The following is a 144,179-nucleotide window of genomic DNA, read 5'->3' on the forward strand; positions in this document are numbered from 1 at the left end:
ATGTTTCCTTAAGCTACTGAATAGGTTAATCACCATACAAAGCTTAAGCCATCTTCCGAATATCGCTTTAGTAGTTTATATCTGACGCATATAATAAAAATATAACATGTAGGTAATAATTTATCAAGCTTTTTAAAGCCGCCCTAGGATTCGTGACCGGCCAAGAATAGGCATTCTTTTATTGGCAATGGCACAAAATAATTGGCAACGGAATAATGAAAGAACGAAACATAGTAGAAGAAAATTAAAAAAAAACTGAGTTTGCTTTTATATAAAATATCAAAATAAACATCGTGGTAGACTGGTCTTTAGCGTAGGTATGAATAGTTTTTATACTCGCTGCAAAACAACAATCAAGACTGATAATATGCCCACATTTCTAAATTACGGCTTACCTGTATGCCAATATCATCTTCAAACGAGGACGGAAATTGCCCGATTCACAGTTAGTAATTTCCTACAAGATTTCACAGTTATTGACTATTAAGTTCCATTTCCATTGATGCATCGTTTTATAAATCATAAATTTAATTTATTTATACATGTGCGCTTGTTACATATTAGTAAGTAAACATTTAAAATACTGTAGCTTAAGCTCCAACCGTTGCATTGCCATACATACTTGGTATGCTCTAAGAATACTCACAATGTTTAGTACCAATCATTCGCATTATGAGACTTGCAGCTACTTTACATTGGGTGATAACAACTGCAATAATTGTTTTTCTGTTGTTAGGGTCACCATTAACTGTAACCCTTGAACACCGTTACATCGACACCTAATTCGCAGCTGCTGCTGATCGTATATCCATTAAAATCTGGTGTTCCTACAACTATAGTAGCGGTAGATAGATAACTTAGGCCTTTCGGACACAAGACTTCGTAAATCTTTGAAACCCGATTATAGTATACAAGTGACTTATGCAATACAATGTCGTAGAGATTTGTATTCAGGCATGAGTCGCCGACATTTTGTTCTATCGCCTCTATCGCCAAAGCCAGTCGTTTGCTATCTGTTTATCAAGATCGTCGTGAGAAAAGTCACTGCGATTTTCAAGGTAACGGAGCAAAATTATACAGTTGACATGTTACAAATTCGTGTTAGCTGTATAGTCCTGTAATAAACGAATAGATGACTCGCGTCGCCGATGCAACGATACGAGTACGGAGCGCGCGCTACGCGATATTCGCGACGCAAGAATACAGTATTAGTTTCGAAGAATTACTTTTCATTGTCCACAAAGGGCTGTAGGTAACTCGTACATTTAGTCGTGTTGTACAAATGTATTATATTGAATTACATCATAATATTCATATCGCATAAGCAATTGCGACATTTAACCGGGTATATTTAGATAACCATTCGTTTTTATTATTATCTTAAAAGCATGTACTTCGCTGTTCCACGATAAAAACTAACAGCGGAATCGATAGAATAACTTCATCGGCATTATGTTTACGAACGCTGCGGGTAAAATAAAATAATGGGTTGTTCAGTTTATATAGCTTACATTTCTTTAATTTAATCTCATTTACTAATATTATAAGTGAATATTTAGATGGATGGATGGAGAGATGTTTGTTTGAGCAACTATACGGAATTCGTTGAAATTTGGCATAGGTGTAGAACATAGTCTGGAAGAACACATAGGTCACTAATTAAGATTTTTTTAAATACTATGTGGGCGGAGTCACGTGCGGCAGCTAGTTACTTTGTAAAGCAAAATGGTGCACCTATCTGCTAAAACTGGTTACGGGGAAAGGATCCTGTAAAAAGGCGCGGTACATTCCATTGTTAAAATATTTTTAGTCCCACCTTGACGAATCTATGAAGTGATATTTTAGCTTAGAAAGAAATGGAAGCATTCCTCAATTTTAAACCAAAGAAAATATATACATTATTAACAATGACACATTTTAATGTTTGTATTAGGGTTCGAATATGTTCCTGTACTTATATTATTCAGGATTACCCTTTCAAAATAAGGATTTAAGGAGTTAAACATGAAGTACGAAAAGTAAAATAGGTAGCGGAGAGTATGAATAATTACTCAGGTAGGGTTGATCCCTTTCGTGAAACATACCGTTTGTTCACTTTATAATAGGATCAATACAAGAAAACCTTTAACCTTAAAAAAAGATGAATTTAAAAGTAAATTTTGGTAGACGTCTACAGTAACAGATAAAAAATAACTTGCTAACATATACAACGAAGACAAAATTAGTTTTATAAACACTTTTCACTTCCCTATGCAAAAACAGTCTACGTCGTCTCTTTGTGCAGAGCCCGTATTTTTCATCCGAGAAATTGCACAAAATTAATTTCTACTCCCGACAAACAAACTTACTCAAAGGGAAAAATGGCACGCGCTGTCTTTACAAAACTCATTCCAGAAAAACACTTATTTTATTACGTTTGTACGTCGTATGTTTATTCAGGTCTAATTTAATTATTTACTTATAAAGGTATGCATAAAAATTATATATAACCGTGAAGAATAATAGACATCATTTCATGACTTGTTTGATGAAATATAAGTATCTTTTCTACTTAGACTTAAGTAAGTCTTATTCCCAAATATTAACTTTAAATAAGCTATCATAATTCGCGAATTCTTGAATATCATTGAAAACGTTATCAAATATGCTAAACGTACGTGACAGACAGATTAAAGTTGTTTTGAAATTTTAATATATAATCGAATCCGAGACACGTAAATTGTCAGAGCACACACAAGGACATGAAGACGACAGACAGATCTCTTATCGCTTTTACTTTTTACTATACTTTGTAATATATGAAAAAAAAATGCGGCTCAGAAATACTCGGCACGGTATTTACGACACTAAAAATATCTCCATAACTTAATGTTATTGGACCCTCAATCATTAAATAATCGTCGACAGATGCAAAACCCCAACAAACTGAGATTGTTAAATTTAATAAATTACCTTCATTTAGCTTTATTTTGAGGGGAAAAAACCTTGAAATGTACGCACGGAATATTTTCTTCTCACTTGACATATATTTTATAAATGGCCACGTAAATTTACGTATTCAGTTATTTATTTATCGTGAATAATTTTTACTTCGGTTTTGGTTTCGGTTATGCCGCTATAAAGTCAAAGGTGTTTTATTCAAATCATTGCTTTGCGACGACAGCGCACGGGCTATACCGTGGCGGAAGTAGTGAACTAATGAGCGTACCTTTCGCCCACGATCACACTTATATGAATATTCTTTATGACTTTTTGATTTTAATAAAAGAAGATAATAATAAAGGTAAGTTGACAAAAATTAACATTTTATTCACCTTACTTTCATATTAAAGTGAATAAATCGAAAAGATCAGCACCCAGTGTTGTTGAAATAGGTTCATTGACCTTTAGAATACTGATGGGAAATAAATGGGTTTGTGTAATATACTTGTGTTTGTAATCATTTAACATCTGGAGATAGCTTTCTTGGATATATTATGCAGATAAAACCCACTGAATAAAGATTATATAATAAAAGGAAAATGATTAGTCATAATGAAAAAAAAATTATAATATTTTGATTTTCTATTAAACCATTAATTAAATCATCACATTCTCCGTTTAAAGTTTCTTTGTTAAACATATCTAAATTTAAATACACACTACACTACGTACTAACAAAATTAAATGCATGGTTTATGACAACAGCTCAAACCAATTAAACATTTGGGTTTCACAGCTGGACCCAATACTAATAATAATCAATCAAAATACTTTAAACAAGGCACTAACAAGAATTGAGCAAGTACCTTTGTACCTGTGGCCGGGTAATACTTTCTCTAAAAGATTTAAAAATTATTATAATAAAAATGTTAATATTAAAACTTTATTACTCTATGATATTTATTCTATGACGGTGTAAAAAGATTTGTTTCATATAAACTAATCTAGAGGTAGGTGTTGCCAGTTAATATATGTGTCTTGCCACAATAATAATCTAATTTGTACCTTTAAACAACATTTATAAAAAAATATTGTCCAAAAATGAGCCTGCTCTAATCAATACCCAATTATTTCAAATAAGTTTTACATTTATCTTATTCGATTTATAAAATTTATGAAATCTTAATTTTATTTCATTTGTAAATACATGTATCTTTGTAATCAATAATTGACTCAAACGATGAACAAATTAATATTACAAAAGTAAATGAGTTTACTACAAAACCATTGTCATAAACTCAGCTAACTTATAGGAAATCTTTAAGTTTAAAGAAACAATTACACAAAATGGAAAGATACTAAAAACAAATATACCCCAATTCAAATTCTACACAACAAAACTACAGGTGCAACTATATACTAAATTAAAATATATACTTATGGCTTCTTTGAAATTGGACATCTACCTCACATGTCCAAATCAAATATGAGATCATTCTTAAACATAACTTCTGTGTATTGACCTTTGTTTAGTTTCTCCGGATTATAGAAATCCGTAGTATGTTTTATATTATCACAAGTTACTGGGTTTTGTTTCTTAACATTGGTAATGGGCTGGTTTTTCGACTTCCATATGTGAGGTTCATACTTATTATTTGTATTTCCGTTTTTATCAACAACATTTAACGATGGTATGTCTCCGGCATTAGCATTAACATCTTTATTGCCACTGTTAGTGCTGTCACAGGATAACTCCGAGTCTGATGGCATGTTCTTGCATTCCGCTTCAGCATCAGATGTATCAGCAAGTCCGCTGTCACGTCTCTGCTTCAGGACAGATTTTAACCTCGGTTTTGATGACTGAAACATTTAACATGTAAATAAATACCAAAGTCACAATATACAAAAGAAATATTAAAGAAAATTATTAAAATCATCAATAGGTAAATATTTTAAAATAAAAGTACTTTGGATTGGATTATGATAATGTGTATTTTGTTTCCTCAACAAAAAATTACAACCTTAAAAGAAATAGTAAAGTAATGGACACAATTTCTTGAGAATTAGTTTAGATATTTTAAGTATAAAATTTACCTTAATAGAATTGTTTGTTTCTTCCTCAGCCTCACTCTCACTTTTACGTCTTTCCTGGTTCCGTTTTTTACTTTTCCTTCTTTGATTTTTCTTTTTTTGGCCTTCTATAGATGAATTATATCTGAAAACATAAAAAAAAAAATATTTGTATTTGGTAAATGACTCCTCTATGATACAATTCTACACACAACTGACATAATCAAAACATGCCTATCACGTGAGATTATGTCAGGGAGATAAGATAACATCTCTAGATTAATGGAAAATTGAAGATTAGACACAAACATGTTTAATTTGTTTTAACGTAACAATGCAATGGATGGAAAAGTTTTGTAACATCTCTTAGTTGTCTCTTGTACAGAAATGATCAATTGGAACATCTGATTCACATATTATTTACTATGTGTAGTGCTAATTAAAACACCAACCTGTAGAATTGCCTCGCAATAACATCACTAAACCTAACAGTCTTTTTCAAACTGGACTCTTCTGGGATATAATCAGAACTAATATAGTCCATTGATGATGCAACATCACCCGCACTGGATTCAGAAAAGCTACGCATCATTGACATTGATTTACGAAGTATACTCTTAGCACCATTCTCACATGTACCAGAATTCACCCAAACAATATCATTTTCTTTCTCCCTTTCGCATTCTTCATCCTTACCGCAGTTAGATGAGACAACTATATTTGTCTCCAATCCTAAGTTAGTAACTTCAACAAATGGTGATTGAACTTCATCTTGAGAACTAACAACATTGCTTTCTTCCACTTGATAAGACTGTTTTATTTGAGATGCATCTAGGTGTTCAGTAGTCATGGAATCTTTAGTCAATCCAATATTGAAACTTTGTGGTATATCACCAGCAAGCTCTAGCTGAAGTATGACATTATTATCCCAAGCTTCTCCATTCACCGTCTTGAATTTTATGTTGTCACCAAAGACAATAATAGCTGCATGATGCACTGGTACAAAACCGGAACCAATTGTTGTGAATTTTATGGTAATTTCATTTCCATCATTCTTCACCATTACAGATTCTGGCTCTGTATTCTTTACATGGAAAGTAAATGCAATAACATCATCTAAGATATTATGTGTATAAGAAGGCAGTACATAACTAATGGAAGTTTCTAAGAATGGTTCATCTGTTATTGTTTCTTTTTCTAATTCAGGAGGATTTGAATCAGAAGTTTCGTTAGAACTTAATACAATAATTTTCTTCCCATTAGTATTATCTTCATCACTTTGGGATCCAGAATTTTCTTCACTTTCAACACCGCTGTCAACTTTTAACAATTTCAAATTGTCATGACCATTGTCTTGTACATTTCTTATTACTGGTAAAGTGACAATTAACATGTGTTTTGTTTTGTCAAATTTAGCATTACCACAATTATCATCTACTGGATAAGGAAGTGTCAAATTAAGTTTGTACTTTGCGGGTTTTTCCACAACCAAACTTAGAGATTTTTCATTTACATCCAAAATGCAATCTTTAGTAGAAGAAATCAATGGCAAGTTAATCTCCACAACCAATTGACTAGGGATTGCAGAATATTGTTTGCTATTTTTATGAAAGGTGTAGTCTTGTAAGTCTACATTTTTCTGTTGTTTTATAATATACTTAGGTATTGTGTAGCCTTCATCTATTGAGTGTGAGAACTCCTTTTTCTCAGGCTCAGCTTTTCTCTTTGCCTGAGTTTTAACTTCACTACTTTCCTGTGGCTCTTTTTGTTTTGTGTAATTATGCTGAGGATACAATTTTTCTATTATTTCCGGTGAAAGTTCCTTACTATCTTCTTCTGTTGGGGGTTTAAAGTTAGGATCTTCTTTTCTAAAAACTGCAGATGTTGTCATTCCTTTGTAAAACGATTTAGGAAAACGACAATTGTTAATGTCTAAATGGATTTTATAAGTACTTTGAAGACCATCGAAGGCTGTCTTGTTTACAATTTCTCGAAAACGTTCGTTAACCTCTGCCATGCGCAATGTGTCAGGGTGGAAAACAACATCGTAAATTATACACCGCTGTTTCTTGTTATCGTAATCTTCCCTTGGAGGGATCAATGAATAAGGGATTTGCCAATTCATACCTTTCTGGCCGTTCACGCTCTCGACGGAATGTAATGGTTTGCCGATGTTCTCATTACTACAAATGTTTATAAACGCTTTTCTATCGCCAGCGACGCTTGTTTTAATAACATAGCCACCTTTTGGATTAATAAAAGTGATATCATAGCCCCTTTCCTTTTCCAATTGGGTCATTTCTTTTTGATAGAGAGCTTGATTCGCCGGGTCACGTACTTCATCGCAGTAGTCGGCTAACATTTCTCGAAATTTCTTACTTTTCATAGCCTCTTGAATTGCCTCAATATCAGTTCTTGTAAGAGTTGGTTCATCGTCACGAGGTTTTACTCCTGTTGCCATCTTGTCTATCACTTGCAATGATATAAAAATAAACACAAGTACTACGCATAAACACGATAATTTTCAGCTGATGTTCATAGATGACAATTTCTGAAATAATAAGTTGAGAGTTGACGTAAGTAATCGGCTGTTAAATGTTGCTAGAAATAAAGAAAGGCTGCCAGCAACGGTATATTTCAAATGAAAAAGAAAACAAACTATGGTTCGCCAACTGGAACCTAAAACTGGAACATGTCCTGTCTTCAGCAAGGTTCTTTTACATAGTAAAAAAAACAAGCGTGCCTCCTTAAAAGCCAGGGTATCTGTCAGCATTTTCTATGCTTCTTAACATTTCTGAATATCTTTATTTGAATTAAGGTGACTCGTTTATTCGTACGATATGTAATACTGGATTTCACTTTTCTAAATTATATGAATTAGTTTGATCTATAGATATTTAGTGTTGCAATATCGATGTAGAGAGAAATACTTCTTTTTTAATCTGTATCTACCAAATGTCAGTGTCAGTCGCAACACAAGTGACACAGCACGTTAGATGTCATATTGGCAGCTGTCAGTGTCAGGTCAGCAATTGTTATGGTAAATTTATAGGTTATAATTATTTATTTAAATTGAATAAAATCGGAAAAGTAAATATATAGGTTTTACAATGGCGAACACTTTATATCGCCCGTTACTGCAGACTGTTACAATCTATTCAACAACGCTTAGATTTGCTCGGTATTATGGTAGATGGATGCACAGAAATCCTGCAAAAGTAATATTACCGTTTGAACCTAAAGAAAATATTCAATTGCGAAAAGAAAAAGTCATTGAATTGGACTCAAATGGTTTTAAAAATACAACCAAGAAAGAAACATCTCAACAAGGCAATGAGACCCTGGAAGAATCTTCACATACAAAAATTAATTTTAAAGAAGTTAAATATAAAAAAGAAACAGTATTAAAAAAGAGGTTGTTTTATCTAAGCCAGAAAAAAGTATTTGATGATAACAATGAAATAATATTTGAAAAGTTAAAGGATAATGATTCTAAGATAAGGTAATGCATTTAACTATATTATTTTTTTTAATTCCATAGTATAATTGATACTAGTGTCCTAGAATTCTATAGTTTTACCACATTTATTGTATACACATTTTCCAGCTCACTCTTTGTGAAATTAAAATCGAAAAAGGAAAGGCTACGCAATAACCAGATAATGGTAGAAGGTTGGCGTATGATAGTTGATGGATTGGAAGCCAAATGTAACTTACAATATATCCTATTCAGTCATAAAGAAGATTTAAATAATATAAGACCATTTATGCCAAAAACTGGTGTACAGATATATAAAATACCATATAAGGAAATGGAATTATGCTCAGATGTAGAAACATGTCCCGGTGTTGTGGGTATGTAAATAAAAACAACTTTTTTCATCTAAACATTTTCAATACTTATACATATTTTTATATTTTCTTGTTAAAAATTTACCTATTGATTTTCAATTTCATTTGTTTTTTTTTTATTAAATAAGTTATGAACAATTGATTAATTCATAGACAATTAATGTTGGTTAAATGTGTTTTTTTTTCAATAGAGTAAATAAATAAGAGTACAGTATGATTTTCATACACCTTTACAAAAGATAAAATAAAGCAACTTTGGGATTTTATTTGAAAATTTCAGGTGTGTTTGAAATGCCATCACCAGATAAAATAAAGAGATTTTCAAAACCACTACCTCTTCAGTTTCTATGTGACAATATTAGAGTACCAGGTAACCTGGGTGCCATACTTCGAGCAGCTGTTGGTGTTGGCTGTGAGAAAGTTTTAGTAAGCAAGGGTAAGAAATACATATAATTTTGTTATAGAAAAACAATAGCATTAAAAAAATGTGAAACATATTTTTATTTGATAGATACTGGTGAAAATTAACCATACAATAGTGAAAAAATATTTTTATGCTTATGAAAAAAGTTAACACATTCTATGCTGCTATGATTTTTAATACAAAAGTTAGTGGCACTGAATGTGTTAATGAATGTTTTTTTTTCTAGGTTGTGTTGATATCTGGGATTCGAAAGTCTTGAGGAGTGCTGCAGGAGCTCATTTCAGACTTCCAATATATCCTTCAATAGAATGGGAAGAAATGCCGCAACATTTGCCATCTGACACTTCACTTTTTATTGCTGATAGCAACACTGATTTTCCTGAAAACAAAACAGAAGAAATCAGTAAAGTTGGATCTGAAATACCTGTGTTGCCATATTATGGAGTTGATTTCGCAGCTTTAAATCATGTTACACTAATAATAGGTGGAGAGACTGAAAGTGTCAGTGAAATGAGCTATAGGTAAGTCTGATTTTTTAATTTTTTTTAAGGGAAAATATGAGCAGTTTTTTTGTTAATTTTCCAACATTTCTTCTACTATTCGTACTAAGCTCTAGGCTTGTGCTAGGATATGGTTTACGACAACAGTCGAATGGAAGGATACGATCTCTCGACCACTTGATCGGAAATCCGTAGCCTTATCCATTAGGCTAGTGGCGCTTAAATATAATTATTTTTAATTTTTTTTTTGAAAAATAAAAAATCTAGATTTTGCAGAACAACAATTTGTGCTTCATATTATAAACCACTAATATTGTGTTGAATATTTATAAAAATGCTATAAATCCAAGTATTTTTAATATATTTTCGTTTCCACAGATTAGGAGTAAATAGCAATGGCTTAAGATTGCATATACCTCTTCACAAAGGTGTGGATAGTTTGAACACGGGTATGGCCGCTGCTGTCATTGCGTTTGAAATACGAAAACAACTTACGCAAGCTGCCGCAAAAGCCAAACTGGACAGACAGGCAGTGAAAACTTAGATTTTTATACTTATAAATAAAAATGTTAGACCATAAAATTATTTAATTTATTAACTTTACTCATTTAATCCTTTTCTAATAGAGATGACTGATTTTTTTTTCTTAAAAAAGTAATACAATTAAATGTAACTAAGGTCTGTTTTGATGGTAATTAACTCGAATCGGTTGAAAAAAATTGTTTTTCGCAAATATTCCCGGGGTCGGAGTAAACAGACCCTCAGTTTACATCTCATGCCCTAGACGGCTCTTCCAATGGTGTTTTAAATGTCCATGGGCGTTGATGATCTACTTGTTCTCGCTGCTCGTTTGATAACCTATAAAAATAAAAAAAAATATATATTTGAAATGGCACACTCGATCCAAAAAATGTGTTCGTATTCGATTGAACATAGAACTATACAGTATATTACATAATTTTTGGCAGTGCTTCAGTCTTAATACGTAGACATTCAAACTGGAACGCCACAAGCAGCCAAGAACATGAAAATTAGTGTTTCACGAAACTTCAAAAAAATTCACAAAGTAACTGAATGTTTAAGAGAAAAATTCGTCGAACGTTTTCACTTGATGACAACGACAAACACTGTAAAAAAGAAGAAACTAGGAAATCTCTATTACTTTTCAAGTACTTTTACAATTTGGTTAGTTGTCATGAAATGTCATAAAAATAAGAGATGAACTAGCATTAGCATAAAACTCTATAAAATATAAGCAATGACGTAAATATTTACGTTACGTCACCGATCGTTAACAATATTCTAAGCCAAATAGGTCCTAGACATAGTCTCTAGGACACTAGATCAGTGTCTTACTTGGCAAGGACGCAGACGTTTTATATTAAGTCATAAATCAAAAAATATTACCTTCATATTTATTTCGTTGCATAAAAAAAGTAATTTTCTTTGTCGATTGTCAACCGACGGCTTAAAGCAACGAGCTTATGCCAGTACAGCAGTCCAGTTCTTAACTGGCCGTATAGATTAATTTGGCTTACTGGCGCCAGTTAGTGTTAACATTATGCCAGCGATGATTTTGACCCCTACTATACTGGTATATTGTAAGCCAGGAGTTACTAACAAGTGGATAAAGCTTTATGGTAATGATGGTGATAAACATTTGTTACCTGCCTTAAACAAAGCTGATCCTTATTAAGTAATGTTTAAGTACCTACGTCTTTACTGCAAAGATCTAGTGAGATTTTTGCGATATCAATGTTTGCAGGGGATTCAAATAGGCTAGCATCATTTCTTCATTTCTACCCCCATATCAAAAATGTCAAGTTAGATAACTCTCCACCGCTATCACATTATCGGAGTATCATAATTTTTTTTTAATTTAAATGTGGGTATTCTTTGCCACAGTCGATTAGCCTTGATTTATATTCAATAATATTATTATTTAGCTGTTTTCAAAAAAGCTCGTAATACTTAACGAAGTAAAAATTATTTCATTGATTTTTGACTTGTCTCTTTACCATCTAAAGAAGTCGTTAAGATATGTCCGTCAACTTCATTTTTGGTCAAATAGTATAGGAGGGGTGTATTAAGGGGATTTTTTAAGGGAGAATTCGTAGTGCCTAGTTAAGGATGTGAAATGTGGGAAGGAGTGGGAAGGAGGCGTCGTCGGTCAATACTGTAGGTGGCGCGGTGCGGACGGTGCGGGGGTGGTGGGAGAGGCGCGCAGGCGCGGGCCCCGCACCCCGCACGCCGCCCCCGCCGGCACGAAGCTCGCTCACGCAACTCGCGAGTCGGCCGTCGTGGGCTACAGATTGCGCGCGGGATCCTCTCTCCAGTCGCGTGTCATGTTTTCATCACTGATATCATCTGTCAGTTAGTTTTCGATGTCGATGTTAAAAAACATGAATGAGCACCGCGCGTAATACCATCGGCTGCGGCGGCTACGACCGTAGTATCTGAAGAGGACAGCTTTCGCCGATTATCTGGTTTTTCTCGTAAGCTTGTGGCCGTTGACACCGCAGCGTGCGGGTCCCGCAGTGCGCGAGTGTGTGCTTTGGCGAACGTAGTTGAGGACGTCAGCTGAGTCGCGTAAACATTGGCCTTACAAAGTTACGACAATGGCAACGCCGCTTCTCTTGTAATCATTGGCGTCTGACGATTAGCGGAATCCCGTGATGAAAATCAACATGAGGGCGTTTATACTGGTCTTGTTAACAGGTAAGAACATTCTTGTCGCTTTACAGCTTTTTCTACATCCACCAAATCTTAATTACACTAATGCATGTTTGTTATTTGTGTTAAACGTTTTAAATAAAGGTAGATGAGTTTTTTGCTCTATTTCAGACTTTTCTTGCACTTAAGCTAGCCTAAGTTTGTTTTGTGTATTTGAATTAAATATTAATTAGTAAAGTAGGTACTACTTTAGAATTTTACACTTTTGCGTATATATTTACACATTTAAGTATTACTGTTAAGTTGAATTTAAGTAATTTATTAGAATAAAGGTAAGTAACTTTTCAAATACGATTTTAAGTTGTGTTTTGAGCACGTTAGTGTAACCTTTAATTTAAAATAGGTACTTCAATACGGTAAGCATATGTTTCTCAATATGGGGTGAACAGATACAGAAAAACTGAACCGACCCAACTATTGATAGAGATATTTCCACTTAAATCGCTGTCCACATCTTTTTCATGTTTTCAGGATTAAAGCTGTAACTTTTTTAATGATGGTCAAGTTAAACAAGCAATTGGATCCCTTGATTCAAATATGAAGTACTAGCGTTTAAAAATCTAAAATGAGATTGTTTTAGTAGACCGATACCTCTTTCCATCTTTCATATCTTTCTCTAATGAAAAAAGAGTATTCACTGTTAATTTTTAAAATAGATTATTGATTCGTCATTTCTGTGACAGTTTGAGTAATTAAATTTACTAAACTGTCCAAAAAAGAGATAAGTTAAAAAAAGGTCATACCTACTACCCAGGGTGTCGCTAACCGATGACCTAAGCTAGATCTAGGAGGGAGGGGTATCGTGATGTTTTATATTTTTTCGATTCTCCAGTAGGGAGCAACTGCCCTCTATTGCCCCACCCGAGACGACGCCCATGCCTTCCAGTACCAAAACTACGTGTTTTTACTGAATGGAGTCAAAAATCTTTAAGCGGTTACGCGGTTTGATAATTTTGAAGAACTTGCAAAATAAAACAATATCACATAACGTACGTATATGAGTAAATTCCATAAGCAACATCTCATGCCTCTCAATTTATCATCGGTCCTGAGAAATAAGTCATAAGCCTGTCAAAACCCTCGTCCCACGCGCTTCGAGAAACAAACGGGACACTTTGAGATGGAAGATAGAGTAATTTTTTGCGTGTTCCAATTTATTTCTCGAAGTGTAGGCAATGCTTTTTATCTTAGTCGTAGGAATAGATTGTTAATATTGTTTGTCTACGCACATACAGTATTTTCATAAAACTAACAACCAATTGTATCCAATCGTGTGATTCAGATTTATGTCGACCTTTCCAATACTTCCCTTTTTCTTTTTGTGTTAATTTATAGGGAAATAAAATGAATATAGTTAGGGCAATGCAATTTTTTCTTCACAGATACCTCAAATATACGTATCTTATAGATTTTTTTTTAAAACTTCTCTAAATCCCTGTTAAAGTCTAATAAATATCGAATAGATATCGACGGATGGATCACTTATCGTTAGTGGAAGGTCAAATGAATGTCATATGATAATAATAAATTATTTTGTGTTGTTACGTAAGAATTTATCGTTAAAATTAATGGCGATGTACTCACATAATATCTGTAAACGCGGGTAGTGATTCCTATCGGCAAAAATTGGAATACATTTGAGGGAACATTAATGATTTTTTACGAACGGTTTCAAAATTCAGGTATTTTAAAATATCATTGTTATGTTATTGGAATATAAAATATAAGGTTTTAGTAACATCTTCACAAGCTTCCCAGGTTAAGATAGCACATTCAAGCAATTTTACTTCGTATATCTGATTGATTAAAATCTGATTGCTAAAACTAGTACTAGACTAGTTGGCACCAATCAATGCATTTTCTTGCGACATGTTTGTTGCTGCGATAAGTTGAATGAATGTGATTGGGATAATTTGACCTTGAATTATAAATATGTATAAGTAGTAAGAAATATTAAACTCTTGTTGTAGGTAATAATAAATCTGAAATATGGATTTTTAATTATTTTAAAGTAGACTCAGGGAAATTTTTTTTTTGGGGGTTTTAAAACAGCTTTATTATAATCGTATTTAAAGGTGTCCAACAAAAGCTATTTTGGACGAAAGAATTTTAAGGCTGACATTACATAACGAATGACATGTCTGGATGAAAATCTGATGCGCTGACTCCTTGTAGGATGACATGGTTATTAGGTAACCAGTGGATAAGATAGTAAAACTTCGACACCGATCCATTATAGTTCGTGATGCAATAATTCATCTTTAGCATATGTTTAAAAAACAGTGGTAGAGCCCGCTTTAACATCTTCGCACGAATTGGCCCGGCTCGCCCGGTGAAATACCATAACCACACAGAAGACAGGCGTGAAGTGGAAGCAATTCCAAGTTTCTTCTGATGAGTGTGCGTCCCGGAGGCCAAAATTAGTCCTCTTTCCTTCCCACCCTTTTTCTTATAAAGAAAGGATGGAAAGTGGAAGTGGACTTTCCGGATGAGAGGATGCATGGAAAAGGGAAAATATTTTCTTTCTGTGCGTCCTCTCCTCCGTCGATTAAAGGTAGGCAACGCATATGCAATTGCGTATGTCTATGGGCAACGGTCACTTCGCTATTTCAGCGATTTCAGGTGGCCGCTCGCTCGTTTGCCTCCTTATGATATAAAAAAAAAATTGGATGCTGAATGCATTAAAAAAGTGTTTCTTATAAATAACTTGTAAATAATAAGAAATATTTTCAACAAAACATTGGAATTTTGTTTCCAGTATGTAACAATAATACTCGTATATTTCGTTATTCACAATACATTTTTTATATAAACATCTGTTGATAACATAATTTTTTTTCTCTTTTGATTTTTTTTATCTTTGGAACGTAGCAAATTCTTTAACAGCACTTTGTATAGTGTGTCTGAATGTTATTACATAATTCCCTCATTCATCCTTTCAATAGGGATTGACAAGGCGCTTGGGGATATCTCTTTTGTTTTCCAATGTGCCGGACGTACACTAAAAGCTTTGCAGCATTCTTTTTGCTTAAAACAAAATAAAAGATACTGATATTTCTGAGCATCTGCTTTGTGCAGAATAAGTTCTTATTTTTAAAATTACCTAAAACCTTCCTTTTGTTTTATTATTTATTTAAATTATATTTAATTATAGGTTTATTCATAGATAGCTTTTTGTGTCAATATTTATATTCAAAGGAGTAAAACAAGTTTTTGCTGAGTTTATTAGGTTGTAACATACAAATTATTAGTTTCTTAAACTTAATACAATTTAAAGTTAACAAAAACGTAGATTAATTATACTGCAACTCTTACAAGTTTTGCAACCTTTTTTTATTGTTCAAACCAGCGGCAGGTGTACAATGCAGGTAAAAATCTGAGACGGAATCCTCTTTAAAAAGATTTTACAAAGTATCTCTTTAAGAAAAACATTTCGAAACTTCGAGAATTTATTTTATAGTATGATATTGTTAGGTAACATTTAAATACTTAAGGCTTGCAATGAGTACAAGATAAGTAAGAAATGTGTAACCATACTTCGTAGTTTTAGACTAGACTAGTAAGTATTTTTAGAGATATAAGTTAAAGCAAATAGATTTACACAATTCTTGTCGATAATCTTTTTGTATCTATTCAATAAATTGTTTAAAATATATTGTTATTTTTGTTTTGTCAAATATAATGAGATGGATGAAGATTTTTTTTTTAAAGAAACTTTGCGCTTAGAAACCCACGGTTAATCTAAGTCCAGTATTCTATTATTTTGATGGCGATCATCGTGGCATCTTAAAATCAGATAAATAAAGGTTATAGTTTTTTTCTCGTTATTCAAATAGTGAAACTACTTCGACAATTTTCCATTTCCTATTTATTTTCAAAGGAAACATCTTGGCAGTTTGCTTGAGGCTGATTTTTTTATTACTTATTCCCAATTTCCTCTTCGCGGTCCTCACAGTACTTTTGTTCTCGTTTTAGAAAGAAAAAAAATAATCCTATTTCAAACGTAAGTCAAAAAGTTTTTTACCGAGAAAAAATAAAAGTAAAAAGTTCGAGAAAATTTCGGCCTTTCGCACCCTCATCATTCCGTTTTCATGCATATTGAAAACGTCTTTATTTTTTTAAGTAAATCAATTTATTACTACTTTTATATATTTCTATTAAAGTAATATTGGGGTGATAAATCTATTCCGAGACCCGTACTGCACAGGATAGTATTATGGAAAACGTTTACTAATATCATTTTCAATTGTTCACAGTCTACTATTTTAAAAAATTATTCTCATGCAATATATCCATCATTCTATTACGTAGATACGTTCTATTCTTACGTATTCACCAAAAAAATATAATGTCAAAACAATAAAACTGAAAAATTGATTGTCGAGATTTTCTATTTTAATTAACCTAAGTATTATATTACAATAGGTTTTGACCTAAATATATGTTAATTCGAAATTAATTGAAATTTTAATTAATTTTTAAATCAAATTATTTTTTTATTAGACACGTGGGAGTTTAATCTTGCTTAGCGTAAGCTTCTGGGACGTGTCTAATGGATAATAAATTGTTCAGATTTTATCATTAACTTTTTAATTATTTTATCTTATGTTCTAAAATAGGCCAAGTTAAACTCTGTGTTGTATTCGGCATCGACATTAAATTTTTCTCTTCATAAAAAAAAAATGTTTTTTTGTCTGTGTCTTTTACAAATACCGGGAAATGACTAAGCTTAGTATCTTTTTATTTCATTAGATTTTTACTAAATATGTTTTTGAAACGAAGATTGTTTTGTATCTATCCTTAGTTGTATCTATAAGGTTAGATGTATTAGAACTATGTCAATAATAAATTGATTTAAGTTCGCCTAGCCTGTTTCAACGCGTTTTCGTAATGCATTGCATGAGAGATCCCAAGTTGCATCTGCTCTGGTTTTTTTTTTGCTTTTCTCCCAGAAGCGGACGTGAAACGCACCTGGCTTCTCATGTTTAGACGTACGTTTTGATTTGGGTGCAGGCGTCGGCTGTTCGAATATATATTTGGTGCGAACAAAAGATTTTAGAACAATGTATAAGTTAGTTTGTAGTCTTATTATTTTAATATTTTTAATAGTAATATCTTCATAGTTTGACATGCTTGGAACTCGTGTAGAGTTTTCAATTCTATGATATTATAGAATAGTTCTAATCTCCAGTAAAATTAGAATAATATACAAAGCAGTTTTATAATTAAAACTACTTAAATTAATGCCTTTTAATAGATTATATGTGTAGAGAGATCTTACTTTTGTATAAATAAACATTGTCTCCGCGTGCACCTTTGTTTCTTGGGAATGTTCGCATTCGACGATCGTGTCTATTTTGGTGCATTCAAAATACGCATAAATTGAAGCAGGATACGGAGATAAGTGGCGCCGGCTTTCATCTGTTACGCACACCGTGTTTACATCTGTTGACGTGCGCCTGCGCATGCAACGGGACGTACCGCAAATGACATTTAACGATTACAAAACTATTGGCTCTGTTTCATTTCACACAGAATTACTTCACAGTTTACTGCCGGACTCAAAGATGTTTAATCACATAAGCATGTCTCTTCAAGTATGTATATTTTTATACTAAATCTATGCTAAAGATTTTATCATTAAACAAGTCTCAGTAGGACATTTAGTGGTTAAGGAAATCATTTAAATGACAACATTTACTTATGGTAATCAAGGGTGTTTATAAATTCTCGACATGCTCTGATAAGTAATTTCTGTGATAAGTGCGGATTGACTTGCATGTCTTGTTTCCTTCATATTGAGGTTAAATAATCTGGTTTAGGAGAAATTATAATTTTGACTTAAGATGGACGTACAATCTTGTCTTAGGCGATTAAGATAAACCGTAAGTCATGACAAACAATTTACTGAATTAATTATATATAAAGTATCACAGGAAATTATAGGGTTATAAATAGATTAGAAAATTATATGAGTACATGGGTTTCTCGTACAATAAACCAAAGTTTACTCTTTCAAATGCTGTAGTATAATAATATATTTGAAAAAACTGAACACTCCAGCGTAATCCGGGTGAATTATTAAATAACAAAATGTAGATTACTCGTTGATAGTAGAGTTTACTACCAATGGGAAAACTTTTAAAATTCGGATCAGTCGTTTTTTAATCTGTCAATAACAAACAAATCTATACAATATAAAATTTTACACACACTTTGTAGTTGCTAACAATAAAAATACCGCAAAACAATACAAACGGAATGTTTTAATCTTAGTCGTGAATTAAAAGCGTCATATTGCACTGAATACTTCGCAGTAATGTTCCGACTCTACAACAGACTAATCAGTGGCATTATGCATCTTGTCACGAATTGGAGCTGTTATTTCGAGCTCTTATTTGTTTCTATCGGTTTCCATTTATAACTTTCAGAATACAGTCCCATTGTGCATTTTTTGTCTTCTGTTCTTTTCGACTTTTGCTTCTGGTGCGGTTTTTATACAAAAAGAGAAAGCGTTTTTTTTTGTTCGTGTAACAATAGAATAGCTGTTGAATGCCACTAATTTTAACGACCTTCAACCGTGAAGCAGAATCTAAATGTCAGATTAAAGCGATCAGAAGCTAAGTTCATGGTTATTCATTTTTCAAATATGTGAGACAAAAAAAATTGTTTCTACATATTTTTATAAAAAAAACATGCTGTATTTGTTTTCTTGAAGTTAAGCCGCGCCTTGAGTGAAAATTAATTCAAATATACGCAAAGCTTGAAACAATTCAATTTGCGTTTTGTTCAAATTGAACTTTTCTCATTTGCTATCGTTGCAGTAATATGGAATTCCTTAACTTTATTAACATTTCAAGAGAATTACACAACTTTTATTAAATTTTCATCGTTATATTCAAATTAGTACTTCGTAACAAAAATTAAGGCCTTTAAAAATATTCAGACGTTGCCATCTTAGAACTAAAGAAATTGATCTTAAAAATTAATTTACGAATTTCTCCTACTTCCTGCCAATGAAGTAAACAAAACTCCTACTTGTGATCATCCGTTTATTTTTCTTGATGACATATTTTAGCCTCGTCACTGCGGATGACAATTTCCCTCGCATACATGTAACAAAAGAAACGTGGCCTGAAAAATGACATCATTAAACTGAAGTAGTTATAACGTTTGTGGAAAAGTTGTATTTATGTTAGTATAAACAAAAAGGGCGTCAAGTAGGTACAGAACAATGCGTTGCTCGGTATATAATTATCGACCTTGAAACGAGGGTTGCCACGCTAACGTCGGCACGTGCAGTAAAACGATAATGATAGAGTGGCTAGGGGACTATAATCAACTGAATAACTAATTCAAGCCAATGCACTTTGCTCTGCGCAATGGACCTTTTTGCGGCACCCCTATGTCATTTGAGATGAACAATAGTTTGCATTAAGTACATTTTTTCATCAAACAAAAACTTATTTATATTTCATACTTTAAAATAAATAGACATTTTTTTGCAATTTGCTATTTATTTAAAGAGAAAAATCAATCTGTGTTTTCATTACAAAATATAAGTGTTTAATATATAACAGAATTAAGTGAGGTATATTAACGATTGCAGAAAGTAAAATTTCAAAATAGTGATTTTGTAATAAAATTTGCTGACCCTAATTTGGTTCTAGACATTCGAGCCACGACGCTAATTAGTAGAAATTAAACGGCGGATGTTTTAAAAACTTCGTCATCGACCATAATATGAAGTTTCAAAATCGATATTAGTTCTTTATTAATAACTTCTATCAGATCCCTTACTAGTTTAAGAACTTTCTAAAGGAAATAACAGTATAAGGAAAGAATAAGGAAAAATATATCATCTTATATAATTGGGCCAGAAAGTTGAAGGACGTGCCCGGATGGGAGGGGATAAGGGGGAAGGGTGCGAGCGAAGCTTTTCGGTGCGTATGAAGCACGAACTCTATTCTAGGTCGAAACATTACAGCACCACATTCCGCGCTGCAAACTTTATGGAAATGCGATCCATGATCGCGACCCCTTCGCCGAACGAAACTTGGCTTCGCTTTTGCTTGTCACGGGGATAATATATTGGATTAAAAGGAAGAAATGTAGAAATATAAAACTGTTGTAACCGTAAAATAAAATTGGACCATTTTTATATTTAAGAATGACATAACTGTAACTTATAGCCGTTCTACGGCATTTTTTAAAAATAAAAAATAAATTACCCCGAACCATTTCATCCAAAAAAACATTAGCTAAGAATTCAATACAGATCCGCTTTTCGTAACCTAACGGAAGACATTTGCATAGATATGTAGATTGAAAATTACGACTATGAATAAAATGCATTACGCATTTGTAATGGTAGGGTTCGTAATAATAAAATTAGATTGGAGTTTGATCATAAATCTTTTTTTTTCATTATCTGTGCCGACGTCGCAGCGTCGAGGGCCGGTCGCGGGGAAATCGTCCAAATCCCCATGTTTTGACGCACATACCCACTGTATTTATGACATACAGCCCGCCTTTATCGATCTGACATGAGATTTATGAAGTAAACATGTGTGCTCAAAAGATTGGATTGTTCCACGCAATAGGTCACTAAATGAAATAACGTTTTTACCCTATTGAAGTATTTTGTGTTCATTGCAGAAACATAAACTGTGTTAAATATGAACTTACACTACGTTTTTTTTTTCAATAAAGTTACTTTTAAAGTATTTTGTTTTGTTTTGTGCCAACATTTTTTGTATATGCAGTTCTGTCTTTTAGTCTACGTCGTGAAAGTATAACCTTATTGGTTCAAAAGATCATTTTTGATTGCGTAACCTGAGTAAAATATCAGTCAATACGTAAAATGTTACTCCATAAAAAAATCATAAATGTGCAAAATCTGATATCTCAGAATTTTGTAACGTCTTATGTTAATAAATCGAACAGTAAAACTTAAAGTATAAGTATACGATACATCTTGAGTGAATGGACTATAAATATAGGTAACTTTCCTGCATGCGTGTTCTAATACCTCGGCAAGATAACGCCGTTCCTACTTAATAGCAGTCAATGTTGCAATGCAATTAGCAAGCTTCAATAATAATAGCATTTCATTCACTAAGTTCGTTATCAGACAGACGCGCATTCCATTCTCCAATTTGTACCAATTACAGACTTAAAATCGTTTTAGCGATGAGACATTCCTTTCTTAGAAGTATTCGATCAATTAATTTTAATTAAACCCAAGACGGATTTGACTTTTTAAATTCTAAAAATGATATTGAATATTTCCGCAAATTTCATAAAGAATTTAAGACCCATAAGAAATGATTTAAAAATCCTTTTTAAAGTCCAAAGAATTTGACTTAGCCCTACGTGACTGTCTAGGTTTGTGTTGTATTAATATTTAATTTAAAATTATACTTTATACTATGCTTTACCAAATTATTTCAAAGTAAGCTTTAAGATTTGCAGCATTGAAAGATTGTGAAACGCAAACTCTTTCAACCAAGACATAACTACTTATACATACAACAAAGCTAAAATATTCAAGGGGCTTATTTGGAGTGATCCATTAGGGTTATATTTGCCTACTCATGCTAACTTTTCGAATGTTACCCAAATGTGAAACATTTGAATATAACATTCAATAATATGAATAATATAAATTGCTTTCTTAAATATTGTAAATATATTTTTTTATGTATAAGTATGCTGAAAATATGACAGATTGTTGACATTTGTTGTAATGACGGTGCCCTTGAAGCGAGTTGATTAATTATCTTACCTCTATCTGTGCCATGACCCGAAAGAGAAGGTGCTTCAACTTCACCTTTCTGCATTTTATACAACTGGATATTGTAACTGTAAACGTGAATTAAATCAAAATTCCAATAAATCATTTAGAGACCAAAGGCCAATTATCACTCTGTTTACCAAAAACTCAACAATTAAAACCACATAAGATATGTAACTAATATTCTCACTAAATAACAACGCCCAAGAAAAATTGAGGAGTTATGCTTCTGCGTTACTTCCGGTGACTTTGGTGTCATTTGCTCTACTTTTTTATCTACTCTACCTTTTCTTATACTTCTTCCCTTAACTCTTATTCTATTCAAAGCTGACAATGCATCTGTTACGTATCGCGCTTTGTGTTTGCGTTACCTTTCAAAAAAACCTCGATACAATCTGATTTATTATAGCACCCATTCAAAAATTAATGAATAATCATATCACTAATCGCCGATCTCAAACATGCTACCATAAAGTGATATTAATGGTTATACCAGCATAATTCATTTTCACGATGCACGAAGTATTGGTGGTTTGTAGATAAGCTTAAGTGAAGTGATTAGGCCGGCGCGTCTTACTTCCGGTGCGGTGACGCGGGCAGCGGTCGCCGGATACGACGCGACATGGAAAGCATTTTAACCGTACCCGTTCCACTGCCGGCCAACCATTGTTCTATTTATTGCCATCACGATCTCGACCTATTGATCCCTCCGACTTTAAATACTATGTGATATTAATTTTAAATGCAAATTATTGTATCGATTATTACATGTTTAGAACATTAAAATGGTATGCCGCGAAATGACCAAAAATTAAATATCTTTTTGGAGAAGGTAATTCTTTAAATTTAGTTTGTAAGTACATTTTTTTCTTTCTTTTTACTTTACCTTTTTGCATTATTTTTTTCTTAAGGGTATGTAGGGTAATCCTTGTCAGAAATGCTAACTTCGTTTACTTATATCTTACTCATAAATCCATCCAATAGGGATAATAATTGCTGGATTTGATTTAACCTTTTAATCTGTATTGCATTATTTCATTGAGGTTAACAGTAGCATAGTTTTTGCGGTGTTGCGTGAAGCCAAATAATGTAGTAGGTAGCAACCCGATATAGTAGCCGCTGTAACACGAAGCTTAACCAGGGCTTTGCATTTATCAATGTTGTTTGCACACTGAATCCATTATACGTCGATAAATCTATACAAGTCGAATATGCACGTATTGTACAATGGATTGAATGCATTCTCAATTAACAAGCTTGAGTTACATAAGTGCAATTGTTTAAGTATTAACTATACAGGATGTTAAAAGCAATACAAATTATTAAAATCATTAAAATATGCTTTTATTAACTGAGTTATCGTGAATACATTAAAAAAAAAAGTATTTAAAAATTGGATTCAATCAAAGTTTTTTTTTATCAGACCAACAGAACGATAAAAGATCATTGTGATTTATGTTTGTATCACGTAAAAATGTTACTGAGCCCAACTTTGTAACAGGAACTTGCAACACTTGACATTTATTGTATCCCAATGACATACAATGTTACCTTAATAAAATAAAAAGTAAGACGCAAATGGATGACGTAATAGCGTGCTACATTGTATTACTTTTTTACAGTAGTAAATACCACATTCATAATTAATTAGGACAGGTTGTGAATTCAGGTTTCTAACCGCGAGAATGTACTCCTTATTAACCTTTATAAAACCCATTGTTTTCCCTCTCGTTCTCAAATAAGAAAAAGAGATACCGATATGTTTTTGTACAAGTTTTTTGACAGTGACAACCTAACAATTTAGTGGAAGAGACAACCTTAGCTCGGGTTTACCTGATACCTAAAGTTTGCTGAATCATTCTGTACTCATCCTTTAGTTATTTTGTCTTAATGTTCAAGTTTTTTTTTTAATTTTACTACATTTTGTTAAGGTAGTGTCCACTTATTTTATATGATTTCTAGACAATCGATATTTAATTGTACGTAAATTCCTATAATTGACAATAGCATTCTCCGGAAATTTATCCGAGTTCTGCTAATTTTACTTGGTCATTCATCTGTCGTATAAATAACAATAAAACAAACGTTAGCCACAAGTATGCGGGTTATGTTACTAATACCAACATTGTTATAGACCAACAAAGTATTCAATTATCATTTACTCTTATTTTAGGTTGTTGCTTTTGTGATTTTGCTAATCGTATTAATTTCTTTAAAATATTATTTCAAACTAGCTTAATACGCGATTCCATCCATTTAAAAAACTTAATAATTAGCCTATGTGTTCTAAGGACTATGTTCTACATCTGTGCCAAATCTCATCAAGATCCTTTGAGCCGTTTCGATCCATCCACCCATCAATTCATCTAAACATTCGCATTTATAATATTAGTATTAGTAGTAAGATATGAATTATAATATGTGTAAAATATTAAACTTGCAACTTGCATTGTGTTACGTATCGCTTGCTAAAGGGTAATGTATGTTTCTGGTTAAATCCGGATATGTATGATGCATATTAAATGTTATTCTACTTTGAAAACTGTAACTGTAAAATATATTTATGTATGTAGCATGGTTATGCTCGCGATATGTTTAAAGTTCAAAGCTTTTAGTACTCAAACTAAAAGTATTTTCTAGTTCAGTTAGAAATAGAAAACATTTTTGGTTGTATAACGGATAACAAGCAGATTCCAGATATATTTCCTTTAGCACTGTACGGTTATAGTACATAGCTCAGCTAAATTAGTTTACATATTTAATTTTTGTGTGTTAGATTCTTGGGACACAGTTAAGGATATAAAAGTAATTTACGTTCTGGTTGGCGCGTGTCTTAAAAATATTACAACGAAATTACGCATATCAATTCGTTTAAAATATTGGAACAATAAAATTCATAGTTAAATATGTAGAATGAGCAATTCGAAGGAGTTCCAAAGAGGTCAGGGGTGCCGCAACGTTGGCCCACATCGCCGTCGCGTCGCCGGGCGCTGACGGACGCGGCGCCACTCCGCGGGGGATTAGCCACCCCTACCCTGCTCTGCATGCCTAGTCTGGATTCCGCTTTTTATTTCACACATAATCCTGTCTTGTAGTTTATATGCTTACGAAACATCACACTGAAACAATGTGTCAATTTTTAAGTAAATAACAAAATAATATAACACACTGGCTGCCATGAGGAAAAAGTTGAGCAATGCTTCTTAAGTTTGCTATTTTAATTTTAACTTTATTATCATACATTACCTAAGGGTTGCTTGTAACGTAAAAATATATTTACACTAAAACTTTACGTTAAAAGTAACTTCACTCGAATACCTTTAAAGGCTTAAAGCAAGTATTTTGCTTAAAAAGCGGAGAATTCGCTCTTAAATTGCCTGTTCTAGTTACAAGAGTCCTCAAACCAGAGATTGGCGATTTACTTAGTAAAGTTTCTAGTTAGTTTCGAATATGTCGGAGAGATTCATACCAGGACTTCAAACCGATTAAGTTACTTATTTAAGTTGTACTGGAACACCAGTTGCTTACCGCAGGACGAGTTAGTGTAAATTTCAATCTTGCTCTAGGAATATCAATATTAAATAATGTTAATTAAATTAAAGTAGGGTTGGTCACAGGCAGGAAACCGGCCGTAAAATAATTAAGAATAAAATCTTTAGTTATATACAACAATGATAGTTCCCATACTATTCTTTATTAGGTCAAATATAAACTACGAAACTTAATGTACATTATTCCAGCTGTTCATATTATTTCATTTTGAATTCCATAACTTCGCTGTATAAAGTTTATGAAGATAAATACTAGACAACTCATTATAAGTACTAGATTAAAACAATACTACTATAAAAATCACAGCTAAATAAAAGTAAGACAATTAAATGGTCTCTTTCAAAAGAAAAAAGGAACAATAACTACACTGCAAATGATTATTACTTGCCAAGTTTTCTATCGCCTTTCGACCTTTACCTATTTTGTGTCTGCATTCCTTTTTAATTAAACTATTTATAGTGCTTTTAAAGTGCTACTAAATGTAAACAGCGTTTTTTACTATTGAACTTTATTTTTTACCTTTTTTATACTTTTTAATACACTGGAGATAGCATAGGTTTTTTAGTGAACAAGATTATTTCGTTATTGTAAGTAAGAGTTTTTTCTTTTAATTGCTTACTATTTTAATGTAAATGCTCTGTATCAAAATATTTAAATAAATAACACTAGCACAAGTCTATGCTATTTTATGTCGTCTAATACAAATAGGTAATTAGTTTGATTTTAACCTTGGACACATTTGTTAAGTTGGGAGACGGATTAAACACAAGCCAGGGTCGTCTGTCGCAATTCTCTGCCCCATGTAAGGGCATCTGTGTCCTTACGCGAGGGATAATCGAGGGTTTCGCCCTTCGCTATTTACTTTGTTATCGATTCGCAAGAGTCATTGTAAGCAAACGTTCGTTCCCTTAACAATGTGAAGGGGATTCATGTGTTCTTTCGATTAAATGTACAACAAAAGCATCTGTGACATTTTTTTTAAGTTATTTTGTTTGGTATTAGATGGGAATTATGGTTTTGGGTACACATAAATTTTACTAAGTACTGTTCTCGGTGCTTAAGTAAATAACTCATTAATCTTTCTGCTATAGGGTGTTTTAATTTAATATATTTGCATTGACTTATGTACAATAGCGACTATTTATTACGTAATATTGCTGACGAAAAACCTTTCATCCTTTTAATCGCATCGCTACGGGAAAGTATGTAGGGAATAACTAATAACTATAAATACTAAAGCTTTTAAATACTCTATATATATATAAATGTTCCTTTATTTTGTATATATATAAATAAACATGCGCCAAATTTAATTAGACATAAGCAGTCGTATAATCTTTAGTGATGTGACCCAGTTAGTTGGGTTGCGAACTATTCGTTTGTCGGCAATACGTTGTCTTATCTGGGCAGTTATGTTGACGGGCACCGACGTAAATTGAGCTCGAGAAATATGGACCGATAACGTTATTAATATAATTGATGTCATTCAGCTCTGAGCGTTCATTGAGGTCCATAGTTGTCAAATGTTAGCTGATAAACAACGAGTCTTAATTAATTGCGTCAATAGAAAGTACTGTTAGATGTGTTCTAATTGTATTAATTAAAATAAACTAAATTAGAATCAAGAATTTATTCATCTTATAAATGCGAATGTTTGGATGGATGGATGGATGTTTGTTTGAAGGTATCTCGAGAACGGCTGTATGAATCTTGCTGAAATTTGGCATAGATGTAGAACATAGTCTGGGGAAAAACACATAGGCAACTAATTAAGTTTTGTTTTAATACCACGCGGACGGAGTCGCGGGCGACAGCTAGTATTTATATCAAACTTTCTTCATTTGAAATCTGTCATTATTCAGACGAAGGAATTTCGATGAAATTAAATGCCGCTGGTAACAATAAGATGTGATGTGACTATTATCATTAAGCTGATTAACTTGGAATGAGGAGTCAAGAAAACTTAATGTAACTTACAACCACTCTTTTTTAATTATACGGTTTTGGGGGCTTCCCTGTTAATTCCATTTATCGTGACCAAAAGCAACTTTAATTAACGAATTGGTGAACTTAAATTTTGTGTACCGTTTCGAAAGTCATTCCGTTGAGTGGGCATTATGGTAGTAATGGGTTTTAACAGGCCACGTTTCACTGTTTGTTTCCGAATAAAACAAACGAAACTCTATTTTAGTCTTTCTTTTTGGATCATGTTAAATAGTTCATTGGTTTTTCGTGCTTACAATAAAATTACTAAAATATGAATTAATAGTAAATCAAAGGATTGCCTCGAAAAGAGCAACTGATTATTGTTTGCACGTTTCTAACTAAAGCAAAATAGCGGAGGCAAAACGGGTCACGTGAGCGATTTAAAAAATGCATTCTCTTTTAATTCCTTTGGGATGGAATCGGGTCGCATTCGTGTCTCGGCAGTGCAATACTGTAACACGCTGGCAATCCTCACCGGGCTTATTGCATTACGTTGCTTTGCAATTTTGCGTCCATTAATCTTTTCTCTTTGGTGTTGTGCTTCGCGGCATTCACTTACCACACGTTTACTTTGTTACTTTCAAATAAATTGAACTTTGAAGAGGATACAGTTAAAGTATTTTATTATAATAAAAAAAAATTGTCGATCTCAAAGACATTCAAGTATTATTATATTTTTCAAAACTATTTATGTTAAAGTTATTGGAATGAATCACTCATCGCCGAATCTAATAACCAATTCTCAAGGTTTTTATAACCCAATGTTATTATAATTATTTTTTAATGGGAGGGAGTAGAAAAATGTATTGATCGCCCTCTAAGCTCTAAGGCTAGGATCGTCAGTATATTTTGTCATTTAAACCTTCAGTCGGTTTACTCTTCATTATCCCTCTATATTTATTTACTACATAACATAATTAAGGTCACTTTAAAAAGTAAATATGCACATATGTTAAAATAAAGTATTGTATGTAGCCAGGCCACTGCAATTTAAACTAGCGGTAACTGATTTAAGCTTAATTAAGCGTTTGGTGGTTTATCAGACCTGAAAAGCCAAATTTATTGTAGCGCTGCATTCAGTGGAAACAATAAAAGCTCAATCTTTCATGGCTTTAATTACTGGAATGGACAAAGTTCAAACCATACAAATGTATGTCCTTTTGTTTTGTTATACGATTTTAGTAGATACTTACTTACTGCGCTGGCGCATCGACCCAAAGTGGTTCTTGGCTCCCGACACAAGAGATCGCCAAAGTCGCCTGTCTTGCGCCTTCTCCTGCCAGTCCATCGCTTGTAGCTCCTGCAGATCCAGCTCTATGGCGTCTCGCCAGCGGTACCTGGTGATTTTAGTAGATATAAGAATATTTTTTTTGGTAATAAATAGATAATTGCTCGAAAAACGAATTTAATATAATCGCAATATCATTCGAATTTAATAACTTTTAACTAGATTATCTAGCTATAATATTAGATTAATTACTCACAAATAACGTCGGACTTAAATATAATAATAATATCACTACGAAAAGAAATATATCTCGTCTATATTCCAAATTAAACGCCATGTCAAATTGTTATCGCCATACACATTTCCTAAATGTTATATCCATTTGTGTTTGTCAAAACCAGAATCATCATAGATAAATAACTCCCATACTAAATGTTGGTCGACAGAGCAATTAAAAATCCTTTGATAAAAATATATTTTCTTTGAACCGTCTGGTTTTGTGGGAGCCTACGCCGATAAAGCGAGTTATTCACAAGATTTATAACCGAGCTAAAGTTAACGACCCGAACGCCATTCGAGACACGCACCGATGCTAAGTTGCTTTTGGCGAAAAATTTACTCTTAAAAGTTCCACGAACAGCTGGCTTTAAGTGGTGTCTAGGACGTGCCTTCTGATGACGACTTTGCTGTATGAATACCTCAAAGCGGTTTAACTTTGATGTAAAACCTAAACAAGTCTGTACTCATTAACTGCACAAAATGAAATATTAAAATATTTTAAAAAGTATTTAGTATGAATAAATCGTAATTTTTGTTGTTAATATCTTATATTTAAAATACTTGTGTCACAATTTTCGTTCCCATACTCCTCCAAAACGGCTTGATCGATGCTCATGAAATTTTCTAAGCATATTGAGTAGGTTTGAGAATCGACCAACATCTATTTTTAATCCCGCGCGGACGGAGTTGCGGGCGACAGCTAGTATTTAATATATTACAGTTCTAAATATATTTGTTATTTTTGTGTCTTAGTTATTATAATTTTGAATTTATTTATATCACATGCGTTCTTATAATTATTATAACAAATACTTCACAACGTAGATCCTAAACAATCACAAATACCTTCGAACATTAATCATTTATTATTTTTATTTTCATATTTGTAATTAACAGATTATTTCTCATATTGTGAATCCATATTTGCAATAACCATGCTAATATTTAAGTACGTCGACCATTGTTATGTAAATTCACGAACAAAACAGAAGCAACTTCTGTGTGCAGTGGAAATCAACATATAGAATATGACCAATCTAACTATTACTCTTAGTAAATAAATAAGTCTACACACAAAACACAGATATCAATAAGTTTTAAACGGCGATTTTGATCTTAGAAACCTACGGTTAGAGGACGAACAAAATAACTTAATTAGTAACTAATACTAGTAACTTGGAACCCTAAGTTACTAGTATTTTATAAGAGGGTGTTCTTGTAATTTTAAATCGATAAAATAGTAGTCACGTTATATAAGTAGTTACGGCAACAGCCGCTGCCGGCAGTTCTGTGCACGAAATCGCTATAAAGCGTTTCCATTGGCAGGGAAACGTGAGTGCACGTGCCCCAGCATTAAACAGTTTCTTTTGTTAGTTAAACGTTGTGCGATTAACTCCCATAGTTACTGCATCGGAATGTTCCTCGCAAAGCCCCGGCTCAGTTAACTAAGCCTGGGAAGCGTAGCTTTGATACGAGGTCACGCTTTACGAACAATGGAATCCTATTGTTAAATGTCTTTAAAGCTATTTATTTCAAAGCACCAGGATATCTATATTGGTTGGTTTAATCCTGGTTTTCATATTCATTTTTAATTTGTGTTTGAATTTGTCAAAAATAAAAGTCAAATTGGAATTGTTACGTTTGGCTGTGATATTTTCTTTCTCATCTGCACAGGCAATTGTCCACTTTTGTAATTGCACATATGTGTAAATAATAAATAAAAATTCTTTATTGCATGCGAAAAACAATAGCTTCAATATCACCTTGGTTCCTTAGCTTGGTTATCCTGTTCTTAATGAGCCAATAACTTGCCTTTATTATGCACTTCTTCTTCTCCGCATACTTCATTATTAAAGGTCGTGCTCGTCTTGACATGCCTTTACGGATGCGTCGACCAGCTGCCTCCACGCCGTCCTGTTTTCAGCTTATCTCAAAGCAGTGGTGATATTAAGTCCCAATATAGCCTTCACTTGATCGGATCAGCGGGTAGGTGATCGACCCCGTGACCTTTTACCCTTTATTATGCGATAGGCACCATATAAAAAATAGTAAGTTTAACAAGCTATGTATTTATTACTGTTATTTAATATTAAAGTAGTACCAAATACTATACTGGTATACACGGTGCGGTCCCGTACCAGCTGTCACCCCGTTGTTATTGGTACGCAAATCAATTGTACATTGGATTAATCAATTTCAATTAGTGCCGTGATCGGTAGCCTTGTACCGTGTCACTTGCATATTGTAACGCGGAAACGTGTCAGTACTAATTAATGATATACTTCAGATAATTAAATAGTATATTATTTTAATTATTTGGTCGTATTTTCCGAATAGATCCTACCACTAAATATGGTACAGAAATATCTTCTATCTTGGATAACGTATTACGCGTAATAAATAAATTTAAATAAAACGCAAAAAATCAAGCAATCATTATAGTAAAATAGAAAAAAAATGTAAATTAGTATTCGGTGCTGAAAGATTCATTCGCATTTTTGATTTTCAATTCGTTGTTATTTCACTGCTTTCATTCGTGTTAACATAAAACCTTCATGTTTATGTATTTTTAATTTTATTTTCGCACAAACGTAAAAGTTGAACAAGGTCTTTTGTTCTGCGTACCACCTGTGGAAACAAAAGCAGACAACACTAGTATAGAACTCGTTTAGTTAACGAAGCTGTGTTACGGAGCCTCGCCGTCTAGCCGCCCACCGACGCCGCGCCGGCGAGACACGTTGGGGGCCATTCACACACGAATAAGTGCTGACGAATGCATTCTCTTAACACGACGCCGAATTTCCACGGAAAAGTCAACACAAACGACGAAAACGCAACTCAGATCGCAATAGAGATGTAACTCTTTTCATTGTTTGAGTTGGTATTGCAGTATGACAGTATTTAAAATTTGAAACTACCTTTCTTCTCCCCACAAAATTATACTACATACGGATGTAGAGTTTATGACGTATATTTTATGAGTACAACGATAAATTTCGTCAGATTTTCGTTGTGGGTGTTTTATAGATGCTCTAAAATAAAACGTATAAAATCACTTAGAGGCTATTTAGTACGGCTCAGGGGGGTAATTAATCACGGATATTGTACTCCGATCAATCAGCTTAAGAGGGAAAAGTTGAGTGCGATACGTACATATCAATATTGTCAAAGGGATGATAAATCTTTATTGTCTAAGCTGTGAAGTGAGAGGAAGAAAGAAAAGAAACTAGACAAGAACTTTTTCACACTTTTGTCCTAATATCCAGTCAAGGGACAATGATAATAAGTAACATACTTTTTAAATTAAATAAGACTAATATTATTTACACTTATTTCATGTATGTAGGTTATTTACTAAAGCGATATAAAAATAAGGAAACAAAACAAAAGCGTCTTATATCCTGTTTACCACGGCGGCGTTATTGGCGTCCGTCTTTTCTTCACAAGTTATTAAAAATCAGTTTTATGATGCCATAAACTCGAACAACTGCCTCCTGATTGTCCTAACAAACGTGTGACAACAGTTTGATAATCAGAACAATTGTGTAAGATTTTAACGCAGTTTGGCGACCCTGACTCGACCTAACAAGACTTGATGCTGCTCGGAAAGTCTTCGGATTTGTCAAAAGTTAGAGCATGTCTTGCAAGCTGCCTCAGACATTCTTCGTTTCTTCGACTATTTTATACGAACTAACTTCGTCTTAAATTAGTCTCGAAAACTTCTAGTGGTGTTAAGCAAGTCTCGCTATGAAGATTTGCATTTACTTTATAACTAGAAAACAGCTGGTTTTACAGTTGTAACTGACATAATACATACATACATTGTACATATATTTTTGTATATTACTAGCTGGCGCCCGCAACTTCGTCCGCGCGGGATTTAAAAAAAAACATATAATAATTTGTAGCCTAAGTGTTTTTCCAGACTATGTTCTACATGCGTGCCAAATTTCATCGATATCCGTTCAGCAGTTTCGGAGATACCTTCACACAAACATCCATCTAAATCTTCCACCTCGAATTACTTCTATTAGTAAAAAATGCCTTAATTACTTATTTTAATAAAGTCAGAAAATCAAAGGTCATCGTCATATTAATTTTGGTTTAAAAATTATCACTTATACTTACTATACTTATTTGAAAACAAAAATAATCACGACACATTAAGTGAAGTATAAGTTATGAATAAGTCGTTAAATAGCGTACTCAAGAGAATTTATGTCGGGTCACGTCGGAGCTTTAGTAAGGTCATTTCATTCTGACATATTACGTTCCGGGTCCTTTGATGGACCTTTGTGGGTCCCTGTTTTATGAAATAATCTGCCCGTCTCTACAAATTACACTGATATTGAAGTATGGTCTAATGTTTTGTTGGTCGGAACATTTTTGGCGTAAACTGGAAATACAATGGTATATTTAGTAAGGTTATTTTCGTGATACAATAATTACTTCTTCTTATATTTAGGGCTTAATGAGTGTAATCAGATAGTATCTATAAAACCTAAAGTCTATACAAAATACAATGCAGAATTTAAAAAATAAAAAATTAAGAGCCAATTTATTTTTTTTCTTTTATGTCAATAAAAATGAAAGTTAAAATAAGGTTTTATTTGATTCCAGGTAAACTTCACGTCGAACACTTTATAAGTAAGTTAAAGTCAATATTATCAAAGGGATACCGAATGACAAGAAAAAAGGAAAATAGTAATGTCGTTAGTGTTATCGGAGCCGGCCAGACTTCTCATTCACAATTTATTGGAGAGAATTTTATGGTGCCCTTAAATTCACTGCGAGCCGCACCTAGCCAATGAAGCCGGATGACTCATGGTCGAGGTCATGGAGTTACGAATCAAAACTCCAATTCGTGGAGAAGGCTTAAACATTTTTTATACTTTTATTTCATTTTGATTTGTCAATCTCAAAAAATCAGTAGGACTTCTTGAGAGGAAACTAAAAATTTTTATATGATTTCCAGATCTTTATGATATTCATAGGGTTAAACTTTTATATGTTGTTGGAATATACCAATATAAAATTACCTTGCTTTGACCATTTGGCAAAGTTACAAGCTTAGAAATACAAGTTTTCATGACTTATGGAGAGGACTATACGATTTTTAGGTCACTCTAGTAACTTCTTCCAGTTAGCTTCAAGTAACAGGTTAGTTGACTGCAAACTGACTTAGGCTATTTTTAGCGCATTGCAGTTAAACTTTCACACTATTTTCTGTGAACACTTCGTCTCTGATTACTAAGGAAAAGTTTGCTTCACTTAGTAACTTTTAAGAATTTACGGTGAAACTTCGCCTAGACTTTGTAGAACTTTTTACTATTATTATATTATGTATAAACATTCTAGTTCTATAACTATATAATTAGCTGTCGTCCGCGACATCGTTGGCGAGGATAACTTAAAAAAAAACCTTAATTATAATAGTTTATGCGTTCTTCCAGACAACGTTCTACATCCGTGTCAAATTTCATCAAGATCCGATGAGATGTTCCGAAGGTATAACAAAAATCCATTCATCCATCTATATATTCGCATTTATAATATCAGTAAGATGTTATTTCTAATTAGCATTTCTCTCTCTGCCTAGCTTGCATCCCACAAGGTGGTGGGATCATCTTTCCCAATCCGTCTCTTCCACTTCGCTCTATCCATGACATCTTCTTCTGAGACTTGGCACTCACTCATGTCTTTTATTACTACATCTTTCCATATCTTTTTGGGTCTGCCTCTGGATCTAGCATTTCTATCAATGGATTTCTAAAAGCTGAATAGATTAAAATATTCAATAATATCGGTAAATATTATTTGAATAGTATTGACTTATGGAGTACGAAGTTAAATGTTTAATATGCTGTATGTTACGTACTTTTCAAAACATTTTAAAGTCCAGTGTCAACACATTAGAGCAAACAAATCGGTCTTTTATGATGCATAAGCAAGATAAGAGTGGGGTCATTGTGAACGTTGAAGCACGTCTCAGCTACTGGTCTTGAACAACTCATTTGAATTCCTCCGACAATTTTTTTATTTCGATTTATAAGCAATTATTGAGAGAAATAATAAATATTTAAGGGTAAGGCCTATTTGTTTGGTTAAGATCTAACAACAAATTAAGTAAAGCATATTAATTCTAGAACATTATTCAATTCTTGTGGAAAAAGCTATTTTTTTCTGGTATCTCATTTCGGCGATAGATTCTCGCATTACAATGTAAGGGATTTTTACTAGAATAAGAAATTAGAATTGTGATCCTAAAGCTTGATGTAGTGGGATAAAGAAATAAATCTCGGCCGGGCGGCGTCTTTTTTCCTTCCATTGTAAATTTGTAGATTACGACCTAGAATATTTACGACTTGACGCAATCTGATAATGTAGAAAGTAAATGACAGAGACATATTTAATTCTGATTGCTTTTATGAAGTGGTACAAAATGGTAGTAAAAGAAGATACAAAATTATTAAGCCAACTTTTATTACTATAAAGTATAATTAGATTGAGTATTTATTTAATCATTTAGTCTTTGTTTCATTAAGAGTCACTATTAAGAGCGCCATGAAGCTCGTATATGGTATTGTTATAATATAAATTAAAAAAAGTCATGTATTTAAATTACGAAACATCATCGTCGCATTTCTGGGAACAGCAAATATTTACTTCAGATTTACTTTTTTCCTTAATAATTTCTGGATCAACAAAATAATAGTATATTAAATTTAATACCTTGTCTTAACATATTCACAACAAATCAGTGATGCGGACAATAAATAATAATAATAATAAATCTTTTATTCAGACACATGTTCCATACAAAACAAAAAATACAAATTTAAATTCCACACGGCCAGCACTGGACAGTCCAATCCTACTCTATCAGCAATGAGTTGTAGGTAGCTGTTGGCGCTGTCCGGCACCAGCCGCATCAGGGATGCTGCTCTCTACTGATCAATGCAGCAAAGCCGTCAACACCAGCATCACCAAACATCCCAGACGCGCTGCAGAAGCGCGGCAGCCCCAACAGGGCCCTGAACATTGCACTCATTGTTGTATTGAACCCGCAAGGCATTGTAAGCCCTTTGCGAACGCTTGACCCATAGGCTGCACGTATAAAGGGACTGACAGTAAGCTTTAAAAAGTGTAATTTTCACGGGTGTGGTACATTGTGCGAACCTACGAGCCACCATGTTCGCTCTGACTGACAATGTCCTGCGTTCTCCTTTTATATCTAAGTCCCAAGTAATTAATGCTTTGAGCTTTGCCATTAAAATAGTTCGTCGTTTTAGGCGTGATTAAGTGTTCTCTTCATTGAACCCAATCATCCGGAACTGATATCCAGACGGGAGCGGTGCGGTCACAGGATACACGGCTCTCTAATCGCAGTTAATTAACGCTAATGTTGATACAAGTCAGTTGCCGAGCCGAGCCCGGAATTGGGGCGAATTTCTATTTTCGACAAGCGTGTTAGTGGACGGCCACACGTCTACTATAGTATGTTTATGTAAGGCTAAAGTTAATTAGTTACGGGCACGAGAAGAAATTAGTATAGGTTAAACTAAATTATTTGAAAAAATAAAAACCAAAAAAAAAAAGAAAATACAGAACTGGACTAACCCGTAGCTTTGAGTGGATTTTTGATTAAGTGGTATTTGTTTTTTGTTGTAATCAGATATTTTTAAATTATATAAATTTCTGTTATTTGCCAATTGATCTGTTTCAAATATAATAAAGCAATCTTCCTAATTGATATTTTTGTATAAATAGTCAAAGAACAAATATTTATAAGATACAAAAAGAATTAAAATGATTATTAGATTTCTAAATTATTTTACAAATATCCTTTACAGTGTTAAAGTGTGCTGGAGCGTATCAAAATTAAGTAATGAAAGCGGTAGGCTGCGCGGCATTGTTTGTGCACAGATAATTTGCCACATTCGGCCCGGGTGCCGACTAGGGTTGCCAACTTTTTTAGAAGAGTCGAAGATTGGTGCCGAAAAGAACAACGACCAGGGATCATTTGATGATACCTGATTCTGAGCGTACGACAAAAAACATCACCTACTCTGACGAAGACATCGACGACAAAGTCGCATAGTCCGAATATGCAACGTGCAAACTTGGATAATTCGAGTCCAACCCGAAAAGGTAACAACCCTAGTGCCGCATGCCCCGGGTGCTTGGGTGCGTTGGCAGTGTTACCAACTTTGACATTTAATTAAATTGACTGCCGTCAGCTACGATACGCTGACCGAGCTCGCTCTCTGACGGAACATGTTTCCTCATTATTCATTTAATTTCGCTTTAGTGTTGTGGTTTATGTGCCGTTTATGAAACATTTGACATATGACGTAACACCCTGTATATACATACGATAATCTAGTTAATGATTATAATATCTTCGAGCAATAACTGAAGCGTACACACACACACACACGTACATGCGTACGTACATCACACAAGTATGTGCTACAAAGTATTCAACTTGTAGTATAAATTGTTACATTGCCCAAAGATAAATTTTCGTTTATAGATTTAAATTTATCACTTTACAACAAACAAAAACGTTGTTTAATAACTGTTTGAGTGACTATATTTTAATCTTTTACTATATAGTGTCATGGTACTCCGACTAGGCAATGTAATCGAGATAAAATTCACGTAGGAAAGGCGGATCTCTTTTCATCAGCCAATAAACATTCGGATTGGTCTCTTGCCGCTTTCGCCCTATGGAGTCCCGCAGCCTTGACCTCGACGGTCGATCTTTTGCGAGGCTTACGCATCGCCTACCTGTATTCGTATATGACCAATATTCCACTATATTTTCCCAGAAAAAAATCAGCCTTTTTATGAATAAAAGTATATAATAATTTATTTTTAAAGTACATGAATTTACGATATGTTCCTTGATTATTATATCACGACTAAAGCTGAAACTGTTTTTACTATTATATTTTTAAAAGTAATTTAATTGTTAATTCTGTAAGTTAGCGTGGAGATTTAACTTTATCCCACCACCCAATCGCATAAATTTTTCATCAACTTAAATACATTACATAAATTAAACTTTTACCACACGTGCTGCGCACTTAATTGTGTTTCACGATTGTAAACAGTAAAAAGTGCTCTTAACCTAAGGGATTTAGTTTTAAATTTGCTAAAGAAACAGCCGTACCTATGGGACGCATAAAACCGCTCTCATTTTTTTTCTATCAAAACTTAAGCTTAATGACGTTGATTTTCTACACTAATTTTCGACACATATCACTGGATCCATTTGCTGTCTTATAATGTAATGTAAAATAAAGATTTGGCTTAACCATTATATCCAGTGGTCCTAAATTCTAATCACTTAAATTACTTGGTATTAAGCCGATAATATTGGATTTAAATTAGAAAGTAGCAGCATTCTTAGCAAATAACTCATATTTTATAAGGAATAGTTAGCGTGCAAGTTGTTAATACGATGAGGCCGGTGCGCGGGCGCAGGCTCAAACAGAAAGCAGACGCTGGGAAGAAGCCGGGCTACAGGGTCAACGGTCGGCTCGCCCGTATGGGAACCAAACATAAACATTCGATATTCAACACTTAATAACATATGCTTGGCAAATCGAAACATGCATGGGATAACGTAAATATTAGCCTACTACTTTTTAACTTATCAAATATTTTTTTTTTTATAATTTTAAAACTTTGGGCGGAACTTCGTTGATTTGAATTGAAGTCGATTAAAACTTCTTAATTAATAATAAATTTTTCAAAATCTAAGGCGAAAGAAGCGCGACAGATCAGCCCCAAATGGATATTTTTAATCTCTGTCCCTCTGGGTTGTATGCGTAAGTTGTATTGTTGTTTCTTAAAACTTAACGTAATTAATAATAAATATAGGGGTACTATTTATTCATTTTTGTATAAGGAGGCGGTCCCTTGGATATTGAATCGGACGTATCGATTATATGAAGCCCGGACAAAATATTATAATGATAATTTTCCGGTCATAAATATTAATGAAGCATTGCTCAAAGACTGGCTGGACTTACGGTTCTTACATTGTAAACGTCTCTGGGTATTACAATTTATTTAAAAAAAAAAAAATTGTTGCCAACCTTAACGGATTTAATTTTTTTTTTTAAATAAATATAGTGCTTATTGTTATGTAATGATGAATATGAAATAGAAGTATTCTTCCACTATTAATTTTGCATTAATTTATAATAACCAGGATCCAATAGGAACATATCAGTGACATTGAGTTATTTTAGTCCTAAAGTTAATTCACACTCAAAATGATTTAACACTAATAAGTAAGATATAACGGGGTATGTTTAAGTAAAGTCGATGTTATTCAGATAAAGTGACTCGCAGTAATATCAATGTGCATACGAAATAAGGCAGTTTAAAACTGGAAATACCAACCTCCTACTTTGTCCATTGATCCCCTTTGAAAGACAGTAGGAACGAATTATATTACGACAAATTTGTCTGGCCCGGTGAGAATATTATCATATACAGTTAGTTTTATCAGGAAATATTTAAAAACTTAGTAAATGGCACACAAAATCTGACATCATAGGATTTACAGCCCCACAATGATCTTACAGAAATTTTTAATTGACAGGAGGGTAGAAATGTGTTATGGTTATTTAGTTTCACTCATGCCCTCCGGGTCAGATAAGTTAGTCACACTAGTGGCTAATGAACACCACATCGACTTAACGACGCATTGTCATTGGAGATGGAAAAAAAGGCAATTTCGACCTCTCACGTACAATACGATAGTTACCCTTGGTGTTAAGAATGTAATAAAAGTTATCTTGTAACATCGGCATGCGACGCGCGCGCCCTCTCGTGTAACTTTCCGTAGCCGTAAATAACGGTGGATCTTATTATTACGCCGTTAATTGCAGACTCAGGTAACAATGATTAATATTTTATGTGTTCAAGTCGTTAATTCGACTTTGTCACATACACAGAGAGATTATTATATTATGTGAAAATTATAACTTGTTAATGACGTTACCCCTTTTTCTTCAGAACTTGCTAATGTAATATTAATATACGTTTATTTAATTAATGACCTACACAGGACTGGAAACTGATATATATACACGGCTAAACACTTACGTATATTCGTCCGGTGGCGACACCGACTAGTTTCGAGACCATCGGGGGCCCTTCATCAGGATGAGTGGTACTGGTATTATTTCGCGGACGCGGCCCGTTGCTCACTGCGCGCCTGATATACCAGTACCACGCATCCTGATGGAGGGCCCCCGATGGGCTCGAAACTAGTCGGTGCCGCCACCGGACGAATATACGTGTGTGTTTAGCCGTGTTTATATATCAGTTCAGGATTGGAAAGTTTTATCAAAGGAGGAGCAAAATCGCGTGCACATCATACTGAGCTACGCATTTATTACTTTTATCTAACAAATAATGATATAGATTCTCGGTTGAAATAATACAAATAATTATACGGTAAGTGTTTAAATTAAACGATGTATAAATTCACTTAATAAAGCTCGTCTATCGATGAAATTCAGTGCGCTAAGTGGTTCTGCGTTAGTTCGTAATATTAATGAGTTCAGAGAGGCACTCAGGCACGCTGGTGCACTCGGCCACTCAAAACACAAGTCTACACCAAGCGTGTAATACTATTATAACTGATATTGAATTTAACGACACGTAAATCATTTATTTTAATAGCTATCGCCGACGACTTCGTATACAAGGCGTTTAAAAAAAATAGTCTATGAGCTATTATATATGGTAATCTTCTTGTTCCTTTCATCCTGATTTGATCCTCTGGTAAAACAATTTGGCGGAGGTGACAACCCGTTATTACTTGGTCTTTATATGTCTTGTAACTAATACAGTAAAGCAACTGACAATTTAAAATGACAGATAACCTTTAAAACCATTTGTAATTGAGTTTACGGACCATGTTCATATTTTTTAAAAAGGTGTGAAAAAGATCGGTGAACAAACTGGTTTACCTTTAAACGGAAATATGCGAATTAACGCAATTATTTATAACCGTTTAACAAGCGATGTTAAGACCATAAACAGCACTGGCATAATAAATGATTCTACAAATTAAAAATGAAAATTAAAAAGAAAAAATTATGAGTAATAAACTTATTCCACATCAATAATAGCGCCACATAATAGAAAATGACGATTACTATTTCTGCGCTTTGCTTCTAATAGAGTTTTTTTGTCCATTACAAGAACATTTCTAATTAATTTCTTTTCTGCGTCAGACGGATAGAATTACCTCGTTCCTACATTACGCTAAATTGAAAGGCTGTTCGGAACAGGTATGGATGGCAAGGCAAAACCTGTCTGTCCGGCGGGAAGACGCCAAAGGCTCTTGTAAGTACAGCTTTTAATAAGCTGCGCCGTTCATTCAAATAACTATATTCACTACTAATGCTACCAATCGTCGAATGTAATCGATTCTGTAGGTTAATTATTTTCACTTGTAGATATAATAATAATTTTGTATGCTCGCTTATTGATAAGTTAAATCGAGGACTAAGATTATTTATGACCAGTGTTTCTTATATTTTTAATTCAAAAGATTGAATTATTGACATGAAACCTCTTTGGTTAATAATTGTCCTTTATAACTTCATATGATATTTTTATTAAATACTATCTATGCTTACATTTTTGCAAAAGCAATCGTTGTATAATAACTATAAAATATAATAATAATTATTAGCGATTGTTTTATGATTGCCATTATAAATGACAGTATTTCTCAAAAGTTTTTAAAGCGTATTTTCTTTAAGATTTAAAGAGATTGCTGTCGTGTCTTAACTTTTAACTCTTTATTAGAATCAGCTTGTCGTGACGTTTCTAATTAAACTTTGTTAATTGTCCTTTTGTGATGATAAGGACTTTATTAAAATTATTGTTGTCCAAATGAACGATTGTCGTAAATCACCAATTTGACAAAAACGATTCTAAGATTACCGAATATTGTGTAATTTAAATTACTTTATTATTTTTATTTCAATTACTTTTCCATTTCTGATGATTTAATCTTGGAAAATAGGCATAAGGCTATGTAAATATGAAGAAAAATCAACAGATATGTTTGTAAGAAGTTGACGGTCTTAAAGAAAATATTCAAATTTAATTTAACAATATTTTTATACTTTCAACATTCTTTTGAATTTGCCATTGCAACGCTTTCGGGTTCGGCGTTTATTGAAAAATAAAAATTAAGATAATAGATAAAATTGAAAGGACATTAATTAAAGTTACGAATAAACATAAGTAAATTGTTTATGTATCTGTTTATCGAGTTACATCTGCATTGCAGCTGCATTAACGTAGGCAACAGAGCGGTTGTCGAGTCAAGGACGAAGGAAATGCATAACACATTAGGTCTGAAAATGGACATGTGTGACCTAGACTTTCTTTTATTTAAGAGATTTTAATTTATGGAACTAAATAAGTTTTACTAGACTATTTAATCTCCAATATTTGAAATATTGGTGACGAGATTGACACTTAGATCCACATAGCAATTGTTCTGTGCAAAATTTTAACGTAAATCATACTAATATTATAATTGCAAATGTTTCGATGGATAGATGGATCGATGGATGTTTGTTTGAAGGTATCTCTAGATCGGCTGAACGGATCTTGCTGAAATTCGGCATCCATATAGAACATAATTTGGAAGAAAACATAGGCTACTAATTATGTTTTATTTTAATTCCGCGCGGACGGAGTCGCAGGCGACAGCTAGTTGTGTATATTTTTATAAATATTATCATCGTCATTGTTGTCAATATAATTACTTTTACATATATTATATGTATCAGTAAGACTGAACAAATTCGTGCTAATTCTTCATAAAAAAATGACGTGGTCATACGTGCAGAGTTCCCCTTTTAAAATCAAATATTGATGTATGAACGCGGAACTGCGCTTTGAGCGGCAGACGGTGTCCTGCTAATTCTGTTCCCGGTCGATACTGTGCGCTGAAGATAGCACACGTTTCTAATTAGACAACTCCAGTTGACAAACTCCATCGCGTCGCGAATGAGTCTAGGCGTGACGTCAGAAAGCTTCGCGAAAGCTCGCGGTTCATTGACTTATGGTTATGTTGATGAGTAATAACTATTTGTTAAGTTTCTTTCTTATAAATTGCTTCAACTATGTAACACAAACATTCTATCGAAAGAATAGTATCATTGATCAATAAACGCTTTTTTTAATAGTCTTATGTCTCATATTCAAAGAGGCTTTAATTGTTAAGACTACTATTAGGGTTGAGCAACTATTATAATTTGCAGCGTTAAACTTTTGAATAAAGTGATTCTGTTTATTCAGCTATTGCATCCGATAGCGAGTTAATACAAAGTATATAGATGTGTGAGAGGTGGCTACGATATATCTTTCTTTGTCTTTAGCATTGCGTTTATTTTATTTGTTTTATAATTTAAACATTGACCATTAATTGATACAACGAGTATTCTGAACAATACAGTCTGGGATGCGATGGTGCATCGACCTACGAGATCGATGAATGTAGATTGCTATCAGACGATGCGAGGCCCGGTTTGCATCAACTGATAGCTTTAACTGAATACAGCTTTTATTAGTTACAAATTACTTAGTGATAAATAATTAAATTTAACTTAAAATTGGTATTTGCATTTGCCTGAGATTCATCTGAGTGTTGATTTTATTAATTACCGACGTACATATGAACAAACTAGATATAGTTATGTTGCAACTTGTTGATCTTTAATCGAGTTTGGTGATGCGCAAGATCTTAAAGTTCCCATACATCATGAATTGCTACCATTCATGGATTATTGTAGAATCGTCATATGTGGTAACTTGTGATAATGATGACGATTTTTCTCTTAACCAGCTTACTTCGGAGTCATGAAATAACAAATACGTTGAATAATTACTCTACAAAAAGTGTTCATCCCAAGATTTCAGTTACGCACTTTCAATTTGTATTAATGTAAAATGACGCAAACAACGGTATGTGTCGTTCCTCAAGCAAGACGTAGCGCGCTTAATTAAACGACTCGCAACCGGCAAATTCCTGCGCCTGATAAATACTTGGAAGTGTATCCTGGAGTGTGACGTCACACGCCAGATATTACAAGCATGCGGTGTTACGCTCTCTTTCATTTAACTTTAGGAATTTTGATTGAAGTAGTTTGTGATATTGAAGATATTCGAATAAGCTATAGAGAAGACGTTCGAAACAATTTTCTATAAACACTTGAATATTTATTGTCAGCGGCACGTAATGTAACTAGACTTTGTTAGTTAGTAGGAACAGATTGTGGATGGCATTTTTATTAACATTCCTGTCCACGTATAGTGTATTTGTATAAAATATTAAAATTTAAATAAAAAATAAAAAAGTTACCAAACAAACGCCTTTCAAACGTACATCATGTGTAGTTTTATAATGGCTTTCCACATTTTGAAATGAAGAACAGCTTCCCACTGAAAGTATGACAAACAATAACACAGAGGTGCTCATCCCCTCCCCGCGCCCCCTCTCCCCGTGTGGATATTAGCAAACTTCTGCATCACAACTGTGTATGTGTAAACATAAAACGTTAGGGGAATGGAAAGTTTTGCCAGCTTTTACATTGCCACAAAACTTATATTGCTTTGATGAATTATGTAATTTCAGCTCTGACTAGTTGTTATTTCTATGCTTTATTATCAGGCACTATTATGTGGTTTCCTGTTTACCTTTATACTACATCGCTTCGTAATTGTAAAATGTAAGAGATTTATTTTACTAATATTATAAATGTGAATGTTTAGATGGTTGGATGTTTGTGGAAGTAATCTCCAGAATCGCTGACCGTATCTCGCCGAAATTTGATATACAAAGTTTGGAAGAACACATAGGCTACTAATAATGTTTTTTTTAATCCCGCGCGGACAGACTCGCGGGCGACAGCTAGTAAATGATAAACCGTGAAATAAATATTAAAATTATCGTTTTTAATGTTCATGTCATTTGCAGTTGTCGTGGTACTGTACTACGAAATAAAATATTGCAGTAGTTTTTAAAAGCTTGAAAGTAACCATCAATCTCATGTTTTCAAATTCAGTTACTTTAATATTAGTTACTGTTACGTGTACTCGGAGCTATCAATTTTAAATTTCGAGGAGCAATTAGTGAAGCACAGTGGTTAGACCGAATGATACATCGTGGTTTTAATTCATTCGAAAAGATCTAGTTATCCAAGACCGCTACACAGATGTTATCAATGTTTTGCAGGAAATATTTCTGTATACTCATAATATGTTATTGAGTTTATTAATAAATATTACTTACTTAAATATTACTGTGAGAGTCAATTAAAGATTAATCCAAAAACTTATGTAAAGAAAGTATGTGTAGACAACGCTTAGATTTCATTTGTTACCTATTGCTTTTTATTATTATTGATAAAAATTAATTTCTGTTTTAACGTTACAGTTATTGATTGCTTTTTAACCATCAGGAAAGTCTGAAGTTTTTTTTTTTAATATGAAATTGTTGGCAGCTAATGCATTTATATTTCTCCGTATTAAAATGCTTATTTAATTACTTTATAAGTTAAGGTAATGAATTTGTAAAATTAATTTTCAAAAGTACTGAAATCCCTCGTGTGACGTTTCTACACCAAAAAGGGTTCGGACACCTTTTTCCTGGATGACGGATGAGTTTTAGCCGTGTTTATGTTTATTTTTTATGCGAAAACCCATTTGTTTTGTTTAGAAAATGTCTTCTTCATTTTAAAAATAACATTTTTATGTAATTTTTAATACAATTTCTTTGTTACATTGCAGATCATCTTAAATAATGATTGTTTCAGTTTTTAAAGTAAATAAGCTATATTACACGTGAAAAAAATAGATAAATAGACATAAGTATTCGAAGAAAAGCATTATTAAGAAAATTATAGCACAAGTATTTTCCAATTAAAGTTATGACAAGTTCGCTAGAGCGGACGTGACGAAGCGATCAAGCTCATCCACTTGAACCAGAACTGTTCTGTCTAGTATTTGTGACAGCACTTCTTAATACTCGCTAATGGCTCTTGATGACCCAGTATGAACCAGGTTACCTTTTCTATGATTGACATAGTTGTCACTGATATTTAAAGCCTACCTAACCTGATTTAAATGGATGTACTATTTTTGTGTTCGTGTTTTATTTTCGTCGGACTCACGTCAATCTTTGTTAGTCTCCAATGCGACATATCTTGAATCTTCTAAATTGAATAGTCTGCTATTTTCGTATTTGTCTCGTCAGTTATTTAAAAGCTTATTGGAAGTTTACTTTTTTGAATTTCTGTTTTGTAATACGCGATTAATACGTAACAAAATGTTGTAGTTATTAAACAGTCTAACCAAAGGTATCATCTTGGTTTTAAACTACAATAGATGATGATGAAAATGGAAAACTTATATCATTTTGAGTTGTTTATTTTCTTTACAGTCATAACTTATCTGAAAAATCTTAATTTGTACTAATATTATAAATGCAGATGTTTAGATGGATGTATAGACGGATGTATAATATGTAAGAAGGTAGCTTCAGAACGGCTATATGGATATCGTTGAAATTTGTCATAGATATATAACATAGCCGGGAAGAACACATACGCGCCGACGGCATCATGGTCGACAGCTAGAAACAACGTGTAAACAGTTGTAAACATTGGCAATAAGTATAAAGAATTACAAACGTGCATTTTCAAACTTTCATAATATTTTCATATGTAACAACAAAGATCTATAAAGTAAGAACTAGATATGTTAATAAAGACGCGTTGCGGCAGGACTTTTGACGTTCATTTTGTCGTACATCTGAGTATACAATATACAGTGTACTTACGGAAGCATTGTATAAGGCGAGTCGAGTGCAATATCTGCGAAATGAAGCCGTCTCCGCCGCCGTGGAAACTTCCGCAAACAAGCACAAATTACTTGCGTTATTTTTACTCCGACCCGTCGAATGTATACTTTGCAGTTGATATACACATTTGTACGTTGAAGTGGCTATAAGACTTTGTAATTTTATTTAATTAAAATAAAATATTTTTTAAATAAACCACTTTTTTTTTCTGAAATATAAATGAATTTAATTGAGGATTTACTATGTTACAAGTTTTATGATCATCATTATTTTGATATTCAACTTTATATAATATCTAATAACATAAAACTTTTTTAATTAAATGTAATTTCACGAAACACGTTTATCTACTGATGGGAAGAAAATCCGACACTGTGCCGGTGTACTGGCGCAACACTAGCCTTATTAAAATGTCAACGTTTATGGCTCCTCACTAATCATTCTGATACTTGACTTTGTAATGAAAGCGCGCTATTCGCGCCAAATGATTCTAACTTATAATGTCTAAAACTACTCGTAATTATCATGTTAATATCAAATAATATTAATTTAATGTTTTGATATTTACTGATGTTGATATTACAAACAATTTAATAAAGACAAACTTAAAATAGCAACTAATAAATTATTCTATCATACTTAACTTCAGTTAACTGTAATCGGATAAAAGGCTTACTTTAAATAGTTTACTTCGTGCAATCACTATGCAGGTTTGTTAGAAAAGGTTTTATTAGAATAAATAAATAAAAAACTTAATACTTTATAAGGTAATCTTACGATTAAGTGTTTTTCTTTTCTTCACTTCTATCAGCTACTAAAACAAAAAAAAAACAATTATATTGTGTTTATTTATTGACCAGTGGCATTATTTACTAATCCTTTTTTATTGACGTTTTGTAAGGAGGTTTGAATACGAGTGTTCATTAAAAAGGAAAAATAAAATGAAACAAAACATTCAATTCTTCTTTATAAAAGTGAAATGTAAACTTCTTCCTTCAATGCATAAATAAAAATAAGAAAAAATCTTTTTATCTCGAATACGGGCCGTGTTTTTCTTATCTAGCCACTTTTAATAACTTAAGATTAAAAGTTTATTATACAAGAAAATACAGGATGAGCAAGAACAAGGTAATGTTATGCGCTCCAAATAAGATTTATTTTATGACTACAAAAGTGCAATCTTTTCTCATTGTTTTTCTTTATCCCTTTTCAATCACACTTTAAGCGTTTCTTTGCTACCATAAAACTTGTAATGTTAAAATACTAATGTAACATTTTCTTGAATACAAATTATTTTATTGAATATAACGAGACATAGTCTATTTTAAATCCCACACACTGAAAAGCGCACACATTATATGTTCTCATGCGTGGCGCAAAAATTCTACTTCTCTAGCTCGACAGATTTAATAACTCATTTAGGAAAGAAGTCTCATCTATTTCGTCATATTTCTGTTAAAAAGTGCTTTTTATATTAAAAGCAGTATGCAAATATCTCTCGAAGTAGTATGTAAATTAAGGACAAACCTTTTTACATGTTAAGATTAAAATTAATGTAGTCTCTTATGTGTATAAATTTTATAAAATTAACGAAATAAACATATTTACAATTTTATATTTCATGTATCGCGTTACATAAAGTAACAGAAAATTCCACCATTGTGGGGTCAATATCGAGGTGTGGCGACACCGATGTTATCAACTTTTGTCAACAATGTCCCCACACTATTGTAATGGTTGTGTTGAAAAGGACGCTCGATATCCATTGTTTGTTCTGTACATATCCATTTAATTACTACAGATTAGTAATTAAGTGATGATCTCTTTTAGAGTTGAAATATCGATACTTTAGCGGAAATGTTTTGTCTAGTTTAGTTGTGATTAGATTGCCAGATACATCTCTAATCGATAATATGCATAATAAATAGTAGTTGATAAGTTTTGTTAGTGCTGTACTAAAGACACCAATAATTACAAATGTGTTCCCTTTACAAAGAACACGGAAGACTAAAAGTCAAATACCAGGTATGTTTCCATTCTAAGTAAATACGAAGACTATTATAGATACTTATAAGCCATCGACGACTTTAAAAAACATATATTTGTCAATTTATTTTAAATGTAGTATTTCAGACAGACGTGTAGAATTTATCGATGTTTATCGATATTTTTGTCATCCCTATTATGTAACTATCGACAATTCAGATAATAGAGTCGGTGTACCCACACAACTAATAATTAATCGGATTAATTTTACCCGATCACAATATCGGATAACGCTACAAATTAAACCGATTGCCTACATACGCTGAACATATTGATGAGTAATTTAATAATGTTATAGATTCAATAACAAATTTACTTTATTAAGGAAACATACTTTAACATATCCGACCTGATTTTAAATTGAAACTTGGATTTAAAATGTTTTTTTATTGTTTTTAATTTTTTGTTGATTTAATATACCTTAAATTAGTACGTAAACTGAAATCGTTTTAATTACTTTAGTTCCTTTAAAAAGTTCGAGTGATCTTTGTCAGTCTTAATTTTTTGTCTATATAAATAAATTATTAATTTTGAATATTGAAACAACTGCTAACTTAGATGGCCTACATCTAGAACTAAGCCGTGTTTGTGCTAGATAATACCAGAGCTCTGAATAGACCGGCTAAATACGTCCGTCGGGCCTTCCATTTGTATAATGAACGTGGACAGCTCAAACCTCTCGCCAATAAACTCGAACAAACAGAAAGCCCGCGGCATTGTTCGAACAATTATCTCAAACTATAACACGTTTATAATGGCGAAATTCTGTAGCAAACTCAAACTTTTATAACAACTCATGCCCGGAGCGAGTAAAAACATGGACGCGCCTGTCGACGGTTACTCGAGTCACGCAAAGGACTGACCGAAAACGAATTAACCTAGTTCACGAGTGTTTTGAAACCGTGTTTGTTATAAACGATGAAAATTTTTCAATGCTTTAAATTTTATTTTAATAGCCTTTTGGAATATTACTTTTCTAACTAACAAATTACTTTGTTTCAGGTAATTTCTTCTATATTTTGATGTAGAGTATATTACAGGAGACATCATCAACAGGAACCAAAGGTACCCCTCTCTCTCATTGATGCAGTATTTCCAAGCGTCACAGCCTTGGTACTAAAAAGTATACACCAAACTAAGCTTAAAATATGTTCAATGTTACCAGATTTACTGCTCTTGTAACAAATTTCACGCTTGTTGGCGTTAAAGCATAACGCGCTATTCTTTAGATATTCAGGGGTAGCTTGGTTGGGTTTTTATCGCGTTTCCTTATACTTGCCTTGTCATTTGCAAAGCCGTTGCGGTGTCGTCGACGAACTTTTTATCGACCTCTTTACTTACCGTTCTCAGTTCGAGCATACACGTCGTTTGACGGTCGTAACTTTACAAACGACGTAGCCCGGGAGTCTCCGTCGGGGCGTAGAATATGCCACAAGACTTACTTTGTATCGAGGCTTACATAGCGTATTAGGGAACGATAATATTGTTGCTGAGCTAAACCTTGATGCTGTTTTCGGATTTATAAATAGATGAGTATCATCCCCTTGTGTTGTATAAACAGACTTCATCCTTTATGGGATACTGTGCGGATAAGTTATACTAATAAAATAAATCATGCGCTAAAGTTTAAATCGCTAAGTCTTTTCTATGTGAATATGAAATTATATATAAATATATTATAAAAATGTCAAACTAGCAAACGGCTAACTATTTCGCCGAAATAGCGAAGCGACCACTGCTCATAGACATCCATTGCCTACCTTTAATTGCCTCTTCTATTAAATCCACATCACCTTTATACCCTTGTAACTATAGGGATACCACCCTCTTCAGACGAAACGTGAAATAGCCTCCACTTCAAGTCTGCCATCTTTAAGATCGTGGTATTGCACCAGGCAAGTCGGCCCATTTCTGCAACAAATGTTGTTGATAGCGTCTACTTGTACTCTGTTGTCAGTATTATCCATCTCCCTCATTGCTAATTGCCCAATATTTTCTGAGCTAAGGGTAAACTCTTATCTACCTGCAAACTCTACATAAGCTTTATCATCCCCCTAATTACACATATTTATTGCAACAGTGCATTTTCTTATCGTGACTTTATCGCCTAATTAAAAGTTTCGTGCGAGCTAAGATAAAATGGCGGGATGTGAGTTGCGTTGAAGATAAAAGTAATTTAGTGGCGTCCTACAGGGGTAATGCTATCTAAGGTTCGCCCGCTCCTGTTTACCCGACCGCCGTAACAAAGCAACTCAATATATCAAGTTGTCGGCTCGACTTTGCGTTGAGCCGCTGCTCTTGCTACACCGACACTATTTGTCAACCCACCCGTCCTTAATTTAATACCACTAATGTGTAACTTGGTTATACATGTTTATCTCCTTGTAATGTAGAAATGTTTTCTTAGATATAAAAGACATATTATTGTATAAAGTCTAGACGTTAGAATAGCTGTTAAGATATTTATGAGATAGATGTTAACTTAGGTAAACATAAAATAAACGCAGACACGTATGTATATAAAATGACAGTCTCTTAAAATTTACATAATAGAAGACTCTATCTTAATTTCATTACTCCTAAACATTACTTAATCTCTTTAAATTAATTTGTATTTAAACTCTTTAAATCATTTTTATACAAACACATATACATGTTTCGATATATACATAAACTTTTAAACATTTTACGTAATTTTCGTATCATATAATTGATATATATAATACATTGTGAAACTAATTCACTCCCATTATTATATTTATCGGTCGTTACGGCGCACATTTAATGTAATGTTTTCGTTTTACCGGATTTAAATATTAAATACACGATTATACGATTTCACCCATGTCATTATAATACTTACCATATTATTATCAATTTATTTAAATAACTTCATGGGAATATTGTCACAGATTATAATAATTGTTTTTTTATATAATACGTAAAACAAAAGCTTTAGTTAGTAATACCAATTGTTTTTGAAAGGAAAAGGTGTCATGTAGAGCTTTGTTCGAATGTTGCATTAAATAAGTTTTTAACGTTCCGAATGGCATTTATCGAAGTAATTACAGACAGAAATAGTTGGCGTTTAAACCGAACGATCGTAAATATGTTCGGAGGTCTCAGCTTTTTCCGACAGCGCTTCACTGCGACTGGAAATGAAATAAAAGTGCACAAATCACGCGTGAAATTGAGTTCGATCCGAAGCTTGAAGTCATTGTTTGTTTCAGTCAATGCCCGTCACTTTATTTCGCTTTTATCTTGTTTTTGATAAACCTGTAAAATAAGATATAACTTGATGAAATATTTTATTCGAATTGATATTTAGAGTATGCATTACTGACTGCTGTTCAGTATAATGTAAAGGTTATTGAAAATTGTTTAAAAATAAAAAATTGCGGTTAAATGAAAATAAATATTCTTAAACATTATTGTTTTATACGAACGAATGGAATGAAGAAAAACTAAATTAGTAGCCGATGTGTTCTTCGAGACTATGTTCTCCATTTCAGTGAGATGTGTCCACCCGTTCTGGAAATACCTTCTAACAAACATCCATCCATCTAAATGTTCGCATTATATTATTAGAAAGCTTAGTTATTGCTAATTAATTACAGCCGTTGTCAGACAGTCGTTCGTGTATTTGAAAGCTTTGTGATATTTTCCAAATTTATTTACTCTGTTAGATGGCATAAAAAGTTGTAAGATAAATAATTCATGAGGTCGCCGCTAGAGGGCGGGGGCAGGGGGTAGAGGGCGTGCGATGCCAAGTCACAATTCCAGCCGTGACGGCGCCCCTGGGAATCATTTATCAGGTTAAATAATTATTAATTAAAATTATGCTGTCGTTTTCTCCTCGCCAGGATAAGCTTGTCTTGCTTCTGAGAAAAATCAAATTTTATTTCACATAATACATTAGCTTCTTTAATTTACACTTTTATTAAAAGAGTGTTTTCTATTTTTATGTTATACTTAACGTTCATCGATTGATCGTTTTTTATTCACTGAAAGGTTAAAATGACGGCATAATTTCCAGTCCAGTTTGATACAAACTTTGACACAGTTTATTTCTTTCGAAACGTTTCCAAAGCGCTTGCATATCATGCTAGCTATAATTGTTTCGCTCGTAAAGCGACGTTCACTATAACGTGTTTAAATGCACATGTTAGCGTAAACTAGCCTGAATTCAGGTTGCAAATCGAAGCAATAACGACGTCATCGCGGCCCGTGGCTCCGAAACTCTGAATACCTCCCTTGTGGATTACGGGGGCGGGGGCGGGTCATTTACATTTTATTCGTAGCACGTTCGGTTATGCAAATCGACTCGCGTTCAGCCGCCGTTTGCTACCAGTACAGTATCGGTTCCGTTCTGTTACAGATAATACAAATAGTGTGAAATAGGAAATGGATAATTTCGACAATCTTCCATTCAGATCTACAGAGTATATAATATTTATTGCGTTTAAAAAAAATCGTTATAATTATAAAAAATAATCCTGGCATTCTATAACAGCCTTAAAGGACTGGTATATTTTTCAGTAATTATAAAGCCGTACCATGATTACTAAAAATGTTATTAAATACATTCAAGTTATAATAAAAACGCTCTGACATATAATGAATCTAACAGAAAATGCTAGCTTACTTAACTTGATCTTGCACTAAGTATCTACTTAAACGTGATTGGTAACTCAACTTAGGTACACTTATGTAGACTAAGATTTAGAAGCGAAGGACTTTTAAGCTCACTAAACGGTGCTTAGTTGGTAATGCTTAACGTTAAACTCTATTACCTTCTAATACAACCAAGTAACTACATTTCTGTGTTTCTAAACATACTAAGTAACACTCAACAAATCCATTTACTAAATAATACCTTAAACCTAATTATAAAGAAAAGTATTTAATTAAAAATCCAAATATTATTTTATTAGTTACTTATCTATTGCCATACACATTAGCTTTTATTTTGACAAATGGAACCGTTTCAATAGCAATTGTTTAATTTTTGACAACCCTACTAGCTTGTGTCACTTTTTTTTCCGTAGAACACAATTTACGTAACATTTTACACTACTTGGTAAAACACAACTTTGTGAGTTCGGTTTCTAAGCTCACAGGAAAGCGATGCAGTAGACATACTCTTAGCTCCCGAGCTACCGTTTTAAAGTATTTGTTCGTTTTATTTGAAACGATCTGCTCTTTTCCTAATACGTGTTCGAGTTCTTTAGTAGATTTTGTTCGTTGAAAAAAGTGTAAGATTTGTGTTTATCTCATGTTCAATTGGAATTTTGTGTTATCTATTATCATTCAGAGATGACGTAGAGCGGATACAAAAGCGGTGATACGGGAAATATTAGATGAATCAATCTGGACATTATTGTACAAGTCTAATGAATATAAGATGGGATCCCATAGCCGTAAGATTGAACTGCAAACACATCTTTTAACAGTGAAAATCTACGGTTAGATTAAAAAGACCAAACTAACAGGAAAATGCACTTTGTTCAATAAGCAAACGCTAAATTTTATAATTAACAAATGTAGTCTCTTAAATGATGAATGATGAAAGCATTTAAATATCTTTGTACGAACGTTTCAATACGTACCAAAACGTTTAACACGTGATTGCCGATAATTGAGTAGAACTACAATAGCGTACGATGAGTGAACGTAAATTCAGTTAATTGGTCAGTGGCACGGTCTCCGAGCTCGATGTGCGAAGCCGTACATTACGTATGCATTGCGGGCCGCGAGCTGCGAGCCGTGCATTACAGTTCGTGCAACGCGTTATTACGTTCCTCTTTGCAACAATTTGTGCAAATTTGTAATCATTCAGGAAACTGGTAAAGTTATTTTGATGTCATTGATTGTTTACTTCTAGTTATTTTTACAGTTTGTCTTTATGTAGGTGTACTTCTAGTTATTTTTACAGTTTGTCTTTATGTAGGTGTACTTTACTTCTTAATATAAAGCTTAAGAATGTGTTGGTTTCCAGGAAAAATTATTTGTTGAGCACATTACACGTCTCACCAATAATTAGATGGATGGATGGATATATGTTAGAGTTATCTTCAGTTGCTCAACGAATCACGACGAATTTGCATGGAGGTAGAACATAGTCTGGAAGAACACATAATAAGTTTTTTTTAATTTCACGCGGACGGACTCGAAAATTAGTTAACAAATATAGTCCAGGTTATTTTTTTACATGGATGCTTTCTGTTAGTAGATGACAAAAAAACAAGGCCACATACATTTGTAACTAAGTGAAATAGAAGTGGGTTGGAGGTTATTCTAACGTTTTCTAAGAAAAAATTCTTAATTATGTCACGAACGTGTTTAAATTTGTGGTTTTTAACAACTGTCGTAATAGCTACGGAATGGACGGCCAGCTTCAGGAACATTTCCGTTCTCCAAATAAAAAATAATTTCCTGCAAAGATATTGCAGAGTGAATTTTCAATTTCCTTCTTCGTCTTTAGGTGCACGTTCATTTTAATTAAATTATTACTTTGAGTTTCTTTACAATCTTTAAGTTTTTTCTAACTTATTTTATAAATGCCAATGTTGGGTTGAATATTTGTTAGGAGGTATCTCCATAAATGCTGCATGGATCACGCTGAAATTTAGATGTAGAACATGGTTTGAGTTTTTTTAATCATGCGCGGAAGGAGTCACGGGCGGCAGCTACTATCCAATATCACTATTGCATGTTTTTCGACTTGTTTTATATTAAAATATAGTTAAGGTTAATTATATGTAAAATTTTGCCATTCCATAACCCTCTTAGAATTAAATATTTTTTTGCAGCATTGAAAAGAAATAACTTTTTTTCTAATCTGTTTTTTTTCCATTGCTATTTCTATTTAAGTACAGATCATATTTATTTACAAAACAATTTGATCATTGCTTTCGTAGGAAATTTAATTGAATCTCACGTCTTGACTATTCACTTAATATCTCCGTGCTGATGTAATTTTGTAATCGAGTTAATTTAGACTGCTCTGGGAATGGAGGAGTACTTCGTGCCCTATTAATTCAATTCCATAGGACATTATGAGAGCTTGACTTATAACATTCTACGTATAACCTGAGTATATTAAATATAATCCCAATATAAGAACAATTAAAATTTTATTAACGTAAATTAATTATCTTATTTTTTATGTGTAAAGAATCTGTTTCGTCTCTTATTAATTACCTTGGAAGATGATAGTCACTATATCGGATGACTGTCGTTTGATAGTTACTTAAACAGTCCCTTAGTGTTGATTTCTCATACTAAAATAAAGCTAAAGGACATCCTTATTTATCACTATGAGATATGGGAACACAGACATTTGTTGTGTGTGTGTGTGACATTGTGATTTATTTAAAAAAAAATTACGCTAAAAATACTCTTAAAATAAACAAAAATTTAGTTTCCATGATAAAGTTTTAATGAAATGCACGTACACCGTTTTAAGTTAGCAACTTGTTACTTTAAAGTAAGTGAGGAAATAAGGATGAAGATAATTTAAAGTTTAAACAAACTTCTGTTTAATTAATCGCTCTAGGAGATCCCGTATTGTATTGAATTTCGTACAAAAAATCTTATTAAAACCACTTATAGTTCTTAATGAGAACCAATTCTATCCTCCACAACAGATATTTTTTGTAAAGCAAAGAGTTTTTTTAAGCTGTCAAATTCTCTTGTATTTCAAGCTATTTAGCTAAGCTATGTTTCACTGAAATTAAGTTGTAGCAGAAAAATTTGGAAATAATTCAAGTAAGACTGGGATTTTTATAACTTTGTTTATGAATTAAACGCGGTACATAAAGCAGGTTATACCGCACATGTTAAACAAGCCTTTATTTTTACGCTGACACACTTTGTGAAGCGTTGCAACAAAAATGAGATTAGATACCTCAATGGTACTATTTGACTTAAAAGAGGTAAAGGATGAATTAACAAATTTAAAGCTAATCATCATTAAAACATAAAATATGAATTGTTAGTTTATTATATATATAAAATACATACAAACCGAATAAATCTTGGAAATTGTTGATAAAAGTAACTTCACGTTTATTTGCTTAATTTATATTTGTTTAATTAAAACAAATGAAACACATAACTAAAAAGCTATTATTTAGACGTTAATGTGCGCTAAGATTTACTTAATTACAGCTTTAAACGATCTCCGAGTGCATCCAAAGAATAATGTCGGAGTCATTCGTGATTAGGCACATACATTTTCGTAGACTTAGAAAGAAATTTAACGGTTCTCCGGGCGATTCTACGAATAGCATTAATAATTCTTGTGTGCTCTCATTTTATTATATTTTAACGGTTCGACGATCCTTATAATATTTCAAAGATAATATTAAATATTTGCCGCGAGTATGGCGGAGAAAATTTCATATAGCGATGACAGCAAAGACGGGTTATATGATTTATGGTTTTAGAAGTCTGTTTTAGAATCACAGTTGTGGAATATAAGAGTAGAATATAATTTGAAATAAGTACAATTTTCAACAGCTATTGCTTAACATCTCTATAGACTTTATAACTTTTCATAATGAAAATTAATTCCTTTATTGCCTCGCTGTTTGTTCACTTCAACCTCTTTGCTTGATGAAATATTATTCAAGCAATCAAGAGAAACAGTCGAGCGTTCAAAGGTTTATAGGAAGATGTACTCTTACAGCAGGCACTCTCATTCCTAAGGGAAATCAAAATGTCGGAAATAAATGTAAATATTAACTCTATTTTTTAATATATGTATCCATTTATAGCTTGTTATTTATTACGTTCATTTTAGTTGCAGAAGTGATGTCGTTATTTATTTGTGTATGAAAAAGCTGCACATATCTATGATGTTTACTGAACTTACCGTGGGTTTCTGATACTAAAATCTCTGTATAAAACATAACGTCGTTCCTGTCATTATTTTTGAAAAAACAGAGATAACAATATATTTTAAACAAAGATTTTGGACTTGGGAACCCACAGTTAGTGGAAAGCGAGTTGTAACTATCCAAATAATTAAATTTCGTATAATACTATTGGTAACATAAGTTATTTTAAGTCAATTAAAGCTTTTTCAATACCTATAAAAATATATTACTTGATATAAAAGTTTAAAATTATATAACTCGAGAGTACTTTGATAAAATGAGATGCAAATGCACTTAAGAAAGATGAAGCACTCTTAAAACAAATCGCCTTTTGTCGAATAACTGAATAAAATGTTTTACGTGGCAAAGTCTCGCCTGAAGCTACGACTTGTAGAGAATTTAACCGAATTTGTAGACGAGTATAATAGACTTAGACTTTAGTCGTCTAAAATTCTTACAAAAATATTTATTCTCTTTTTTATTTTAAAAGAAAGAAGAAAAAATATGCATTTTATGAAAATTCTTTAAATAGTAAATTTATATATATTAAAGAAAGATATGTAAAAGAAAGTTGTTTTAGTTACACTATTTATATAATAACTCAAGAGCGGCTTTACCGATATGGCTGAAAATTGGCGAGGAGGTAGCTTAGAGCCAGGAGACGGACATAGGGTACTATTTTTTTTTTCGAATTTATGCCTTGAAGAGTTGCTTTTTATTTAACTTACTAATATAATAAATGCGTATGTTTAGATGGATGTGAACGGCTTAACGGATCTCGATTAAATTTGGCATACGTATAGAGCATAGTCTGAAAGAACACATAGGCTACACTAATTAAGTTTTTTTATATATCCACGCGAACGGAGTCGCGGGCGACAGCTAGTTTTATTCTAAAAATGTTTAGGATAGATTATACTACGTAGGTACAGATTTACCTTAATTAGTTCATTAGTGCTAAACATGTTTGAATTTCGAATGGTAACAATTTTGAAATTGTATTTTCTAAATAGCCAACAGAAATGAACGGGCAATATATCGCCGACAAAATTCGGGTTAATTTCCTGGAATACTTCCCGAATATTAAATGGAAATTCTCAACTACCGTCTGCGTATTTTTGGTGCACCGAAATTAATTAAATTACATGTTTGAGTGCATGGCTGTTCCTTTACAAAGTGCAAAAAAATTTGGTACTTTTAAAATTTCCAATCTTCTCGTAATTTAATTGACTTCAATTTAATATTTTGTTTGACCTGAGTAAGAAAATATTGTGCCTTAGTAATTATGGAATAAGATTTAGTGGTAAAACATTTTTGAAGTCAGTGCTTTTTAAGGAACCACAACAAACAAATATTTGAAATTGAAATAAACAAGGCTACGAACTCAACACTTTAAGAACAACCAGCCATTAGCCGCCTATTCCTGAGTAACTTGTAAAACATAAAACGAAGTAAATTCAGGAAGAAAATGCTTTAGTTACGTCGCACTTCACGGCAACTCTGACAAGAGGGAGGCAAGACCCTCTTGACACGCTAGCCTCCTGATTTTTAAGAGACCCTTGACCGAACAAACTTGTAGGTGCCGGTACTTAATACATCATAGATCTTAAGATCCATCTTAAACCATCGATCCATATTGGTTTCCATTGTTAGAACATTTGAAAACATATATCTATCCCGCTCTTCCCTGATGAAAAGATAGAAATGTTTTAAGATAATAGTCCCGATAAGATAATTTTACGGTAACATCATTTGATTAATACAAGTATAATTTGCCGGTAAGCTATTGGAAATGTTGAGAAGAACATTTTGAAACAAACTCGATTACTGCGGGCTGCCCTTGAAATTTGAAATATTCCTGGAATTTATTTGACTGAGATAGAAGTACTTAGTAAAATTAGCTAAGCCTTCAAAATGAATATCTTGCCATTGATTTCTGAGACTAAAATCTCTTTTATAAATCATATCGTCATCCCTGTCATTGTCTTTCACAATACAGAGATAACAATATGTTTTAAAGTTTTTATCTCAGAAACATACGGTAAGTTTCCTTTTATAATATGTTATAATTTTTTGACTTCATAATGCACATTAAGCTACTGCAAGTCCATTCGAGGCTCATTAGTCTCTAATGATAATGTAAGAATTAAGTACGTATATTCTCACAAAGGACGTACGGACGTTAACACACATTTGGCAAGGTCGGTATTATCTTACTGAAGCCATGTTACTCTTTCAAAATGTACCTGAGCTTTGACATCGTAACTTGCATAATACTTTTATAATTTTTTTTTGTATCATTCACTTATGTTATAACGGTATATTTTATACAATACAAAATTAAATGAATTTGTCTTATCCCTTGATGTTTGAAATTTAAAAAAGCTGTTTTAAACAAAAATACACATAACATTTTATATTCCGAAAATATGTAGAAAAATTACAAGGTTTTCTAAAAAAAACTTTTTGTTGAAATCCGAGTCAAATTTTAGTAAAATATGGAACATGTGAGGTAAAGTAATCTTTCAGCGATGCCACACAACCGAAAGTAGAGTGAGTATTTGTAAAGGCTTTGTGGAAACGCCGGTGCCACACTGCACCTGTATCAATCTCACTGATGGAGCTCTAACTTAACATTTCTCTTATCTCTTAGCTGTATCCATTACAATCTGTTGCAAAACATTTCAAAGACGAATATAATATTATAATATACGTAAAAATGACTCGGTCAGCAGGTCGGTGCTATCACGGTTAGTTTTGCCAGGAAATATTTAAAAAAAAACATGACATGACAGCTACAGTACAAAAATCTTGTGACACTTTTGACTTATACCCACCGGCCCAGATATCCTTGTCAGTTTATAGAATGTAATACTGACATTTTATATTATCTATATCAGATACAAATACTAGAAAGTACAATCGTATCAATAATGTTTTAACAATAATTTAATTATTATTTAAAAATACACATTAAAAATGGGCCATAACTGTTAATAAAAGAAAAAGATGAAAAGTTAGTTGAAAACACGATATCTTTATTATTGATAATAACTTTGAGAAAAATATCGATATAGTGTGATTCATTTTACATAAAACCTCGTACCTCCGCTTGACCTAAATAGGTTTCCGTTCATTTGTCAAGAGATCATTATTTTTTTATTATAATGATCGACAAAATATGCGAGAGTTTTCCCCTTTTTTGACAGGAAAATTATAAAGATACTATTACTTTTGGGTTACAAAATAAACGTAATAAAAAGTAAATTTTATTTCTCCACGATATTCCATGAGTTATAACGCATTACATCGTTACCGATTTCTACATTTCTTATGATACATAATAAGCTTTATAACCTTAAAATTTTGAACCGTTATCAATCGGATGTGTAATAAAATAGTTGTTACTATCGCATTCTTGTTCATACTAAAGTGGCTTGTATTTAAACGATGTATCGAATTTACGTATAGATTAAATTTATTACGATGTATTGAGCTTATTGCAATGGAATAAGGTTGAAAATAATGTTAAAGTTATAATAGTTGTTGCACGCGAGTGTACATTGATGTGCTCCCCGCGGCGTCATCGGCGCATGCGCAGCGGGGTGTAGACTCACACATTGCAATTGGTCACGATTACAATTTCACAGTACAAGTGAATATCACATTTTGAATTATTTTTGAATTATTTTACTCTTGTTGTGAAATTTTTGTAAATCTTAATAAATGTTCATTACATTAGTTGTTTTTCGACACAAACAATTATTAAATTTACATATAAGGGTAGTCCTTTGCTCCTTAAGTACAGGTCTTCCTAGCTAAGGAGCCAAGGCAACATTGCATTTCGAAATTTTTGTGTATAACAATAAAGATTTTTTCATTTTTTTTTCATTCGTTTTAAAAGACAGAACAGGACTTATCACCCTATGTAGATTTAAGCTAAACACATCAGTTACATGAAGGAAGAGGGATATTAAGGGCGGCATTTGGCTAAGTCTAGACACACCTTGTATTTGGTGTGTCTAGACTTAATTAACGGACATCTGTAATAACTGCTTACCCCTCTTGGTTTCGAGTTAGTCGTATTAATTATGTTGTAGAAATGAAACACAATTAGAAGTATTTTGTTACTAAAATGATTTTATAAAATTCTGTTCGTCTTTAGTTCATATAAATACAAAAAAAATCTGAGCAAGTATTGATCCACAACTTTCCGAACATCAGTGAAAGCATAAGAGGATTATTGGAAAATGAATAGTATGAAAAGAAAGAAATATATATCATTTCGTTTATATCAAAGTACAATAAGCTCTTATGTAAGCACTACTTTAATATCGTTATACGCAATTTTATTCTATTGTTAATACTAGCTGTCGCCCGCGACTCCGTCTGCGCGGAATTAAAAAAACTTTATTAGTAGCCTATGTGTTCTTCCAGACTATGTTCTACGACTATGCCATTCAGCCGGTTCCGTTGAGTCGTTTTGAAGATACCTTCTAACAAACATCCATCCATCCATCCTTCCTTCTAAACATTTCATTTACAATATTAGTGAGAAGTAAGATTAACAAAGGAAAATTTCTGAGACTTCTAAAATGTAACATTCTATAATACATTTCTAAGATCACAGCCCCTTGGAATAGAGAAAATCCCTTATAAATATTCAGAAAATGTTCTTGACATATTTAATGTGGCGATTGGGGTTCAAATAATTTGCATTTTGCTCCAGATAATACGGTCTATCTTAATAGCTTCTTATCCCGGCTAATCTCATCGTCTGCCCATCTACTACGTAGAATCATTTCATAATGTCTAAGACCAAATTCTTGAAACCTTAGTTGTTGTATAGCATTGGAAAAAAAAATCTACTAATCTGATAAACGAAACGTTGTTTATAGACCATTAGATAAAGATATTCGTTTTCAATACTAAGTAAATCTATTAAACCCATAAGTACTGGAAAATAAATGACCAAAGCAAACTTTTTTTTTTAATTTGTACCTACATTTTCCCTCATCTTACTAAACAATGTAAAAGATATATCGTAACAACTGCGTCCTTTAAGATTACGTGGCGGTCTCACAAGTTAAGATTTACAAATCTGTGGGCCGCTACGTGACAAATAAGGGATGCGGTAAAAAGATCAAGGGATCCAACTCGAAGGCATTTGCATTTAGATGGCTGCGAGAAGTTATTGTTCGAGTGACAATGGTAGGGGCAACGCCTGTCTTTACTACCCCGCTTCCACACCACTAATTACTCCGGCTGACAATTCAGCTAAGTAATTGTAACATGAGACCTAAACAAGTACAGCGATTACGTCAGCTACCGTCACGTTTATGTGTGTTAATGTCTTTCTAATGTTTTTCATTACGAGAATAAATGTCAAGTGTGCAAACTTATGTTGCTGACTGTACTTTAATACAGTATAGTACACAATTTGGAATAATTGAAGTCAGTACATTCGTTGTGGAGATTCCAAAATGAGACAGAAAACATGATTCTAGGATTTTTTCTGATAATTTTGAACATAAATTATGCAGTATAAAGCCATGATTAAGAAAGTAAAACAATTAAAATTTTTAATATTCATGACTTATTAGACTAGAGATTAACAGTAACCCTGTTAAGCATACGGATATATTTATAAACCCGCGACCTTTGGGTAAGGGTCAGAATCCTTTTCGAGTTAAAGCCCTTGCCCAATCCCTCATGATTTTATAATACGATACAAACATTCACACGTTATTTTAACTACGTTTGATTAATTTTGGTTCAACTTGTTCTATTATTATTACTAATATCAGAAGCACTAATATTTGCGCGCGCCTTTATAATGTTATCGATTAAAAAAAAGATTTTATGTGACTGGGAGGTGTATTTTACGCCTGGTAGGGATTTGTACAAATTTTAATACAATTTTGTCGATCACGTTACGAACACATTCTCATGAATATTCGTAACGTAATCGTCAATAACTTCAAACTGAAGAAAGGGTTCACTTCGCTAATAATAATTGTAGTAATTATTTCTAATAGTTATTTAATCTACGGAGTTCTTCGCGAATAGATCAAGATTTTAAAGACTTTGAGTCTTCTATTGTGGCAAAGATTGCAAGTTACAGCATATATTTTAGATGCGATCGGTTAAAATAGATCTGAATCAACTTGGAATAGTTGCATTAGAGACATAGCGGTGACGGCGCTTTGTTAATCCAACTAACAATATGTCGCAGCGTAATGCTGTGCCAATCCAATTGAACTCAATAAATATACTACTAAAAAACAACCCCTTATCGGTGATCTCCATTTCGAGTGCTTTCCTCTGATCTCCTCAGTCAATTCTTTGCGTTGACATATCGAATGATGTTTAGTTTCGCGTTCACTTGGAAAACATGACCAAGCTGGCCTCCAAAAAGCTGGTGTATCCAAAAAGTTGTTGCTCAGTAAATCTCCCGTCATCAAACATCTGATAAAGGCGGACCGTTAGGTAGCGACAGGCACTGTCTGCTTGCCTCGGATAAAGCTCAGCCCACGCACGTGAATAATGCAAAGGAAACGCCTGCTTATGGTCCGACCAACGGCAATTGGAAACGCATTCGTGTGTCAACAGCGCAGGAATGCACCGAGGTGATTAAACTTTAACTTATTATTAGCACAAAATGAATAAAATTATTTCTTGGAAGTTCAGTATTACATTTTGTTTGAACAGTGTCTAAAGTTTCTCAACATATTTTCTTGTTATACACATATATATAATAACGTAGCTTAAAAATATTTTGCTAAATAATATGTTTTCTTATAAGGACTATTATTTTGGTATCTATACAGAGTTGGCGTGGTAAAAGTCGCTGAAATCAATAGACAGATTTCGCTGAAATTTGGCATAGATGTAGAACACAATAAGGCTAAAATTCCGTGCGGGCGACAGCTAGTGTACCTGTATAAATTTAGTAAGATTCATTATTGAAGCTTTTGCTTGCGAGAAAGCTCTTGAAGTTTACATAAATATCTGTCTACTAAAAGAAATCTATAAAGGTAAAGTTTGACTGAAGAAAAAATAGGACACTGATTTATATTCACAAAAGTTTTTCAACGTCAGATACAAATTGAATTTTATTATATGGAATCTGTAAAAACGTTTTACTTATTCTTTACTAAAATACTAGCTACTAGCGATTTATTTTGATAAATAAATTAATTTGAGTATTGAATTTACAAAAAAAAAAATCTACAATTTTTTGAACTGCGTTATTATTGTTTAGTTGATCAGATGGCTAGTGACCTACTTGATGTGATTGGCTAATTTAAATTCCCAGTTAATAATAAACCTTTTTCAAACTCAATTTTAATTTATTTACTTTAACATTTAGTGTAGGAAGTAAAACGAGTACCGCTTGACAATGCATAAATCAAGTCCCACGAACCGCTCCTTGCAGCTATTCATCCGAGTACACTTGAGGTGCGTACGACGATGGTTTAAGCACTAGAGTGACTAGAGATTCTCGTTGAAGTGACTATGTATTTAAAATAGATATTACACTCTCAACATTATAACAATGGAAATGTTTTTACATTTTTGTCCCATTAATTTAAAATAAACGGAATTGTATCTAATTAAAAAACACACACACACACACACATATATACATACGCACAAACATACCCAACACGCACACATACACAGAGAAACATAGGGCTTAGTCTTATTTCAAGAGCCAAGGTTCCCGCATAATTGTGTAAACGTATGTTACAGTAAACCATTTATTATTTATTTATTCAATTTTTAATTAACTCTTTCTGTCTAATTGGAGTGTTATCTTCGGTAACCATTTATAAAGATAGTAAACATTTCTTTATTAAGATAAAATATTACTAACACGTCTACTAAAAATAGCAATCGATTTATTTTAACACAAGAATCCTAAACACGGAAACACATTTATACAATCCAGTAGGAATAAAAAAAATAAACTGTCAACTGTTAGATTCGGTATTCCAACTTATTACGGCATTATAAGCCAGACTATCAAGCCAATGTGACATGAATTGGACACTAAAATTACAATAAGACTTCGGCAGTTCAAATAAACTCGTGCTAGAAATAAAATAGCAATGAATAGTTGACGGACATTCCTCGGATGCCGCTGTGTCGTCTTGAATACAGAAACGTGTCCATAATGTGTGTTATTAATTGCAATGATTACTGTTAACATTCCTCAAGGAATTCTATTTTAAGCACAGATTATCGTACGTCCCGACACGTGAGTCATCTTGAATAGTTCTGGGAATCCGCGACACTGCTATCGAGAAGTGCGTTGTTCGAATATCACATACTTGGGGTTGCCATTCAGTATATATATATATATGTACTTAACCGGCAACAATTCATTCGAAATAATTAAATTCATAAATCTTATAATATATAACTTTAAATGAGCAATTCTTGTATATAATTGGAATCTCGGAATCGGCTCCAACGGTTTTCATAAAATTTAGTATATAGGGGGTTTCGGGGGCGATAAATAGATCTAGCTAGGAATCATTTTAAGAAAATGTCATTTTATTCGTGTTTTATCGATAATCAACTTAAACATAAACTTTACTTTTTCTATCGTTAAGATCAAAAAATATTATTCACATTTCATCATTTTATTAGTAATTCGTACTTAAATATTATCTAATTTCCAAAAAACACAATTTAAAAAAAAATACCGAGCAAAGCTCGGTCATCCAAGAACTATAAATTAAGCAAAGAAACGTGTAGTTACTGTTATGGACGGTTGCCAAGATTTAGTCGGTTTGTATGTATTTTATATATATATATGTATGTATTTATTTATTTGTGTTATTGTGTATGTATTTTATATATATATATATATATATATATATATAAAATACATACAAACCGACTAAATCTTGGCAACCGTCCATAACAGTAACTACACGTTTCTTTGCTTAATTTATAGTTCTTGGATGACCGAGCTTTGCTCGGTATTTTTTTTTAAATTGTGTTTTTTGGAAATTAGATAATATTTAAGTACGAATTACTAATAAAATGATGAAATGTGAATAATATTTTTTGATCTTAACGATAGAAAAAGTAAAGTTTATGTTTAAGTTGATTATCGATAAAACACGAATAAAATGACATTTTCTTAAAATGATTCCTAGCTAGATCTATTTATCGCCCCCGAAACCCCCTATATACTAAATTTTATGAAAACCGTTGGAGCCGATTCCGAGATTCCAATTATATACAAGAATTGCTCATTTAAAGTTATATATTATAAGATTTATGAATTTAATTATTTCGAATGAATTGTTGCCGGTTAAGTACAAATTTAGTTAAAAAGAAAATGAAAAACAAGATTACAGAAGCGAAGTCGAGATTAGCCAAAAGTCTGAATGTCTTATAACAATACCACAGCACAACTGATTTCACAGCGGTGTCCTATTCTCACGTATATATTCTGACACACGCATGTCTTGTTTAAAACATTTTTTTTAATTGATGAAGTGTATATAAGATAGAACGACGACACTTTTTAATAATTCGCGTGGTATTTCTTAACGTCAATTCTAACTTTTTACCGCAAAACCTGATCTGACTTGAGTGGAGAACATGCCGTGCATTCTTGTGTTGTGGTGTATTTTAGTTTCGTTGGTGTTGAATTACTTGTTTTTGTAATTAAAATATCCCGTGATTAATTTGATATGACGTTGAAAAAAAGATATATAATAGATAGATGTTTAAAACAACCCGTGTCTTATACATATGGAATTAAAAAAACATTTATTTACATAACTTAATGAGAGAATAAATTTAAAATTATAATTTAAGCTCCTAGAATCTGTTTAAAAATTTTAGTAAACAACGTTATAAAGTTCAAAGGAGATTATATTCATTTAAAATTATAACATCTTTATGCATATTTTTCGTACGACAGAAGCGCTCGAAACATAATTAAACTTTTCTTCAAATTGCTTAAGTTCGCATGTACACGAGCACTGGTCGTGCAACTAAAATAATAGCACGTTCCAAAAATTTCATACCAAAATATCATTTATAATTTTTTATTGTTAGTAATAGTACAGTTTATTCTTAAATATATCATAGCTAGAGTATAGAAAATTATTCCAGGTACTTGGTTGTCCTGGAAAAAAATACATACTGGTTCTTAGAAGAAAGAAGACCATCGTAATGACAATCGATTTTCACGATAATCTTACTAATATTATAATTGCGAAAGTTTATATGGATGGATGTTTGTTTGAAGGTAACTCCAGAACGGCTTCATGAATCTCTCTGAAATTTGGCGTAGATGTAGGACATAGTCTGAAAAAACACATAGGCTACTAATATTTTTTTTAATCCAGAGTAGACGGTGTCGCAGGCGACATCTAGTACCTAATAATATTGTTACAATATTTACTTCATATACTTCCAAGTCTATATTCATATGATGTTACATAAAAGACATTCCATTTAATATATCGATAGACAACATATAAAGCTTAGTACATCTTGACATAAAAAGCAATACGATGTTCCCGACATTGAGCTCGCTGAGTCTCGTCAAAGCTCCGGCGCGACGCTTCAATAGAAAATCCGTAGACAAAAGGCCGTAGTGACGATAACAATTCCTTAGTAAGACTTATTATTATCTTATCTATCTAATAATCTTACTTCTTACTAATATTATAAATATTAATGTTTAGTTGGATGGATGGATGTTTGCTTGAAGGTATCTCCGAAACGCCTGAACGCATCTCTCTGAAATTTGGCATAGATGTAGAAAATAGTCTGGACGAAGACTTCTTAAGTTTTTTTTTAATTCCGCGCGGTGGAAGTATTATATGTGTAAATGAAATCTATATAACTTATTAATATATCAGTTAGGAAATTATAGTACAAGAAAATATTGCCATCTACAATTATATATGCATTAAAATCTCTTTTGAAAATCCTTTTGTATTACATTAAAATTTTTAAAATTTTACTTTTCAACAATGATGTAATTACAATTTAATAATTCAGATTTTAATGTTCGCAATAAAAATGTACATTTATAATTCTCTCGGTAACATTCATAATTAAAATTTATAATTTTATTTTTAATTCTGTCGTTATATATTTGACAAAATATAAATATTTATTTGTTAATACTGTCTATAAGCATTTATAACACAATTTGCCATTTATTACTCTATGTGGGGTAGTTAACTAGTTTTTAGACCTCCTGATCGATATATCATTTGTCATTTTAGCTTTTCAGCGAGGCCTTCAATGATAAGCTGGTGACAGCATCAGCTGAGCCTCTTCCCATTCGCCAAAAACATTTATTTTTCTAATTTTAATCGTTATGTTGTGTAAATGCACTTTGATTTGTTTTGGTATTTTATTTATTTCCTTTCTCCTTAATTATGTCATCTTATACGCAATTCATCCTTCTCTTATTAAGCACAGTAAACTCTGCATTACAAATCTAAATATAAAATTTCATTGAATATAACTTTAAGTAAAACACAGCTTGCAATCCCCCTTGTGCTATAACATCCAAATGTATATTTAAAATTACTTCTGTATCATGGGTCGGGTATCTGAAATTGAAATAGGCCTACAATTCGTTTACCTCGCCCTCCATACCCTTGTGTTGGGGGTGGCCATTATTTTTTACGCGGTGTTCTTTTACCTCAATTCCCCATTTTTATAGATGTTTTATACAAATTTTAGTAAGCTTCCATTCGTTTTGTATTTAACGAGTATTATTTTATGTTCCATTCTATACAAGATATTCTATCCGCCCGCATTTTTTGATATCTACAACTTTTACCCAGATTTAATGAAGTTAATGAATACATATATTTTTTTATACTTTTAACTAATAATGGTTTTTTGGAGTGGATTACATTCAAGGGCATTACAAAGCATTTTTAATACAACTTAACGAAAATTTATCACTATCGAAGTGATAGAGATATTCGTAATTGAAGAAAAGGACGTAACGTTAAAAGTAGACTTTTTTTAAGACTACTCCACAACACCGGTATATCCGTGACCAGGGCTCATGCAACCATGCCTAGATTCAGGAGCTCAAATAATAATTCATGGTAAGAATTCGGTGCTTTACAAACACTATGCTGGTAAAAACCACGAAATGTTAAAGTTATGCTTTGAGATTTAAACTTTAGTATTATAAAACCATCAGAGACCAACCATAAGAAAGAAATCAAATTAAAAACCTTCCAATGACTATCAAGAATGATTGCATTGCAAAATAAAATTCTGGCCGACTACAATTTAATTTCCTTTTCGTAGTTACTGTAACGAAAAAGAAAACAACAAGCTTAGCGAATTGATATCGTATTTTCCGATCGCTTCGTCGATTACTCGCTGTTCGGAGGGCGCTAGAACTATGGCGGAGTATTATTTCCACAGAGTACGGCGAAGTATTTTTATACAGACCACAATGTAAAGAATTATTTTATTTTTTCAACATTCGAATCGCTTGGGTAAAGTTTGCGTTTCGTAGAAGCGAAATAATGGAAATTTAAATGCTGACGAGCGCAACTACGTTACGTAACTTTGTTATAGTACAAATCGTTTGTTTGTTTGAATAGGTTTTTGAAAATGAAGCTCAAAAGCGAAAAACTACGCACATATTAGCATAAAATAGATAGAAGAGACAGCATGGGGGTTAGACAAAGTGCATTCGCTACAAAGCGATTCCATAGTGAACTTCAAAAATGTATAGAACTGACAATAAGCTTCGATTAGTCACGTGTTTTTTGCGCGTTAGTTCCATACAATTTTGAACTTTGCTATGGCATCGCTTCAGAGCGAATGCGTTTAGTCTAGCCCCGCAGATTTGACTCAAATGTTGCCAAATGTAGAGAATAGGTAAAAATAGTAGAATTTATATAGATAAAGAAATTGGGGCTGAACATAACCTCGATACGTCCCATCTTATCTGGGTGACCTTTCAAGGGCATAAGTTCGAATACATTTCACCCTCATAAAATAAATTTAGGATTCTCTTGTGTCTATTTCGAGAGACAAAAATAAATTGTAAGAATAAAAGCAACAGAAGGAATAATTTTAAATAACGTACTAGAAGTTTCTTACATAATAAAATCCAATATTTGTAATTAAAAAAAAGTGCGTTACATGACTACAATATCTAAATTACATTACTTACTTACTTACTTATTCCGCTGGCGCCGGGACCCAAAGTGAACCTTGGCCCCCGATACAAGAGATCGCCAAAATCGCTTGTCCTGCGCCTTCTCCTGCAGATTTAGCTCTAGGTCAAAAAACTGGTAAATTACATTCAAACACACAAACCTATACATACCGAACAACATACGTTAACGTCAGTCTGGGGAAAGGAGCAACGTCTACTACTCAAGTCATAATAACAGCTCTGACGTGTAATTGCGAGAGAGCAAGGATTTTTAGCCAAGGAGCATTCATCTAGGCATCATTTAAGACATGTTCCTAGTTAGCCTAGTTGGTAATTTTGCTCTTGTCTTAACGAGTGCAGCGTGCAACGGACTGGCTAATGGCAGTATAGTTTCTGCGCTCTCTAAATGAAAAGGTCTATGTACACATTTATATACAAGTATTTATAAGCAGTAATAAAAATGTTTTGGTACAATGTTATCACAAATAACCCCAAAGAATTGACAGAAATTTAAATTTTGATGTTCATAAAACTAATTTTGATACTGGATGATGACAAAAAATTAAAGCTCTAAAGTAAAAAAAGAAAAAATTGTAGATTTATTTTGCTATTAGCTAAATTAAAAACGTTATATCAAAAAGGAGGAAAACTACACTTATGACCAATTACTCAGTAATAGCATTCGTTATTATAAAAGAAAAGCCGTGTTATTTCGTCGGCTGACGGCAACTAAATGAGGGCTGTGATATGTAGGAGTCCATTAACGGGTAAATATTTGTTCATTTGTCATGGAGCATTGCCTCCGGGACTTGCCGCCGCTTTTGTTGTGTTGATACGTTTGGTTTCGTAATATGAACCGCGATATCATAACAAACAAAATAAATGGATATTTTAACCCACGCTTACATTAAATATCGGCATTTTTTAACTTTCTAATAAATCACGAAAGCTGAAGTTGTTTTACAATTTCATTGTCTTTGTAAAGAGCAAATAAAGTACTTATACAGTATTTTCTTTAAATATAAAAAAAAAAATAAAGCAAGAATCTCTGCAAAATCAAAGAACAATTACAGAAACACAAAAGACTTTATTATTTTTCTTTCACAGTAAGTGAATTCAAGTTGAGATGAAAAAAATTAAAAGGACAAATAAAAAGTAGCCCACGGCTAAATGGGAAAAGAGTGTTTAAAACAAAAACCGTTGCTATGCTAACTGCAGAAGCGAAGCATTCAAAGTTGTCGGCTTTTCGTTCAGTTTATTGAATTAAAAAGAGACTGTTGAAATTCCGTAATAGTCTTTTAAATTTTTACACTTCATAATTACAAAGTAATTTTTAATTTTAATGTTAATCTTGGTAGAAAAAGAGTGTTTTTAAATTTCAATACAGCGAAGGCACTTTAAAGTTTCCTTTATTAAGCGTCTTACTAAAAGATTAACTACAAGGACAAAGTAATTGAAGATTAATTTCGAAAGCGCGTAGTTAAGATTAGTGTCTGTCACAATTGTTAGAAGCGTGTCGTGGACCTCTGACGAGGGACCCCACAAGACCCGCCTTTAGAACCCTGTCACAAATAAATCAAACGATTTATACAGAATTAATTTATGTAAAATAGATACAGTGAAACCTGGATAAGCGAGAGTCTGGTTCCGACGGACGACCTTCAAAAGCGTGAAAATCGGGTTACACGGAAACATCCTTGAGTGAGAAAATAGGGCGGTTCCTTGGACTCTCGCTTATACAGGTTCGACTGTATATATAAATTTACTTTGCAAATTATTTGAACTAAAATATTCATGACTTAGATTTCTGGTATTTGCCTAACTGTGAGATGGACTTTTTTTGAATTGGAGTTTTTGTTAAAGCTCTATTATAGTCGAACCAAATTAAATGATTTCTGTTAATGTCTCCTTCACTTTTCTGTTTGGTTTTTTGATTCAATAAACCGCGCAACTATTGGCAATAAGTTAAACACGAGTTAAGAGATAAAAGGTAGTATATGTCAGTAAAGATATTTTTTTTTAATATTTATTATGTTCAGTAAATGTTAGAAAAATAATTTTTTACCCATGTCTTTTGAAATGAACATCTGATCTACGAAATATTGAGTAATCATACTTTAATTTAAATGTATGTTCGCTATATTAAAATATTTACTGTCGTTTTTACAACACTGAAGATAAAGGATCTGTTTTGTGACGTAAGATCCTTTATGCAACCACTTAGAGTATCCGAGTAAACACGACATATACATGAAGTTTTCTCATTTTTCTTTTAGTTATGTGAGATATAAAGCACACTGCATTACGCGGCTGCTAGAGAGGGATTGAAAGATCCTAAGATATTTTCTCTTTTCTAACTACGTCACGTGTTGAAGCTTTTTATTATCCCTATCGTGTATCGCAAAGGAATTGCGTTTTAAGCTAGTATACACTAAGTCTGACTAGAATTTTATATACGGTAAGAATGCCTTGAATTATTCAGTTTTTAAGATAGGATAGACAAAATTAATTCAAGTGATGTTTGCAGTAAGGAATGGTAGGGTTCAAGCTTTAGTTATGTGAACTCTTAATTTGAGTTGGGGGCTACGGATATTTTATTTTTAGTATTATAATATTATAAACGTGAAAGTTTACGACGAATGGATGGATGGATGGATGTTTGTTCGAAGGTATCTCCGGAACTACACAATGGATCCTTATGAAATTTGTCACAGATGTAGAACATGGTCTAGAACAGTGGTTACCAAACATATTTTGTCTACTGCCCACTTTGAGAATAAATATTTTTTTAGTGCCCCCATATTTTCACATATTTAAAAACTACTGTAACTTCAAATTAAATTAATTAATTATTGTGACCTATATATGTATATTAACGGAGAATTCTGAACGAAACATTCACTATAACCCGCAACTTGAGACCTGAAGCGCCCGCAAGGGGGCGTTATCGCCAACTTTGGGAAAGACTGGTCTAGAAGAACACATATGCTACTTATTAATTTTTTTTTGAAAACGCGCGGACGGAGTTGAGCGACAGCTTTTCTTAAATAAGTGTTACAAATAATATTTATGATTGTTGAGCTATTATGAAAAAAAACATTGTTTTCACGTTAATGTCATGTTCACGAAAATAGTGGAATTCGAACCCAAGACAGTTAGATCATCCTGTACTCTTAACCAATAAGTTATTCAATTTCGTTTTTAACACCACGAGTCAAGCAGTAACGAGTGACACAGTGAGATATAACAGAATAAGATGTATCCCGTGTGAATTATTCATTAGAGTGGAGTGTGACAGTCGCAATGTATTCAACACGAGCTCATATCGCGCTCGTACGTGACGCAAATCTACTCAATGAGAGCAATGAGATACGTTGAGATGGCGTTATCACACTACCTACCTGCGCAACGACTGCTACTTTATCAAATTACCTTCTTTTATTCCCCCGCTTCGAATAGATTTCAATTGAAATTTAACTCTAGAATACATACAGCAATAGTAGGTAAAATTATCAATTCAATCCGGATGACTTGGTTCAGTATACTTTTGTTTTTCGATAATGATTAAAAGATTTGATTAGGGTCCTGTCACAATCGGTATCAAAAGTATTTTTATAATAAAGCACATTTTCCCCACATGATGATCCGTTATTGGGCTGGTATCAATGACGTCACGCTTCTTGATTGTTCAGAGCTTGCACGTTCTAATAATCTATGTATCAGAAAAAAATTCAACACTTAAAATATTATAAGAATGTATAGAGCAATACGCTTAAATTCCTCCCAGTGTTTGTAAACATCATTCGGGGGTACCAGAGAACGTTAATGCGGTTGGCGCGGTGCCAGTGTTGCCTTCTATTGCTCTTTTATTCCACACGTACGTAATAAAATAATTGGATTTTATGTGTATTGCGGTGTTCTTACATCGACGGACGTTGTTTTATTGCGCGGCTAGTTTATTTGTGCGAATTTGTTCGAGCGCACAAATAAAAGTTACACCAGTTTTGTAAAACTATTTGTTACTAATGAATGTGAACAATACTCGACTAAATATTTCTTATCTGAATCAAAAATTTAAGAATATTGCCTTCCCTTGGTATGCATTGTAAAGTTGTATTTTGTTTGCAGGAGTGACGCTTGCGGTGGAGGTCCACTTCGAAAATAAGGACAGCGGCTTCTTTCTGAAACATACGGCGAGATGGAGTGGCGCGGGCCCGCCGCCCGAGCCGGTCGGCACGGCGCTACCCGGCGCTCTGCTCTCTCTCGACCGGTTCACGGTACTCCAAGGCTCGGCGCCGGCTTCCGTTCGAGCTACATACGGCCCGTTCTCTACCAAACAAACTGTCCCAGCAAGATATGCTGTACCAGATCCCTTAGAGCCACCAAAAAGAAATGCCACCTTGGTAGAGCTCCAAGATGCCACGGCTCATAGACTCGACGTGTCTGCTCATCTTGTGTTTCGGGAGCTACCTCGTGATGCTCCTGTACTCCGTGTTCTCTTCCATACTGGAGGTGAAGGAGGCACGCGACGCGCCGCCACCCGACCCAGGCGTGTTTGCATCACACTACACGCGAGTCTCGGTTCCAAAACTCTCACTGCATCTTGCGGTCCCGAAGGTGAAGAGGGCGCTTGTTTGGCTGAGCTAACCGTTCCTGCTGCTTGGTGGCCTGCCGATGGAAAGGGTAAACGTCCGCCGAAGAACATACGTTTGGCGTACAGCGCCGCTGAAGCGAGTAACGGAGAGAGTCCGGAAGGAGCGTGTGGCAGGGTATCGGTACAACCGGCGTGGCCGCTGGGCTCCGTCACTCTAGCCGGCGCCCGCGCGGGCTACCGGGAGGCGCGGGCCGGAGACGCCGCATTGCTCCTGCCTCGCGCACCACTTTATCCTCATTCTCGTTTACATCTGCCATTTGTCGTACGACGTGATGCCAGCCACGCTATTGGGCATGTCGTTATAAGGTTAGTAATAAAAATTAAACGTATTTTTTGTTGTATTTACCTACTAATCATTAATAAACACCAAAACTGATATGAATGGGAGTATATAGTAGGTATTAAAACTTTATAATAAAAATGATGTAAACAACTTGCTTTGATAGATTTTATGGCACGTAACAGCTACCCATTTTAGTAAAACACATCTGTCAAATGGAATAAATCGCAATGCTCCGTGATCGTGGCTGGTGACAACATACGATGACGGAGTGGTCTCGAACCGCTGTCCGCTGTCACCGCATCTCTCGAGCTAACGTCAACAAACCGTCGTCTGTTTTATTCATGTACCAGGAATGCTTAGCACACCCGTCATCTCGATTCGGCTTATTGTTTGCTTGTACAGTTTCACGTGGGCGGTGTCGTTAAATAAATACCGCCTCCGCCAAATGGCACCAACGTGAGAAGTAAATTTGTTAAGTAACTCTGATAATGGCTTTTTAACTCTCTCGGTAAATTTTAACTACCGTCGTTAGATTGAAAATGTATGAGACACTTGACGACGCTCCACATTCACGAAGCCCACGGGCGGTGGAAAATTCAAAAGTGGCTTGCACTTCATGTTGTTAACCTGGATGTGCCGTTTAAAAAGTTTTGCATAGTCACGCTCTAATTTATATCAAACCAAGTTTTCACAAAACGCAAAAAGTTTTATAGCATGTTTCGAATGATTTCTTAAAAAGAGTAGATTAAAAATAACTTATCCTAGTAGAATCTGTAACGAAAGCTCGTGTAACTAAGCATTGATTCTAAATTCAATGAAAACATAAGGTGTATTAAAATTAACTATTTTCTTCCTAACATGAAAACAAAAGTATAAGTGATTTATGGTAGTAATTTTGATAAGAAAAATAACAAACTTGTAAGAGAACATTCTTGTTTACTTACTCTTTGAGATTTAATGTTAACGAGATACCATTTAATTATTAAAACACGCTTTCCAATTTCTACTGTAAGAAAACTTTCCTCGTAACTTATAACTATATCTGCAAGTAATAGAACTCACGTATATCTCTACATACATTGCAACGAGTAGATATCGCGACCAGCTCAATTATCATAAGTCATGAATTTTATTACTCTTTGTTAGGTACGTATCATAATGCGGCAGACGATTTTCCGAGAAAATAACACAAGCTTTAATTTTATTATAAGAATATTTAGTTATCTCTATGAATTCGTATTTAAATTATAATACGATATTATTTAAAGACATTGCGCCACCAGTTAAGTTGCGTAAATTTCCGCAACAAAAAATACAGACTGTTTTATAATTATTGTAAAATAACTAATGGTTTTTACTAAAAAGTTCTTGCATATATCGCTCGCTCGTCATATATGCTCGAATTTTCCTATTATTCATCTAACAATGAAAAAGCTGCGACATACAAGCTTTATTATGAATAATTTATATTAATAAAATATATGAATTACAATGCGGATGGAAAATGTAAATTATTTCTTAGAGTATAAATCGCCAGTTACACTACTACTATTATTTCTATGAAATTTTTTCTAAAGAACACGATAGTTTAAACAAGGGTGAACAATTTTGAATTTGGAACACATCATTTAAATTAATTTATGTTTTTTAAATACTTAGGGAACTTTTTAGCATATGAGTTTTAATAAGTTTTGTGTTTTATTAGGATGAAAGTAAAGTCTGGGTTGAGGTTAGTCAGCGTATCAGCCGCCAACTCGCGCTGGGCGGTGACCGCGGAAGTAAAGCCTCGCGCCGCCACTGTGACTGCCACACGTCTGGAGCAACCGCTACGAGATGATGATCAACTCGAAACGTAAGTGTGGCATCATCTTTATTTATTTGATATTTGAATGATATTTTTTAATCTGTATATTGGTCTGGGAAATCATTTCTGAAACTCTCTTTGTAATATCAAATTGTGTAATTAACCGATTTAAAGAATTATTCTGAATCGAAGATTTTTTTCAAAGATAACGAACTAAAATAAAATAAAATAAAATAGAATTAATTATTACTTTTTAATGTGGATTCCATTTATTTTATTCCTTTTTATTATATGTACGAGACAATTTTTCTTGTTAAAGAACTTCGTATTTCTGTTTGCAAGCTATAAAAATGCAAAGAATCTCAATTCAATTTTTACGCCGTGTTCAATTTCCCTTCTTTAATATAAATGAAGGAATGAAATTGAACATTTCTTATGCCGTCGTTATTGTGTTCACCATAGAATTAACAGTCCACTTTTAAATTTCTTTCAAATATTTTTTTTAGTGGTGCCAATATTGCATACAATATTTTAAAGTATAATACATTCTTAAGGAATGTATAATGGGTAATAAATATATCCATCAAATCAATATTTTAGTTTTGCAAAATTTGTTGTCATACCAAGATTATTTAAGTCACTGTCCTTTCGTGAATGCCAACCTTTAATTATTTACCTAGGGAAAGTATTTATACGGTCGGCAAATTGTGAATAAATAAATATGCAGTTTGCCGACTCTTTACAATTTTTCTAGGTAAATTACAAACGAGCCGTAATCACAATGAGACGGTGACATATATTCCAATAAAGTTGGTCTAGCTTTATTGCATCTGGGAGTGTAGTGATTGGCATGATTCCAGTGCAAATTTAAAGGATCCGTTCCGTATCTATTTTATTCAACCTTGCGTGAAACCGTTTGAATTTCCCGTTGTCCCAATGTAGGTCGACTGTCCTGGGAAATATAGACACTTAAAAAATAGCTAAATTTAAAAGGAATACAATTTTGTTTATTTCCGACATTATAAAACGATTTAAAATAAACCAGTATGATTTTTTTATAGGAATAAATGAAATTTAAATGAAACACGAAAGAGATTTTTTAGGAAAATGGAAGATTCTCATTATTCTAATTAATATTTAATTAAATTTATAATAAACGTATTCCAATGTTCCATGCTCGGTTAAAATATCCGTAATAATCTGCAGCTTTTGGTCTCTATTTTGTTCGTAGCCATGTCGCGATGTAATTTGCGGTTTGGCACAATACAGCGTAAATGAAACTGAACACGAATTGTTTTGAAGTCAACATTAATTAACTGCCATTATCATTATGTTTTCATTCAAATATTACGTTGTTTTAAATAATTTACTTTTTGTTTTTGTTGGTTAATGATTTCAAAAATAAACATAGATCTAAAAAGGGCTTTACACGTTGAGCAGCTCGTGGTTTTGGTAATTCAATTTCCCCATCCACGATCCCATGGAGTACGTGTGTGGCGATTTTTAAAAAGGCAAAATATAGCAGCAAATGTTTAATTAAAAAATTATTTTGTCCAGGGATATGGAAGACACCGTTGGCGCCGGAGGTCCAGGATGGGAGGAGATCCTCACGTGGCTAGTCGAAGTGGGCGCTGAAGGCGAGGGGGACGCTGAAGGGGCGGAGGGAGAGTCTGGCCGCGGCACAGCGCGCTTGTCCTGGTCCGCCAAGGTCTCATCAGCTCCTAGTTCAGGCTCTACGACCGAAGAAACGCCTCACGAGCACAGAGTCAACACGCGGTTGGATATCGAAAAGGATGATATACAATCTGTTCTTCCAATATCTAAGGTATAAAGAAAATAATTTAAGTAGCAAAATATTGACAGTAAAGGTCCCTTACTAATAAAAACATGGCATAAAATACGTGTTTGAAGATCCTTAACTGGTTTCCTTAAATCTTCATTGTTATGCCAGTCGTCTTTATTAAGAATTACAATAATTAAAAGAATTTGTATTCTTCGTAATTAATGGAGCGAGAAAGACCTTTCCGTTTATTATCGGAACGATACTTTATTGAGTAAAGGCTTTGGTAAATGAGTCATTAAAAGCTTCCTAAATTCCCTATTATACGACAAACTTCGGGGTCGAGTAATCATTATTCTGATTGTGTTTTCCCCAGAAATTGCAAAGATTTATTTGGTTATCTGTAACGTGGTTACAAATATATTTTTTTTCTTAATACAAAGAAAAATGCTTTTTTTGACTTTGTTTATAAGCTGTAGTTGTATTTATCAGTGACATTACTAATAACAAATCTATCAATTATTTCACACCTAAAAAGTTCACCATCATCAGTCATAAAATTAGTGTATTTTAAAATGTTAAGAAATATAAATAATTTCAACCAAAATTTAATTGTGACAAAGTATAACGCTTACTCGTTTAATAACTTTGTTGTAAACAAAATATAAAGACGAGGTTTTCATTAAACGTAGCCCTGAAACTAAAAATAGAAAAATGAAGGTACAAGGGGGAAACGTGGAGCCGAAACGTTCCAAATTTAATTTAAGTAATGGGGTAGGTAACTTTGAAATAGGTACACTTTACTCAATAGAGTTATTTAACCCGACTTTTAAATACTTTACGTGACAATTTACGCAGGTTTTTCGAGTACATTACAAAGTAATAAGTTTATGAAGTCGTTGTTAATGAAACCAACCTTACTGAAAACAACTGACATTATTGTATTCTCCAATATTTGGTAGAGATAAAGTAAATTTTATAAGGTCTCCCTGCGCCATTTTTCTGCCCTTGCGAACTATAAGGTACAGGAATTACGTGTCGATGATATTGTAGTAACTCTGTAAGAAACGCGTGCATTTCTTTTCGCTTACCATATATTATAGGTTTTTGGAAAACGTAAACATAACAACTTAACACTAACTATAAAGCACAGAAGAAAGTTTCTCACATTTAAGTATATATTTTAGGTCATATTTTGTACATATTTTTAAATCTAATAACACAATTTTCTTCACGAGACTGAATTGAATTATCCATACATGTCTAAGTCCGACCCTTTTCAATTATGAACGTGCTAACGTTGTTAGAGAATTATATTTGTTGAAAAGCTTATCGGATGTAAGTGACGAGATGTTTAACCTATTCTAAGCAAAGCCAATGAAAATAGTAACTCCTCTTAAGAGATATCTCCTCCTTTGTTCTCTATCTGTTCCGTTTTTTATCGATTCTATGACTTGATCCCTGGGTGACTGATTACGGCATATCTAAAGTAAATAAACAACATCATGAAAACTAAGATATTTACCGTTTTCGACACGAATACTTAATGTTAGTTCAATAAAAGTGAAACTAAGTATTCGTAAACAAAGTAAAGTTGTAAAGCGAATAACGTTTACTGAACTTTCCTGGGTTAAAAGGTATAAACACTATAGAATTAATGCTTCGTTATTAATTAAAAATCAATCCCCCGAAATATAAGAATGTCAAATTATAATTTCAAATGAGCACTTAACCACATGATTTACATAAAACTCGATGCTATTTCTATTCAAGGGAGTGTAAATAAATTAGGTAGCGCAATATTAACGTGCACGACATTTTATCACGTAATGTTTCGTGTTTTGTTTAAACTGAACAATGTTCAACATAGTCGTAATGTTTCGTGTTTTGTTCAGAACTTGGAGACAGAACACAATCGTAATGTTTTGTGTTTTGTTCAGAACTGGGAGGTGTTAAACACGGCTGTGCTGACTGGGCGGCAGGTATCACAGGCAATGAAAGTCCTGATCGTCTCTCAAGCCGGCCAGGTTGCTGACGTCACACTCCAAAGCTCCTGCCACTCGGAAGATGAAAGCGTGCTTAAGGTAAGTAATTCACTTCCGAATCCACTAGATCAAATCAGGGGTCGGTTTTTAAGATAAGGCTAAGGTTCGGAAGCAGTAATAAAGGAAATATGCACTATTTGTTTTGTTTTTTTTTTCGAAACACTTTTAAGAAAACATGTTGTCATCCCTCATAGTATCTTTGAAAAAAATAGAGACAGCAATGTTTATACTGCTGTTTTAGCAGCAGAAAGTTTTGTAATTATTATGTAATCTCTATGATTAAAAGTAAAACAATTGGTTATGATTAATTTATTTCTTTTGCTACAAACATTATGCTTTTATTAAATCGGATAAGTAAAAAACTTCCCTACTTAGCTATTGTTGGAAAATTCTCGAATGTTATTGAAAGAAGAAAAATTCGAATACTTCTACGATTCCAACCACAGAATGGCCATTCCAATAAATGTCGATCGTAAAGATGGCCCACTATAGCTAGGCTTACGGACGCTTCAATTTTTATATTTCTTTTTTTCTAGTTTTTATGCAGTCGAAATTCTTGCAAACCAGTACTGAATTTACTTTTTTTTTTAGTTTATTATATAGAATTAAAGTTATAAAAATACATTCCAGAATATATCCGATATTGAATGAAGGGGATTATATCTGATATTAAGGAAAATCAAATCTCAGACATAACTCGTTTTTCGAATTTTATTCATTTCTCACAAAGTAAGCCAATACAATGACAGCAAATTACGAGGATTACTCTTAATATTTAGAAACTACCAATATGGATAGAACAACTTTAATTTTTTCTTAAATGCTTAGTAGTGTTTATGTATTTTGTTATTATATTTTATATCCTACTCCATTAAAGTTTTAGGTCTTTGAATAAAGTATAAAGTTTCAGGTTAAAGCAAAAGGGCACTCTAGGGAGAGTGAAATGTCAGCCGTGACTTGTGTTGCATAGCGAGAACTTGCTTCTATTATAATTTAGACTTTTAAATTATTTCCATGATAATTATTTTTAAATTTAAATAAAAACAAACTTATTAAATAAAAAAATTTATTTTGTTTAAAAGAACTTAAAAAAAGAAAACGTATTCGTCAAGACGATTCATACGAGCCCAAACTCGATGAGGTTGTGTCGTTTCATTGCACAGATCAGCACCAAACATAATATTGCATTGTCAAGTTATTTACACATGTAGGCAAATTTCAGCTCAAACAGTAATTGGGAGCAAACCGGGATCGTGAACCAAATTTAATTTGCGAGATTTGATGCCAAACATCAGGATACGTAAGAGCTTGTAATGAAAAGATAGGGTACACTTTTCATCCTAAATTAGATATTTACCATCTAAAAAATATTCAACCTTTCGTTAGATTTTATACTCGTTCTCGAATATTATATGAAAACATTTTGTATACAATCAGATAAAGATACTAAATAACTGTATACATTTAGGTAATGCTTTGGCAAGTTGCCTGATGGCCTGTGTTCTTTAGAGAGGAGCAAATCTCTTTATACGTAGCGGTTTGCTCGCTTATATTTTGTAATGCAAGAAAGAGCGAACCCAAGTATCTATTAAGTATGTTAATGTTAGTTTACACGATATACAAACGAATATGGGTCATGAATGTCACGATATTTTTCGGCTAATATAGATAAATTAAGATGATCTTATAGCCGTATTTACATTAGCAGTTTCAATTAAGAGGGCCAGTCTTTCTTTATAGTATGACTAGTGGTAGCACACGACTTCGTCAGCGCAAAATTAATGCGTCTATAATGTGCCCGCGTGCATTAGGTACGAGTCCCAAAATCAGTCCAGTCGTTCCGAAGATTACCAGGAACAAACGAGGCTTTGCGGACAGACATACAGAAAAACAAACGTTTCAAAAATTGGTTTACTTTTTCAGCTACGCAAATACAATACGTATTGCGTACGTATACGAAATTTGATTTTCGACGTTACATACAAACTACACTACACTATAGTACGCGAAACAGCAATCCTGCACACTACCTTCTTCTGTTTCGTTTCTATCTTGTTTTAATGTGTATTTAATTATGTTTTATACGTGTGTTTAAATAATGTTCGTTTGTAGGTGTCATCGTCGTGTAGCTCCGTGTATGTCGACGGTTCTGAGATCCGGGGCTCGTCGAACGCTTCCGTAATCGTGAAGTACGGCACATATACCGGTCTAGCGCGCTTCACTGTCTGGATGCCAGAGTACCCACTCGAGATCGACGTCGACGACAATCGACTCTCGCAAATCAAAGGTATACAGCATGTTTGGAAAGCACTTGTATTACTCGATAAAAGTCATATAAGGGTGTAAAATGTTTGAATTGTATATTTTTTCATTTCTATAAATACATTGTTTTATTGGAATGAATTAAAATAATTATCATTTACTTAATTTGAAAATAAACGTTATTTTAACTTTATGGTAATCTAATCTACAGTTAAATACATAAAATCTAATGATATCTGAACATATCACTTATGTAAATATAGAAAGTCATAAAGTGAAAATGTAAAAGATTTAAAATGACGACAGCTTTTAAAAAAAAACTAAGTAAATGTCTATTCACATACGCCAGCTGCGGCTCTGGGAATTTGAAATAAAGTGCAGTATAGTTGTGTAGACGTGGTATTATATATAAGTACATAAGAACATTAAATTATTTTATGTTTTATTCTACGTTGTCTTTATGTAATATTATAAAATAAAATATTCTTTTGTTATTATCTATTCTCTTTTCTGCTCTTTATAGAAAATATATTGGATAAAATAGTTGCATTATCTAATTATGTTCGTATATCTTCTCTCAGGTTGGAAAGTACCTGATGACGCGAACGCTAAGGACAGACTGAAGCGCTCTCTATCGGCGAGAGGATGGGGCGGCGCGCGACCCGACGGCACCAACTCACTCACAGAACAACGAGCCTGTCGGCTGAGATATCAGCAGAGCAACGTCGAGGTTTGTTAAGGAATTCTAACTATTTTAACATCAGAAATATCGATAATAAATTCAATGGCGCTGTAGCATATTTGTTTGTCCAGGTCCTTTTGTTTCAGTTATAACTATATAACTTTATCGGTGACGTCAAAGTAGTGAGGTATGGATTGCAGATATTGATAGTTATGTTTTACACGTAGGTGTATGCTCGGTTCCTGGCGAAGGACCACGACTCGGGTCGCGTGTCTTACCTGGTGTCGCGACGTACGTGGCTGCAGGTGACAGAGCTGGTCTTGGCGCTGCTCCGTGTCTCCGATCCTCGTATTGCCACGCTAAGGGACCGCGTGCTGCAAGGACGTAGTACCGGACGTACGGAAGTGCAAGTCCTCTCTCCTATCACTGGTAAGTGGACTTACGAGCTTATGAACTTAATGAGAGCTTTTTTAAGCAGAGATTGCAACTACTCAAGAATATTTTTAACAATAAGTACGGGCCACTGATGTACTTACCCTTTCGTAAGGATGAAGTTATGTTCATTAAATTCTATTTTTTATAATATGCAATGTTAAGCGGTTCGATAATGATGTCTTTCCATTGCAGGTCGGGTGATTGGTCTCCGTGAAGTGCGTGTGGTGAACGACAAAGTGACGATCTCTCGTCTACTGGTGCGCGTCATCTCCGGCCTGCAGCTCAACATCTCTCCGGACAGTGCTATTGAGAACGGATATGTCTCCGAAACAACCGTCACCAGGCGACTGACTGCTCAGTACCAGGTAAACTTTTTTATTAATATTAAGTGTTTAAATTCACCATAGAGGTGTTGTAATAAAATAATTTATATTGAACTCGAACCTCAATGGCAGGTATTCAAACAGTTGGAACGTGCAATCATTTTAGTTTAAGCCTCCTTGGCTCATTCATTAAATATCGAATAACCTTGGCCTAAACTGCTAAGAACGAAATAAAAACTTTAACGACTTCGCACTTCAGCCAGAGAAAATGGCACGCTTTCATTTCTTTTGAAAAAACGTTAGAAGTTTTTCACATAATTCATTACTTTTATAAATATAAAGACATTCGTAAATACGTAAAGTTTTAGGCCTTTTAAGCGTACGACCGTGAAAATTCAGACATTTCTCAGTTATAAGAGTTGTAAGGGATGAGACTAGATTTTGTAAATTTCCCCAGAGATCCGAACGGATAGGAAAGTTGTTTGCGGAATTACTTTGTAACTTCTGAGGATACAGCGTACAGGATTACTTTTAAACTGGAAACGTTTCCATTTGATGAGTTTCTTTTTCGTTTACAAAAAAATAAATTGTGATTAATCATACTACAGACCTGAGAATTGTTTAATGGCAATGAAGGGATAATATCATACAAGTTTGAAGTCAAATTATGGTACATAGTACAGTTTGGTCTAATTCATACATATCTATAGTTGATTTGTCGTTGGTTTCTGAGCCTAAAATCCCTGTTTAAAATGTATCGTAATCCTTCTCTTATTTTTCATAAAACAGATATAACATTTGTTTATAGAAGGATTTAGGTCTCAGAAAACAACAATTGATGAGAATTATCTGCACTAAGTAATTTTTAAATAAACATAGAACGACTACAACTGTGACAGTAAAACTTCTTTATAAGAATAGATTAGTCATCAAAGAGTAGAGAAAATTACGACCAATTTAGAACAAAATGACGACTTTCTGCTTTGCGAAGCTTTTCCTGCGTGTATTTCAAAACAAACGTCATTATATGTATAATTTTCTTTCATTGCTAATGTTTGTACATTGACTGTGAGCTGAACATGAATATGATACAATATTTGGAATTAAGTGTACTAATCGTAATATTGCGTGACTCCTTTTCGTTTGCGGTCAACGGAGGTGACCTATAACAATATAACTTTTGACTTGAGTTGGAATATAACTTAAAAATCAAAACACAATCGAACATTAAAATTCAACTGACGTGACACTCGTATGTTCATCATCACAGCTCACTATACGTCCCCGCCCAGGACCTCGGGGCCTACCCTAAGTTAGGAGTGATTCGGTCATAGTCAAGCATGCTGGCCTAGTGAGGGTTGGTTGACTTCACACATGTCTTTGAATTTCTTGTTAGATATGTGCAGTTTGCATCACTATATTCTCCTTTACCGTAAGAACTGGTATGTATTCTAATTTACTGTTATTGCCATCCCCTTCAATCTCTTTGACAAAATAGAGATAAGATTATGCGTTAATACATTTGTCAAGACAGTGGAATTCTGTTATATATTATAGCTTATTTTCTTACAAACTTTATTAAAATTAAAAAAAATGCTTCACTAGATAAAAGAATCGATCATCTCGAGAGACGTCGAGGAAATGGCTACTAAAGAAGAAACATTTATAAAGTTGCACATACAAGTGTTCAGTTCTTAAATTCACTGTCATTATGTTACACTTTTGAACATTCAATAGTTGAATTGCTGATGTCTTAAATAATATTCAGTATGAATGAAAATTTCATATTTTTATTTTATGGCCAATTTACATAGACTTACTTCATTATTATGTTAATAAAAGGGCTGATTAACCGTGGGTTTCTGAGATTTATGATATCATCTTCATCAGCATACTAGACGTCCTCAAAGTGGGGAAATCTAAAAACAAATTGGTCAATGATGGTATTCGAATCAAAGACGTAATTTTTGATAAATTACGTTAAAAGTTATAAGCGTATACACAATATATAAACACGCAACAATCATAGCTACAGTTAAAACAGCAACAGCGAAAACGTTGTTTGTTTATTCTGAAATACGAAATAGATATTCTCTCTAAACTTATTTTTATATTTCACCACGCCCTGATTGTTTTGTTTATTTGGATTAAAAACGATGTATACCATACTTAGCTAAAGGCGATTTTATTATTTATCAGCCGATATGTTTTTCTTTTCGTAGCTAGGAAATATTTTATTGTGCGTGAACAAAAGAAACAGAGGTTCTTTGTAAAAATGTTTGAGGATAATTCGCATGAGAAAACAAGGAAGGTTTTATGTTTTATTTCAAACATGATTTTTTTGGGATCGAGTATAAGCGTATCACTCTTAGGTCTATAGACTGTAGTTAATATTTTCCTTATATATGACGAAACTGATTTACTTTCTCAACTGGTGTACACTTTTCCTATTAAGATTTCAGTCTTCCGTGTCTCCCCGTATATGTTACAGTACTTCATTTTTTATGTCCATGATTATCTAAAAAAATTAAAGTACATTATGGTGGGTACTTATAAAAAAAATTGCAGGAAGGCTTACTGGACATAGACATCGAGTTCTCTGATGGTAGCCATACAGCGCTTCGAGACGTGGCCGTATCCGACTACTACCTGTTGGTGGAGAGCCTCGACTCCGAAGTGGTGGCCTTCGCGCCAATGCTGGCCTCGAGACATCCACGCGTCATTGCCGTTGGAGAAGGTACAGCTTTACTTCCATATTTAAAAATATTTTGTAATCTTTAAAATAGATGGCGATATCATAATGATGGATCATCTGTTATTTTACTCATAAAATTAACAAAAATGTAAGTAAATGATAATTGATCCAGGTAGTGGCGAACTGCTTCGAGTGACATTATTAACGCCGGAACAATGCCGAGTGGGTCCGTTACGTCGAGTGGCACTCCCTGGCAAGGGTGACGCTAAGACCCCCGCTAACATTAAAAACATCCCCGGTGCCCTGGCTACCGCGGCTGCCAGCGTGGACGTAGACTTCAGCGGGAGCGACCTACCGCAGCGGCCGGACACGCCACAGAATGATGATATCATGGCACGCGGAGGAATCAGGAGCGGCATGTCCGATCTAAGTGACGTATTAAAAGGTAATGTTTCTTTTTTTTAATCGACTATTTCTTTAAGGCCAGCAACGCATTTTGATTACTACGAGTAGCTTGTACATAATACAGTTATATTTACTAGCTCTGTCGTCAAACTGAGAACATTTGAATTATTACAGGTTTCTCTCCGTTCAAAGACGAGAATAACCACGAGCCAACGGTGCAAGCACAACAGTATGGCTCCATTTTCCGAGGCGGCAGCGCTCGGCCCCGCCCCCCGCCTCACATGACGCCGCTTGAAATCGGTAAATATTATGTTTTAATTTAGTGAAAGTAGGCATTCACTATGAAGAGTGGTCTAAAAGAACTGATTGCAAGAAACTTAAAGTATGGTGAAAGCTCCTAAAAAAGTTAACTCAATTACCAAGTGGTAAATGTATTTTGCGTATTTATTGTTAAGTGAATTTTATTATGAATAGTAATTTATTTTTAAGCGCGTCATATTATCTTTCAGGAATGTATGTCCTGCTGGGAGCTTTTTGTTTTGCAATTGTGGTAAGTATTTTTTTTATTTAATTATAGTAAGGCCTTATGGAACAAGTGAATATACCTTACTCTTTATATTTTATTTCGCAGATTTTCGTAGTATCATGCGTGGTATACGCTTCTCGTCTCAAACCCGCTAACACAGAGCTAGGTATCGGCGGCGGACGCTCGCTACCCGCGGTAGCTGAAGGCGGGCGTCTGCAGGTAGCGGGGCTAGTCGGTACTACCCTGGGCTTGGCTAGAGACAAACCGTCTAGGGAATCAACAACCAACGCTCATGATTGGGTTTGGCTAGGTAAGAGATTTTTAAATGTACAAATAAAGGAACAACATTTTTCTATTTATAAAGGTAGTACTAGATAGATAGATAGATAAAGCCTTTATTCACTGACAATAATAAACTTAATATTATAATATTGACAAAGGTAGTAAAGAATTATATTAAATCGACTATACATTTATAAAGGGACCGGGATTATCAGGGATTTTTATACTGATTCTATTAGCATTTAGGAAGGAGACTTGTAGAAATATGTAGGTAAAGTGAATACAGTGTAACGCGACTAGTCTTCGAAAATTTTCAGTTTCATCTATTCTAGTACAATTAAACCACTTATAACATTTTTTTTTCAGGCCGTGCAACAATAGAAAGAAATGGTAATCGACAACTGGCGAACCGTAACTCCAGCCAACCGATCGATAAAAGTAACAACAACGAGATGAGAATCACATCTAATCCTCTCAACTATAATTACGTTGAACCCGATGACGCTATACGAGAAAATGGCAACGTCATGGTCACCAGTTTCGACAACCCTAATTCTATCGAGCTGCCGTCCCAGAATGAGAAGACCAGGACCACGGATGACAAGACCAGGATAGAGGATAAGAACAGGGTGATAGACTCGACGACGTACTGCAAGAAGCCGGCTCGACACGCGCGACAACACTCCGGAGACGGTCATTGGCAGTAAGATTATGTCGACATCATTTCTTGAATGTTCACCGCTTTAGATGCTTCTATTGCCTAATCGAATTACATAAAACAACTCGCTAAAAAATAGAATAATTACCCTTTTAAAGATTTATTTAAAAGTGTGTTTGTACTGGAGTTAAATCTCAATCATTAAATTGAAAACAAAAAACGGTTTGCCTTTTACTTATTCGATTTGGCAAGTGGAGATTTCCTTAACACGCTTTATACATGTACCACAATTATACGTAGTCAAGTGGGCACTAGGCTACTTGCTGTAGATTTCTACTATACGTTTCAAATGAGAATGTGCATAACTATGACCTATACCTGTCATTAATCTCTTAAAAAGATTTGTTTTCCTGACCCTACATATTTCGATTGCTAGCTATGACGTCATGATATCGTGTGGGGTTGCACTTCTTATTTAAAACGTAGTGTAGGTTATAATGTATTGAACGTGTGATTGTATGTGCAGGGTGGATGCAGCTGATCTTGACGAGTACCGACCCCCCGTGCCGCCGCACAGGCACTCCTCAGCTACACAACCCCAGATACCTGTCCCGCCACGCAACAACAAGGTCAGTTCATAACATAACTTTTAGTCGTTACTAAAGATTTGAAGGTTGGATCTTTGTATTGATCTGATTATAAGAGTATGTTACTAACAAGTTAATTTCCAACTAAATTAAGATTTTCTATGTATGCTACAGTGAAAGTTGCTAATAAAAGATGTTGAAATATTCCAGTCCTTGCCAGAAACAGTCATGCCACCGACGCGACGCAGCCACTCACGCGCGCACCACAAAAGACACGACCGCGACCGCAAAGACGACCGCAACGATGACCGCAATCCCGACCGCAATCGCGACCGCAATCCTGACCCCGAACCCGACAACGCCTCACCCGAACATGCACGACGTCCGGACCGGTAAGAAACTTAGTCAAACTGTAGTTACTTTAAGTCAAAACTAAACAGGATAGTTTTAGGCACGTAGAGTGCATTCAGCTAAACATTCGTTCAATTATTTCCTGAACTAAATGAGCGAAAGATAGTGCAAAAGTATGTTTATCTACCAAAAAATATTGTTTAATTTTTTGTTTTATCTTATTACAGAATTATTGATTTGAACGCGAGCAACACCCCGTACATGATGAATCGAGAGCCGAGCGAGTACTGCGACTACCCCATGCACTACGAGGCCGAGTTGTCCGAGCTGTCCGAAGACCCGGTGGAGAAGCTGAGCAAGGCGGACTGTGCTCGCCTCTTCGAGTTTGACAGCGACGCGCCGCTCGTTCTCGAGAACAAGGACTACCGCGAGGTCATCGGTCTCAACAGAGGCACCGACGACTCACGCCGCACCTTCACTAAGCCCGACAGCCCCGACTACATGCTCGACTCTGGAATTGGTAAATATATTAGTATTATCTCTTTAATCCTATCCCACTCTGTATTTAAAGTTTTCACAATACATTGTCATTATCATTGTTTTGTATCATATCTTTCTTTTATATTTGTTTTTTGATAAGTGATGTGTAATTTTCAGGTTTGCCCGACGTCCAGATGAGACACAAAAAGAACAAGGAATCAAACGTTCAGGGAGATTTCGTTGAACCCGGCACTCAGATTAAAGGTGAGTCTGTTGTACTGGATTCGTTATAGTTTTCGTTATATTGTGTATCAATAGCACATGTAATAAATAAAAATAATTTCACAGGGAGCACTTCCCCTGAGGTAAAGCGCGCAACGATCGTCGGCAATCCGATGTACTCGCGACGCGCCGCGGCGGGGGCTGTGGGGACAGACGTACAGGCGGACTCGCTCGGCCTCGACGACCTGCATATGGACTACGACCAGATCATGCACTACTTCCACAACCTCAAGGTATAGAGCACGCCGACCCCACGCTTCTAGTGTAGACGTTGCTGTGTCGCTTGCCAGGCATCGATACACGTCGCGGGCCGCCGCGTCTCGCCCCTCAACCTCATCGTATCTAGCCCTTCTTAGCCATCTCGATGTTTAATGTACTCTCTTATGAACGATACAGCCTGACATTTTGATGCATTTAAAATTATATTAGCATAGTATTTTATATAAGTACGTTTTATACGTTTATATTCATTATTACGCCATGCAGTATTATAATTCTATAGGTAGGTAGCTCGTAGCAAATTACGATTCTCGCGCGCATATGTAATCGCGTACTTACAAAACTCGAACCATCCATTAAATTTATCATTAACGTAGACACCAGCTAACTAATCACTAGATTAGACAGTAGAGTGTGGATTTCACTAAACCTGTAACATAACAAATAGATATAGCCGCAAATATCTGATTTATTTAAAAATCTTTCGCAGGAATCGAACGCCTGAGTAGAGCAGATCATTGCAAAGATCCGGCAGATATTGTCTACGTTTAAATATCAGCATGTCGTGAAAGCTTCTCCGATCGAGGTATACGATGCGGGCGCGGAGGCGCGCGTGCCGGGGGGCCCGGCGGGGGCAGGGGATAGTACCGTTGACGCTCTCAACAACAACGCGCCCGCGCAAGCGCACCTCTACGAGAATATTGACGGCCACAGAGTCGCGCCTACGCAAATGCTTTGCGACTCTATCGCTCACAAAAATAATTTCATGAAACGTCAATTGAAATTTTTACTCGACCATCTGAGCGAGGCCTACGAATGAGTGCTGTCAACGTATTATCCTCCGTACAATATGTGTCGACATGGATCCTTGCAGTGATCGAAATCCAAAACTATACTAAAATGTAAACTGTTTTATACTAATATAGCGTTAAACGTATTTAATCTAGTCATCTACAAAGCTGCACATTATTTATGATGTATTTAATAACTTATCGTGTGCATCTAGTTAAATAATACTCGTAATTATGTCAATACAAATATTAATGTAAGGGAATTGTATACACGCGTTGTTTTGTCTGTATGTTAATATAACTTATTGAACGGGCTAATTAAGTATCCACGTTATATCTACATATGAATGCGCGAGCCTTGACTGTTGTCGCTATATTCCCGTACCAAATATAAATCTTGCATTTTTCCAACACCCTGTACATATGTTTCCACTAGTAATGGTAAAAACGCTACCTCACTTATATGTATGTATTCTTAAATTAGAGCTTAGCCGATACTCGTATTTCCGAGCATGTATTACACTAATTGAAATTGTAAATCTTTCTTATATATGCGTTTACTACAGTTATTTAATTTTATTTCACTTTCTTCGACATTATAACAAAATACAAATGAAATAGATATAAAGACTGCATGAAGCCAGTGCTTAGAATGTTATTTATAGTTAGTATTTCATAGCTTAAGACAGAACTAGTCAAATATAACCCGTGAGCTAATTCATTTGCTCAAATCTTGATGCGAGTCTCACAAAATCTGATATCGATGTTAGTAAGCTTACGGCTTGGAAACATTCCTTTGTGATTACCACCGCCTCTCTTTAATATGTGTACTAAAATAATCGTAGTCTAGTTGATACCAACTATATTGACAATTTTAACATTTTGTCATATTTAACAAAAGCTTTGTCAATTGTCTAAATCCGATATACAAAAATGGAATTGTGATAAAATGACTGCTAGGATTGATTTTAAATGCGGTCGATTTTATAAATTAAAATGCCATATCATGAGACCTAGCGCTTGTATTATAACATGTAAACACTTAATATTAATTTATTGAGAATGTAAATTGCATATATCGGTAAGATAGCTCCTTAGGCTTTGTAAATATTGTTATGACGTTATATAATTTATAGGTATTCATGTGGAGGCGACGATGCGGGAATAGAGAATATTTTTAGTAGAGTCGCTTGACATTCTATAAAAAGCGTAGTAATGCACTCTGAAATGTGGTAAAATTGTCTATTTAAAAACAAGTATCGATCCTAAATGCTACACTCCGGAATATAAAAAGAGAATATTGACCAATATTATTGTAAAACATATTTATGGTCACAATATTTCCAATCTGTGACAGAGAAGGCGCTTTACATTGCAATCAATCTTTCTCTTTCTATTCGGTGTGTAAAATTTAAGGTTATGTACTTCACTTTAGTCAATGTTTTAATGTATTTGTGTATTTAATGTGACCGTATTAGAAATAACAATCAGTCAAAAATATTAATTATTATTTAGCTAGACGTTCAGTAATGTTAAACTGTTTATTGTTAACTGTCGAAACACTTATTACTTATATTGTCATCCCTTTCATTATCTTTGAAAAAACAGAGACAATGTGTTTTGACAAGTGTTTCGCGGTATATTTTGACAGTTCATTTAGCAAACTGTTGTACGAAATCTCTTTGATAATTCAGATAGTGTGTTGTTTGGCTTTCGTCGTTAGATTAGTCACGACTCTGGATACAAAGTACATTACTCTGTAGTATTTGTTACTGGTACATTTGTTTCTGTTGAGTTTTTTCAATAATAATATATTAAAAGAGAATTTTATTAATAACTATTGCTACAGATTTATACTTGTATGCAAACTGAGGCTTGTCACGAAAATCCTTTCATAAAATGTCAAATATAATAAATATCAATATTAAATATCAAGTGTTTCATTTTAATTATCCCTTTCCCGTCCCAAAATTACTGTGACCAATGACATCCATCAGTCAATTTAACTTTAACCATAATCAACAGATGTCAGCAATAGTGAGATGTTGGAAATATTCTACCAGTGTCTACGATGGCCAGAAGATAGGTCAAGAATTTTATTACTTGAGCTAGACGCTCTATGTACTGCCTACACTATCGTAGATTTCCTAGACGAAAATCTTTTAAAATATATTGTTATCTTTTTAGTCCAAGACAATGACAGGGATCACAATAGTTTTTATACAGTGATTTTGATTTCAGAAACCAACAGTCAACCGACAGTGCTACTTAATATTTCGCTAACCTTGGTCATGGCTGGTAATAAAATACTATGTAAAGAATTTTAATTACATATAATATACTACTATTTGTGTACAATGAAATTATAAATATTTTCCATGCCATTTGTGATCGAAAGGCGATAACATTTTGTGGCAGCCACCCATATTGTTTTGAATAATATATTTCATTGTATACTGATTCTTATTGTTTTCTTCTTTCCACTTCTCGTCTGCCTCTTCTTTCTCCATGATTTCTTGAGATACAGCCTTTGCTTTAAATGGAAGTCTTTCTGCTACTATTTTTAACATTTGATGTGCCTGAAAATGACAACAAAAACTGAACTATCTATTGAACTGAATATAATATAGTGCATATTATTCTGATTCATCAGTAATCCATTTTACTAATATTATAAATGCAAAAGTTTAGATGGATGTTTGTTTGAAGGTATCTCCAGAATGGTTGAATAGATTACAATGAACTTTGGTATACATATAAAACATAGTCTGTAAGAACACATACGCTAATAATTATATTTTTTTATTAGCACTCAGACGGAGACACCAGCAAAAATTATTTAATATCATAAAAAAATTCGTCATGTAAAGAATTTTTTTTTTACCTCTGCATATTCACATTTGCCTCCTACTTCAAGTATAATTCTGCCAGCTTTGATTGGTGTGACATAATGATCAATAGCTCCCTTGCCTCCTCCCATACGTTGTCCTTGACCTTTCTTTGTAACTGGCTGCCAAGGAGGATCCACTCTCCAAATGGCAAACATTCTCTTCATATCCAAATGACGAGCTATAACCAAACGTGCCATTTCAAAATGTTCATGTGCTAATCTGCCACCACCAAGTGCCTGTAAAATTGTCATATGTTCAAAAGCTTTTTACTGGATAACAATCAATTTGCAATCAACAATTTTTAATTGTACACATCCAATGCATAAATGATTTAAGCCAAAATAACTTACCACAACACCATATTGTTTCAATTGAAGTTTGTTATGTAATAGTTCTGGCCCTCTCATATATCTCAATCGTTTTTGCATCTTTGGTGGTTTTAAATTTGATGGATATTGTGGCACCTTTTCAAACATCCGCAGTCTTGGACGCTCCGGTATTTCAATGTCTAAAAATATTTTTAAAGGTGGTAATTTAAGCAACCTTTTCTAAATAGCATTTTTGTCTTCGAAGAAGTTATAAATATTTCAAACAAATTGTAATTGCAATCACACAAACTAAATAGCTAATATCATAATTTTCAACACAGAAGTCGCACAATTTTTTTCTTCACAATATAAATATGCAGAATCAACCCACCACATCCATACCATATAATAATAGATCACATTTATAAGTAAATTGTACTGAAACCACTTACGATCATAATTTTTTGGTGGAGGAAAATATTTTATTCCAGCATTGCATGTCACTTGAATACATTCTGGTCGTAACAATCCTGAAAAGATATTGAATTTGACCGTGACAACTGCATTTTAACACAACTTTTAGACAGACAATATATATTTTTTGAAGAACGCTAATATTACGATGTAATTGGATGAAATTGGATTTTGCAGACTTCAAACGATTAACTTTACAACAGAATTCTTACCCCATGATTGTTTTACGGTACGGATTAACATATTTCTAAATTACCCTTATAGATTTTCTTGCGGAAAACAAAATTATATGGAATTTGTAGGTTATATACCCTGAGCTGACAGTGACAGCGTAACAGGCTGACAGTGACACTTGTAAATCAATTTCACAGATAATAAATATATTAAAATGGCTACAGTACAGTATACAATTTGTAAACTAGCAATATAAAATTTAATTATTCATTGCCTCACCGGTTACCATGGTTACTATTTTGACCATACATTGCGGCGGTTTTTTTAACGTCGTGTTTAAGCATGTTTGTAACTTTTCCCGCAATATAAATATTCCATGCTGAAAAAGCTAAATTGTTTACATTTGTTAGCCGTGATATGGTGCAGAACTTATTCTTATTTAAATGGAATATCGTGCGATGATCCGTTTACAAAAGTGTATATATTTTAATCAATATATTTATGCTATTTGGTTTACTGTTGTAATATTCTTCCTGTATGTAAAGGTAAAGGAGCTAGTGTAAACCACCATACCCATTGGGTTTGCTGTCATTCTTCAAACATCAGTACTCCAAAAGAAATTACATGTTTTACATATTTTCAAGAAATTAATGAAGGTGTTCTTTTGATTTTAGCTTGATAAGTTGGATCATCTATCTAAGTATTTATCTGTGACATCATTTGTGTTGCTTTTTATAATTGAAGTCACAAGGCTATACTTGGCTCATTATGGAAATTTGTCTTCCAGAGTAAGTCTTTTTTCTAATTACAAAGTAAGTTAGATTAAGCTCTCATTTAACAGTTGGCAATCCATTTATGGATACAATCAGGTATGTCCTTAGGTTTATCTCTATGAAATCCAACTTGAATAATCTACCAATGTTTGTAAACTAAATATGTTTTTTCCCCTTCTTTAAGGATTTTAAGTCTACTTTTTTGTTTCAGGTACCTGAATTGGCAGGATTTCTTATGCTTACCATATTAATGCAAATGCCACTAGTTTCATTTTTTGTTTTCAATCCATATCTCTTAAGTACACATACAGAATATGTACTACATATTTCTTTGTTGTTAATAACTGTATTGGAGATAATATTTGGGTTTTTAGCTTTAAATCATGCATCATCAGTTGCTAAAAGCATTTATTTGTCACATTCAAGACAGGTGAAATATTAAAATTAAGGTAACACAATATGCTTAAGAATTCAATGATTTTTGTTAAATATGACATATGTCTGTAAATATGACAGCTTAGCTATATAAACCCAATGTACATTCAGTAATAAATAATTCTTTTAACAAAAAAATATTGTTTTAAATATCATAGGATATTTGATTTTTACAGACATATGGACTTTGTAATATGGTCTTTAACATACACATCAAATTAAAATCAAAACAATTGACACAATCACTAAACTTGTTATTGTCACATAAAAAATAGTGCTATGTATATATCTGTGGTTTGTATTAAACTTACTAAACATGGACATAAACTAACAATATTGACTTATCAGAGCACCTCATATCTAGGGTCGGTAACTTATTCTAATTATGTGCCAGTATCAAATATAATTTCATGTTAAAATATATTTTTTTATAATTTAGAACTTCAAGTTTATTTGTAATGTGTTGCTCCAACATGTATTTCAGGCTTTATAACGAATTTTTAGAGATATAAACCTAATAGGGACATCAATCTATATCTTCTTATATCATCCTTATTACTAATATTTCCGAGCAAAATTTTGATTTTCTTATTCAATGGTTAAGAATATTTTTATACATGAATACAAAATTATAATTTCTATGTTAATAAATACTTGACAATTTTTAATACTTTATAGTAGCCCCTTTAAATAATTTTAACACAGCACCTATAGTAGAATCTTAGGCAAATTATTTTCCTAATTACAAAACTTTTTGGTTTAATACTTTGTATTATGGAACAAAATTATTAGTAAATAAATTGTTATTTTCAAAGAACTTGTCAATTTCCCATCTTACTAAATGTAAAGCTTCATTAAAAATGGACAATTTTGATTCAAATATATTTATATTATTTTCAACTTCGAATGATTTTATAATTTGTGGTAATGTTGGCGCCATTCTGCACATAGTCTGAAAATAAATGATAATTAAATTATTATTGCATATTAAGTATTAAATACTGCAATAAGCAATAATCGTGAATGCTGAACACGACAAAAGTGTTATTAAATTTTTTTATGACAATATTAACTACTAATGACACATAAAATTAGTTTTCCGTACAAATTAATATATACATTGCTATGTTACATGCCTTTATCACCCTGTCCTTATAACATTCATATAATGTTTTCATCCACTAGATTAATCTATCTTCCATAATTTCAGTTGTCAATCCCATTTCATTATTATTAATCATGTCACCTATCACCAATAGTTCCCATTAAGTAATTGGGAAAAAATACCTAAGTACAACTCCTGACACGCAGTCCATCCATCCCTTCTTAAGCCTACTCACTCTACCATCATATACATATTTAATGTTCTCATCATATACCATTCTTCCACCTTCATAACATGCTTATATCATGCTAACCTTTGCTTCCAAATTTCTTTACCTATTGTGCTACTTTCAGACTTCCTTTAAATACTCCTTTCATATCTTATCCATTTGTGTTACCCCACATATCCATTTTAACATTCGAATTTCTGCCACATGTACGCGTTACATAACTTTACATTAATAAATTTAGAAATTTCCTTACCGTGGGTTTCTGAGACCTAAAATCCTGTTTAAAACATAATGTTGTTTCTGTTTTGTCAATGATAATGCCAGGGATGACAATATGTTTTATACAGCAATTTTGATCTCAGAAACAAATGATTAGTCATCTAAACAAATGCTTACATTAAAGAGTTGTTGTGTCATCCAACCATGATATTTCTTAACAGAGCCTTCATAAGCTGATATATATACTTTCTTCATGTTAACTTCATTTGGATCTGATTTAAAATTATCCAAGATTCCATGAAATGTCAGCTCGAAAAATAATAATGCTCTGAAAAAAAAATCATAACATTTATTATTAATAAGTTGTAATCGTTCATAATTTATATAAATACATTGAATTGGCAAATCTTATCAAAAAAAAGGTATTTATAATTAACTTGTAAACTTTGTTTCTCATTGGACTATAAACATTAATTTAATAGATAGCTTATCATCACTTTGCCGAAGTACATTAGATTTCGCAATAAAAACTATTTAAATAGCTATCTTATCAATGTAAAATACTAAGAAAAAAATATTTGTACCTGTTAAGCCAAAGAACACCTTCTGCACCCAACGGTTTCCCATTTTTTACCTCTTCAAGCATTAATTCAAGCAAACAGGAGTTTTCATCATACTTGTAATATTTGTTTATTTTCTAAAAACCAAAAATTGAGGTTAAAGCTTAAATTGTACACAAAAAACATAATTTTCTTTTTTTTTTGTGTATGTGAATTCATAATTTGGTCCTCATCATACTAGAGGATAAACAATTAAAATTTCTAGGATGAAAATGCTGCTCGGGAGAATACTTAGCATTTTTATATAGTCATTAACTTGAGTATTGCATTACCTATAACTTAAAATATCAATAAATTAACTGTAGTATTTTGAAACTAGTAATTTTAACAATATAATAAAGTAAATATATTATGTTATTAAAAGTAATGAAAATACTTACATCAATATTACCTTGTATGTCTTGCTTTACTGGAGTGAATATTTTTCCAAGCCGATCTGCAAAGCGCTTAATATTTATATCTAATATTTCATTTAAAATATATTTATTAAACATACTAAACATACCAATTAAAATCAAAAGATCCGATGATGCTTTTATAAATAATATAAAATTTATTCTTCCGTTTACCACTGATGGGAAATAGTTTATTTCTTCAAGAATAAACTTATTGGGCACAATATTAGCTGCCATTTATAATTCACTATTGTATTATAATTATAAATTAGTCTGAATTAATATTTCTCGGTAGATTTTTGCACTCTTTTCGTAAATTTACAGCAAATTTTTGAAGAGAATTTTGGAACTGAAACGTAAATAATTACATACTACTTTAGAACCAGTCTGTAACTGAAGTAAAAATAAACTTTTCAGTTTTTCATGTCAATGTCAAATTTTTATTTTCCAGTTCCAATTTTCTTTAGCTGTCACATTTATTATAATGTTACCAGCTTAAAAATCAATGTTTTCTACTTTTTGTAAACGTAATTTGCAAGTTATCAAGCTAATATGAATAATTAACTAACATTTGTTTACATTTAAATTATTGCAAACACTGAATAAATATGTCTATACGATACTCCTATTTTAAAATTTATATTTAAATAATACTGTAATTAATATCAAACTTAGCACAGCAAATATTACTTTAAGAAAATAAATTTTGTTAGCTAGAAAGCGTTATACATTTTTCATGGCTAATATTAAATTGAAGTTCTTAACTGAAACATGTTAAAGTAAACTTGTGATAATGTTTATGATGCTATTTTACCACTTTTATTGTCTTTTATCACTTTTAGAGTTCAGTACGAAAACGTTTGTTTAAGCACGTTCCCCAGATCATCTTCCACCACAATTGTTAAAACTTTACTTTTTGGGGAAAATGTAAATGGCACTAAAAATCGTTTTTCTGGCAAAAGATTCGTAAATTCGTACGAATCTAGCACCATCCCATTCGATTCATCTCTGACTTCAACTATTCTTATGCCGGCTGTTGAAATAATCATCATTCTATTTTTATCAAATTTAAGGTATCTCGTAATGGCTTGTCTTTCTCTACCGAATTCGTTATTAAACCATCTATGGTACGACAGTAAAACTGCACAATTCCGAGTCCAATAAATCGAGTCATTTCCATTCGACTTGTTCATATTTTTGCGTGACTCGGATAGCTTATTCGTTACACTGGAATATAGGCTCGATGGTCTTGTTATTGGTGTAACATTAGGACTCCTTCTTACAATGTCCGATTTCGACATGGACGCAAAGTTACCGAGAGTTGTTTTGCTTCGTGGTCCCAAAACACGTAGAGGCTCCGCTACATTCATCGTAACATTTATGTTACGTTGTAGAGAAACTGTGGAATGTTGTACTTGTTTACCGTTAAAATTATTCATATTGTCTTTTGTTAGCATAGATCTTTTTTCTCCAACTAAGAACACACGATCGATATTGTCAAAACCTCTTCCCATTATACCGTCTTTGGTATGGCCAAGATCGAATGTATGCCCAAGTTCATGGAAGACAGACCCTAAAGTGGTTGCGAAACATCCTCCTAATGTATTTCTGTATCCACTGTCATCCATAAATCTACGTACGTTTACAGGCGTGCTGTCTAAAAATTTTGGTACAACTTCTTCGACGCACGTGGGCCATGTATACAAACATGCGGTGCCGAAAAGTGCTAAGCCACCGCCACCTAAAGCTGCATAGGCTTCAGTCAATGCAACGATTTCATCGTGAGTCATTGGCTTGTCAATATCAGTACCTTTATATCGTGTACAGGAAATGAATGCTAAATACTTTCGTTCATTACTACCGAGATCTGATAGCATTATTTCTCTGCCAAAATGGGTCCATAATTCTCCTTGTTTCATCTTTCTCGCTTTGTTTACATTCAAATTACTTTTAAATACTATACATTCAGGTTTCCTGGGGTTTACTTCATGTTCCAATTGAAATGTTTTCCGTCCAACGCCACTTTCATACAATTTTTCGGCAGTTAGACTCTGAATTAATTTAGATCCGACTGCCACTCGTGAGCACCCACTCTCAATTGAGTTATCTACATCGGGCGGACTTTGAAAGCAACCATCGTGACCTTGGCAAACAATGTATAAAGGAGTAACTCTCAGATTAGTTTTCCGCGGAGTATAATTTAGGAATAGAGTCTTGTGATGCCGTTCAGCATATTCCAAATCAATAACATTGTCTCCTTTCTTTAACTCCACCAATACCTTAAATTCCCTATTGTAAACATCCCATTGACTATATTTTTGTGTATCATTGTTTCTGAATGTGCACTTTAATTTCTTGTGATTGCTGCAGTCACCGGATGTTATAATTCCTTTGATGATAGCGAGCGAGTAGTTTATGACGTCTCCATTTTCAAAATTTGTGATGAATATTGCCGAGTTTTCATTTTTATTTTCTTCCAACATTCGGTTGTCCATCACCTGTAAATTGTCACATGCCGAGTTGGTTAATACAGTCGTCATATTTGTTTTTATGCTGCTCTGTTAGTCGCAAAGTTTATTTTGTATTCACAGTTGACATATTAATTAGGTTAAGCGGTCACAGTAAGCGAGGAGTCTTTTCATCTGCCGTTTGATAAGTAAGCGTAATTCAATACGCATTACAGGACAGCACCGCGAGCGATTGCGTGCAGATTAATTTATAATCGCAAAGGTCGTCATAAACGAATAGGTTCGCACTTTGTAATGACTCACCATGATGCGGTTAGCGTGTCGCTCGCAGAGCGGCGCGGCGGAGGGACTGCGGGCGGTGCGGAACGGCGGCCTCTCGCTGGCTAGCGCTCGCAACGTTCCTCCTCACTTCCCTCCAGGTCGCGTCTCGCTCGGGCGGCGCCAGTGCGCATGTCCGCGGCTGCGGACCGACTCGGCTCGGTAACGATTGCACACCGGCTGGCAGACTTTCCGGCTCCAGCGGCACGAGGGAAATTTGAATGATGCTCCGATAGACGAATGTGAATGCGTCACTGCCCTATCATACTTCCCTTTGTTTATTTTCCTGTCTAGTTATTCACGACGAGACTATTTTCTATTTTCGTACCCATAACAAAGGAGACAGAATAAGAATCACAATAACATACATATGTGCGTTTACTTTGCTCGCTAATAAGGTTGTTTTTAAAGCAACTTGTTTCACTAAATGTTAAACGAGTTTTGCAAGTTATATCGATTTAACAACTTATAATAAACGTTTTTAGTCAATTTAGTTCACTTATCGAAATTGAGTTTTTATGTTGCGTATACTTCGATCTACACTATTGTTTATCGAAGCATTTACCACACCTTTCCCTCGTTATCTGTTATATTAAGATTTGGTATTTTATTAACTCTGAAACTACTGAACCAAAAAGGATATTTTTACTACTCAAGCTATTTTTAATTATTTCTTCATGCAAAATAAATTTTCATCGTAAACTGTAGTGGTGTGCCTATTAAATTTTTATGAAAAATTCACACTCATAATTATTTTTACGTTTCTAAGGAACATATTATTTTGAACATAGAATAGTGATTTAGATAGAAAATGAAATAAAACATATAAAATGGGCAGATTAACTGTGGAAACAAAAGCGCCTGTTAAATGTTGCACACTAATGTTGCTCGTAAGTAAGATGGCAAACGTTATGATCAAGGCGAATCGCACCGTGTAGTATTGATTTTACTTGCCCCTGTTGTTATTTCCAGCGGCTTCAAAATTAGCTGCATTGCTCCCTTTTACACCCTAGTGTTGAGGTACTTTATACATCATTTTTTTTTGTTTTTTCACAGTGAACGACGATAAGAGATAACTTCATGCTAAGTAAATGATACTGGATGATATATTTTTAATTAATAACTGTAATTGTATACAGGAAATCCAGTGATTTAGGCGTTTATTTTTCTATACTATAATAGTAAAGGGAAAAGATTTGGTTATTTCTATAGAATAGGCTCTGAAACTACAGAACCGGTTGGAAAAATTCTTTTACTGTTGGGAATCTACAATATCCCGGGTGATAGGCTGTATTTATTACTAGATTTTTTAAATTCCGCACGTACGAAGTCACAGCCAACTGCTAGTTAAGTATATGTGGAAGGAGGAGACGTACTCATCTTCATCAGCTCACTATACGTCCCCACCGAGGGGCTCGGAGCCTACCCTAAGTTAAGGGTGATTAGGCCATAGTCAATCACGCTGGCCAAGTGCGGGTTGGTTGACTTCACACGTATCTTTGAATTCCTTCTTAATATGTGCAGGTTGCATCACGATGTTTTCCTTCACCGTAAGAATGTCGGATAAATGACGGAGACGTACTATAAAAGTATTATTATTTTATATAGGTCCTATTACGTTTTACTACATTTCTTATTTGTTCAATATACACGGATATCTGTAAGGTATCTATTTTTCTCCTTAAATATGTTAACTTATTATTAGGTACTCTATGAAACATTGCAACTCCTGAAGTAGATTTAAACATCATTACCGGTTCCTTTGCCGCGGTATCAACATTGCACAGCGTATGCGCGTTAACGCACCTCTTGTTTGCAAAAGTGCCAAAAGCCACTTTACTACGTTAATGTTGCAGTGGTAAATACGTTTCGTTATATACATAACATGATAAAGTGCGTGATAATAAAGTATGGAAATTAATTATGCATGAGTTTAACTATATATTAACTGAAGAACATTGATATAATAATATGAAATACGGACGTTTCAGTGCATTGTAACCGTACAATTGTGTGATAGTAACTTGAAGAATACAGGTTTTTCTTTCGTTCGGATGTTAAGTGTAACGAAATTACGTCTATTTTAAGTACCTACTGTTAGTACTGTTAAGTTCAAGCTATTTTTCGTAGAATTTATTAAGTAAAATATCTGGAACCGGAAAAAGAGATTGTCTTAATCGATAGATTGCCAAAGTAATAGAGCCACCGTCGCCATCATCAACAAAATGATTTTTCAGAAACCGCGCATTATTTAATTCCACGAGCAATAGGTTCAATGACTTATAATCGTACCTCTACAAGGTCTAGATTAGTACAGTTAATATGTACATTTGTTTTCTCTCAATTATTGACCTAAGAGGTAGTGGTTATTGTCACTGTACAATAAATAAAATGTAAGATAAAAGCTTAATGCAAGTGTAGCGTAGGCGATGCGCGTGCGCATGCGGTTGGTGACGTATGCGGTGATGAGTCGGGTGCAGCAGCGCCCGTGTGGCCTGTGGTCGGTGGCCGGTGGCCGCGCGGGACCCGGTCGTTGTCCCAGTGAACGCGGCCACTTTCGCTTTCATCGGCGAACGAACCCGGCCCATTACTACCGCTCATACAATTACACCATCGCTTCACTGCTAGCTTTTGGCTGCGCTCGTCGCCACGGTATGCATACTAATCGGACATTTATTTAGGGTTGCTGATGTTTAGATTTCTCCACGCTGTACAACGTACGGTTCATTGTTGTTAGCTTTGTTTATTGAATAAACATATTGCGTTAGGTGTGCCGTGCGTGTGCGCCAACGAACTGTCAAATTGTATGCGTGTATAATATCGTTATATGTAAAATTCATGAGCGTTGCTGTCGTATCATTTATAAGTATATGAATTTGTAAAGCCCTTTGTCAGCATTGCGTTATTGGAAGTTTCAGATCTACATATGTACATATATGCACAAAAGGCAAGAAATTATACTGCACTGATTCTTCTATAGCTTACGTTTAAACTTATGCTTATGTATATATATGGAAATGAACTGTTTCATTTTAAAAATAATTAAAAATTACTTTAAGTTAAATCTCGAAGTACTACTTGAGACTGAAATTTATAGGTATGCTATTACGAAAAGTCAAAGAGTGAGAATATTTTTGTGAAAGGATATATTTTAATGACGTTAGGATTTACCAAACTTATTGTGTAATCGGACATAAAATGTGAGTTTTTTCAAGAGATCAAGTTATGTGTGATTTATAATCACGAAAAAATATGTCATATATTGCCCAATAGTAAAATATAAATGTGTAAAGGCGTAGTTTAATTTGTGAAATTGTGAAATTCTCAGGTCAACGAACAAGTTACGCGTTTGACGGTGTAGCGGGCGACTTGAATTTGACCAAATCGCCTTGATATTTTGGTTTATCTTTTATTTATTCATACCGTAATGTCAGCTATTTTTAAGATTAGATCGAAACTGGAATTTGACTGTAAATTTTTCGGTTAACAAACTTCAGTCGTTATTTCAGTTACGAAAAAAATGTATTTCTTTAACTGCCACACTCAGAGTGAGTTGTTAAGTTGTAGTCAACACGGAGTTATGGCAAATACACTTATATTTAAGCCTAGATACCTCCTGTATCTAGATATCTCGGGTTAAGATTGATGTTGTAAGAGAAGAACTTATTAGTTGTAGGAAAGTAATGGCACTTTTTTCATTTATTTTTACATCTAGACAATTTTTTATCTACGGTAATATGAACAATAAAGTCACGATACGAGTTAAACATTATTTTGATGTGAGTATGGTAGGCTACATTCGGATGTAATTCTTACTGCAGTCTTCTTATGATAGCATCAGTAAAACGTCTCATCTGATATACAAAGGACAATTTAATTCGCGTTTATATTAAAATATTTATTTTTATACATTCAGATTAAACAGTATAAAAAGATAAACAATAAGAATTTTCTTTTAATAAATTGACTTAAGATATAAAATAGACTGAATCTAAGTAACTAAAAGAAAATACAAAATATACGTCGGACGTAATCAGAATTGATCAAACTGATAGGCAAAAGACAAACTTACCATCTTTTTCTACTAGAATATTTTTAATGTGTACAGACATCGTAGCCCTATGTATCGCTGTATATAAGTATAATGGCAATCTTACTAATATAAATGTAAACGTTTAGATGGATGGATAGATGTTTGTTTGAAGCTATCTCATGTAGAACGTAGTCAGGAAGAACACACGCTCTCATCAAGGTTTTCTTTTAATTGCACGCGGACGGAGTTGCGGGTGATATATATATATATGTGTGCGTTGCTACTAGAAGTTCGATTAATGTTTTACATATGCACATAGCTTTACATATACCTGTGAACAGTAATTATGGTAGCTGTCTGTTTCCAAGTATAAATGTGATAATGCACTTTGTATGATGAATTTTAAATATAACATTTGAATCGAACACATTGACCTAGGGTACGAAGCCTCTGGTTAGGTCGGAGCGTGCGCGGCATAATGAATGTGAAACTAAGCGAAGTCCTGCAATTATTTTAGCAATTATTTCAACTGGCATCTTTTCCTGCTCGGATTTAAAATCTTATGGCGTCCTTAAAAATTTAAATAAAGTTTTACTATTTTACGAAATTCTATGTTCATTACGTTGACTCACTTGTAGAATATGCTTAGAATACGATACTGATGAACGCGGGCATATTACCTATACAGATTTTTTATTAATCCTACGCTAACGAAGTCGCGGGCGACCGCTAGTAAATAACTTTTTTTATATCGTTTATTAGAAACTAAATACGCATACCGACGTACAGAAACTGTAATTAATTTAAAATTGATTTTAGGTTTTGTGCTTGCTCTCTATACATATAATTTTTAACAGAATAAAAAGCGGTAAACTATTGGTCAAATTAAATGAAGCGTATGTTAAACGCAAAGGTGCTTATGCTAAAAATGCTTTCTACCAAATCGGAGTTCTTTCACCACACATAATTCATTCTAGTTCCGACGCTTAGGGAATTCCCAACAATTATCTTATGTAACGAATAGGCCGTTTCATGAATTATTTATAACTCATTTCAGACCTGCGAGTATCGTAGCCAACTACAAACATGTGCTGACTATTATTTCTCTACGACCAACTGATCTTTATGACCGTATACGGATAAAAAAAAGAAAAAGTCTATGCATTTCCTTTTACTCGTTAGTTCCTTCCGATCTTTATGCGTTAAAAGTATTTGATAATACATCCCATATTAATATTTAAATGTAGTTTTTTTACTCTTTTTGTATTGTAGTGTCTTCTTATATGAAGAACAATTCTTTAGGGAATAGGAAATATGTAATGAGAAACTTTAATTTAATAAGTTTAATTCGATTGATTGGCAGAAATGTTGGCACTAGTTTAACCGTTTATTTTCAGCATTTATGTGTTGATTTTCATTTGTAATTGTACAAGTTTCGTGGTCAGAAAAACATAATTCGTCGATTTGAGTTGCGGTGAGTTAGTTTAAGGGCTCGGTGCGTATGTCGGCGCGTACGTGTGCGTATCCGACGTGTCGAAACGTTGAGCTTTGTTAATAATAATGAAGATCTGAGTAGTTTCATCAGAGTGCGCTCGTTGAATAATAACGTCCGGTTGAATGAACCATTGCATCGTGTCCTTGTTTTCTGTGATTTTCCATGGCGAAGACGGCACGTGTCCGCTTCGCTTGCAGCCCGACTCACGTGTCTTCTACAAGTCGTCTCATTACGATGCCAGCAAGAATTAATGCTCGATTAAAACACATTTAAACTGCGCAGTAAATTAAAAATTCCTTCGCTTCTCTCATAAATCGATAGCTGTACTAATTATCAGTATCAAAACAGGATGAATTAACATGAACATGTTTAGGTAAATTTTCAGTTCACTATATTAGCAGTTACAGTAGTTTTCTGAGCGCTTATTTGATATAAGCAAAGTTAAGTGATCATTACCGCAATGCCACGAGTCTCGTCTGCTTTTTTCCTTCGATAAAGGAATAGCTACGTCTAGTCATTGAAAAATCCCAAGCTTCATTGATTCGTGACTAGGGATTCCACACAGATATTGTACAAAAACCCAATTAATAAATTACAGCATTGGAATATAGTACAGAGGTCCGGTGAAATCCCTAATCAATTCCAAAGTAGCGTTCTAGCTTTGCAAGGGGTTCATTGGACATAAAATATTAGAATAAAGTGCTTTGTTGTTTACATCAAGGGAATGCCATGTATTTTTTAATACCGGCTTATTAAGATTTTTAAAATGGGATAAAGACCAATTTTGTAAACGAGTTAATTAGTGCATTCCAGTTTTACCCCTTAAAGTTATTATTCGATCGTTCTAAAAGGTATTTCAAATTGTTTGTGATTACGAATGATTACTACCCACATTTCTCGTAAAATTTCAGCGGCAAAAGACAAACATCGTAGAATTTTCTCATATGCGCAAACTAAAAAAATCATATTTAAAAATAAAGTTAGGCCAAACTTTTCAGCTATTGAAGTTTCATAAGTCTTAAAGTTATTGTGATTTGAATATTTTCAGACAGTAACTCAACAAGTAACAGTAATCACTTTTAGGTCTAAAATTGAGAGGTGCATCAGCAATAAATTTAACCTTAAAATACATAACTTATATAGAACAGTTGTTACTACCAATTAAACATCGCCAATAAACCAATTATTTTCTGTATGATTTAATGGTTTTTATTGTTCTCGTACCGATTTTAATTGAGTTATAAAATGCAAAGCAATATAAACATTACAACTAGTGTGGAGAACAGAAAAGGTATGGAGCGGGCATGTGCAGCAAGGTCAGTTCTGAGCAGTGTCCTATGTGAATGACCGGCCGTGTGCCGAGGCTGGAAGCTAAAAGAATTGTATCTATTTCAATCTATTTGTGTGATTCGACACAGCCTCGGTTGTTTTGTTATGCTCACCTGTACAGAGGCTTACTTCGGCAACGGAACACACCCTATTATTCAATAATTTTTTGAAATGTTATTATAAAAGTGGCGGATCTTTAGATTAAAAATACACTCCGTTATATGACTTTAATTTATAAATAAAAAAATATATAATTACAATTAACGTTTTAAATGTCATGGGAAAACTTTTTGTTTTATTTTGAGAAATGCTCAGGATATTTTGACATGGCTTAATTCCTTCTAATATGTATAACAAGTATAAACGTACCTATAAATATATTAACAGTAACAATAGGCAGTTGCCTGCCGGTTGACCTAATCGCCTCGCACATTCGATATCCGTTCAAGAAACTGACCACACATACTGAATATGAAATGTAGGCAGTTTAATGTGTCACTTTTTGTCAGAAGTGAGCATTTTCGAGTTCGGTCGTTGACCCTAGAATTGCGTAGGCTAGCTACTTTCTCTTGACGTTGCGGCAAGGCGCAGGCGGCTGGCGGGCCGCGGGGGCACGGGGCGCGCGCAGGGGGTCCTGCCAAAATAAGTACGCGAAAGGCTCCGTTGCCATACCTTCGTTCAGGTGTGCTGTCGCTAAGCGGGATCTAGCATTAAACTATTACGAGATCCGTATGACGTTGCGTGCACGCAATACGAGCGATATATGTTGTTGTTGCTAAGCGGTGGGCCTAGCAACAGCGGTCGAGCACATATAGTGGGTTGACTGAAGTACTACGAAACGTTGGCACCGGTTGAGTATGGCCATCTTCGGTATAGTAGTGGGGTCAATGAACTTGTTGCGTTGCTGCGGCAGTGTTGAGCCCAGCTTTGGTAACTGGAGCTCTGATGTTGGCGTCACGCGCTTTCTACAACTACACTTGTAATCAGAATAAACGAAGAAGTGAGCGGAGAAATTGACAACGCGTAACGGTCCGCTTGATTAAAAATTTAGAAAACAATAAATAAAGAAACCCGGGAATAGTTATATGTTTGAATTAATTATGAATATTTAAAAATACGCATATTGTTTACTTTTACTTTGTACATATCTTGTTCTTTTATTTCAAAAAGTACAGTATATTTTAATTAGAAAGCAATACATCAAGTTGTTTTTATATAATACAGTTTCTTTTTTCTCCGTGAAGGTGCTGCGTCGTTCGTAATTACAATAAGCCCATTTCTAGTACCAAATCATATACTATATTTTCTTCTTGAGTTAGTAATGTAGTTTAAGAAAACGACCTAGAAAGAAAACAATTACCTATTAGGGATTGATTGTTTTTACTTTAATGCACGTATTAAAAAAGTACGCAAAAAAATTTGTCGCTTTATTAGCAATATTTCTTTGATGTTGTAGTACGAATTAATGTATGCGACGCCGATAAAAATTGTGACAGAATCAGTTCTGAGCCTACATTACGTTGTATAGGTGTTAATGATTGGTTTAAGAATGATTTGTATACCGTATGTGGTGTGTCGGACATACTCATGTCGGTCACGTTGCTCGATGCGGCGCTGAACGTTGCCGAAGCATGGGTTACGAAAAGCACATGTCGGCGCCACGGGAATACCAATCGGTCTGAATTGGGCGGCTCGCAAAGGTCGGAGACAAAATTATTTATAAGAAAAAAAATTACGAAACGATCACCCACAAAAAAGAGTTGGCACATAGGACGTGGTCGCGACGCCACGTTCTCTCTTTTGAAGGTTACGAGTCACCGTGCGTGTATGAACCGTTATTACTAAGCTGTCATAATTTGGAGCCTACTTTGATGAAAATAAGTTAACTGTTAACTGACGCTTCATACACGATATTTCATCAGGTTTTTGCAATTTGAGTTTATGAAACATGTTAAGTTATTTAAGTTTTATACTTTTCCCTCAATAAATGAACAAAAGTGTTGTAGGTATAAAATAGAGACTAAATCAATTTTAATTTTTAATTTTTGTAATGCGTGTTTTCTAATTCATGTTGGGTCTACGCGGCGTAGTGAGCGGTCTACGCGCACGTAGTGGCGGCGCGGCCGGCGGCAGTGAGCAGCGCAGTGCGCAGGCTCGCAAGCGCGCAGGCGCGGCCGCCGGGGTCGGGTGTCGTATTTCTAGAGCATTGAACCTCTGCAACCTTGTGCGTTGAGCCGGCCGCTCTCCGGCGCTGACGCAACCGTTCCAGCCCCTTCTCCTCTCCGCCCGATCGCATAATTACTCCTTTAGGGCACACCTATTCTTAAACGGCCACAATGAACGATTTTGATGCTAGCACTAATCGAATCATGAAAGGTTGAACTTAAATTGGACGTTGTTCGGTTTTGCGCAACGCCTTGAGTTCACGATAAATGAGTTAGGCGATTTTTATTTCATGTTACAATGTTCGCGGTGTCGAAATATATATTTATATGGTGATTATAATTTATCGTTGTGAATAACAAGGTTTCAAAAATTAAACGTTGGCATTGCACCGATGTGAATATAAACATCAATTACGTCGAGTTACAAAGCAATAAGATGTCCGAACGGAGCCGCTAACGAGGTGCGGGCGCGGGCGCGGGCGTCCGCAAACAGTCCGCGAGAAGTGCGAAACGGTCGCGGGGCTACAATTGGCGCCTGCCCCGAGATCGTTGCGAGGTGACGCTTACGTAAACCGCTGACATAACAGAGTCGACGACCGGCGCTTGCGCAACCACCGTGGAACCCGCAACCCCACGCGTCGTACCCCCGCCTCGCCTCGCCCGGCCCCCAAAACTGATTAAGGCTATTTCAAATATATCCAAAATATAACGAATCCGTTTGAGTTACGACATCAGCAATCGTAGAGCAACAACCTCTAGCAAAAGAACGCAACGGATGTAAATCACGGAGATAAACTTACAAAATATACGTTTCTTATCTATTAACATTCGGTTTTGGTTAGCAAAAATGTAATACATATGCATGCATATTACACATTTGTAACGTAATATACAAATGTGTATGTAAAGTCCCTTCGTAACATTTGGCCTTTCCTTGAATATATATCACTTAATAGTAAGTTGCATTCCATTTAATACAGCTTAGTTTTAATTAGTCGTTATTTAAATGAGCGTATAATTTAGTGCGCCGCCCAAAGTGCACGGAGCGATTGCGCATTCCGCGCAGGCACTAGGAACCACGGAGTGAGTCGTATCGGTCGCGGACGCAGCCGTGGGTATGTATGCAAGTGACGTATGTGGTACAGTTATCCTTAGTGAACGAAAGTGAAAACTAAATGTGGGTTCGGTCGTCGAACCCGATCGGGTCGTCGACCGCGCCGAACTGCAAAGGCCGTTTGTGAGCGCGGAGGCCGCGAGCAGCTTGCCCGCTGCGCATGCGCACGCGCCCGCTCGCACTCACGCCACACCCGCAACCGCGCCCGCTCCCATATTGCACGCACATCATTAATATTATTTATCTCCAAATTTATGCTAAAAAGCGAAGTTTACGACACACTTTATAAATATTGCTCTAACCGAACTTGAAAGTGCAATTTTATGTTGAAACTCAACTTAAGGGACTTAATTTACTTGTTTTATATGACAAGTCAATGCTTAAGTTAATGTTTTTTAAAAGTTCCTTTAATTGTTTTTAATTATTTTATAACAAAAGTTATGTATACAAAAATAATTGTCTACCATTTTTAGACGATTTGTTGTCTGTATTTTTTCGTAACTTTTTGTGTTTGCCTAAAATTTACTAAATTATTGAGTAGACATATTAAGCATAATTTTTGGTCTTTCTTAATATGTACGGGAGTTCTGACATATCGATGAATATATAGACAGAATTTCTTCATTACTTATGCGTTTAAGTTCAATAAGCAATGGATTGTTAAAGAAAATGTGTGTTTATCATACCAACAAAGTCTTCTAATTGACTCTAAGAGGTGCTTAAAACGTCAGTTAAACGTGAATGTACGAGAGAGGTGCGGAAAGTCAGCCATAGCAAATAAATAAAGCGTCAGGTCAAAGCGATGCATTGACATTTATAGGTAAGTCCGTCATACTCTTGAATGTTACGAGTGGTATGGTTACATGCTATTTAGTAATTTCAGTCAAATATATTAAGATGAAATATAATTTATTACAGGAAAGTCCCTTACGGCTGCCAGTAGGTTAGTTCTCTTTTGAATTTTATAGTTCTTTATGTTTTACTTAATGCTTCTTATTTCAAATTAAAAGTGGGGAAGATATTATTTTCATTAAAATTAAAGATTAATGGTTACCTAATTATTGCTCGTGACTTCGTCAGCTCGTAACTAAGGAATGGCTTAAGCTACTCCCGCATACATCGGCTACCATTCAATAAAAGTTCTATTTAAACAGTCTAGTTGTTTCGAAGATTACCTGGAAAGATCGCGGACCTGCATACAGACATACAAATGGAGTAATGCAAATACAATATGTTTACAATATATATTTTTTAAATTACATACAGACACTCTGATTTTATTAATTGTATTATATTAAAATTGTATTTCTCTATCGGTTCCTTGTTATTTATATATCAATTGATCAAAATAATTGAGCTTTGTTATTTTAGCATTTTACTAAATTGTCCCATAAACATTAACTTTCAGTGTTAAATATCGGAATATGTGTGTAACGGCAAACATAAGAATCACGTGTCAAGTTAACCGTGACGTCAGCAGTCATGCTGACGAAAGTACTGTCGAAATGTTCCATCCTTATTTGACCTCTGATTGGAAGATTCCATTCGTTACGTTATTAACAACACGTATTGTAATATGTTCGCAGAAAGCTTCGGTACTGTTTGGTAACTTTCTATTGGAATGTATACTTTTTAATCCCTTTCAATCTTTATTGCATTATTTTGTTAGTCATTTAAGATTTCGTAGTAATTTTGTAAAATTATAACGTGAAATATTCCATTACAGTACAAAATGGTGAAACGTTGATGCTCTTTGTGATTACAGAATGCGATTACTATTAATAAAGAAATGTTTCTAATCGTGAGTTTGAGCAGCAGAAAAACTTATAAAAATATTATCTTTATTTCTCAAAATAAAAAAAGGGAAGATATTATGTTTTGTGCATAAGTTTTGTCAATGGAAACCACAGTTACTTTTTTATAATATGTATCGATAAAATTAAAAAAAATATTATTATACTAGCTGTCATTCGCGACTCCGCTCGCGCGGATTTAAAAATAGTACTAAATGAGTAACCTATGAGTTCTTCCAGGCTATCTTCTAAATCTATGCCAAATATCATCGAGAACCATATAGCCGTTTTAGAGATATCTTCAAATAAACATCCATCCATCCATCCAAACATTCGCATTTATAATATTTTATTTAGATGAAAATATATTACTCAAAATTGTTACATATATACTCATGCCATATAAGCAAGTAAACCGGAAGCATTCTAATTTAGTTTATAAGCAATATTTGACACGGATTTTTGTGAGTAAATGTTTTAACGGTATACAATGTATATTAGACTGTTTCTTTTTCAATGTAGTACTTGTGTGGCATACTTTTGTCTCACAATCGAGTTCATCAAGAAAGGGCAGCTAGCATCGGCAATTGACCCGATTTCCCGGACTATTGTGTCTACTATGGGCCTCATCAAACCGATGAAAGTTGCTGTTGACTTTGCCATTCAAAATGAAATTGTACTTACCACAGTTTCAATAAGTGCTTTCTGATGTATACCAGTTACAATTGTAGCAACAGTTAACTTTTTTTCTTGGTGAATTGTTCTGTTACTTGCCTTATTCAATTTGATTTTTATTCTTTGACGAAAATTTAAGTGATACATTTCTTTTGTTATTCATTTGTCATGTTGTCAAGTCTCATTATCATCATAGTATACTACAGAAATAATTAAAATGAATATATCGTTATCTCTTTCTATTGAAAGGTAAAGATAAGGATGAATATATCGTTTTACAGAGGTGTATCGATATGAGAAAAAATCAAAGCATTGACGCAATTATCATTTTGCTAATTTAACTTTGCATGTAAAAGTTACATAAATTATTTATATTCCCCGTTTACGAATGGTTACGAAACGTATCTTATCAATACAGGAAACATTTGCGCTAAGACTAAATATTGTAGGGCCAGCAAACAGAGATTTCAAACGAGCGAACATGCTGTTCAAATCATTTCATAGTCGTTATGATATCATTTTACATATATTATATTTGAATAATACAATTTGTGTTATTTAAGAAAGTAAAAAAGAAACACCCGATTGACCTTACAGTCACTGCGGGAAAGAAGACGGTATGAATGACACTCGTCAAACACGGCTATTCTTTTCGATTCTAGACAGTCATAAAAGAACTTATAAATAGGTACATATGTACATACAAGTTGATACTCGCGACTCCGTACGCGCGCCATTAAAATAATAGTAAGAAGTCTATGTGTTCTTCCAGACAATGTTCTACATGTATAGCAAATTTCAGCTAGAACTATGCAGCCGTTCCGGAGATACCTTCTAAAGAAACCTATCCATTTATATATCGCATTTATAATATTAGTAAGTAATTAACGAAACACATTACCCTGCTGAGTCAGTCAGGTAAATAAAAAATCGGCATAAAACATTTAATTCGATATTACAAAAATAAATAACAATTAACGTAATATAAATACATTTATTATTTTCATTTGACACACAAGAAACTGCAAAGATCCGGAACTTGTTATGGTTGAGTACGGAATAGTACTGACGCCTGCATACCAGTTTTATGTCCAGTTTGTTCAAGTTAAATAAACAAATTACCTGACAATGTCGAACGTTTGTTTATACATATACGATATTTGACATGGTATTTTCCAAGATATATGTGTTACTTTGTTTAAACGATATAAAAACATTTTGTAATAAGTGAAATTGTTTGAGATTATAGGATTTATTTTCCGTTTTCTTTTTATTCATTTCATAACTAGCTGCCGCCCGTGACTCCGTCCGCGCGGAATTAAAAAAACTTAACAAGTAGCCTATGTGTTCTTCTAGACTATGTTCTACATTTGTGCCAAATTTCATCAAGATCAGTTGAGCCGTTCTGGAGACATTTTCAAACAAACATCCATCCAACTAAACTTTCACATTTGTAATATTAGTAAGATAACACTATGATCAAAACAAATGTATATGCTTGTCAAGCTGTTCTTTTCAATGTTTTTACTATGAGTTTATTTACGTTGGGTTAGTGTTAAAGCTTTCCAACGATATAGCGTTGTATGTTTATAAATGCATAGTATTCAGTAACGTGAGAAGGCCATTGCTTGTAGAGTAATAGCCCGCTCGTGACTCTTTCAAAAGCCTTGATATGAATTTTATTTAACTACTAGCGTTTGCCCGCGATTTTGTCAGCAGAATTAATAAAATAGCCTAGCATATTTACGCGCGCATCAGTTACGGACAGACAAAACAAAATATAATAGAATTTTTTGGATACATACATACATTGCAATTTTCTTAATATATGTATATATTATATTTAGATACACGAATGTTATATAAAGCAGGTTAAGTTTGGTACTGATTGTAAAACAAAGGCTCTTACACTAAAGTGCTAAATAAAGTATTCAACCGACTTCATTAGTTTAAAATTTAAGTTATTTTTCATGGTTTAAACGTACTTTTACTGATTTATACGAGAAAAATGATATTTAATGTTTTAATTCAGCTAACACGGTTATATCGCCAGTTCATGATGTCGGAGAGGTCGCAACACTAACAGTAGTTAAAAGCTTCTTGTTTTCGAAAGTTATTTATCATTAGTTACATACATTTGACATTAATGTTATAACATTTAAGAAATTTAGATTTTTTTTTTACATATCACAAGGTGGCAAACGAGCTAGCGGCCACCTGAAATCGCTGAAATAGCGAAGTGACCGTTGCCCATAGGCATACGCAATTGCATATGCGTTGCCTACCTTTAATCGACGGAGAAGAGGATGCACAGAAAGAAAATATTTTCCCTTTCCATGCATCTTCTCATCCGGAAAGTCCTCTTCCACTTCCCATCCTTTCCTTATAAGAAATATGACGGGAAGGGAAAGAGGACTAATTTTGGCCTCCGGGACGCACACATGAGTGTGCGTCCCGGAGGCCAAAACTAGTCCGCGTTTCGTCTGATGACAGACGAAACGCGGAATAGCTTCCACTTCACGCCTGTCTTCTGTGTGGTCGTGGTATTTCACCGGGCGAGTCGGGCCAAATGTCATATTATAATACTTGGATATTGATACATTTACATTTGATTGTTATCTTATTGAAATAAAATAGATCTATCTCTTGCTATACTAATTTATTTAGTTTTTATAATTTCAGAAGATTTTTTATGACGTATTAATTTTAACGATTTTTTGAGCCAGTCTTATGCCTGTATAGTATAAAAGGGTTATATAAATAAGTGGTATAATTTTCAACAGCTTCAACAGTGATAAGACGAAAGTTGCATTTCAGAATTTATGTATATGGTAATAAAAGGTAAATAAAAAACTTTCAATGCAATGGCATCGCTCAATAGCAAACCAGTTTATGTTCGCGCACTCGCGGTACACTATTTATAGTTAAACATACGATTTACTGTCATTTTTCAGCATGATTAGCGCTTCAGATGCTTTTAGAAAGTGCTCTCTCTCGGGGCTTAGCGCGGGCCGTGTTACCGGCGGCCGGGCGCGCGCTATCGCCGCGTCGCGTCGCCGGCGCAACTAGGCCGCGCTCCAGCGAACGGGTCTCGACTTTTTGTTCGTGATGATGCGGAACAGAAGAGAGAAATTCGGCGAGATAAAGCAGCACTCGGTAAGGAGGACACGGTCACTAGGAGTCATCGGCTCCAAACTCGATGAATGTAGAGCGAGCGAAGTGTTTCTCCTTGGGCCACGGTTCAAGCTGTCCGCCATGTGCTGCCGTAGCCCCGGGCCAAAATACAAAGCTGGTTTTTGATTCGCGCGCGTGTGTGCATCGTATCGCGCATGTTATAGCGAGGCCCGTGTCGTGTGTATAGTGTGGATAGAGTACCGCGGGAGGTAACGTGCCGTGGTAACTATTACGTTGCAAAGCGCGCCCCTTTGCTATGCGACCGTCCGAAACAAAACACGGGGAAACGGTTTCGATGCGGCCATTAAACGCAGCCACGTCCACGTACGGCTCTGATCGCGTTGTGAGATAACGCAGACCCGTAACGAGCTACTTTCTTTTGCGGACGTGATTTAAGTGACAAAAGCATTGTTCGGACGAGAAATGGCAAAAATTGCCGATTATATTTTTCGAAAGCACTCCGAGTCCTTATGTAAGAGTTCAACGTGATACTTCGCGGCTTCGCGGCGATTTGGTGAGGCGGCGGGGCCCGTTCAGCGCGCCACTTTCCTTGCCTTAAATATTTGTTTAGCTTTGTGTGTTTTAAAACATTATATCGGTATCCCAAATAATCAAATTACCACACGAATAGACTTGCAAAAATATCGATTTATTAGTAGATTAATATATGTTAATCTAGTATTAATATTCAATAGATTTATAGGACAAAGATATTATCTGCCTACTGCACGTAAGCATTGACTGGAAAAGGAAAGCATTTCATTGGAAATACAGACTTCATGTCGTTTCCCACGTACACACGAGGAAACGTATTTAGAAGTTAATCAAGAATTAAACTAACTATAACTAAAAATGTTTAAACTAACGTCTTAGAATTAAAGAAAGAATAATATTAAATTTAAGCTAATAATATACTTCTCTGTCGTATTTTAATTTGGAAAAGGTTCGTTAAAGTGTACGATTCAGTTTTTTTTTATTAACACTTAGTACGAGACGTAATAAAACGACATAAAAGGCATGTTCATATTACTTACCTTTAAGAATATAAAAAACGAAAACGTCCAGAGTATTAATAAAACCGGTTACAAGATATATTTAACAGTTACACCTTTGGTTAGCAACCATTTTGTTACTAAGCAATAATTGATTGTGGTCAATAACTGTTACATATCTTTGTTTGAAGATCGTGAGGATGTTTGAAACTTATTTACCTTTATAAATATTTCAGTTACAATGATAAAAAAGTTGCACTTTTCTTTCAGCCATTTCGGTACGGCGCAGTAATTAATTCTCTCTATACTATAGTTGAATTAAATCTCTTATACATTTAAAAATAAACATAAATATAAGAGCCTGTTTTCTCGTCATTAAATAAGATTATGCATAGTTAAATAAAAATACAAGAATAATTTGGATTTTACGAGGCCTCGTCAAACTACTTTCCTAATTTTTTTCTAACTTTCTCAATATTATTACGTTTAATCTATCATATCTTTATTTAACTTACTAATATCAATTAAAGTTAAGACCACTTTTAAACTAAAGTCATATTTTGTCTATGATAATTTTAACCTAACAACAAATAATTTTACACGTGAAAATTATGTTTGCATTATTTTTAACTTGACGACGTCATATTTGTAAGATAAGAAATATAAGCGTCAGGTGTAACATTATGACGGATGTATTATGTGTACAGTACATTGTACTCCTACAGATATATTTTGATGAATGGGCAGAGGATGTTTGTATTTTGTCGTTGCGACGACGACGTATCGAGTGTCGTTCGAAGAAGAATCTCACAAAGACAGCAGCCGCACCATCGCAACGCTACGGGGTCATCGACCTCCGGCTACGCTTTACATTTGGCGAACAATGATTTGGAGTGGCGAGGTGAATGGCCGCGCACGGAGGGGCTGAGCGTGGGCAGTTATTGACCCATATTGGAGGTGAAATGTAGATCAGTGGGCGAGAGCGGCGAAATTCGCCGCGGACTCGGTTGACTGTGTGTACGGCACCGGCGCGTACGCATCGCCGTCTTAGCCTCCCGCCCCCGCTGCGCTGGCCCCGCCACCGTCCGCGCTCCACACAACCACACAACTCATTCAATCCACTCATAAATTTATATTTACTTCTATCAGCTGTTAACTGATTCGTGCTAGTAACGGTTCCTCTGAAAGGTTGTAATTATCCGTAGTTAAAAGCATCACTTTATGGGTAATAAATAAAATTAAAATTGTATTTCTTTATGAAATCACTTGGATCCTTCCAGACGTATTTTTAAAAAGTACTTGTGTAGACTCTACTTATAAGTGTAGGTTTTGTTGGAGACGCATAATATAGTATAAAATAGATGTATGTAGAAAGTGCAAAAATTGTAATTCGAATTCGTCTCAGCTGTAGCTATTGTGTAAAAACAAAGGGCTTCTCGTTTTTCTTGGACTTGCAAAACATTTGACCTATTTCGACACGTGTGTGAAATGCTCAACAACGCCAAATATTTATGGCCTTTCTGAACCGTTAATCGTCTCTTTGTCCTGTTCCAGACACATAAAAACCTTCGGAATTATTCGTCATTTTATTAATAGCTTTCCAAGTATTGGACCTTTCCGTCGGCGCTTACAGACGTGTCTAGAAAAGAATGTATTTTTTAGTCTTTAGATACCAATGTTTCGTTATCTACAGCCGTATATTCGTATACGACAAAGGCTGAATTCTTTAAATTTTGCTTATGATTAGTTTTATGGAACAATAAAGGTACAAAAGATAATTATTGTTTATAAGATTGCGACATTAAATTAATTATCTTTAAGGATTCAAGGTGAAATAACGTAAAAATTCTTTCAACCTTTTCGTGTTATCAAAACGTCCATTTTAAGAAATGTGGTCTGTTTTTGGCACATAGATATTGTTGATTCTAGAAGTGTTACATTTGCTAATAGGCCGTGACTCCTGTCACGATGGAGCGACGATGTTCCCTTCCGCCTCATGTTGTCAGCATCGCGACCACCGCTGCTTAAGATTTATTTCTACATCCATTCTCTTGTTTCGTAAGCATTTAAATGTTAGATTCGTTAAATATATGATTTTGAAACGGAATAAGTTTTACTGCTCTCAGTTATTTAACCCTTAAATGGACAATGTTGTTTTTAAACAACATACTAAACATCACAGATAAAATTATCTTTATTTTATTTTTTTGTTAATTTTGACAACTAGTTCTTATTTCTGAACGAATTTTGTACTTTTTTTAATGTTGGCACTATCCAATATTTTTATGCATTAAAAATAAATGATTACACAAATATATTTTTTTAAAACGTAAAAAAAAAATCGTCCATTTAAGGGTTAATAGTCAATAAGGGTCTTCTTTGGTTTTTATAACTTCTTAATATTTTGCATTATCTTTTCCTTACATTTTAATCTTTGTTTGGATAGTATCTATAGTACAGACTTAAAGGTTGTTAAATACCCAATAAAAAAGTGATATTTCAAAAGATTAGTGCCTAAAAGTAAACTGAGGGCGAAATACAGATACAATATTAAAATATAATTCTTTTGTACAATAGCAGTGTGTATCCTTTGGCTTAATTGTGAATCCTGGCAGTAAAAAAACAGCATTAAAAATAAATAATTCGGTTTATTAGGAATGAAAGCGTACGATGTTTACAACTTTCTTTTTATGGTTAATTCGTAAAGCTCAGCGACATTCAGAGAAAGAGCACGTCTTGAAGTATATAAAATTATTTTACGAGACAAGGTTAGTGCTAAAGGTATACGTAGCTAATAATGTTAGGAAATGTCTTAAGATTTTATATTAAAGAAGACATCGTTTTAATTAGAAAATAAAATTTGAAATTGAAGACTCGAGAACTGATTAAATAATTATAATAATCTCTTCATTAGAATTTAAAACTTTATCAATAAATATTTTTTTTATATCATAAGGTGGCAAACGAGCGCTCGACCTCATGAATTCGCTGAAATAGCGAAGTGGCCGTTGCCCATAGACATACGCAATTGCATATGCGTTGCCTACCTTTAATCGACGGAGGAGAGGATGCACAGAAAAAAAAACATTTCCATGCATCCTCTCATCCGGAAAGTCCACCTCCACTTCCCATCCTTATAAGAAAAAGTGTAGGAAGGGACAGAGGACTAAATTAGGCCTCCGGGACGCAAAGACGCAAAATATTAATAAAATTGAAGTGTCTCTATGTAATATAAAAATATTTCGTATACATGATGTATTTGCGTAGTTGCACAGTTTTAACTGAACAGTCGAACTGTACAGTTTTAACTGAATAGTAAAACTGTACAATTTTATTTTCGAATTTCGAATTCGAACTGTACAGTTAAATCGTATGTGTATAGGCAAAATTTTCACTGTCAGTTAAACTGTACAGTTTTCAGTGATGAGTTTAACGATTATAGATTAACATTTGCAATCTGTAAAATTATAAATAGATGTCATATGCATTTTATATATCTACAGTTTGAACAATAATAAATGTATATGAGCTAATAAAAAAGAGAAAGTCGAAGGCATTAAAAAACGTGCATTTGGGTTCAGTGACCTGACGTTCAATGTCATCTTGTTTTACTAAAATATCATCAACATTCTGATATTATTCCGTGACTATTTCATAATAATTAAATATTCAAATAAATTTTAAAATAAAACATAGTATACTGGTGCGGCTGAGAATCGATATTCCTTATAAAATGAAAAACTTAAAGTGGGTTTCCCAGACGATCTCTGTATAACACATGTCTTCATTCATTGTCATTATTCTTGACAAAACAGGGATTTCAATATGTTTTAAACGGGGATATTGGTCTCAGAAACCCACGGTAAGTAAGAGCGCTTGAGGTGGAAAAATACCACTGTCATTTATTTCATCATTAATTCAATCTTTTGGAATAATGAAATGAAAAAACTTACTGCTTTCTTGGACGTCATTAACACAAGTACTTTTCTTGTGTAAAATGTAATACTTTTCTATACATCTCACTGACACATTTTGTAATTTAATTATTACTTGATCTTCAAAATCTTTACCGCACTTCTGATGTGTTTCATTAAAATAGCATTTTTTTTAAATCTCGCTAATTCACAAGGGAATCTTACTAATGTGAAATGAAAAAGTTTAGATGGAAGAACGAATGTTTGTTAGAAGGTATCTTCAAAACGGCTTAACGGAATTCAATGAAATATGTTATAGATGTAGAATATAGTCTGGAAGAACTCATAGGCTACTCATAGGCTATATTTCTGTGCGGACGGAGTCGCGGGCGACAGCTATAATTAAGTAAAACAATGTCACATCTCAACACATTAAATACAATGTCATTTTCAATCATGCCTAATATGTATATATTCTATCTTTATCGTCAAGAAATTGATCTAGTAATTTTACGTGTTATATTATACTTTTTAGCCGACTTAAAAAAGAAGGAGGTTTTAAATTGTGTATGTTCTTTTTATATGTGTGTTATTATGTTATCAGAAAGATATTATCACGTGTTATGAAGAAGGAGAAGAAATCTCGCAATGTCACAGGGCAATTGCATAAAGCAATGTCACATCTCAATGGCGTTGATTACAATGTCATGTTACAATCAGGTACAATGATTTATTACAATTACCTAATATGTACATCCTAAAGACATTGATCTAGTTACTTCACCTGTTATGTTATACATTTTATGTTAGGATCATCAGAAATATATTGTCACGTGTTACGAAGAAGGAGAAGAAATCTCGCAATGTCACATCTCAATGGCGTTATATACAATATCATGTTACAATCAGATACAACGATATGTTACATTTCCCTAATATGTACATCCTAAAGACATTGATCTAGTTACTTTACGTGTTATGTACCTTTTATGTTAGGGTCATCGGAAATATATTGTCACGTGTTATGAAGGTAAATATAGATTAAAAAGAAACGTGTTTTCAGACGACTTTTTCTTGTTACCGCATCAATGTAATGAAATGGTGCGATACTAAAAAAGGATGTGAAAGTTTTGTTTTATTGGGTAATAATAAAATTTACATAAATAATTTACGTTAGTCTATATAGAAAAATTAGTATAATCAATTTCAATACTGTCATTTTGGTTTGGTTTTACAATTACAAAGTGAAAGCATCCTAGTAAAAAGTCGTTCGATTAACTCTGGGTTTGTAAGATTAAAATCTATATGTAAAACATATCCCTGTCATTATCTTTGACAAAACAGAGATAGCAAAATGTTTTAAAGGGAAATACCGTGCTTAGAAATCGGTTATTGAATTTCTTTATAAATAAAAGTTTTTCTTTAAATCGAGTATTTTACATAACACAAACCCTACACTGTTTAGAACAAAAATAAAACTTAAGCACATAACTCAGAGGGGCAGGTAGAGTGGGGTCTCTGCGTTCCCCTCTGACCTCCATTTAGTGTGGCCAAATGAACCTCCGCAATCCACTTTTTTTTGGTGACGGGTGGAGAGTCACGTCGCCGCCTTTTTCTCCCCGGAAATTCACATATTCTTTGAAATTTATTTTCTGATATGTGCAGGTTGCATCAGGATGTTTTTCTTCACCGTAAAAACGTCAAATAGATGTACATTCGTAAATCGAAAAACACATTGGTACATGGCAGGATTCGAACTTAACACCCTTGAGCCACTGATGCTCTCATAGAACAAATAGAACAAAAATGTACGAATTAAAATACGAAACAAATAAATGACTTATTCAGTTCTATTTTAAGCAACGAATCACTATGTATACTCTTACTGTAGCTTTTAAGATCTCACTTAGAATATTTGTTACTCAGTGGGTGTTGCTTAAATTCGAGTTGGAAATTCGTGACTCAAAAGCTATGTATGCCGATCTCTGGATTAATGATAAATGTCAAATTGTTTTCATGCAATACTAACCGCAAGGCTTGATCAAGATACGTCAGGAAATATCCATTTATCCAAATTATTACGACATGTATGCAGACTAGACTATTTGTTCACTTTTGTGCTGTACTAGATATATTTTTAAGCTTAAAGATATTAATGTCCAAAATATCCTTATTTTGGAACTGGTTAAATAATAGGCCTTTGACGCGAAGGTAGCTTGTGCACGCAAGCATATTTTAGGGTACTTTTTTCATTTTTTTTAATCCACGATGACTAACTCGCGGGCGACCGCTAATATACAATATAATAAACTAAATTAGAAACTAAGTATGGAACTAACTAGTATGATTGAAAGTTTATATCGATTCAATAACAGGGCAAGCGCGGTCGTAGGCCTTATGTCACGTTGTGCTCGGACAAGGTTACTGTGGCGAGGAAATTCGTTCTAGACGGGTTTCCGAAAGCGGCTGGAAGAAAGTACTTTTACTGAGAGAGGAGAGACATGACACAGTTTCCACGCGACACGCGGTGGGGATCACGCCCGGCCCGACCGATATCGCCGCCTGACGCGGTGACGCCTCACCGCAGGGGTGTCAAACTTTCACGAGCTTAAGGTCCAACCAATTTTTTTACATCCTTTTACTATTATAATTAAATACGATTTATCAATCAAAAAATATATTTAATGATAGCTAAATTCTATGAGGTAATTCTTCTAGTTACAAACAAGCAGCTTCAAAAATTGTTCTAGGAATATTATTGAAAGACATTTCAGATGATTACGGACCATTGGTTTATTACTTCTGGCGCAGATTGTCGGGCTTTCCAAGCTCAACGAATTTAACGAGCCGGCGATACTCGTTCATCGGGAAAATATACGGGATTAATGTAATAAACGGTTGATACCCACCGGATGGAGCTACTAGAGGTCGGTGGATGTGGACCTGTTTATATTGAAACTTTTCCGACTTTTCCTACACTGGGTTTGTATCTGGGTTAGAGATCTGAAACTTGAATTAACTATATACCCATTGATAGATCGACAGATCATAACAAGCCGTAGCATTTGATTATTTTATTAGTTATCTAATGTCATATGTTGCGGAGTTTCGTTCTATATTTCGATATGACTTTACAAAGCTGTCTTCCCACGGATCTCCACTGCCAAACGTAGAATTAAGAGATGACGTCGTTGTTCTGACACTTCCAGTGAGCTTCTTCTCTTTGTATTCAGACGTATTTTTTGGCAAATTTCTTTGCGTTTTTTTAATAATAATCTTGGTGTTAAGTGTTTGTAGATTATTTATCGTAAGGGTTACATTTAAAGTGGTGTTTGATAAATCATGTAATATAGGGATTTAAATTGAAATCTATGTTAGTACTATTTGCATACTAAAATATTTAGTAATGATCAATGCACATTGTTTATAATTTGCAATTGCATAGGTCGTTGAACTGTGTTATCAGCCGATGAAGCGTTTCTAAGAAGGGAACCTCACTTGGGTACTTGTCAACTTCAGTTGTCAATTCCATGAAGGGCACAGTTGAAATACCAAGAGATCATAATACGTTTATACCATTTGGTTCCTATTCGATCTCTGACTGTGGGTTTCTGAGACCAAAATAACCGTTCAAAAATATCTCTGTTTTGCCAAAGTTAATGACATGAATGACGATATACAGAGATTTTGGTCTCAGAAAAAAATATAAGGAGTCCTAATCAAACTTACGATACACACCTACGTTTTCTCCTTTGTTTAGAGTTATCATTAACTATACAAAAACAAAAGTCAGTCGCCACTGTCATAATTCAATTTAATATATAAAAATCTAGTAAAGATTTACAGAAAATTTATACCCAGAGTAAGATACTAAGTAAATAATTTCTCGTACTTTATTTTTTCGTTTAAGAGCTCTCGGCAATTTCTCTTATAGCTTCTTTAGGTCTCACAACATCTGATATTATTAAGTGGTCTTAATATAATTAGATATCAAAGCTACTTATATCTTAAAAGCTCTTCGCATCGAGAGCTTTGTTAAATTTAGTAAATGCTTATAAGATTTTAATTTATAAAGCTTTTTTAAAAGTCAAAGTCAAGTAATGTTTTATATTTTCTTCCTCCTTTTATCCTTAATTTTAATACGTAAAGATAACTATTATTAGAAAGAAATAAGGGTATTGACAGACAGACGGACGGACAACAGAGTGATCTTATAAGGGTTCCGGTGTATTCATTTCGAGGTACGGAATCCTAAAAAAGCAAGTTACAAGTGTAATTTGGTAGTTAGTTTTTACAATACATCATAAAATGTTGATTTCACGTGTAAAGTGATAAATATTGCGAACCACGGACAAATAAATGGTCAATGATACAGGAAATTTATTATTCAAATTTATGACAAGATTTAAGGATTTGTCGATATTTTTTAGACTATCTGATATCATTTTTATGTGGATTAGTATTTATAGCTTCGAAATTATATAAACTGTTCATACCAAATTGATAAACAGTTTCTAGAAAAACGTTTCGAAGAGAGGTGAGTTTATCTAAAACTAATTTCATAATTATAAATTTTTTTAATATATATTGTATGTGCCTTTTAGTAGTAACTTGTTATAATCTCCAATTGCAAATTTATTAGTTTTTCCGTGTTCAGTGTGCGTAAGTTTTCAATTGTCATACAACATCAAAAAATGTGTGATCACAAATGATAAAACTCTTGCATTTTGACACAGACCTGGTAACTAAATTAATATTAGTCGAAACTATTAGAGGATATTAGAACTTATAATTTACAAATGTATGATAAAAAAATTGCTTTAATTTTATATGAGTACACAAACATTTTTTTTAATTTCCAGATAAAATCATCATGCGAACTCTTATCGTCTTATTCGCGGTTTTAGCCGTGGCTATCGCTAACCCTCTACCGCTCGTGCAGCTTATTGTGAACATCGAAGCACAAGAACCCGGCAGTCCAATCATACCCAGACCTATCCCAGAAGACACAGAACTAGAAGTGATCCCTCCGGATCAGATCCAGCTGCCGCACCCTCAACCCAACCCATCACCGGTGGTTCTACCAGAGCCAGTGATTCCTGGAGGTATCGTGCCCGAACCTGTGCAGCTGCCGGCGCCTGTCATCCCAGGAGTCATCCTTCCTGCGCCGCTTCCGCAACCCGTGTTCCCAGATGTCATTATACCAGTACCCGTTATTGCCCCATAACTTCTAAAATATAGTTGACTTTGAATCTGAGTATATATATTTTATCAAGTATGGTTGTTTAAAACATTATGTTAATATTTAAATTATAATTGTTTCATTCTACTTAATATAACTTCGAATATTGTTATTCAATTATTGCGCTGTATTTACTTACAAATTCTTCCCTCTGTTCTTATATCTGTCTGCTTAGAGTACTTATATACGGTCTATAAATAGCAAGTGAATCATGCAATGCGCGCCTAGTCCATTGACTTAGCGTCTGCCTCGAGGGTTGAATGAAAGATAAAGTGCATTCGATGTTTTTTGCGGAATGACTCAGAACTGCACCGACATAAACCCTCCGGGAATTTTCCTGCGTAGTTAAGTTATTTTTATCCACCTCACTGATGTAATAAACACTTGATGTTTCATCGAAGAAACGCAGTGCATTATGCGTACTTGTTTTAAGTAGTAAACAGTTTCGAGAAAGAATTTCGTAAAAGAAAATTTATCGAAACGATCTGTTCTTTTTAGTTTTAAATGAATGCAGCAGATGTCGGTCTCCAGTTTGTTGCAAAAAGTCAAAGGAATTTTTGGCTAGGTATGCCTGATGAACGATAGAACTGCAGACTGGCTCTACTTTTGTATTTATTGCATATCTTCGAAAAAAGCTCTTAAACAAAGCGCTATAAACTACAGGTTTCTATTGTTAGGGAGCTACTTTTATTTTATTTTTCTAATCTCGAAAGAGATGACATTTTAGAGTTTTTCATGGAACTAATATACTATTCGACCTGACGTTGCTCGGTTCAATTTAATACTTCACTATAGTAATGAAAAGTGCTTACGGATAATGCAACTTCTAAAAAAATATTATTATTATTATTATATTCTTTCCTTAGGCTGTAATTATATTCTTTGATAAGAAATAAAAAAAAAATTAGACCAAAATAATAACATATTACTCTTGATGTGACCCAACACAAATTCTTCGAGTAATCTTTTAGATATGTTTGGTTACAGCGACTTCGGTGGGAATTTGAATGTTCCCAATATTTATAATTAGAATTACTTTTATCTAGTACGTAATTTGTGATGAAAATAAAGTGTTTTTGAAAATAGGATGACGTCATAGGGGCAAGATTCACTCATCCGTTCGCGGGACGCATACCTGCGACTGGTTCTCGGAACGCTCTCTCCCTTCCATGTAGTTTTTATTTTTTTGCACACCTGCTCTTATTTGGACCTCCTCATTTAATTGTAACCGTGCGGCGAATGAGACCATCAATTACCGTGACAGACTATTTTTTTGTTCGCGCAGTTATTTATTGTCTGTGAGTAATGACAGGGTCGTCGCGTTCTATACAATGTCGTGTCAATGGTTGAGGTCTTGTAACTTTAGCGACGATAAATAATATTTACAAACCATAAAACATTATGATCTTAGAATATTGTTGCTATGTAGTTCTGGATACGATTTGAATTGAACGTTTGATAGATTTCATCATCATCATAATCCTCAGCTCACTATACGACCCCACCGAGGGGCTCGGAGCCTACCCAAAGTTATGGGTGATTAAGCCATAGTCAACCACGCTGGCCAAGTGCGGGATGGTTGACTTCACACATATCTTTGAATTTCTTCTCAGATATGTGCAGGTTGCATCACGATGTTTTCCTACAGATTTATCATGTGTTTATTTTACTCCTAATACGTATAATATATAGAATATTGATTTGTTTAATTTTTGTTTTGGGAGAAATTTTAGAAAGATATTTATTAATAATTCTTAAAAAACACAAAAAAATTTGGTTATCTTTAGAACTTGATTTGAAAACAGAGACAGTAGATATAAAGACAGATAAAAAGCTTTTTTATCAGAGTGTAATCTAGACCTGTCATTTTCAGATAGAAACTTTAAAAGTAAAAGATACCATTAAAAGAACGTAGCTAATTAAAAAAAAATCTTATTCATTAAACTGTGTTACTAAACAAACATACGTATTGTCATTACTAAATAGAAAATATCAATAACAAGAAGCTAATCTAATCAAATAAAAGCACATAATAAATTACGTGACAAATAAGTCGATGTAATATATGACATAAGTTTAATCTTTCTTGAGATATTATGATTATTCCTTTGAAAATTTATGATAAGGTATGATGCAAAACTGGCAAACAAACAATTGAATTGGTACACATGAAGTAAGGAACATTATGGTAACATGAACTTATCTCGCTATTAGAATTTACAAGTGGCGACATATTCAGATAGTCGCGAATTGTGTAGCTAATGGCAATAACTTAATAATCATGTAAAGAAAGATTAGTTTATGTTAAAGAATGCATGATTCATAATGATTTTCAGATAACAAAACACGGTAACATGTGATGATCAAAGATTACAGACATTTAGGGTATACTTTGGATAGGTATTATAATTAATAAGACATTATTTATTTCTTTGCATCTCAAAAATTATAATCAAAACGAAGAACACCGCCTGATATTCATACTGTAAAAGTTTTCCTCTATAATAATTCTACTCCATCCACATCGTCTTTTAACATTTCTATGACGTCTGTCAACACAAGCGAAAGATATAGACATCTATTACTACGTATGTGTGCAGCATCGAACGTTTGTGATGGAGGCGATAATGACAGCAGAGGGCACGCTATCACTGGAAGACCGCCCGCTCTGACCTTGCTCCACATCACCCGACCTTGTTCTCTCCACCAGCTAACGAGCGGCCAACACTTATCTTGCGTAGCTATGCATTAGTTACAATAGTTGGCCCAGTGCGCTTAATTAATCGCCGTTCCCCTAGCCCTGCGGCCATTGTATTGTCGGCGATCTCTTCGGGGCATTGTGTTCATTTCGCTGTTGGATTTTATTCATAGAAGGCAAGGTTAAGTTTTGATGGAGACAAAAATGGCCAATTCTCGTTTTTGCCTAATTGGTAGTTTTATATTTCAGGCTGATTACTGTCAATAAGAAAAAGAAAAATCAATTTCAAATCATAGGTATCGATGACTTGGTTCTCATTTACCAAATCTGAACGCTACTGAAAATGATATAGCAAAAAGTCTTATAGAAAAGTAACAGTTGCTTTCTCAATCTTCATTGATTTTAAATGACGAGAAATTCTCATATGGACGATATAAATGTCGTTTTCACAAGACGTTCATATGAAAACATTTGCAGATAGCATTGCTAATATTTTCCCGACAACAATTTCCTTTTAGAAATCACTTGCTAACATATTTCAAAAACAATCATAAGGAAATAAGAAGCGATTACTCTATAAATACTGTTGTCTCCATGTTCATATAAAGTAATGTCCAAATATAAAGTATTAATTTGGTTTTAATATCTGTAAAAATATGACATCATTGCTTGGACAAATGTCTGCCATATTGGTAAGGTACATTGTCATTGCAGGTGCACGGGATATTGTAAAAAATAAAATTACTGGTAATTCAGTCATGTTGTTATTAACCATGAAAAGGATCACAACTAAGTAATTTAGTACAGTGATTTAGCCAGGAAATGATTATGACATGATTTCGGGACAGCTAAACACTGGCCAAGGTCAGTATATTCGAGTACAAAAATCGTTATCTACACATATTTTGCACCTAACCTTAACAAGGTTTAAAATAAAGTTTTGTTAAGGTTTGAATTTAGGCTTTACTTTGATTACTTGTATTTATAATGTCATGGTTAGAATAAAATAAAATATTAGAAGTAATCGCTCGTCACATTAAGGTCTATGAGTTGTGATATTTATGGGTAGAGTTGTAACATTATTTAGTTTATATTTACTTCTAAATACAAATGTTTACCGATGTTGTTTTAATAAACCCATTGTAGTTTACATTTTGAGTAATTTATACATAAAAATGATTTCATTTAAAAGTCATCTTGTTCCCTACGACGCTTGGACGCGCCATAATCAAGTCAAATATATTGTTACTATGCAAGAATATTTCTACTACTTTTATAAAAGGTTTGTTTTCATTTATTAAATATAACAGAAATTATTAGTTCTCATGCTTATGACTTTTTTTATAAATATATTATTATAGATAAAGCCTGTCTATTTTCAATATCACGTGTACATCGGGCAGGCACGTTTCGTTCATTATAACCTCGAGGTTAAATACTGATAACCCAAACAATCCCTGTCTTCCTTCGTTGCAATAAAAGATCAGTGAGACCTCATTTTTTATTGACGTAACTCTATTTATTCTTTTTAAGTAGTAAATATATTATAATGGAAATGTGCATGGAAAGAATTTCGTGCGCGAATGTTCGACCATTATTCTTAATGACATGACATGTCTTTAACTTATATTACACAAAATTTGACCGGAAGGAATGGATTTAATGCTTTATTACTTAAAATAACTACTCTGTATTAAATATTATGTTGTATAAAGACATTTCCAATTTAAAACATCATTTCTCTTCAATGACACTATTTTGTTATAGTAAAATGTTCAGACATGACTTCTCGAAAATCGTACAATAAAAATCTATGTGCTCATCTGTTCCTTGCAAAATTCATTTACATGTGATTTCGTTTTCCCATTTCATTTAAACAAAGTGATACACCCCGATAAATTCATAATACGTATTATTTCAGCCGCTCTTCAACTTATATAATCAACACATTACTAATATAAGAAACTTGTAATACTTTCTTTTCTTATCACGTTATGTGGCATTCCTCATACGACACAGTCCGATAAGAAATATTAATACCTTCTAATCTATAATAAAACCCATCATAGTATATAAATACTCGTGCGCAGATAAATTACAAAGTTAAAAATAAAATACTGTTTGCCAATAATTTTAAAATGGAAATTTACATATATCATTTAAAAGCTTTATTATGTTCGCTATTCTGTACATTTGAAATCCGGCGGAATTTCCCTCAGCTTGCTACGATTGAAGTGCCCTGCCCCCACCCTCGAGCGGGGCGTGAAAGCACAATCGTGCGCGGGCGACGCTAAGTGTGCCGCGCGGGTCGTCGAACGCCGGCCTAGACCCACATACTGCAATTGGGGCACAATCAGCGACAGTACACGGAGCGCATTGACCCCGCGCGGTGAAATGCCCATCTCTCTCCTTTACACTCTTTCTCTCGACACCGCTGTCGCTTAGCAACAGCTTTCCCATCGCCCCGTTGATTGCCCACGCGGCGAGATCATTGTTTTCATTTCGATATCGTCAGAATATAATTAGGTACAATAGAAAATTTTCCGGAACAACTTACGCTGTCACCTTACTCAATTTCAGTTTGAAGAACTATGATGTGCTAAGAATACTTCACTACTGAACAATAGATAGTTCGAAGAAGTAAAATGATTTTTAATTAAAAAATATTTTCTATATCCAATAAGTTTTAAAAGTATTAAGATTAGGCCCGAGAGATAAAAGTCGAGATGAGAGATGTTCAATGCCTTTTTTTTATATTTTCATCCGAAATTAAAGTACAAAATTAAAAATCATTACATCAAAGTGAACCAATAATATAGTCAACTAATATGTTTGTTGTTGTATACTTAATTTAAGTACATATTAAACACAATATAATGTATTTATCGGACTGGTTTCCACTGAAAAATCGACAGGTCTTTCCCGTCATATTTATTAAAATTTTAATAAAAAAAATTTAAATTAAAACATTTCCATTGTTGCAAACAATTAGATAAAAGATTTATATGTGCTCATTATAACGGAAGAAGGGAAATTTTAACATAAACTTTAGGCATGGTATTTTTATATTGAAAGGTGTTGTACAATCAAATTTTCCTTATCCTTCCTTGATAAATTTCATCTACGTTTCACTGTCGTGCTATATTCATATTTGTGTTTTCCCCGGCAACGCAAACTCGCATGTGACAATCCGAATTATTCATCGGAAATGTCGCATAAGAAATTGTCGTTTAAGATAAAAAAAAATTAAACAATTAGTGTGCTTTGTCTTCGCTCTCGTGGAATATAGTGATTTAAATTCAAAGCCGGGAGGCGTAGTTAATGGAAATTATTCATCTCGAAACATCATTGTGTACACGGTACGCCGACTATGTGTACGTGCGAATAACGCGTGATTCTACGAATAGTAAACATTAAATTTTCACTTTCAGAATTGTATTTTCAGTTTTAATTAATACTTTACGTTATTAGAAATATTCTTTTTTAGAATCTAAAGGATTCTTTGAATTGTACAAGTCTTTAAGCGTAGTTTATCAATAAGAATGCATTGTTCCAAACGATCTTTCTTGAGTCTGTTGCTGGACTAACTCAGCAAATGAACAAGCAAGCTGTGACTTGGCTGAGCGTTTGCGATATATTTATTAATTTGAAATTGAACAAATATAAAAAATGTTGCACCTTAAGTTTAAAAGAATCAAACCTAACTCTACGACGTAATTTTCTTGATGCAAATTGTTAATAATAATCTCAAATTTAATAGTGCAACATTTGAGAGTAAAATTTTGAGAGAGATTGGAAAAAATAATTGCAATAACAAACGAATAAGAGCGAACGGAAACGAAAGTAAAAATGAATGCGCCGATATAAATAAGAAGTAGGCAAACATGTGGTGTGAGGAACGCGGCTAGCGAACGCGGCGCCGGCGGACTCATCTAGGGAGAAAAAGTGACGGCGAGACTGGAAACTTCAGAGGTTCCGATCTAGTATTGTCTTAACGTTCCCGCCAATTGCACTTCGCGTTGCATTTTTTCCCCTACTTCTTCACTTTCTTCTTATGTACACTTTCTAGGCTTCATGGAGAAATGTCCACGCTTTCTAACGTAACACTAGTGCAAGTTTTTCTCCATTAAGCATTTGTAATGAAAACGAGTTTATGTTTCTACTTAAGCTTGCACGTTTGTTATTGATGTTCGCTTTTTTTTAAAAACGCCAATCTTTGGCCACTATCTTAATCGCAAATCCAACGAACTGTATCTGATTGTAAAGGGTCGAGTGCAACGATCTTTTGAATTATTTCTCTTTGTAAGTTACGTATTTAGGTCATTTCTCTATAGGCCCGATCTGAAATCTGCATAGACGGATGCCGGCGCTATTAGATATTGTAAGTTTCTCTCGGATCGGTGAAACTTTCGGAGTGAGCGAAGTGTGTCGGGGCGCCGCTCGTGCCGGCACCCGAGGAAATGGGTCCGCGACAATAAACTATAAAGCGTGTCTATGTGGGCCATCGCAGTGTCGCAGTCGCAGGATAGCTGAGTCGCTTATCGCCGAACGCTATGCAAATCGTTGGGAACTTTCTTCCGGCGCAACGAATGCCCCGCGGACATTGTATCGATTTCTCCTCACCTATATTGCTTTTGTTCATGCATTTACAAATTAATCCAATAATGTATTTAGTGTTCGTTAAGGTTGTTCACCGACTGATTAATAAACAAATAAATGTAGATAACGTTTTATACTTTTATTTGAATTTGAACTTTTTTTTTACATGTGAATGATGTTAATAGGGTTACATATCTAGTTCATATTAATCATGCGTTTTTTGTAAATTTATATTTGGACTTATGATGCCGTTTTTAGGCTTTGTGAATGTTGTTAAACTGGAGGTGAATGAACCGCTTGTCAATTAGTCGCTCTAGTGTACTTTCTCGTTTGGGCGATCGTGGTCGTGGGAGAGCCGAGGCTGGTGAGGCGGGGCGCGGGCGCGGGCGGCGGAGACCACGACCCGCGCAACACGCCGCCGCTGCGCCGAACTGCGGCCGCGCACCGCGCACCAGCGCTAACCTACTTGGCGAGCGTTGATCTCTTTGTTTGTAAACATGGCGCCGTCACCGCCGTCACCGCCCTGTGCACTCGCTCAACCATATCCCACTCGTTTTAGTTCGAGTTCCGTAGATATTCGTGTACTCGTCCCAATAAAATGTGGTTATCTGACAAATACAGTATTAACCAACGGCAAACAGTGAGAGAAAAAAAGCAAGAATAAATAAATTATTTTACGACTTAATAATATATTAATAAATAACATAACGCAATATAATAAAATAGCTATAATACAAAATTGTTTCCAGCAATAAAAATACTTGTATGTTTAATCAGATAATTGTATTTTCTGAACCGTGAAATGCACCTACTGTATGCTGTATTTTTAACACTTTTTATAGATGATTTTTTTCAAAGATATTAACTTTTTATATTTGAACGAAGCACCTCGAATGGTGTAGAAGCAACAAATGACAGATTAAACACCTCGGTGGACAGAAGTATTGACAGATTGGATTGCTAAGACAATTTGCACAAGCCGCGAGTACATTTTGCTGCCCAAATATTACATTACATTGTTTTCACATGACAGCACTTTGTACGTATACGTAAACAGTACGCGCGATCTGACCCCAATACATGAACATTCATCCACACGACTTGGGTACACGAGTCGCTGGACGAACGAATGTTTCGCAGGATTACTGATTATAAGGCTATGCTTTAATGTTTTTCATTGGGATTATAGAATTAAACGGTGTTTATCGTTTAATTACTTTAAAAAAAAAACGTGTATTTAGAGTCGGCGTGCATGACCGTCAAGCTCTTCGACCCTCACGCCTGACATTATTATGTAAAGACGGCTATTAGCTCAGAGCGAGATCCCTTCACATTGTCAAGGGTCATTGAACCGGTACTATTCCTGCGAAGAATGCAAGGACACCGATGGCCCTGGCCGGCATCAGAGGGCGCTTGCGGCGCCTGACTCAGCGCGTGGCTTGCGCTGCCTCGCCGCAACCCATTGCGACATCGTGCGAACGGACAGGCAAATATTTCGAAACAACTTTTGGCACATCTTATATGATTTGCTTAAAATCTGCAAGTCATTTTAGTTTCACGTAAATGGCTTAATTACTACAAATATTAAGATTTAAGTATTATATTATAAACAATAAACATTGCTAATGAGTTTGTATTCATATGGTTGTAAACTTTCAGATGCAGAAGAATTTCTGGATTATTTACGGGATAATCTTAAGGTAACTTTTACTGTAACCAGCAATATGAAATTATGGCTTCAGACAAATGGTTAATTATTAGTACTAGTAGGTAGTAAACTTTTATTACCTTCAAAGGCATCACATAAAGTACAATTTTTCGCATCTGTCAAAATGTAGTCGTGACCTTATAATAATTGGGAACTGACCATTTTTATGCGCAAGAATACGAAGAATAGAAGCGGAAAATGTGCACTTTATAAATAGCTTGATACTTTCCTGGTGCCTATAAATAGACGTTTTATCCATGCGCTCGTTAAACATTCCAGGAATCCTGTCGTCTATTGTGCAACAGCTGCCCATAGCAGGGGTAAAAAGCCTCGGTTACATTGCCCCTGCCGCAACAACCTGGTCTATTTCGCAGCCTTTAAAATAAAGAAAAAACTACTCGTATGGTGTGGGCATGTACCCTAGACGGTACTTGCGGCAGTAAAAGATGAAAACGAATAAAATAGTGTGGTACGTTCAGTGGCCCTGGGCGGAGTGGACGACCGCAGCGGCGGCCGGCGACTCCACGCCCGCCGTCGCCGTGCCGCGCCGAGTGCCATTGAAAGTAAATAGAGAATAGAGGGCCGCTTCGATTGATCTGGCACGCCGCGCTCATTGACAGCGGCCCTCATTACAGATCCCATTGCTACGACCATGTCTATCGCATTTATCACTGCACTCAATGTCTATAATAACGAACTACCTTTTACTAAAGGTTTTATTGTTTTCATTACAATATACATATCTGATATTATAAATGCGAATGTTTAGATGGATACATGGATGTTTGTTTGAATGTATTTCCAGAACGGCTCATCGGATCTTGATGAAATTTGGCATACATATAGGACAGGACACATAGGCTCCTAATTATGTTTGTTTTCAAGTCGCGAGTCGCGGACGACAGCTAGTGCTATATAAATGACACTCTTTATGAATATCCGTGAGGTAAGTTTGTCCAAGTTGGGTCAACTTCGTCATGCGACGGAAGACTGATTGGGAGATTTCACATTTCTTCGAAGTATCACACAAAATCTTTCGACACAATATTTTCCCCAGACCGTTATTTGCATGTTAAATCTGCAATAAAAAGTTCAATGAATAATTTCTTTGTTTCATACCGAGAATAAAACTTGCAGGTTGTATTTCTAGTTTTAAAAATAGCTTGCAATAACCTACATTTATATCATTTACTGGACATCAATCGCGTAACTCGTTTCTCTAAAAAAGGAAATAGAGTGAAGAAAAAATGAAGGACGTCGTCATAAAGATAAAAGCATTTGCTTGTACCTAGGAAACAGCTGTAAGCTAAAGTTGCATATTATCTTTTTATAATGAAAAACGGATTTCGGCTTGTGCCTTGTCCTGTTTAATCCGTTCGATTCGATAAAACGTAAATGTCCTTTTAAGTGCAGTTGTGCGGGCGTCTACCTCTTGTTAACCTTGCATTGTGTCAGTAACACTGGCCACGGATAACTGTACGGTGCCTGAATAGCAAAAAGTAGGGTCGCGTGTTATCACCTCCCATCAGACCTTCCTCGCGTCAAGACCACGCATTTCAATATTTGATTATTTACGAAATAATTACGAAAATTAACAATGTTTTTTTGAAACTTGTCGATTAGAGAACATATTGCCATCGCGATATGAAGTTTTATATAATGTAGTGAAATGCAACTTTGCTCTTGTAATAACGCATATTTTCTTATCTGTGGGGATAAATATCAATATTACAATGATATATTGTTTATAGTTAATTGACATTACCACGAGTTCGATGCGTTGGAAGCTCACAAATATTTACTTTCCGAGTTCTTTGATTTGTCATCGATGTAAATTCCGGATAATGAGTAATATTCTCTTTATCATTATGTGTTCTAGAATTTTCCATATTTAAATCTAAAGGTAGTGTGTCAGGATCACCACTAGTATCAATTTATTATTTTTTTTAATAGTACATGATCATTCTATTTATTTATACTCTGTATTAAACCCAATCTTCGATAATATTCTATTATGCTTTTAACCAACAATTAAAAAATTTATATATTGATCCTTAGTAGATGCTAATTATATCCAAAGACAATTTTAAGGTCATATATTCCTTAATAATGATAAAAATTATATCACTTGTATCAATCTGTCAAGCCGATGTTCAGATAAGATGATAAAGAAGTTCAATTATTTAACACCAGCATGCAATCTGCGCAGACCGGTGACTAAGTTATCCGCCATGTTATTAATATCGCTTTGAATAATCTTTATAATGCATAAAAGTTTTGGAATTGGAAACGTATGCGCAGTGGAAACGTGCCCGACAAGCTCGCTGTCAGGTGGACGGCGATGCGTGATGGACTGCGCGGAGACCATTAATTAAGATAAGACTTGGTAATCGAGCAAAATGCAGTGCACTCGTTTATTATTCCACGATGTATGTCAGTAATGTGCCTCACTCGCCATAAATAAACTTATTACGGTGTTACAATTATCTTAAAGTAAAGTGAGTGGTTTATTTGACAACTATCAAAACTTTATTTTAATTAGTAATATTTATTGCCTTATTTACTTCTTAAGCGAAGTCATTTACCTTAGTCGCTGACAATAACAGTAGGTACCTATGTTAAAGTTATTAATATTTTACTTTATCTCGACACAAGAACGAAAACAAAACGTCTGCTCCTATTTATATTATCTACTAGTTGTTGCCCGCAACTTCGTCTGAGCGAAATTAAAAATGAATATATTTAGAAGCATATGTCTTACAGGTTATGTTTTATATCTATGCGAAATTTTGGCGGTACCCAAAGGAAGGAGATACCTTCTAGCAAACATACATGCATCCATTCATCTACCCAAACATTCGCATTTATAATATTAGTAAGATGCATTCCGCATTTATAGACACGTTGCACGGCACACTGGAATTATTGAAGCATGTCTCATAAATAAGTTTTTCGGAGTAATGGACGTTGTTTTTTTTTTCGATTGTCACAGTGGCGATAAATTCACTGGCTGTCATCTTTGTCTATTCTCTGGCCATTAAAGTATTAAAATCTTCCACACAAAACACTTAAAGACTTTGTTTTATTGTTTCAAGTCGAATAACAAGTTCCTGCGACGATTACAAAGTAATAACTCGTGTAGGTAAACAATTAACAGCGCTGCTTAAGATCAACTTACAGGTCTCATCATGATCTATAAAAAATCTGTAAGCGTAGAATAGATGACAGTTAGCGCGTGTTGATTAGTTTTATCTGTTTGTAATAATGCGCGGCACGTGGACAGGTTAGTAAGCAATGAGCATTAATCGGTAGTGCCGGTGCCGAGATTGTTACGATTGGTCCGATAACAGCAGCGCGGCCGCTGACCGGCCTTCACACTTCGCGTCGCTGCGCCCGCCATTGCGAGCGACCTCGCTGTCCGTCTCACACTCCACCAAGCTAGGGCTCCCATTAATTACGAGCATAAAACGAGGACAGCCTTAAATGCATCACATATTGTTTGTACGGAATTCTGATTTCATGTTCAAGTGTTGTACCAGCTTGACCACCGTTAACCACAGAGCTTTAAAGTGGTTATTATTTGATTTTTACGTGTGGCCTTTATGGTGGCCAAAGAAGAATCGCTGAAAAACTTTGAGGATTAAAGGACTTGTGGCTCGCAACCCATAAGTTGTCAGTCTCTATGAGAAAAATTACTTGTTAAGATTATTATCCGAAAGCGCTTTGAGCAAATTAAATAAACAATAATCTTTAATATATAGAGCTCATCAGATATTACTTAATAGATCGCTTTACAGGACAAATGGTAAAGCGAGATTTGTCAATACTTTATCACCATTGAAAGTAAATTTTATCAGAAATTTTTATTGTAGTAGGCTGATCTGGATCTTAGGATTATAGGTGTTATCGAATAGTTTCTTTGGCACATTTATTCCAAAATTAAAATAAGGTTGCTAAGTAAATTTTCCGGCCATTCCTTTTATCTTATAAATATTTTTTTTAAATTTTCGATATGGTTTCTTTATGCCTTTATAAGTTAATGTAAAAATATTATATTGGCATGAAGACATGAAATGGAAATTAAAAAAAATACGTGTTCATGAGATGAGAAATAAATTGTGTGGAAATTCACATACCCTTGTAAAAAGGTCAAGGTTTTGTGCAAATCTGCAATACATTATTAACAATAACTGGCTGGAAACAAAGCGTACTAATACTTTAAACAAAACATCAAAAAACATCTGTGGTCGAAATGGCCTTTTAGTTATATTTTGTAATAAATTGTTACCCATGATTAATATTTACAAAAATATAAAATCTTAATAACTTTATTTATCTATGGTATTGTCACTTCTAGAATCTTATAAATTTACACTGTCGAAATCGCATTTACAAGTTTTCGTATCCTCTATTGTTTTCGTTGTAAATAGGCAGGTAAAACATAAAAAATACTTGGAATCGATCGACCGGACAAAACCTTGGGTAACAATTTTTGTTATTTACTGTTTTGACATTTTAAATAAGCGCTAAACGTATTAAATGGAGAGAGACTGGATGGTTTATCTGTACCGCCATTTATTTTATGTGTAATGTATTCATTTTACACCATTTTTTTACATCACCCTCGTATTTTTTTATAATAATAAGCTACACCTCAGTAGGTATCGCAATTGCATATGCAGTTAAGGTTTTAAATTACTTATGAAGTTTCTTTTTAATATAGTTATAGACTTTTTCCTTGTTTTTATAGACGTGTCGATAAAGTCCTAAGAACATTGTATTCGATTATACAATTGAGATATACCCTTAACTTAGGGTAGGCTCTGAGCCCTGAGCCTCGGTTGGGACTTATAGTGAGCTGATGATGATGATGATACAATTGAGATTATTTATACAAATATTAATTATGTTTATTCCATTGGACGTAAAAGTCAATTCAATGTAGGTAGTTAATAAAGTACATAATCAAAAACCATTGAGTTTTTTGTTCATTATACGAGGCTACGTCACTTCTTTCATCAGCCAAAACAACGAAATTGATAATTTACTTACACCTGAAAAAAAAATTAATGTCAGTAAAACTAGAATGATTATAAATTCGTGATAATAAACAAATAGCTCATTAAAATATTTAAATAGCGGTTAAATTTATGGTATTGTTCATAACATACCTGGATGTTTGTTGGCAGCAAGTATCTCAGGTAGAATATCAAACTTATGTAGATCTATTATAATTTTACTTGAAAATAAAGGAATAAATTGAATCCCAATTGATTGAATAACAAATTTTGGTGAAGCAAGCTGAAAGACGATCGCGGGCAACAGTCGACGGGCGGCGGGCCACGTGACGACTGGCTTCGGTTGACTGAGTTCGCTGATAGGTGTCGTGCCGGTAGCTCCACAACGCTCCCAAGCCGCGTCTATACTAGCTGTGACATCATTCTCCTCAAGATCGTGTACCACCTACGAACAAACAACAGGTTAGTGTATTAATAAAATCTATATAATTATTAGTTAATATACGAAATCATATTATTTCCTTATTTTCATTTGACTTTTAAGCGATATCACGCGTGCTGTCAGTTTTTTTATGTTGGTAATGCTGTCAAAGATTAGATATACGTTCGGAAGCGAAACTGACTAAGAATGTTTTTATGCTTTTATAATAGTTGAAACAAAATTATATTTTTATTTAAAATGAAAGTAGATATAATGTTGTAGATTATTTTTTAATGTTTTCGCCATTATTCGATTCACTAAAAATTAGCGTAGAGCTAATGTATTTCGTAAATAATTAAATTTTATTTTAGAAACCAAACGTGTGGGTACGTTCAGTACCAATAAATGTATATTATCTAATGACGGTAATATTGAATTTTTATAGTATCGCTTTTAATCTGATCGCGATAAAAAACTTGGATA

General features: G+C 34.0%; 9 protein-coding genes across 11 annotated transcripts in view; 5 read left to right on the plus strand and 4 right to left on the minus strand.

The window, feature by feature from the left end:
• Nucleotides 1-3,558: 3,558 nt before the first annotated feature.
• Nucleotides 3,559-7,576, minus strand: Nop17l (PIH1 domain-containing protein Nop17-like). Its single transcript, XM_013326890.1, has 3 exons — nucleotides 5,445-7,576; nucleotides 5,017-5,137; nucleotides 3,559-4,782 (listed from the first exon to the last, which is right to left on the minus strand). The coding sequence occupies exons 1-3, from the start codon at nucleotides 7,451-7,453 to the stop codon at nucleotides 4,390-4,392; spliced, it is 2,523 nt and encodes an 840-aa protein (XP_013182344.1). The 5' UTR covers nucleotides 7,454-7,576; the 3' UTR covers nucleotides 3,559-4,389.
• Nucleotides 7,577-7,997: 421 nt separating this feature from the next.
• Nucleotides 7,998-10,375, plus strand: LOC106128261 (rRNA methyltransferase 3, mitochondrial). Its single transcript, XM_013326568.1, has 5 exons — nucleotides 7,998-8,494; nucleotides 8,600-8,847; nucleotides 9,125-9,280; nucleotides 9,495-9,789; nucleotides 10,147-10,375. The coding sequence occupies exons 1-5, from the start codon at nucleotides 8,103-8,105 to the stop codon at nucleotides 10,310-10,312; spliced, it is 1,257 nt and encodes a 418-aa protein (XP_013182022.1). The 5' UTR covers nucleotides 7,998-8,102; the 3' UTR covers nucleotides 10,313-10,375.
• Nucleotides 10,376-12,127: 1,752 nt separating this feature from the next.
• Nucleotides 12,128-95,188, plus strand: dtn (transmembrane protein 132C dtn). The gene is made up of 21 exons (XM_013326631.1): nucleotides 12,128-12,486; nucleotides 75,502-76,333; nucleotides 78,016-78,162; nucleotides 79,672-79,939; nucleotides 81,835-81,978; nucleotides 84,052-84,226; nucleotides 84,783-84,931; nucleotides 85,111-85,312; nucleotides 85,511-85,683; nucleotides 88,210-88,378; nucleotides 88,509-88,781; nucleotides 88,916-89,041; nucleotides 89,251-89,291; nucleotides 89,373-89,577; nucleotides 89,916-90,252; nucleotides 90,734-90,836; nucleotides 91,005-91,186; nucleotides 91,373-91,665; nucleotides 91,803-91,889; nucleotides 91,974-92,140; nucleotides 92,617-95,188. The coding sequence occupies exons 1-21, from the start codon at nucleotides 12,444-12,446 to the stop codon at nucleotides 92,629-92,631; spliced, it is 4,131 nt and encodes a 1,376-aa protein (XP_013182085.1). The 5' UTR covers nucleotides 12,128-12,443; the 3' UTR covers nucleotides 92,632-95,188.
• Nucleotides 95,189-95,231: 43 nt separating this feature from the next.
• Nucleotides 95,232-96,928, minus strand: mRpL16 (mitochondrial ribosomal protein L16). The gene is made up of 5 exons (XM_013326637.1): nucleotides 96,803-96,928; nucleotides 96,569-96,646; nucleotides 96,159-96,316; nucleotides 95,802-96,044; nucleotides 95,232-95,496 (listed from the first exon to the last, which is right to left on the minus strand). Exons 1-5 carry the CDS (start codon nucleotides 96,831-96,833, stop codon nucleotides 95,281-95,283), a joined length of 726 nt encoding a protein of 241 aa, XP_013182091.1. The 5' UTR covers nucleotides 96,834-96,928; the 3' UTR covers nucleotides 95,232-95,280.
• Nucleotides 96,929-97,009: 81 nt separating this feature from the next.
• Nucleotides 97,010-98,600, plus strand: LOC106128322 (transmembrane protein 17). Its single transcript, XM_013326640.1, has 3 exons — nucleotides 97,010-97,309; nucleotides 97,439-97,552; nucleotides 97,749-98,600. The coding sequence occupies exons 1-3, from the start codon at nucleotides 97,208-97,210 to the stop codon at nucleotides 97,977-97,979; spliced, it is 447 nt and encodes a 148-aa protein (XP_013182094.1). The 5' UTR covers nucleotides 97,010-97,207; the 3' UTR covers nucleotides 97,980-98,600.
• On the minus strand, nucleotides 98,595-100,803 carry LOC106128319 (glycolipid transfer protein). Its single transcript, XM_013326638.1, has 5 exons — nucleotides 100,651-100,803; nucleotides 100,526-100,581; nucleotides 100,110-100,222; nucleotides 99,703-99,853; nucleotides 98,595-98,924 (listed from the first exon to the last, which is right to left on the minus strand). Exons 1-5 carry the CDS (start codon nucleotides 100,775-100,777, stop codon nucleotides 98,745-98,747), a joined length of 627 nt encoding a protein of 208 aa, XP_013182092.1. The 5' UTR covers nucleotides 100,778-100,803; the 3' UTR covers nucleotides 98,595-98,744.
• An 8-nt stretch (nucleotides 100,804-100,811) lies between these two features.
• LOC106128316 (putative zinc metalloproteinase YIL108W) lies at nucleotides 100,812-103,640 on the minus strand. 2 transcript variants are annotated; one of them, XM_013326632.1, is made up of 2 exons: nucleotides 101,355-103,304; nucleotides 100,812-100,889 (listed from the first exon to the last, which is right to left on the minus strand). In XM_013326632.1, the coding sequence occupies exon 1, from the start codon at nucleotides 103,078-103,080 to the stop codon at nucleotides 101,386-101,388; it is 1,695 nt and encodes a 564-aa protein (XP_013182086.1). In that variant the 5' UTR covers nucleotides 103,081-103,304; the 3' UTR covers nucleotides 100,812-100,889; nucleotides 101,355-101,385. The 2 variants fall into 2 exon arrangements, with proteins under 2 accessions (XP_013182086.1, XP_013182087.1); XM_013326633.1 differs by lacking the exon at nucleotides 100,812-100,889 and adding an exon at nucleotides 103,312-103,640 and having other exon boundaries at nucleotides 101,242-103,038.
• A 24,819-nt stretch (nucleotides 103,641-128,459) lies between these two features.
• Nucleotides 128,460-129,284, plus strand: LOC106128321 (tetra-peptide repeat homeobox protein 1-like). The gene is made up of 2 exons (XM_013326639.1): nucleotides 128,460-128,547; nucleotides 128,873-129,284. The coding sequence occupies exon 2, from the start codon at nucleotides 128,884-128,886 to the stop codon at nucleotides 129,235-129,237; it is 354 nt and encodes a 117-aa protein (XP_013182093.1). The 5' UTR covers nucleotides 128,460-128,547; nucleotides 128,873-128,883; the 3' UTR covers nucleotides 129,238-129,284.
• Nucleotides 129,285-143,389: 14,105 nt separating this feature from the next.
• phtm (cytochrome P450 enzyme phantom) overlaps nucleotides 143,390-144,179 on the plus strand; it is a 5,824-nt gene continuing 5,034 nt past the window's right edge. Inside the window, exons 1-2 of one of the 2 annotated variants that reach the window (XM_013326636.1) lie at nucleotides 143,390-143,458; nucleotides 143,555-143,737. The gene's annotated coding sequence lies outside the window, so the exon portion shown is untranslated. The other variant, XM_013326635.1, reaches the window with a different exon arrangement.

Source organism: Papilio xuthus, unplaced genomic scaffold (assembly GCF_000836235.2).
Source record: "Papilio xuthus unplaced genomic scaffold, Pxut_1.1 DF828780.1, whole genome shotgun sequence".
In the NCBI taxonomy this organism is placed as follows: domain Eukaryota; kingdom Metazoa; phylum Arthropoda; class Insecta; order Lepidoptera; family Papilionidae; genus Papilio; species Papilio xuthus.

Bases quoted from the DNA above. Each gene is read 5' to 3' on its own strand.
- Nop17l (XM_013326890.1), bottom strand. From the start codon at position 7,453: ATGGCAACAGGAGTAAAACCTCGTGACGATGAACCAACTCTTACAAGA. The intron at 5,138-5,444 runs GTTGGTGTTTTA...TTATGTTTTCAG, and splicing joins ATTGCGAGGCAATTCTACAG to ATATAATTCATCTATAGAAG. The intron at 4,783-5,016 runs GTAAATTTTATA...TAAATGTTTCAG, and splicing joins AAACAAACAATTCTATTAAG to TCATCAAAACCGAGGTTAAA.
- LOC106128261 (XM_013326568.1), top strand. From the start codon at position 8,103: ATGGCGAACACTTTATATCGCCCGTTACTGCAGACTGTTACAATCTAT. The intron at 8,495-8,599 runs GTAATGCATTTA...CACATTTTCCAG, and splicing joins GATAATGATTCTAAGATAAG to CTCACTCTTTGTGAAATTAA. The intron at 9,790-10,146 runs GTAAGTCTGATT...TCGTTTCCACAG, and splicing joins GTCAGTGAAATGAGCTATAG to ATTAGGAGTAAATAGCAATG.
- dtn (XM_013326631.1), top strand. From the start codon at position 12,444: ATGAAAATCAACATGAGGGCGTTTATACTGGTCTTGTTAACAG. The intron at 85,313-85,510 runs GTAAGTGGACTT...TTTCCATTGCAG, and splicing joins AGTCCTCTCTCCTATCACTG to GTCGGGTGATTGGTCTCCGT. The intron at 89,042-89,250 runs GTAAATATTATG...ATTATCTTTCAG, and splicing joins CATGACGCCGCTTGAAATCG to GAATGTATGTCCTGCTGGGA.
- mRpL16 (XM_013326637.1), bottom strand. From the start codon at position 96,833: ATGTTAATCCGTACCGTAAAACAATCATGGG. The intron at 96,045-96,158 runs GTAAGTTATTTT...ACAATTTTACAG, and splicing joins TGAAACAATATGGTGTTGTG to GCACTTGGTGGTGGCAGATT. The intron at 95,497-95,801 runs GTAAAAAAAAAA...TGTCATTTTCAG, and splicing joins GCAAATGTGAATATGCAGAG to GCACATCAAATGTTAAAAAT.
- LOC106128322 (XM_013326640.1), top strand. From the start codon at position 97,208: ATGGAATATCGTGCGATGATCCGTTTACAAAAGTGTATATATTTTAAT. The intron at 97,310-97,438 runs GTAAAGGAGCTA...TTTTGATTTTAG, and splicing joins TATTCTTCCTGTATGTAAAG to CTTGATAAGTTGGATCATCT. The intron at 97,553-97,748 runs GTAAGTCTTTTT...TTTTTGTTTCAG, and splicing joins ATGGAAATTTGTCTTCCAGA to GTACCTGAATTGGCAGGATT.
- LOC106128319 (XM_013326638.1), bottom strand. From the start codon at position 100,777: ATGGCAGCTAATATTGTGCCCAATAAGTTTATTCTTGAAGAAATAAAC. The intron at 100,582-100,650 runs GTATGTTTAGTA...AGCGCTTTGCAG, and splicing joins GGATCTTTTGATTTTAATTG to ATCGGCTTGGAAAAATATTC. The intron at 98,925-99,702 runs GTAAGCATTTGT...ATTTATTTTCAG, and splicing joins TGACACAACAACTCTTTAAT to ACTATGTGCAGAATGGCGCC.
- LOC106128316 (XM_013326632.1), bottom strand. From the start codon at position 103,080: ATGACGACTGTATTAACCAACTCGGCATGTGACAATTTACAGGTGATG.
- LOC106128321 (XM_013326639.1), top strand. From the start codon at position 128,884: ATGCGAACTCTTATCGTCTTATTCGCGGTTTTAGCCGTGGCTATCGCT.